The 116,225-nt window shown below is 37.2% G+C and overlaps 13 protein-coding genes, 1 long non-coding RNA gene and 2 pseudogenes across 17 annotated transcripts; 11 read left to right on the forward strand and 5 right to left on the reverse strand.

Moving 5' to 3' along the window:
* Window positions 1-9,685: 9,685 nt before the first annotated feature.
* Window positions 9,686-12,633, forward strand: LOC103927522 (eukaryotic initiation factor 4A-9-like). Its single transcript, XM_048588550.1, has 5 exons — window positions 9,686-9,853; window positions 10,322-10,391; window positions 10,530-10,636; window positions 11,097-11,527; window positions 11,677-12,633. The coding sequence occupies exons 2-5, from the start codon at window positions 10,324-10,326 to the stop codon at window positions 12,310-12,312; spliced, it is 1,242 nt and encodes a 413-aa protein (XP_048444507.1). The 5' UTR covers window positions 9,686-9,853; window positions 10,322-10,323; the 3' UTR covers window positions 12,313-12,633.
* A 1,558-nt stretch (window positions 12,634-14,191) lies between these two features.
* LOC103927523 lies at window positions 14,192-14,973 on the forward strand. Its single transcript, XM_009336462.3, has one exon. The coding sequence runs from the start codon at window positions 14,327-14,329 to the stop codon at window positions 14,711-14,713; it is 387 nt and encodes a 128-aa protein (XP_009334737.2). The 5' UTR covers window positions 14,192-14,326; the 3' UTR covers window positions 14,714-14,973.
* Window positions 14,974-16,725: 1,752 nt separating this feature from the next.
* On the forward strand, window positions 16,726-18,735 carry LOC125479354. The gene is made up of 5 exons (XM_048588576.1): window positions 16,726-17,265; window positions 17,376-17,552; window positions 17,657-17,800; window positions 17,898-18,155; window positions 18,256-18,735. The coding sequence occupies exons 1-5, from the start codon at window positions 17,068-17,070 to the stop codon at window positions 18,451-18,453; spliced, it is 975 nt and encodes a 324-aa protein (XP_048444533.1). The 5' UTR covers window positions 16,726-17,067; the 3' UTR covers window positions 18,454-18,735.
* Window positions 18,736-20,796: 2,061 nt separating this feature from the next.
* Window positions 20,797-22,610, forward strand: LOC125479165. The gene is made up of 5 exons (XM_048588222.1): window positions 20,797-21,199; window positions 21,314-21,496; window positions 21,597-21,752; window positions 21,862-22,158; window positions 22,260-22,610. The coding sequence occupies exons 1-5, from the start codon at window positions 20,879-20,881 to the stop codon at window positions 22,473-22,475; spliced, it is 1,173 nt and encodes a 390-aa protein (XP_048444179.1). The 5' UTR covers window positions 20,797-20,878; the 3' UTR covers window positions 22,476-22,610.
* Window positions 22,611-23,353: 743 nt separating this feature from the next.
* LOC125479210 lies at window positions 23,354-24,064 on the forward strand. Its single transcript, XR_007259885.1, has 2 exons — window positions 23,354-23,494; window positions 23,593-24,064. It is a non-coding gene; the product is annotated as an uncharacterized LOC125479210 (long non-coding RNA).
* A 9,471-nt stretch (window positions 24,065-33,535) lies between these two features.
* LOC103927524 (probable magnesium transporter NIPA9) lies at window positions 33,536-37,584 on the forward strand. Its single transcript, XM_009336464.3, has 9 exons — window positions 33,536-33,831; window positions 34,027-34,125; window positions 34,277-34,406; window positions 34,529-34,617; window positions 34,720-34,776; window positions 34,862-34,920; window positions 35,202-35,322; window positions 35,457-35,605; window positions 37,015-37,584. Exons 1-9 carry the CDS (start codon window positions 33,721-33,723, stop codon window positions 37,220-37,222), a joined length of 1,023 nt encoding a protein of 340 aa, XP_009334739.1. The 5' UTR covers window positions 33,536-33,720; the 3' UTR covers window positions 37,223-37,584.
* Window positions 37,585-39,734: 2,150 nt separating this feature from the next.
* LOC103927525 (cytokinin riboside 5'-monophosphate phosphoribohydrolase LOG8-like) lies at window positions 39,735-42,079 on the reverse strand. Its single transcript, XM_009336466.3, has 8 exons — window positions 41,940-42,079; window positions 41,638-41,816; window positions 40,967-41,064; window positions 40,831-40,861; window positions 40,491-40,590; window positions 40,345-40,415; window positions 40,116-40,259; window positions 39,735-39,986 (listed from the first exon to the last, which is right to left on the reverse strand). Exons 2-8 carry the CDS (start codon window positions 41,746-41,748, stop codon window positions 39,864-39,866), a joined length of 678 nt encoding a protein of 225 aa, XP_009334741.1. The 5' UTR covers window positions 41,749-41,816; window positions 41,940-42,079; the 3' UTR covers window positions 39,735-39,863.
* Window positions 42,080-47,319: 5,240 nt separating this feature from the next.
* LOC103927526 (mitochondrial carrier protein CoAc1) lies at window positions 47,320-50,174 on the forward strand. The gene is made up of 8 exons (XM_009336467.3): window positions 47,320-47,736; window positions 47,922-48,004; window positions 48,103-48,310; window positions 48,421-48,553; window positions 48,729-48,913; window positions 49,091-49,219; window positions 49,564-49,685; window positions 49,916-50,174. The coding sequence occupies exons 1-7, from the start codon at window positions 47,542-47,544 to the stop codon at window positions 49,666-49,668; spliced, it is 1,038 nt and encodes a 345-aa protein (XP_009334742.1). The 5' UTR covers window positions 47,320-47,541; the 3' UTR covers window positions 49,669-49,685; window positions 49,916-50,174.
* Window positions 50,175-51,263: 1,089 nt separating this feature from the next.
* On the forward strand, window positions 51,264-53,121 carry LOC103927537 (annotated as a pseudogene).
* A 1,222-nt stretch (window positions 53,122-54,343) lies between these two features.
* LOC103927539 lies at window positions 54,344-56,696 on the reverse strand (annotated as a pseudogene).
* Window positions 56,697-61,115: 4,419 nt separating this feature from the next.
* On the forward strand, window positions 61,116-63,622 carry LOC125479174 (protein IQ-DOMAIN 6-like). The gene is made up of 5 exons (XM_048588245.1): window positions 61,116-61,449; window positions 61,553-61,792; window positions 62,097-62,324; window positions 62,461-62,574; window positions 62,695-63,622. The coding sequence occupies exons 1-5, from the start codon at window positions 61,384-61,386 to the stop codon at window positions 63,388-63,390; spliced, it is 1,344 nt and encodes a 447-aa protein (XP_048444202.1). The 5' UTR covers window positions 61,116-61,383; the 3' UTR covers window positions 63,391-63,622.
* Window positions 63,623-63,771: 149 nt separating this feature from the next.
* On the reverse strand, window positions 63,772-67,595 carry LOC103952281 (cytochrome P450 711A1-like). The gene is made up of 5 exons (XM_048588244.1): window positions 66,757-67,595; window positions 65,530-65,682; window positions 64,533-65,325; window positions 64,357-64,452; window positions 63,772-64,246 (listed from the first exon to the last, which is right to left on the reverse strand). The coding sequence occupies exons 1-5, from the start codon at window positions 66,963-66,965 to the stop codon at window positions 63,917-63,919; spliced, it is 1,581 nt and encodes a 526-aa protein (XP_048444201.1). The 5' UTR covers window positions 66,966-67,595; the 3' UTR covers window positions 63,772-63,916.
* A 4,196-nt stretch (window positions 67,596-71,791) lies between these two features.
* LOC125468001 (heat shock factor protein HSF30-like) lies at window positions 71,792-73,984 on the reverse strand. 4 transcript variants are annotated; one of them, XR_007259864.1, is made up of 3 exons: window positions 73,506-73,984; window positions 72,310-73,234; window positions 71,792-72,037 (listed from the first exon to the last, which is right to left on the reverse strand). XR_007259864.1 is itself a non-coding variant. In XM_048588263.1 (2 exons), exons 1-2 carry the CDS (start codon window positions 73,764-73,766, stop codon window positions 72,395-72,397), a joined length of 1,101 nt encoding a protein of 366 aa, XP_048444220.1. In that variant the 5' UTR covers window positions 73,767-73,984; the 3' UTR covers window positions 71,792-72,394. The 4 variants fall into 4 exon arrangements, 1 of the variants encoding a protein (XP_048444220.1); XR_007259862.1 differs by having other exon boundaries at window positions 71,792-72,207; XR_007259861.1 differs by having other exon boundaries at window positions 71,792-72,210.
* Window positions 73,985-88,612: 14,628 nt separating this feature from the next.
* Window positions 88,613-89,826, forward strand: LOC103952232 (glutaredoxin-C6). The gene has a single exon (XM_048588273.1). The coding sequence runs from the start codon at window positions 88,744-88,746 to the stop codon at window positions 89,179-89,181; it is 438 nt and encodes a 145-aa protein (XP_048444230.1). The 5' UTR covers window positions 88,613-88,743; the 3' UTR covers window positions 89,182-89,826.
* A 3,182-nt stretch (window positions 89,827-93,008) lies between these two features.
* On the reverse strand, window positions 93,009-96,068 carry LOC125467923 (probable ADP,ATP carrier protein At5g56450). Its single transcript, XM_048588549.1, has 2 exons — window positions 95,454-96,068; window positions 93,009-93,907 (listed from the first exon to the last, which is right to left on the reverse strand). The coding sequence occupies exons 1-2, from the start codon at window positions 95,781-95,783 to the stop codon at window positions 93,275-93,277; spliced, it is 963 nt and encodes a 320-aa protein (XP_048444506.1). The 5' UTR covers window positions 95,784-96,068; the 3' UTR covers window positions 93,009-93,274.
* Window positions 96,069-100,519: 4,451 nt separating this feature from the next.
* Window positions 100,520-103,800, forward strand: LOC103952150 (protein indeterminate-domain 7-like). The gene is made up of 4 exons (XM_009363697.3): window positions 100,520-100,793; window positions 100,927-101,424; window positions 101,705-102,101; window positions 102,584-103,800. The coding sequence occupies exons 2-4, from the start codon at window positions 101,235-101,237 to the stop codon at window positions 103,581-103,583; spliced, it is 1,587 nt and encodes a 528-aa protein (XP_009361972.2). The 5' UTR covers window positions 100,520-100,793; window positions 100,927-101,234; the 3' UTR covers window positions 103,584-103,800.
* Window positions 103,801-116,225: the final 12,425 nt, after the last annotated feature.

Here is a 116,225-nt window from a genome sequence, read left to right on the forward strand (position 1 = left end):
TAACTGCAAGTCCTAAAGGCTTGGAGAGCCTTGCACATTGTGGGCAGATGGTGGAGAACGCTGGGAGGAGTTGCTGCCTGAGGAATGCCTTGAGCTGCTGGAAGGCCGAGAAGCAGCTAGTGCACTGCGTGCAGAAGAAGCAGCATTACTGCTGCGAGAGGAACCGGCAGATGTGGGCATGCGACGTGGTGGTCTCCATGGCTTCCCATGAAAAGGGTGGCCAACGGGATAGCCATGTAGCTTATGGCATGTCTCACGAGTATGGAAATCGTAGTCACAGTAGGTGCAATGAAGCGGTGATCGGTCTGAGGAGTTGTGGGAAGAACTACGCACAACCATGCAGCGAAGGAATCGGTGGGACGGACAGAGCCCAAGGAGCGTTGTTTCTCGACCTAAGAAACAAAGGAACATGCTTGACGAACAGTGGGTAAAGGATTCATCAAAAGGATTTGGTCACGAACAGCAGAAAAAAGATTCGTGGAGACCCATGAGAAATTGCATAAGTTGTTGCCGTTCATGCTTGGTTCCACAAGAACACGTGCAACCGTCACTATATGAAGCAAGTTCATCCCAAAGAGCTTTGAGAAGAGTGAAATAGGCGGAGACGGAAGATGAACCTTGAGAAATTGTAGCAAGTTCAAGGTTGAGTTGGAAGATGCGAGGAGCGTTGCTCTGAGAAAATTGTTCGCGAAGATCGTCCCACACTTCCTTGGCAGTGGTGGAAAATAGCACGGATTCTACAAGGTCAGGTTCCAGTGAATGAAGAATCCAAGAAAGAATTATGTCATTGCAGCGATGCCAAGCTGCATGAGCATCAGGATCGTTGGAGGAAAAAGGTTCCTGAACATCTCCAGTGATAAAGCTAAGTTTGTTCTTGGCACTCAAGGAAATCTGCATACCACGGGACCAGGATGTGTAGTTATCACCATTTAATTTTTTGGAGACAATGACAAGGTTGCGATGGTCTGAATGATGAAGGTAAAAGGGGTTGGTGCCATCGGAGGAAGATGAATCCCCCATGGTGAACAGCAGATATGGCTGCTGAGAAAAAAAAGGGAAAAATAGAGCTAGGGTTTTAAACCTGCTCTGTATACCATATAGAAAAAGAGTATATGGCTGAATGTATATTTCATTGATACGTGAATAAGTACATATACAATTACATTCCTTGATTAGCAAGGATTCCTCCTACAAGTTAGGAGTACAATCATAATTTAAGTCTAACTACTTTCCTATTTGTCTAACATCTTCGAGTTTTTATTTTACATAAATTATCTTTCCAGATGTTAATCAACATAATCAGTGGAAGAAAACTTCAAAAACAGTCTGGGATAAATGAAATTTGAATATGTTTCCAATAAATACAGTTAATTTGTCACAATAGCATTACATAAATCTTAGAAACTGCTAGGTTTTCAAATCTCCAGTGCCTGTTTGCAAGAACAGCTATGGCTTCAAGCTACAAGATCTGCCCCAAGGAAGAAAGGGCTACATGCGGAAGGGGTTCTTCACGATCAACAGCCTGATGGTAGAAGTTACGCCAACGAAAGACGGACACATATACACCGCTATCATGGCAACCAATATGTATAGTACGGAAATTCTTCTCCCAAAGAACTTCACTTCACCAGAATATTCCAGATTTAGCTGCAAATTAGGCCAACAAGCGCTACCATTGCAAAATTTACTGCATCAAGAGAAAAAAAAAAAAACTTACCTCATAGATCTGAGGGTTTATATGACATATCGATGTCATGTCTCGACTGTTCTGACCCATGTAAGGAAGCCTGATACGATGAATACAGTTCATAATTCGTTAATGAAAGTCAGGTCAGACTTCAGAGCTTTTGTGTCCATAAAGATAAATTTTCAGCTTTCAACCTTATGGTATTGTACCAATTATGACAAGAGAGAACAAAATTCACCTGCCTACCAAATGGGGATAATTTTTCTTTGCTTCTGAATACGGACTTGAAGTCAGCAACAAATTTAATGCCTAATATAAAGGGATTTCGATGGCAATAAATAAAAAATAAAAATAAAAACCCTAAGAAACCCTAATCCCTAAACCCTACATAGTTCGAGCCCGACATGTTGAAATCGATAAATCTTTGACCACGACAACATGATGCAATTAATGATCCAGTCTAGATCCCCTATCGACTCCGTCTGATCAGTAGTTATTTTCTGGGAGTAAATTTATAAGCAGAAAATTCAAGAAAAATTGTAAACGCAAATATACAAAACAAACATGATTCAGAGAGTGAGAGAGAGATAGGTGGGGGCGACAGATAGAGAGTAAGCACGCAAAGCTTCGAGCATGAACCCAGCATGCAAGAAAATACCATGTGTGCTCACTCTCTTCTGTCACCGCCCTTTACCCTTTAAAACCTTGTCTTCAATATTGCAGCACATAGAGAGAGAGAGAGAGAGAGAGAGAGAGAGAGAGGCCTCCAAAAAACCCTAGCTGTTTATCCCCAACCCCCAAATTTTATCTGAGATTGAAACATTTCTTTTTCTTTTTTTTGTTGGAGGGTTTCAAACCCTAATCTGTAGGGTCGCTCTATTCGACCTCACCGGGAAGGGAACCCCAATCTATCACTCTACTCACCCTCGGATCCTCACCGCTGAGGGAACCCTAATATCTTACCCTTGTTTTGCTTTGCTTTGCTTTCATATGAGAAATTGCAAGGCCTGTTTGGGCTTTATATAGAAGGAAAAAAAGAGAAGAGAGGAGTAACAGGAGTTGCATCGCGTATGGAATAAATCTGGGTTCATCTTCTATTGGTCATCGTCCATTATTTTAATGCCATTTTAGTTTTTAATCACAGATCGAAGAGAAAGGAAAAATAAAGTCGTCTAGAACTTTAACTCTTCCCATCCCCAATGTTCAAACCCCAACCATATACATTTATTCAGTTACTGTCACCGATGCATCTTGTGATTTTTTATAGAGGTAATAAGATAAAAAACAATGTGTGAGAGGAGGGGATGGAAGGGAATGAGAATAAAAGGGGAGAGAATCCTACTCCTATTTTGATATGTGACAATCCCTTCCTTTCAAGGACGCGGCCCTATTTCTTTTCCTCTTCTGGCCTCTTGTCCACCATATTAAATAATATATTTATGGACTTAATTTGGACATGTTGTTTTGTGTCCCAACCCAGCACCAAATGTATGCATACATTTAAGAGTTTATTTACAAGAAATTGTATTGTGCGACGACGGCATATGAATCTTCCAATCCTCTGCTCTTCTCCTCTATTTTGATCTATGATCGTCCCTTCCTATCAAGGATGAGGCTCTATCTCTTTTCCTCCTCTGGCCTTGTCCTCCATATATTAAATAATATATTCTATGGACTTAATTTGTACTTGTTGTTTTGTGTCCCAACCTAGCACCAAATTTATGCATACATTTTAAGAGTTTATTACAATAAATTGTATTGTGCGATGATGGCGTATGGACCTTTTTTAGAGTCAATATAGATTTGCACCAATAATATAGTGTGAGTGATTAGCTGTCCATGTGAGTGAGTGAATTTTAGTCGTAACCGTTCATGTGAATGAGTGATTTTTAGCAGTCCATAAATGTGAAGGATGAGAGCCAAAGATAATAGTCCATGCATGCATGAGTGGTTCCTATATTCACATGCATAAATTAATACAAAATGTGGCACTTTCTCTATAAGAAACCCAATGAATACATAGGTTATTCAAAAGAACGAAACTTAGGAAATGAAAAAGTGACCAAGCTGTTACGATCTTTGGTAACTAAAACATGATACTTAAGTCATTGTTGTCATTGAAATCATATGCAGATATCAGCAGTATCCCCATTTGCTAGCTGGATTGGCCGAAATGGGCACAGTGCCTTGAATATCCATGACACAAATAAAACACGGGGATACAAATATATCTGCAAAGTCGAACATGCAAAAGCACCATGCTTCCTTAATCAAATCATAAACTAATTAAGTGCAAATCACAATTAAGCTTTAATTAATAAAGCAATGTGGCAGGGCCAGTCCTTTGGAAAAAGAAAAAGAACAAGAAGAATTGCTTTCGCACAAATTGGCCAATGATAGGTCAACAGATCCATTGTTCTTGATCATACTGTACACAAGCCGGCGTAAAAAAAAAAAAGGATAAAAAATCGGCGCTAAAGCGGTTTAAAGTATATATGCTTTATAATAATTAATTAATTTTTATTGTTGGAATAATAATTAACTAAGAAAATGCAAAAGAAGGAATATATCAAGGACAAGGGCAATGTCACAAGTCTCTCTAAGCGACCTATCAGTGCAAAGATGGGTGGTTTGTGGGACGTCATGCCTTTGTTACATTCCCTAATGAAATGTATAGTATGTGATTAGATTTGATACTTGCATAAAGTAAAATTTGTATGCGTAACTGAAAGTCTATGCAGCCCATTTAGATTAAATTGTGATAATCTAGCAGGGTAAAACTAGATTCAAGAGATTTTGGTGCTTCTTGAAATGCAGTCATGCTCAACTAAGGATCGTTTCTGGAGAGGAGATGTTAGGGACAAATTTATCGCAATCGTCGGATTAATCAAACGGGTTGAAATTCTTAATAACTTATCATAAAGTACACCCGATTAAGAACAAACTCATGGCCGTGAGTTCTGTTTCACGGAAAAGCTTTCTCGTTTCTTTTTCCCCGTTCTGCTAACAAACTAGATAGGTCATCTTCGACAGAGCAATAACAGGATTACAGTTTTCAAGTGAGTTGGGAAACTTTTCCTTTCTTTGGAGGGATTTTGCAAACTATCGGGAGGACCAAACCTTGAAACCCTAAAAATTAAAGTATAAAAAACCCAGATATACTGAAACTTTGACTAGACAATTCCAAGATGTTTAAAGATTCAATCACTCCAAAATGGCATCTCAGGTCCTCAAAGGACTCCAATACGATTTTGAACAAATATTAATCAAATTAAGGACGGCCATTATTTTTTTTTACCAAAAAAAGTAAAGCTATGATTTCACTTTTACTCCTTGATCGATTTGTGCTTTCTGCAACAAAGAAATGGCTCAACATTTAACACCCATTTGCTTTATCTACACACTGCTATCAGCATCACTGCAAGACAGGAGTGTGTAGTGATTGTAAATGTCATCTTTCTCTTGTGCTCTTATAAGAAAGGAGTGTGTGGTGATTTCTTTGGAGTGTTAGTTAAATTTGTCAATACATTCATTTACAAGTCTTATCTTAATCGTTATTACTTGTGAATCAATGATGTATTGCTGGCTATGTAGCTTACCAAGTAACAGGGAATGATGATAAATGGTAGGGTAGGAAGAAAATATACCCATTATGGAAGTGGGCATGCATTTTGTATGGCCTAAGACTTACCCTTTTCGGAGTGGGAAATGAGGGAAGTGCTTACATACATTGCATGCATGTTTCAACAGCACTAGCTGAAATATAATATTATTCCGAAAGTCACCACTTGCATTGCCAATCATGATGATAAAGCATCTTCTCTTGCCATTGTGGTTTATATATACCAGGAGCATCCGGAGGATCCTCTTTATGAGGATCTTGAGGATATTTTAATTACATCCGTTCATCATACATCGTGCGGTTAGAAATTATTATAAATTTTTTTATATAAAATTAAATATAAACATTACCTGACAAAAACTGGCTGCACGATGTACGATGAACGAGTGTGATTGGAGGATCCCCGGGATCCTCACAAAAAGGATTCGGCGAGAATCCTCTCTCTTATATATAGTAGATATACTACAGTCCATGGTCCATGCTCCATGGAACACTTTTTGGTGGTAAGTGGTAACCCTAGTGGCAGGCGAGAGGCCCTTGGAGCCTTTGGACCAGCAGCAGCATGCTTTCATTTTATCCTTTTCCACTTTCGGCAGCAACCAAAACGGGTGAGGAGCTCATCTCGATGTTTTATCAGGGTGCATGCCACTGACATGTGGCATGCTAGGGTTTAGCTAGCTACTTGTTAGTTGAAGGCCACCAACCAAATTTTATCCTCCAATAACGTGTTTTTTATACAAATTATTACGTTAATAGGTTAAATTATTATATGTTAGTGAAGTAGAGGACTGGTGGGAATTAAACCCGCACCAGAATACAACGGGATCCAATAATGTATGTTAGGGTCATTAAATTTGTGCACCAAATAATCACATAAATACACTTTGGTATTTCGATAACATGTCAAGGAATAATGTTATGTAACATAACATATATGATTAAATAAAACACGGGCACATTTTTAAATATAATATAATTTTGTGAGTTTGAGTGATCCTAGTAACTGCCTAGCAATGTATAGATGAGTTTAATATGACTAAAAAAGCATGCGTCCGTATTTACACTTAAGTTTGAATTTCATTCTGTATAATTTAAATAAATTAGTTTAGAATATCGGGGATGTATAGAAATTACCTACCTTTATATGCCTAACATGCCTTCTAGTAATGGCTTTATTAAAGCTCATTACAAGGGTGCATATGATATGAGAATCAATTGAGTAAGCATGCTAGCTATTAGTGTTCTGCGATTAATCAATTTAGTTAGATTGTGTTGGATTATATGAGAATCTTTGTGGTCCACTGGCACGTGTCAATAATGTGTGGTCGGGGAAGATTTTCAACCGACTGATAACCCAACTTTTGGCTTTATTAGTTGTGCTTGAGGAAGAAAAACACAGAAACACTTGCTTTTTGTTGGTGCTGCTGTATTTGAATTCATGCTAATTCTGGCCCGACGATGTCCCATCCATTCCAAACAAAGTTGAGGGATAAACGTCTATATATCAATCCAACAAATCAATTCACGGAAATCTGATGCTCTATATAGAGAAGACTTACTTGTACGAAGATAAATAAATAAAATAAAAGAAAAAAGTGTTGCTCACACTTATTTTTACCTTTCACAACTTAATTTTTCTAATTTTTAGTCATTAATATTTTTCAATTCATTTGATTCGACGGCCTAAAATTGACATGAGTGTGTAAGAAGTAAAAATAGGTGTATGAATAGTACTACCCATAAGAAAATATTGCACTTATTCACTTATCCCATAAGTCATAAGTATTATCGATCTCATACTTCTATTGTATTATAACAATAATTACAGGTAATGTAAATTAATTAATTTCCTAGCAGTATAAGGAGAAATTTTTCAAAATGTCCAGTATTTAAATGGTTATTCTATGTGTCATAAAATAAGCGGAGGAATACAAATAAATATGTTGTTTCATCCACTTTTATAATGGCCTGCGAAATGCCCTTTTTAAATATAGGGTACTTAAAAAAATCTCTCATGTATAAGCCACAATATCCTTGATCAGTTCGCACCAATGGATTTGCCAGCAGAGATTTCTGCAAACAAGGAAACCATGTGAACAGTGAACTGAATCAGAGAGGTATGTGCATGATCACGTGCTCCCTACCCCAGCAATATACATGCATTGGTCGATAAGGGAGGCGGCCGGTGGCATATATGCCCTGATCACTTATCTGATCCACAACGATTATGAACAGCGCAACAGAAATAAAAGCTGCATATATTGCATTTTCTCGTTCTTTTGTTAACTGCATTTGTCTGTTTTGGCAGATTACATCGAGGACTGCGTGTGGGAAGAAGATGATAACATGAAGGCCTCTGAATCTGTTTCTTTCCCGAGCCCACATCATCTTTTCTTTTAGATAGGAAGACTGGCGATATAAATCAAAGGCAGTTTAGATGTTAATCACATACTGCTACTAGTACAACGGCACCGAGCTAGTCTTAGTTTCTATTCATAAGGGCGACAGAGAGTTTGATACCTAATTATATTTAGTCTTAGTTTAAGTGATAATGAGTAGAGTATAATGGTATTAGTCAGGATCCATTAAGTGGAATATAATCTTAATTAGTCAACACGCATTGCTTCTTAACTTGCATCTTACATACATGCATAACACATTAGGTGTGAGATTCTATCACAAAAGAACTCGATGATATTTGAAGTGAAACCACATGAATTAGTCCACATGTAAAACTTGCAATTTTCCTATATGAGATTCTTGTATTCTACCTCGCCCCTTAATGTGGAACCACTTCATTATGGGCCACATGTGTAACTACTTTCACATCGATCTTAAAGAATGAAAGCAAAACACAGCATTAAACAAGGTTATTTAGGCAAAGACAAGGTAGACCTAGTTGGCCCAATTGATCAATCAACTCACTCTAATACTATGTTAACATTTCGTATACTTGGCCAATGGCCCCCTTATTAACCCTACTGATTGGTCGCAGAATTTGCATCCAATGACCTTCACAACACTACAAGTGAGAGGTTTAATAAACGAGATATTTCACAATTGACCTGACATAAAATCGGGTACCTAATTCTAATAAGTATCATTTTTATTGGGAATTTCCACTTTATCACAAAAGGTTTCTGTAATCTAAGACGTGGAACTATTTTTTTGACAAATACTAGTAGATAGTCTTGTGATTATCTTCTCTATTTAAAAGTGAAAAGTCTTATATTCGATTCATTTAAACGAGTTCAATAATTAATTAAATAGTGGTAGTACAAGCCCCACACTCGTTAGACTATCGTTGTATCACACTACTGTTACCTTAAAAACAAAACAAAAAATAGTTTTATGAACATTTGGACCAGAAACAAATAATCAGGAAATCAAGTCATTTGCACGACTGGAAAAAGAGGCTTTCACCTTGCACTTCTCTTCAACCCAGTTTCCTAATTAGGACCCAATAGCTATGTTTTGTTCTTCAACAACTATCAAATTCAAGCCCAATACACACAAATACGATGGGTTTAGTAGCACCTTCTTCCTCTGTAAGGAAAAGGTACGACTCTGTATATGGTCACCAAATATTAATTTTGGTGATCATATCCTCGACTCTCTTAAAATATAAAGGTGGTAATGAGATTCAAATTATGGGGGAGTCGAGAGAATGAGCGACATACCATCAGTTGTTGTGAGAGAGAATGAGGGGGAGATCATCTCTGCAAATGTTGGAGTTAAAGATGTATTTGAATTATTTCCTGTAAGTTTTTTAAATTATGTAACATCGTAAGTGTAATTATACTGGCTATATAAAGATGTGATTCCCTATGTATCAGAGTTTAAAATCCCATCCCACAAACTAGTTTAAAGAAAAATATTGTTTGTATTAAAAGAAAAACAATGAAGTTTAAGAAAGAAAATATTAGCAAAGTAGAACATTACAGGTGAAAGTTTTTTTTTTTTTTTTTGGATGAATAGATTTAAAAGTTCGTAGTCCTTATATATATGACACATGTTAATCTGTTTGTTATCGATATGATTTCATGCAAGTAACATTTTTTTATTAACATTGATAGCTTTAGCATGTTAAACTATTAGTATAGGGTTGTTGTGCTGTGAAAAAAAACAGAAGTAGAGCTGCTTTTGCTTTCTACTGTTTTGTATCCATGATTTTGACATTAGAGTTTAGCCCCAACTTTTAAAAATGACTTCAGCAATGCCCAACCAGCCCCTAGTAGAGTGGATCGGTGGGGATTGAACTGAAAATTTTGAAATAAAAACAAAATTACAAGGACAAAACCGGAAAATTAAAATATTAATCCGTCGAAGATCCCTCACATAATTTCCCTATCCCATAATCTTCACGTACAGCTCTTTCAACTTCTCTAGTCATCTTCTTCTGCATTGCTGCGTTCCTCCTCAACTTCTCCAACCAATATTACACATACAGAGATCCGAGGAGTTTGGGAAAACCCTAACCCTGATTCAATCCACAATCCCGTCATTAAAACGCATCACTTTGTCCAACTCCCAACTGCTATCAGGTTCGCTCTGTTTTTATTTATTTAATTCCTTTTAGGAACTAATTTAATTATGCTCTCGTTGAATTTCTCGATCCTTTTGCATATAATTTGTTCATTCGTTGTGGTTAGATCGATTAGTAATTGCTATTGATTTGGATTACTTTTTATGCGCCAAAAGATGGAAACTTTGAGAGAAACTGTATGAACTGATTTACATTGCGGTTTTAGATAACCATTTTTTTTTTTTAAATTTATTGAATTAATCTATCTCATTGTCCCGTTGATATTGAATTTGGATTTTCAAGATTCTAGAAAAAATTATCATAAAAAATGAAGGTTCCCGTATAAAGGGTTTGATTTTGGAGAAAGAATGCACCTTTCAATTTTGAAGTCCGGGATCATTTGAATGTGATAACTGTGTAAGCTGAGATTATTGCGATCAGGTGAGTTACGTTTGTAAGCGTGATGTCTTGTGGTTGATATTTTCAGTTATGGCTGCTGTTGCACCGGAAGGATCCCAATTTGATACTCATCAGTATGATGCTAAAATGAGTGAGTTGTAAGTTTTATTTTGTCCGCTCGCTCTCTTACTCTCATACTTTTTTTTATTTCAGTATTTCATATTTCGAATGTGGTTCATAATTTGTGTTGCCAACGATAAGGATTTATTCTTGGTTTACTGGATTGATGGGAGTAGAGTTGGAGCTGAAGGGCAAGACTTCTTCACATCGTATGATGAGGTTCATGACAGCTTTGACGCTATGGGATTGCAGGAGAACCTTCTTCGGGGCATCTATGCATATGGTAAATCAAACAATGCTACAAATTTTGTTCTCTGGAAGTTAAGAGTTTCTGAAATTTGTTGATGGGAATTTTTTTTTGGGTAGTTATACTTGATCAGATGATTTTCGTTTATCAACATTTTAGGAAGATAGAAGCTTATAAATCCATTTTTCATCAATAGAGCGTATTGAGGTTTTCGGACAATGTTGTTTTGTGTGTGAGTGTGTGTGTGTGTTTTAGATGACAGAAAATGGTGGGTGGGAGTAATATTTTAGGTTGCAACTTGTAAGATTGTTTACGCGAGAAGTGTGGGGTGTGACCTTCGCTTGAAGTAAAATCCTTTACCATGTAACACTGCCTCTTCTTGATTTACACACACACACACATGCATATGCATGTTTGTTGGTATGATATACTACGAATGTAAGTCATCCCTGTGGTAAAATGGAAAGCTGATATATGATTTAAACTTTTATTCAAGGTTTTGAGAAGCCCTCTGCAATTCAACAAAGGGGAATTGTTCCTTTCAGCAAGGGACTTGATGTGATTCAGCAGGCACAATCTGGAACTGGAAAAACAGCGACTTTCTGCTCTGGAATTTTGCAGCAGCTTGATTATGGCTTACTTGATTGCCAAGCATTGGTTCTTGCACCCACACGAGAGCTTTCTCAACAGATTGAAAAGGTTATGAGAGCACTGGGTGACTATCTTGGTGTCAAGGTCCATGCTTGTGTTGGTGGGACCAGTGTTCGTGAAGATCAACGCATTCTCTCCAGTGGAGTCCATGTCGTTGTTGGCACTCCTGGTCGTGTTTTTGACATGCTACGAAGGCAGTCTCTTCGTTGTGATTATATTAAGATGTTTGTTTTAGATGAAGCAGATGAAATGCTTTCACGAGGTTTCAAGGATCAGGTCCTTAATTTCTTTTTCATTTGTATTCTCTGTTTCTTCTGTGTGCCGATACTTCTTGCTACAAATAATGAGTTTGGTGATGTTTCAATTTCGCGTGCTATTTTGGTTAAGTGGTGTATTGTACTAACAGTCCCATTTCATATTTTCAGATCTATGACATTTTCCAGCTGCTACCACCGAAAATTCAGGTCGGGGTTTTCTCCGCCACAATGCCACCGGAGGCCCTTGATATCACTAGGAAGTTCTTGAACAAACCTGTAAGGATTTTGGTGAAACGTGACGAGCTCACCCTTGAAGGTATCAAGCAGTTTCATGTCAATGTTGAGAAAGAGGATTGGAAACTCGAGACACTTTGTGATCTTTATGAGACCTTGGCAATTACACAGAGTGTCATCTTTGTGAACACCAGGCGCAAAGTTGATTGGTTAACAGACAAGATGCGCAGTCGTGATCACACAGTTTCTGCCACCCACGGAGACATGGACCAAAACACGAGGGATATCATCATGAGAGAGTTTCGGTCTGGTTCTTCTCGTGTGCTCATAACCACTGATCTGTTGGCCCGTGGTATTGACGTCCAACAGGTCTCCCTTGTGATTAATTACGACCTTCCAACACAACCGGAGAACTACCTCCATCGTATTGGTCGTAGTGGACGGTTTGGGAGGAAGGGTGTTGCCATCAATTTTGTCACCAAGGACGACGACAGGATGTTGTATGATATCCAGAAGTTTTATGACGTTGTCATTGAGGAGCTGCCGGCAAATGTTGCTGATCTGCTCTGAATAAGGTTTTGCATTGTTTTGGTGAATTGCCATCGAATTTTCGAAGCCGTATTCATCTTTTTCCTAGGGGCGATTGTTTAACATTGTTTACTTGGAACAGGGGAATTCCCGTTTCAGGGGCGGAAAAAACGACTGGAAATTTTTGGTCGAAGTTTTGTTGCATCTTTTTATAATTTTAGTAGGTCAGAAGTTTTGCACCATTAAACTATGTTAGGCTTGAAGTGTTCAAAGTTTGGTTTTTGAGATAAAATATAACGTTGGAGTCACGGAAGCTTCTCGCTTGAGTGCGCTGAAGATTGATGCAATTTTGACTTTTGAGAATTTTGTTTCTGTTGTGAAAGAGTGAATAGAAAAATGGTAAAGAGAGATTTTTATTTACGATTGAGAATATATATATATATATATATATATCTGATATCTCTACGTGTCTATAATATCGGAAATTCAAATAGTGATGGAGCAAAATGACCCCAAACATAAAAGGGGATGCACTAATTGGGATCAACTTCTCAATATAGTCGAAGAAAAAGAAGAATAACGTTCTTTTTTTAGGTTAAAAGTCCTTAAAAAAAAGAACAAAAAGAAGAAAGATAGATGAGACTCCCTCATAACAATAATTGTTGACAACCAACTCTTACAACAAAGTGTAGCTATTTGTATAATTGTTTAGTGACCAGTTTGATGATTACCTTCCTAGGTGAAGTGGGGCTGGCACAAAATGGGTTTTACCGACCCATGATGAGCATGATAAGTAATTCATTTGTATTTACTAACACATGAAATTTTAATAAAATATGGGCTCCGGATTAAAATACGTAATTGGATATCTGAAAAAAAACTCATGAATGAAATCAATTAGAGAGGCAACTTGATGCATACATATTCCTTCTCTCTTCTCCGATTCATGATTTCTTTCATTCCATATAAGCAAACATCACATTATCGTATGTTTAGCATTCATCAAAATTCTATTTTTGATTAAAAGTTTGTAACTATTTTATTTGTGTATATTTTCTTTGAAATTGCTTCATGCCAAAACATATTCAAATGTGAAATAACATTTGGATTCATAAAATGGTTTTGCCAAACAAGGCCAAAATTGCTTCTTTATAGCACATATAGAAGGGTAAGAATTTACATGGAATAGGTTCACCGCTACATGATGTCCTATATCCAATAATACATTGCCAAATGCAAGTTTTTCTCCACATGACAATATATTATTAGATTAAGACACCACGTAATGGTGAACTCATTCAATATAAGTTGCTCTCATATAGAAGGCCTAAAATTTGTATTTTATATCATTTTAGTCAAATTGGTTATTGAAATTGGCATAACTCTTTATTTTAGTCTCTGAGATTTGAAATCGATAGAAGTGATCCCTAAGTTTATTCATTGTGAATTAATTTGGTCGTTTCATGAAAATCTTAGTTTTTTTTTTCCAACATCAAAATCTCTGTTACTAAGGATTACAATGATAAAAATACTCTTATGATAAATAATGAGCCAAAATGATTTGATAAAAATTAAGGGTATTTTTTTCATTTTCACCATTTTTAATAGAATTTTTTCAAAAAAATGTCTAAAATAATTAACGGTAAACAAACTCAAAAAGTTAAATCTTAAAAAACAAAGTGAAAAATTATATGAATATCGAAACCTATTTTAGTTTACAAGTCTTCTTTTATTATTCCATATAGAAGACCTAAAATTTGTATTCCTTTATTCTTTTATGCATTGAATAGAATTCAGCTTTTTCTTGGTCGATGCCGGAAAATAATACTAACAAACAGCATCGTAGACAAGACAACCTGATTCCCCGCGAAACACGCCATCTAAAATCACTCATAAGGTCAGCTATTACAAAAAAAAAAAAAAAAAAAAAAAAACCTTAAAAAATGAAACCCAAACAAAATATCTCTTTACTTTTCTCCTCTTACTTTTCTTCTTCTTCTTGCTCCTCTGTTAGAATCCAAGCCCACCAAACGGTCTGAAAGCTCTCTCTGCCCCCATGGAAGAAGACTACAGCAGATCAAGGTCGTCGTACGGCGGCGGCGGGAATAATATGCAGGTGGGAAGCTACTATGGACACCCAACAAGGCCGCCACGCCCCACTTCCTCCTATGAGCTGAGGAGCTACAGTGTTTCATATGCACAAACCCAGATGGCTAACCAGAATTATAACTATAATAACAGGGAGATTAAGCTGAAAAAGGGGAAAAGCATTTCTGGGTCGTCTTCCAATTGGGGGGTCCTGGCTGATCCGGAGTTGCAGAGGAAGAAGAGGGTTGCGAGCTACAAGATGTACTCTGTGGAGGGGAAGATGAAGGGCTCGTTCAGGAAAAGCTTCAGGTGGCTTAAAGATAAGTACACCCAAGTGCTTTATAGCTGGTCGTGACTAAAAAGTGATTAATAAGTGCTTTTTGGTGGGTAATATTTAGTTTTTGTTCTGTAATTATTCTTATTTGTAAGTCTTGAGAGGAAAGAAAGTCTTGAATTTTGTGTCTTTGAAATGGAGTTTATGGTTGTGATCGTATATAAAAAAAAAAAAAAAAAAAATCGTGATTTGAGTTTGCTGCATATTAATAAATTGAACTGAATTGTAAATTGGAGTGTATTGTTTCTGGTTTTGAATCAATTTGTCACCTTTTGTGATTATCCATATTGTTCTTGTTAAAAGTTATGCGCTTTGAGGTACGCTGATATCGATTTGTCGGCGTACACAAAAACTATTTGTTTGGAGATATTGATACATCTCACCTTCAAAATGGTTCAAGATTTTGATTCTCTGTTCTGGTGTTGGGTTTTATCTATACTATGTAAATCTGGATGCTCTAATTTTTCCCATACCTTTTCATATTTATCCTTTTTGTAGCGTGCTTTAATTTGCGACCTGCATATATGAGAGGTGCTTTAATTTTCATTGTAAGCAATAATCTTGCTTGATTACTAAGATTCTGTTAGGAATTCCTTTTGGAAGGGCAAAAAGCGCTTTTTTACAAGTGAAAACGCTTTTGATTGCATTTGGCAAAAAACTTAGAAGCACTTTTTGATAGGTATGTAACCGCTTTTGATTGCATCTGGCAGCAAACTTAGAGGCGCTTATGTCTACCGACCAAATGCTTCTTGTGGGAGCATTTTCAAGTGCTTATTTTAATTGAGAATTTAACGTGTTAATAATATAAGTACTTTTATTATAAGCACTTATGAGCATAAGTGCTTTTTAGAGAAGCAACGCAAAAGGCTTGAAGTGTCATCCATGGCTGTTTATAGAAATCGACGTAACCATGTCACATGATGAGTATAACAATAATAGGAGGTTATATCTCCGGTTGTATGCAAGATTCTCACCTATTTATGTGTTTTGTTATCATCTTTTGGTTTTCATATCCATCAAGCCACTTGGCTTATGTGATCATCTCTGTCGTGAATGATTTGTAGCCGTTGATTTGGTTGACTCCTAATGCAAGGCCAAGTAGCTCTGTGGTTGAGATGATTTTAATATGTAGCAGGACCAACCTATGAAGTTTTGGCTTTGGAATTTCTGCCAGCCCATATGCTTGTAACCTCCCCTACCATAATATAATGCCATTGCAACTGTTTCCATCACCTCCTTTCTGTCCGCAAGTGGCTTGTAGTTTGAGTAGTTAAAAACATCGTTACACTCGAGCTCTCATGTTTGATTTCTCCTCGCCAGTTTGATTTCTTTTGGAAATGGTTAGTACTCGTGCAATTGAACAACTAGACCATTGGCTGGCATTTATGCACAATGATTCACAGTGGGGGGGGCATCATTGGTTTAAAGAAGATATAATCTAAACTCCGTGGAAGGGCTCCATAAGAATCTTTCAGAAGCGCAACTTTTTTTGCGGGATTAGATACAGCTAATCGACCCGCAAAAACTAGGTCAGATTGATACTGCCAAGCAAGCAGTACTATGTGCCAGTCGATCAGCTGGTATCTGATCCCGCATGGCCTGAATGGCTGGATGCGCCTGTTCAAACCAATTCTTCCAACCAAAATAATAACTCCCAACTCTACCATTTGAAACTGCAACTAAGAGAATGCATTACTTTCACTTGAACTAATTTCAGAGACTCTGACCATATTCCGCTCTTTTTTTTCAATGGTTTTCAATGCCACCCAAGACAAAAAAGGAAATTATTGAATTGGAATTGTTTAATATGTAAGAGTACATACTTAAGCATCAACATGTAATTAGGGTTACAGATCAATTGGAATTGTTTAATGGACAAATCATTTTGGTCTAGTGTTTACTAAATTAAGAGTATTTTTGATATTTGGGTCCTTATTTAACAGAGATTTTTTTCACAGAATGATCAAAATGATTGACGGTGGACAAGCTCAAACCAATTATGTTAATCTTAGAAACCATTTTGGCTAAAAAGTCTTCTTTGTATTTACTTGATAAGAGTTCCTAGAAATTAGTTGCATATAGTTAAGACTCCATAATCTTACTCTATTTGGGGCTTTTTGACTCCTTGCACATTAAATAACTTGTATGCCAAGTTACTTAATTGTCCGAGCAATCCTATGATAGCTCGTTGTCAAACACGTGAGATTTTACATAGTGACTAAATTACTTTGTGTGGGGTGCAAGTAAATTTGGCTATATATTAATAGGACAGCTTAACATCTCCTTGCTAGTTCAGATTACTTTCCCAGTCAAATTGTCTCTGGCTCAATCATCTGCAGTACCTGAATACCTCAACATCCGGAAACGCCAACACTATGGCACAACTGGAAGCGAATTCTACCCAAATAGCGCCGGAACTTGAAAGCGAAGGAGGCGAAGATCACTTGCATGGAAATCGAAATCAGGGCTCAAGAGAGCCAAACTTAAACGCCAGAATTAAACATGCTCAGAAGCTGGCTGCAAAGACTAGTCGAGATAAATTTGAGCTGGATAAAGCTTTAATGAAAAAGACGGTATGTCTGCAATCTGCATGAATTTGTTTGACTGCATTTCCTAATTCATTCATCAGATATGATCATGAATTAAACTATGTTGTATTTTATTGAAATTTATGTATTAACAGTGTGATAGGAATCGGTTGAAAGAACCGAATAAGCATGAACGGAGACTCAAATTCTGTTTGGCCACAACGAGGGAGAAAATGAATATACTGCAACTATTTTTGCTTCATTTCGCAAACAGAGCTCATCAAGGAAATCCAATGAAGCCTTTCTTGCCACGAGAAGAGATAGCTAAACATGTAAGAGTTTTACTTATTATGTATGCACATACGTCGGTATGTAAATGTTTCTTGATTATATAGCCTTTTTGAGTTTGTTGGAAATGTGATAATGTATTCTGCAGAAAATGAATTTCCGGATGGTACATGAAACAAACAGTTTGGCGGAGGAAAAAAAGCTTTTGAAAGAGATCAATGCGAGGCAGAAGGAGGTGGTTGATTCAGTTTCACCATTGGGAAAACATCGTTATTTTCCGCCTTACATAGATGTAAGAAATTTTAATTTCTCCTAGATTAGTCAACTATACGCTGTGGTTTTTTTAATCTAATTTGGATCTGGTTTTATGGTTTGGAATATTGAAACAGACTTGGCACTTGCGCCTCGACGAGTATTTTATGGTGATAAACCCGAGGAATGTAGTTGAAGGCCTCCTAAGACAAATCCAAGAACTCAAATGGCGAAGCGCAAGACCGGGAATTATATTTCAAAGGCAATGGGATGGTGAAGCCATTGCTGATCATGCAAGTTATGATGCTAATGCTGCTGCCTATTCTATTGCCAATGCCAAGGGAAAGATTTGGGATTCGTTGAGTTCAAAAAAAGCGTTACAAGAACAAATCAGAGTAACATACATAATTCTAACGGAAAAAGAATTGGAAAAATTGATTTTTGTTTTTATTTTTCTAGCTCATTTGATTTAATTTCTTGACACAAATATTGCAGGTAACTGGCAAGGAGATGGATGAATTAATGAAATCACTGGTGGCCCTGCGGCGCGGGCAGAATATAAAGAGAGCTGGGAGAAAATTGAAGGTCATTGAAAGAGATATAGAATGCTTGAAGAAGAAACTGACATTGATGGATCAGAAGAAAGATGAAGCATACGAGTGCGTTTTTAAATTGAGAAAACAAGAGAGTTAAAGACGACATCAGTTCTGCCATTCACCAAATAAAAATACATAATGCCATTGCAACAAATTTCATCGTCTCTTTGCGCAAGAACTCAAGTAGTTAGTAACATCATTGCATTCAGCTCTTGTTTCGGTTTCCTTTCAATGTGATCTGTTTTGCAGAAGCATATCCGCTCTAGCCAATCGTGACAACGTTCGTATATGTGGGCCCACTTAAATCATTTCAACCAAAGTAAAGCTGTAAACTGGAATGTGTTACTTTCACTATAATTATTCTCAGAGACTAAGTCCATATTGTGCTCTCTTTTGACTAAATCGTGCACTTCTTGTTGGAAATATTTGGCGAGTAGATGCTACTTTTGGTAAAGTTCACACAAGATAAATATTAATAAATGATAATTTACGTTGACATGGTAAATCATATAAAATAATGAAACAACAATGAAATGCTTTTGTAGGGTAGAAAACGCTCTTCATGCTTAATTAGAACAAAATCTAAGGTTGAGGCGTGTAAGGTCACTGTCCTTAAAAGTGAATTTCGCCTCTCCGAGACTCTTGGTGTTGCAAGTTATGATGTCATACTCTCCGGGATAAAACAACCTTGAAAGCGTACACTTGCTACTCCAGTTAGGTGAACAACTCGATTTTTCCATTGGTACAAAACCATTGAATGACGTAGCAACACTTGAAAGAATGAGAGATCCATACGACGAGAGAGGAGAGAATTGGAGAGTTAGTATTCCTGAGAAGCTTCATACATGGATGAGTGGTTCAAAGAAGAGGATCACTTGATCAACTCTGATCAAATGGTTTATATTCTGGAGATATAAGGCTTAATGATTCACATCAAAATAATGACTAACAGTTACGAAGGAATTAACACATGATATTGAAATTAAGATGTTGATATGCACAAGCAAAGCGCCCAGGGAAATTTGGAAAAATAGCCAAAATTTTGACTATGAATTGAATTTTAACCAACCATTATTATTTTTATAATTCTAACCAAAATTTGACGTGAAAGTACTACAATACCCTTTTTAAACCAAATTAATTACAAAAATATATCATCTCCATCTATTCATGGTCCAAATTTTGACTATGTATCAAAATTCCCTTCTTTTTTTTTCACAGGATTTCTGAGGAGGAATGTACAAGGCCATCAAGGAGGAAATTAACAAGGTTGTTAAACTTGAGGAAGAGCTCGACATTGATGTCCTGATTATATTACCTGTCAATTAAAAATTATGTTCTCCTTTTAAGCTGAGGGAGTCTCTTATGCACAAGAATGCATTTTCCATTTAATAGTGTCGACCATCTCCATTAAAGGGACACATTAATTGTCAAGAAGTCCATCTTCCCTGTACAGATGCTCCGAGTTGGATTCGTCGAAATATAAATGGGTTTTTGGAAGTAATATGCCTACCTTAATCAGCTTATGCTGAGATTAGAAAGAGAATAATTATCCAGTCCGTTAGGACTACAGGTGTTAATTCTATCAGACAAACGATATGGTTGAGTACTTTGTAAAGCAATTGTCTGGCTTTTCCTTTACCGCCAATCGCATTGATCTCAATGAGTAAAACCTCCAATTGTCTACAATGATGTGAGCCGCCTCACGCCTATAATTGTGAAGCTAAGCTCACCCCCTCTCCCTTAGCTTCACAATGGGCAATATTTTCATATTAGTTAAGAAAGGGTATTGTAGTATTTTCATATTAAGTTTTAGTTAGATTTATAATAATTTGTAATAGTTGGCTAGAATTATATTTCTAATCTAAAATTTGGCTATTTTACTTTTATTTTTTTTGGAAAAAAAACAATAATATCTACACTAAGGGAGAGGGGGTGAGCTTAGCTTCACAATGGGCTAGCAAGAATGTGGTTCAAACTCGCCTTTATCGAAAATCAAACCGAAGACCTCTCACTTACAAGTGAAGAGGAATACCACTAGAACGTAGTATTAAGTAGCAATTTTTTTTAGTACATTAAGGGGAGGGGGAGTTCGCCTAAGTCACACAATGGGCAACCTAATTTGATATCTAATTTGCCATACGCAAGATTCGAACCTAAAATCTCTTACTTTCAAGTGAAGAGAAATACCACTAGACCGTAGTAGTGAGTGGCAGTACTAAGTGGCAATTGACTTTGTATTTTGAAATACCCTAAAAAATTCCAACACTTCTGGCACACGCCATGTCAATTAATTTACTCAGCTTAATTTGTTTAATAAGATTTTTTGAATCAGTTGACTAAATTTGCGTGGGGTGCAAGAAAAATCGGCTGAATATTAATAGCAGAGCTTAATAGTTTACCAGCATCTCCTTACTGAGTCAAATTATCTTTGCCTCAATCAGTTGCAGTGTCTAAATATCTGTACGTTTGAAGGTAATGTACGAACGGTTTCGCCGTTTTCCTGGTAATTTGGTACGCTGATGCATTCGGGTCCCAGTCGAAGGCACAAAACCTGTATTTCATCTATTAATGTTGACGGTATACTTTCACATCCTTTTGTTTCTTCATTTTACTCTTTCCTTTGCATCACATCAGGCAAGGTCAACACTATGGGGGAACTGGAAGCTAACAGAGAAAACAATCGCTCGCAAGAGGACGTGCATGAAAACTGGAATCGTGTAGAAGTTGATGTTGTGGGTGAAGAGATAACTACTAAAGGCAGAATTCAAGAGGTCGAGAAGCTGGCTGCAAAGATCTGTCAAGATAAAATTGAGCTGAATGAAGATATAGAGAAAAGGAAGGTATGCGAAATGGTCCGAAAATTCTATATGAATTTATATTATATATGTGACTGCATTTCCTAATTCAATCATCAAACACCATATCTGACATTTTATTGAAAATATTGTCAACAGTGTGATAGGAGCAGTGCCCTTTTTCGGTTGGAAGACCTGAATGAAAAGGGACTCAAATCCAGGTTGGCCGTGGAGAGGGAGAAAATGAATATACTGCAACTATTTCTGCTTCGTTTAACAAACAAAGCTCCCCAAGGAAAACCGGAGAAGCCCTTCATGCCACGAGAAGAGATATCTAAGCATGTAAGTTTTCCTTATTATACATGCACACTCGCCGGTATGTCAATGTTCTTGATAATACAGCCTTTTGAGTTCGTTGGAAATGTGAACATGGATTCTGCAGAAAATGAATTTCCGGATGGTACATGGAACAAACAGTTTGGCTGACGAAAAGCAGCTTGTAAAAGAGATGAATGTGAGACAGGAGGAGGATACTGCTGGTTCATTTTCGCCATTGGGAAGGGATTATTATTGTTATATAGCTCCGCCTCTTGTAACTGTAAGATTAAACAAGTAATATTAAGTTCCTCAAGAGTTAATTAGTCTACTAGACACCAAGTTTTTCTTTTTCTTTAGATTTGATTTTTTCGTTTGGATTACCGAAACAGACTTATTACTTGCGTCATCTCTCTGCTGTACAATATCTGCGGAATCAGAGAAGTATAATGCATCAACGCCTAAGACAAATCCAAGAACTTCAATGGCAAGGAAGACAAATACAAGAACTTCAATGGCAAGGCGATAGACCGGGAATAGTATTTGAAAGGCAATGGGATGAAGCCATTGCTGAAGCAAGAGCTAGTGCAAATCCTAATGCTGATGCTAATGCTGCTGCCAATGCTATTGCAACTGCCAGGATTTGGGATTCTTTGAGTTCGAAGAAAGCGTTACAAGAGCAAATCAAGGTAAAGCGCATAACAATTCTAACTCATCCAATAGAGTAGCTAAAAGTTCGAACTTTGTTTCTTTTAACTTGCTAATTTAATTTCTTGACACAATATTGCAGGTAACTGGTGAAAAGATAGAAGAGTTAACGAAATCACTAACAGCCGTGCGGCCAAAAGTTAGGAAAGTTGAGAGAGAATTGAAGACCATTGAAAGAGATATCGAAATCTTGGAGAAGAAATTGCCATTGATTGATCAGAGGAAAGATGAAGCATACCAATGCATTCTTAAATTGAAAAACCAACAGAGTGATCATGTCCATGTATTCTCAAATTGAACATAAAGATTCACAGTTGTGTAAAATAAACATTGGTTGAAGAACTGTTCTGCCCACCCATATTATTTGGTTTGTTTTCAACACACCAAAACTCCATTGTTTAGGTTCGGAAAATATAATCCAAGTTCTTTTTAATTACAGTTACTAAGTTAGAAAATTATTAAAACCATGAAAAGGGAAATGATTTCTACACACTGCACATCCCAATTTTTTTTATTGCCATTGGAGCGCACAAATCAAAGGAGAATCAAAGGCTATAATTAAGAGGGTCAAGGTGTGCAAAAATCACTCACTCCATAAAAATCGTTCAGATGCGTGGTTTATTTATTTATTTATTTTTTTTTTTTGTGGGATCAAATACAGCTAATCCACCGAAGAAAACATCAGATATAGCCAAACAACCACTACCAGTAGTGTGTGCCAGTCGATCAGTTGGTATCTGATCCCGCAAATGGACCATATTTTACGCAGCTTAATTTGACAAGGCCACCCCAAGAAAAAAATATCTGGATATTCAAGGTAATGTACAAATGTCCCTTTCCTTGTTTTTATGTTAATGCGCTGATTCATTCGGTGCCAGTTGAATTCAAGACATGTGTTTTATCTATTAATGTTGATATGACGGTCTTGTTGAGAGTGAATTTCACGATGGGAAAATAAGAGATTTTGCATGTGCTTAAAAGTGTTTTAGGTGGAACCTCAACTTTCTTCATGGTATCAGAGCAATTTGTCTCGTGTCTAAAGCCTAACGGCCACATGTGAGAGGGCGTATTGAGAGTGAATCCTACATCGGAAAATGAGTGACCTTGTATGTAAGTAATTATTGTACTTCCCATATTGCTAAGAACTTAAATGGAAAAGCGCGAGACCGGGAATGCTCTTTGAAAGGCAATGGGATGAAGCCACTGCCAATGAAGCAGGTGTTAATGCTAATGCTGCTGCCAATGCCATGGCCAATGAAAAGAGAATGATTTGTGATTCTTTGAGTTCGAAAAAAGCATTACAAGAACAACTCAAAAGTATCATACACAATTCTTACTGATCAAATAGAGTAGGTGAAAATTCAAACTCTGTTTCGTTTAACTTGCTGATTGAATTTCTTGACACAATATTGCAGGTAACTGGTGAGAAGATTGAAGAATTAACCAAATCACTAACGGGAGTGCGGCCAAAACTTAGGAAAGTTGAGAAAGAATTGAAGGCCATTGAAAGGGATATAAAATGCTTGAAGGAGTAATTACCATTGATGGATCATAGGAAAGATGAAGCGAACCGATGCATTCTTAAACTGAGAAAAAACAACAGAGTGGTGAGGTACAAGAAAATGTGATGACAGGAAGGTGTCTGAAATTAATTGCTTAGGCCCCAAGTCTCAAATAAGCTCTTTCGTCAAGGATCGGCAGAGGTTGAAGAACGTCGAATTCTTCATCTTCCTTGAATCTGTAAATTGAAATGGTTCATATTAATTAGTTCTTAAAGTTACCTTGTGTCAGTACTGTAAGTAATTGTACTATTAGACCGTCGGCATTTATGCACCAAGATTCACAGTTGTATTGTAGCAACATTGGTTGAAGAAATATTCTGCCTACCCACTTTCTTTTGTTTGTTTTCAACATCATTAAAAGTCCATTGTTGAGGCAGTGAAAATACAATCCAAGTTCTTTTTTTTATTTTTCTAGTAACAATAATCCAAGTTCTTTTTAGTACAGTTTTATTTAAAACATGAAATAGGAAATGATTTATACACGTCATTTTCACCTCTTGCACACTCCATTTTTTTTATTATCATTGGATTGAACAAATCAAAAGAGAATCAAAGACTTAAGATGGGTCGTGCATAAATCATCCCCCCCCCCCCACGGATGAAAATCTTTATGAAGCGCTATTCTGGTTCGTGGGATCAGGTACAGCTGGTCGACCGGACATAACGAAATCAGATACAACTAAGTAACCAATAGTATGTGCCGGTCGATAAACCGGTATCCGATCTTACAAAATGGGATCTGGCTCCTAACTTTTAACCATTTCAACCAAAAAAAGCTAAACTGCTATTTGAACTTGGAACCAAGAGAATGTATTCCTTTCAATTGAATTATTCTCAAAGACTAAGACCATATTTTTCTCTCTTTTTCTAAATGTTTTTCAAATTGTGCATTTATCGCACATGCCTTGCCCATTTACTCAGCTTCGTCCTACAATGCCAACCCAAGAAAAAATCATTGAACAGGAATTGTTTAATGAGGGTTTGGAATCTGTTTACTTAATTTGCTTGGGATGCAAGGGGAATTATTTAATTAGGTTTTGCAATCTGTTGACTTAATTTGCTTGGGATGCAAGGGGAGTTGTTTAATAAGGTTTTATGCATCCCATTAGAGTGTATTTATATTGTGGTTTTTGCTATAATTATTAATAGGACAGCTTAACCCTTATATCAGCATCTCCTTGCCAAGTCAAACTCAAATTGTCTTTGTCTCAATCATTTGCAGCACCCTGATTATCTGGATATTCAAGGTAATGTACTAATGGCCCTTTCCTTGTTTTTATTTTAATTTGTGACGCTGATCCATTCGGGTGCAAGTCGAACTTAAAAACCTGTGTTTCATTTGTTAATGTTGACGATCTACTCTCGCATCCTCTTCGTTTCTTGATTTTTACCTTTATGCCAGTGCATAAACCCATTTATTCTTTTCATTTGTATATAGTGTGATTTGCTTATTCCTTTGTATCACATCAGGCAAAGCACCATGGAGGAATTGGAAGCTAAACGAGACAACAATAGCTTGCAAGAGGACTTACACGATAACTGGAATCGGGGTTTGGAAGTTGATGCTGCTGCTGATGAAAAGACAGATTTAAAAGGCAGAATTCACGAGGTTGAGAAGCTGGCTGAAAAGATCAGTCAAGACAGACTTGAGCTGAATGAAGATATAGTGAAAAGGACGGTATGATAAATGGTCTGCAAAAATCTGTATGAATTTAGACTGCATTTCCTAATTATTACTTCTGAGTTGTTGTTCTGATGTCAACTTCTATCATCAAACGTGGTCATGATTCATAAATGAAATATGCAAAGATCGATCTTATTCAAAATTTATGTCAACAGTGTGATAGGGCATGCACCCTTTCTCGGTTGGAATCCCTAAAAGATCGTGAAATGGGACTCGGATCCCTTTTGTCTGCGGCGAGGGAGAAAATGAATATACTGCAACTATTTCTGCTCCATTTTGCAGAAAAAGCTTACCAAGGAAAACCTATGAAGCCCTTCTTATCAGCAGAAGAGATAGCTAAACATGTAACGGCTAAATGTTTTGTCATATTTCCTAGAATATTTTTCTTTTTTTCTCTCTCTAAGCGTTTTGATCCGTTGGTTTTGTTGGAAATGTGCATACGGGTTCCGCAGAAAATGAATTTCCGGATGGGACATGGAACAAACAGTTTGGCGGAGGAAAAACGGCTTTTGAAACAGATGAATGTGAGACAGAAAGAGGGTGTTGATTCATTTTCATCATTGGAAGGGCATTGTTATACTCCGCCTTATGTAGATGTAAGATTAAACATGAAATATTTAGTTCTCTTAGGATAGCCCGTGCATTTTTCTTAACCTTGGGATTGCTTTTACGAATGAAATATTGTAACAGACTTGGCACTTGCCTCTCGACGAGTTTTATTATGTGAAGAATCAGAGAAGTATAGTTCGAAACCGCCTAAGACATATCCAAGAACTTAAATGGAAAAGCGCAAGACCAGGAATTCTATTTCAACGCCAATGGGATGAACCAAATGGTTATGTAGGTGATAATGCTAATGCTGCTGCCAATGCTATTGCTAATCCCAAGAGAAGGATTTGGGATTCTTTGAATTCGAAAAAAGAGTTACAAGAACAAATCAAAGTAACGTATATGCATAATTCTAACTCATCAAATAGAGTAAAGTTAAAACTTTGAAGTTTGTTTCCTATAAGTTTGCTGATTAATTTCTTGACACAACATTGTAGGTAAGTGGTCAGAAGGTTGATGAAGTAACGAAATCACTATTGGCCGTGCGGCCAAAAATTAAGAAAGTTGAGAGAGAATTGAAGGCCATTGAAAGAGATATAGAATGCTTGAAGAAAAATTTGACGTTGATGGATCATAGGAAAGATGAGGCGTTGCCTGCCTTCAGCAACCAAGAAATTAACAGAGATATCAGCAGAGGTTAAACGACTCCATTAAAACTATGGTGTTGCGATAAACCAAAGGCATTGTTATGGATGCAATTTACTCATCACAGTGTTAGAAATCTTCTCGTCAACAATCTCTTGCAATATTTTTGCAGTCATTGGCGAAGTATTTGTACTCAATCTTTGTTGTATACTTGAGATCACCATTTTCGAATACCTTAGTTATCAAATTTCATCTTCCTTGACTTTAGTACCATTATGAAATGGTTCTTCTTAGTTTTTACTATCCTTGCATATCAACACTGTAAGCAATCACGGCGACATTTGGACACTACCAAAATTCCTTTGTTCAATGTGTGAACTCCATTTTAGATGAAACTGCAATTAGATGTTACGCAATTAATCGGAGTGTTAAACCATTTCAACCAAACAAGTGGAACATCAACAGAGGACATTTTGCCCTTTGAATGTTTAGCCCTAGACTGCAAAAGTTCTTTTCGTTTCGAAGCAACTAATATCAACCAAGATTGCAAAGTGCAAACAAGGCTTCTTCGATCATTTTCATGTGTTGTGTTTCTAGGTTCTTTTCTGCTAATAGTTTATATGAAAAATGATGTTCGTACTTTACAGAAAATTGACTGCATTGGAGTTTAATTTCCTCAAGAAGCGCTGGAGTTGAAAGAGATCAGCAGAGATTATTTTGGGAACTTCTTTGAAACATAATTTACCTTTTATTTTGTTAAATTTAATAGATTTTTGTTAGTATATGATCCCATGTAAGCAAAAAAGTTGGGCCAGCACATGACACGTCATCACTTAACGAACTCAACTCAATCATCATAATTTCATAACATAAACCTTAACGGTACCAAATAGTTGATTGAGAACTAAGGTTGAATTTTAGACGGATCGGATCAAAAACGAGGCTTTTAGTTTCCATTTCAAAATTTACAGTTGCAAATTTTCGAACTTCCAAATTTACGGATTATTCAGAATCAGAACAATCTCAATATTTTCGAAACATAATTTTCAGAATTCATATTATCTATTTCAAATACTGCACATCTGGCAGACTAGTTCATTTCACTTAGCTTAATTTGACAATGGCGCCCCAATAAAAAATGAATTATTGAACATGATTTTTTTAATAAGATTTTGGAATCATTTGACCTTATTTGCGTGGGATGCAAGTGCATTTGGCTTAATATTAAAAGGACAGCTGATGCCAGTATTACCAGCATCTCCTTCCTAAGTCAGACTAAAGCTTCTAGCACTATGGAGGAACTGGAAGCTAATTCTACACAAACAGCGCAGGTACTTGAAAGCGAAGGAGACAAAGAGAACTTGTATGAAAATCGGAATCAGGGTTCACAAGTTGATGGACTTATAAATGATGCTGCTGATGAAGAGCCAAATTTGAAAGGCAGAATTCAAGAGGCTGAGAAGCTGGCTGCAAAGATCAGTCAAGAAAAACTTGAACTGATTGAAGATATCGCGCAAAGGAAGGTATGTTAAATGGTCTGCTAAATCTGCATAAATGTATGTGACTGTATTTCCTAACTGAATCATCAAACATGATCATGATTGAAACATGTGTAACATCGTATACAAAACTATGTGGACAGTGTGATCGGAGCTGCACCCTCTCTCGGTTGAAAAACCTGAATGATATTGAAATGGGACTCGGCTCCTCTTTTTCCTCGGAGAGGGAGATAATCAATATACTGCAACTATTTCTGCTTTGTTGTGCAAAAAAAGCTCACCAAGGAAAACCAATGAAGCCCGTCTTGCCACGAGAAGCGATAGCTAAAAATGTAAGAGTTACTCATCACATATATACACATGTAGCGGTATGTAAATGTTTCTTGACTATATTTTTTCCACCATGTCTTGAATTTTATGGAAATGTGGACATGGATTCTGCAGAAAATGAATTTCCGAATGGGACATGGAACAAACACTCTGGCGGAGGAAAATAAGCTTTTAAAGGAGATGAATGCTAGACAGGAGGAGGGTGCTGGTTTATTTCCCTCATTGGGAAGGGATTGTTATACTCCGCGTTATGTAGATGTAAGATTAAACAAGAAATATTTTTCTCTTAGAATACCCTCTGTTTTTCTTTTATTTTTCAATTTGGTCTTACTTTTGGTTTTGGACTATCGAAACAGGTATGGTGGTTGCCCTTCAATGAGTGTATGTATGAGATGAATCAGAGAAGTATAATTCAACACCGACTAAGACAAATCGAGGAAATAAAATGGCAAAGCGCAAGACCTGGAATTCTGTTTCAAAGCCAATGGGATGAACCAGTTGGTCATGCAAGTGATAATGCTAATGCTGCTGCCAATGCTGTTGCTAATCCCAAGGGAAGGATTTGGGATTCTTTGCGTTCGAAAAAAGCGTTACAAGAACAAATCAAAGTAACATACATAATTCCAACTCATCAAATTTGTAGTTAAAATTTTGACTTTTGTTTCGTTTAACTTGCTGATTTAATTTCTTGACACAATATTGCAGGTAAGCCGTGAGAAGGTTGATGAATTAACGAAATCACTATTGGCCATCCAGCGCGGGCCAATTTTTAAGGAAGTCGAGAGAGAATTGAAGGTCATTGAAAGAGATATAGAACGTTTGAAGGGGAAGTTGCCATTGATGGAACAGAGGAAATATGAAGCACAGCAATGCATTCTTACATTGAGAAAACAACTGAGTGATGAGGTATGATGACTTTAGCTGGTCTGGTGTTTTAGCCTGTTGATCAAAGTACTTCTCTCAAGACGAGGAACTCCACGATGTACTAAACCAAGACAATGAGATGACAAGAAGGAGTCTAAACTTTGTTGCTTATGCCAAGTCTCAAATAAGCATTTTCATCAAAGATAAGCGGATAATGAATCCGTCTTAATATATAGTTCACCAAAACAACAAAATCTGGTTCCCTGGACACACTCAACATATCAACGCATGATGTTATAGTTCTTCTGTTATTCATCAATTTCTTGCAATGTTTTTGCATTCATTGGTAATAACCTCTATGTATTAATTCAATCGTTTTATTATTACACTTGTGGTCACCGATTTTGAATACCTTAATCAAATTTCATCTTCCTCAGCACTGTAAGCAATAATCTTTCATGGTTACTAGTGTCATCGATTGCTGCAAATTGATTGGCTCAAACAAAGAAAATTATAACATGTTTGGTTTCTAATATTCACTCCCCTAAAGGGAAAAACTGTAAAAACCGTATTGGTTCTTGTAACAAAGAAAACTTATTTTCAACGCCCATTTCGATTGAAAGACTATGGTGTCACCATTGGATATCCCATCGTGCTACTCTCTCTCCTCACTTCATAAGTCACGTGAGGAGAGAGAGTAACATAATGGGGATATGCAACGGGAATAGGGAAGTTTGCCTTGTTTTTATTACGACTTTTACTTGCAAGTTGGAATTGAGACTCAATTCGTATTGCTTTGTTTACGTTTTTCAAATCCTGCTGATCTGCTACACACCATTTCCATCCCATTAGAAAAATAAATTATTGAAGAGGAATTGTTTAATAAGGTTTTGGAATCAGTTGACTAATTGCTTTGCTTGGGGTTCAAGTGAAATTGTTTAATAAGGTGTTATGCATCCCATTAGTGTATACCAGTATTTATCAGCATCTCCTTGCTAAGCCATCAAGAAAAGCCAACACTATGGAAAAACTGGAAGATAATTCGACACAAATACCGCCGGTGCTTGAAAGCGAAGGAGATGACATTCGCTTGCAAGAGAGCTTGTATGAGAATCGGAATCAGTGTCCAGAAGGTGATGAAGAGCCAAATTTAAAAGCCAGAATTGAAGAGGCTGAGATAAACTTGAGCTGATAAAAAATATAAGCCGAAGGAAGGTATGTTAAAATGGTCCATCTGCAACATGCATGAACGTATGCGACTCTGCATTTTCTTATGTAATGAAATATGTGATGTGATATTATTGAAACTTCTTCAACAGTATGATTGGTATTGTGCCTGTTCACTGTTGGACTACCATCGGAGTAGGCACAAAGCGAGGATCAGAGAGTGTCTGAACCTGGAGAGGGAGAAAATGAATATACTGCAACTATTTCTGCTATGTTGCGCAAATAAATCTCACCCCGGCTTGTCAGCAGAAGGCATAGCTAAGCATGTAAGAGTTACTCATTATATATAATAAACGTACATTTTTTTCCAGTTGTTTCTTAGTTAAGCCTTTTGAGTTTGTTGGATTTATGGACATGGATTCAGAAACTGAGTTTCCGGATGGTACATGGAACAAACAACTTGGCCGAGGAAAAGCGGCTCTTGAAAGAGATCAATGTGAGCCAGAATGAGGTATCTGCGGGTTCATTGTCCTCATTGGAAAACGACTATCGTATGCTTCCTGAAAATGTAAGAACAAACATTACATATTAATTGTATTAGAACTTGTCAATTCAATTATACCTGTGTTCTTTCTTATAATTTGGATTTGGATTTTTCTTTTGGACTATTGAAACAGACTTGGTGGTCGGATCACCAATTGCGGTATGCGCTTAATCAGAGAAAAATAGTTCATTACCGCCTAAGACAGATCCAAGAATTTAAATGCCAAATAGCATCAAGAACGGCAATTCTATTGCAACGAAAATGGGATGGATCCATTTCTAATGCAAAAGCTAATGCTAATGTTGCTGCTGCTGCTATTTTCGAGGGGAAGTTTTGGGATGCTTTGCGTTCGAAAAAGTCCTTGCGGGAAAAAATCAGAGTAACATACATATAATTCTAACACATCACAAAAAAAGTTGAAAAATAGTAACTTTGTTTCTTTGCTGATTTATAGTTTCATTCATGCCGTAATATTGTAGGAAACTGGCACGGAGATCAATGAGTTAAACGAAATTATTATTTGCTGTGCAGCCGGAAATTAAGTGGGTTGAGAAAGAATTGAAGGTGATTGAAGAAGATATAGAATGCTTGCCGAAGAAACTGCCATTGATAGACCAGAGGAAACGTGAAGCATACCAATGCCTGCATAAGTTGAGAAAACAACAGAACTTGCCGTTGATCACAAAAAAAAATTGAAATTCCAAGAAGATGTCTGCTGATTAGCTTTCTTGGCCCGAGTCTTGAATGATCTTTTTTGACAAAGATCGTTCGATGTTGAATGAATCCTTCTGAATGTATAACTTTACCAGTAAAACAAAAGTATGTGTTTTCAATAGAGTCCTTGAAGAAGAGAGTGCAAGTGATGGGTCAGAAAAAAAAAAAGATGAAGCACACCAATGCATTCTCAAACATGTTGAATAAAATGAAAGCATCAGTTAGGTCATTTGGCCAAGACAGTATGCTCGCACCCTTAAAGTTGAGTTTGAATTCCCCTCCATGTAGAGTATACTAGTTTATAATACAATATCTTCTTGTCAAAGAAACCCAGTGAATCAATGCATTCTCAAACATGTTGAATCAAATGCAGACGTGAGTTAGGTCAATTGACAAAAACAGTGTGTTTGCATCCTTAAAGTCGAGTTCAAATTCCCCACCTTGTGGATTATACTAGTTTATAATACATTATCTTTTTGTCAAGGAAACCTGGTGAATCAAATTACCGCGAAGTGAAAGTAACAATAACAAATGGGTAATTGGAGGATTGAAGTTTGTGACTTCTTCACGGTTGGTTGAAGTGTCAAAAACCAAACTCGTGTTGCTGACAATGACAGCAACAAGTAGAAGAAAGCTTTTACGACAAAAAGACTTTGCTAGTTGGTGGGTGGGTTTGGGTTAGCCCTTTTCTTAAGGAACTCCACCAAATACCAAACCAGAGATTCAGTCTCATGAAGAACATGATATGGCCAGAAAGTGCCTGTAATTAGCTGCTGCTTTTATCAATGTCTCAAATAATTTGCTTAATTTGCAAAGGACTTGTAGTCATTTGAGGTTCCGCATTCCATTCCTTAGATGTACATAAAAAGGATTTTACTTAATGTAGTTTTCTGCTTGGTAATTATGATATACTGAATTATGCAGTTGCAAGTCGAACTCAAGACATGTTGACCTTTCGTTATATCACACAAACATTAAATTACAAAGGGACCAACACTTTAATGTAATTTTAAATATGAACTAACTTTTAATTTAATGGTATTTCTATTACAACTAGTGAATGAAATCTCAAGTTTGAACCACTTGTCTCTATTAGTTTATTTTATTAAATCTCTACTAATTAATAAAACACTCATTGTCAACCAAAATTCTTTGAAATTATCAGTTTAACCCTCTAATTAAAACAGAACATGAATAAGAAATATGGGCATAAATGTAATTTCACAAAACCAAATTTTGCTTTTTTTTTTTCAAAAACATCACCTTACATGTAATTCTAACATATCTCTAACTAAAAACAAAAAACTTCTCACATTCTCTATCACTCTCTTTCTCTCTCCTTCTATTTCAAAAACAAAAACAAAAAATTTTCTCACACACTTTATGTGTGTGCCCATATACTAATTTTATAAAAAAAACAACAACAAAATTGGATTCCACATATAGGTCTTTATTTTTTACCATCAAATTGAATAAATTAAATAAAAACAACGTAACAAAAAAATAGTATGTACAAGGAGAAAAATAATGTGTTTTTCCCATCCCTTTAAAAAAACGAAGGATTGTTGACTTGGGGTTTGGGTTTTCTATATGACAATTCATCCTAGGTTCTTTACTGAAAATATCCGAATGGTTCTAATTTTTTTTATGAATGGCGCTATTCATACACCGCCTTTCCTTTTTCACATACTTATTTAATCTATGTTATTTAATCTCTTCAATTCATCCTATATGATACGGTAACAAATACAAATTATTTACCCAATTAATTGTAAAACAGATAATTAGATAAAAATCTCCCTCTCTCCAGCGCACATGTTCAGTAATTTAATTCTTATTTCTTCAATCCCCTGGCGTTTGCCAGAACTGTATTGCTGTTATGTCCCAACTAATCCTTTCTTGTTTAAATCTAAACCCAAACCCAAAACAGTAACGACACAAAATCAAAGATTCAATTTTGACTGGTTTTAGAGAGAGAGAGAGGGATGTGGGAGTCGATCTTCCTAACGCTGGTGGCGACGGCCGGAAATAACATCGGCAAAATTCTTCAGAAGAAGGGCACCGTCATTCTTCCTCCTCTCTCTTTCAAGCTCAAGGTAGGCAATCCCTCATTTTTTGCCTGCCCATTTTGCCCTTCCGATTTCGTGATTGCTGTTCGAATCCCAATTTGTAATCTTGGAATTGGATTCCGGGATTTCATTTCCAAATGGGAATTGGGTTCGTTTCAAATTCCCAATTTTTCAGGATTTACAACAAAATTTCTAATTTTTTTATGTGTTGTGCGTTTGCAGGTGATCAGGGCGTATGCTTTGAACAAAGCATGGCTGATAGGTTTTCTGATGGATATATTTGGAGCTTTGCTAATGTTGAGAGCATTGTCCCTAGCACCTGTAAGTGCTTCAACTCGAAAGTTCGATTTTTCGATTATTTTTTTTAGTTTCGGTTTTTAGGGTAATTTTTATTTTGTTTTGTTCATCTATTTGGTGGTTGGAGTTAATGGAATGCCACATTTTGGTGAATGTTGGATGATGTAATTTTCAGGTGTCTGTCATACAACCAGTTTCCGGGTGTGGACTTGCGATTCTCTCAATCTTTTCCCATTTTTATCTGAAGGAAATGATGAATGCTGTTGACTGGATGGGGATTACATTAGCAGGCATTGGCACTATAGGTAACGTAAGTTCTTCATAATTCTTGGAAGTTCAATTGTCTTCGATGGGAACTGTTGCATTACTAGCTTTTGACCGTGTGTTTTGTTTTAAGAATGATCAGTGTTAGATTTTTTATTTGTAGGCGTTGGTGCCGGAGGTGAGGAGCAAAAGGCTTCCGCAATATCTGTGTTTCATCTACCATGGTTGGCAATTGTAGTCGCCTTCTTGTTTGTAGGTACCTAACCTTATGCCGTGCATCATCTAATGTTTATAGTTGAACACTTGGATTTATGCAATCTAATGATTCTAACCCTGCAAGGCATCTTTAAATAGGCCCTCCTTAATGGGTGGCTACGCATCTACAGACGTCAACGCAAAAAACAGGAGTTGGTAAGCTGATTACTTCTTTTTCGTCTATCTTTAGTGTTTGAGTTGGTGCCCACTACCAGTTTACTGATATCTGCTTGTGGTACAGATGGAATATGAAGTTGTTGAAGAAATTATATGTGGCTTGGAATCTGGCATTTTGTTCGGGTATGATTCCGTCCAGCACTAGTATGCATTAATATGTTTCTTATCATATATAGATTCATCTCTCTCATCCTTCAATTCTAGGAGGGAAATTATTAAAAAGCATGTAGAGTTATAGTTGTGCATGCTAGTACATGTCAATGATGTGTTGAGCATGTCAGTTGTGTGTACTTTATGTCACAAACGATAGATAGTTTAAGTATTGTTGACTTAAATCATGAAGCTGCTGTTGTTGTCAAGCCACGTTTAAAATCATAATGTAATTATCACACATCTTATTGCAGGATGGCATCTGTAATATCGAAGATGGGATTTGTATTCTTGGAGCAGGGTTTCCACAGCATACTGGTTCCGATATGTGTCATAATCAGCATATGTTGTAGTGGTACAGGGTTTTATTATCAGGTGCGTTGAATTCTTTACTCAGTTCATAGTTTCATATCAATGTGTTCACGTAAACTGAAGTCGGTCCCATGAAATGCATTTATAGTTTCATAAGTTAGTTATTGTCGTTGTTAATGAGTTGTATCTTTTGACAGACTTGGGGCTTAAAGCATGGGAGGGCAATAGTAGTGTCTACATGTGCTGCTGTGGCATCAATTGTGACTGGTGTTCTTGCTGGAATGCTTGCTTTGGGTGAAAAATTGCCTTCAGCACCAACAGCTCGTCTTTCACTGATGCTTGGATGGTAAATTAAGATAGCTATACTGACTTATTTGCTGGCTTTTTTTATATTTAAAGCTTTTTAAATCTTAGTTTTGGGCCTGAGGACTCTTTAAGAGCAGTTCCACCGTGTGCTCCAGCCCGAAGGACAGGCACAGGAACAGGGCCATATAGCCTGAGTGATGAAGCCCAGCGTGTGCTGGTGAGCGAGCCCGAGCAGGCCCAAGGGAGAGGCCCGTGATTCGTGCCGGCCCAAGCGCTCGAAGTGGATGTGACGTGGGTTGACGTCAGGGCGACGTCAGCCACACTATAAAGTTAATAAAAATATAAAATATTAATAAAAAATTAAAAAAAATTAAAACCCAGTAGGCTTCGAACTCCGGCCAGAGTTCGTCGCCGAGGGTGATGATACACTCACAGACAAATGGCAGAGACTAAACCCAAGGGTTTCAACTCGAAACACATCAAAAACCAGAGAATAACTCAAGCAATTGAAGTAGGGCAATAACCTCATCTGGGTTTGAGCAATGGAAGCTTGAAGCTCTCGGCTTCAATGGTGGATCACCCAAATGGTGCTCTGATGATGCATGCAAGGATATATTCAAGTTCTTCTCATCCAGGGGATTGAGATTTTAGAGTTTGTTAGTTTGATTTGCTTCGGTTTCGAAGAAGAGGAAGGATGAGAGCTCTTGGAGCTGTAGAAAGAGAATGAGAGAGATTAAAGAGAGAGAGAGGTTTTAGAAATGAGGGGGAATGGTTGCGTCGGTAGAGAGAGAGAGAGAGAGAGAGAGAGAGAGTGTGTAAGGGAAATGAGAGAAAGGGCTAGGTGACGTGAGGGAACCAGTCAAATGAAGGGTGTTCTGGAAAAATATAAGAGTGTTCTAGAAAAAAAAATGAAAAGGAAAAAGGAAAAAAATTAAAAAAATTATTTTGTATTATTTTATAAATAAAAAAATACTAATATTTTATTGTCAATTGTCAGGGCTATTCGTGTAGGGGTGAAGATGCAAAAGGCAGTTACTGTTTATTAAGGGAAATTATTGTTCATTGGGTGGATTAAATAGTGGATAGCCCTAGGGGGCCTTAGACACGGTGGAACTGCTCTAGACCAGATGGTTTTGACGTATGGTGTATGTGGAATGATTCATCAGCTATCGTGATTCATTTAGGAAACCTGATCAGCACTTTCGTGAGATGAAAAATTCATTTAGGAAATCTATCAATTTCCCGACACTTCTTTTTTTATTTTCGTTGAATCCCTTAACGGTGTCCAAAGTTATTATATTGTTGGCTTGCATACATATTGCGTAGAATTTATACTGATTCTCCTCCTCATTCTCATTCTCAACTTGCAAAAACTCTGTTCACGTTGTTTGAGGTGCTGAAATATGGAATTTTTCTGTGAAGCTTACTCCAAATTATTTTCTACCACAGGTTACTCATAATTGTCGGTGTGATTTTGCTTGTGAGCTCAACACGGCTGATGCGACGCCTTCCTCGACCATTACGACAACTTTTACAGAGTGGCGTTGATCAGAGGAAATCCGGGACTATCCGTGTTAGGGATGGAAGCCCGAGCACTGTTGTTCAGGCAGCAACTCTGCATCATTTGATACCAACTGCTTCGAAAGAGAAGGCTTGATGTGATGGCATCGGAGAGGTTGTATATGCATAAAGTATCTCACATCGGCGGACTTGCAAGTTACGAGAAGCAACTCCCTTTGGTTTAGGCAAAAGCTGGTGTATAGTAGGGTATGCTTACTACATCAGAGGGCATGAGTTTTTGACATCATTCCTCTTGGGATAAATCTTTACACCGTATTTCATGAACATTTGATGTCTAACTTTTTCCTCGATTTGGTACACGTATATCTCACTGTTTATCAATCGCTGTTCGTTTTCATGAAAACGGTGTACCTTTCATCGCCATATGATTTCTTCGCCCCAAAAGTATAAACATGAAATTTATACTTTGAAATGGAGAGAGAGATTCCACTAGACTAATAGTTAGTTGGTTCGAAGATAGCTCTCTGATTTTTGTAAGTTTTCGCCTTTTCAATTGCAATGCTGCTTTTCTCTTGGGAAATACTCTCAAATACCATCCAATTTGTTGTCGATATTGTCCCCGCTACCGGGGTTACCGGTACATCTTTAGCAAATAGTCTTATGTATTCTATGATATGACATAAATAAAGTATCAACGTGTCGTCTATACAAGCAATTTGCTACATTATTTGAGAGCTTTCGCTCCTTTTTGTTTCTATAAGAACATTATTGTGATATTTCTTGGAGTACAGGCAAACACAATGATGATGACAAGGACAATAATGCCAAAAACAAGACATGTTGGATCTCTTTCACTAAGATCACCGAATCAAGTGATCTAGACTTTTGAAAATTCATATAACGGTAAAAAATTATTATAGTTTTTAAGGAATCAAAATAGGTGGGTTGTTAGATGAAATTTCAAAAACCCGGATCGGTGATTTTGATGAAAGATATCCGTTGAAGAATGAGCAGAGAGAAAAGGTTGCCGTAGGACCCAAGTAAATAGTTAGTTACCTCTGCAATCACTTCAGGGGACGACCCCTTGCACCCACTTTTAAGGGTTTAGGACCTCTCTTATTGGGACCTAGCTTCTCTGCCCTTTCAGTTTCCATACACTCTCATCCCCTTTTATTTGTGCGATCATAGTTAAGTCACGTCAACATTTTATATCATTATTGCTTTTTGTCTTATTATCTCTATAAAAAAAATCAATATAAAATATTGACGTGACTTAACCGTGACTGTACAAATAAGAGAAGATAGAAGTGTATGAGAATTGAGAGAGCAGAGAAACCAGGTCCCTCTTATTGTACGACATAACCCTACACCTCTAGGGGCCCACCATTACTTGGACTCGTGCAATCAACAACTAGTGATATGAATGCATTATGCAAAACCCCAACACAACCAGGATGAGTAGGGCACAAGTGTCATGTCACCCACCATTTCTATATGCCCTACTTTTCTATTTGTAGGGAAACTAATCAGAGCCAATCCCACATTCAAAATGTCACTGTGCGGTATCTTAGGCTGGTAAGGCATTGTCGTGACTCGTGTTTAGGGAAGTGATTTCTGTACGCATTTTTTTTCTCTCAGCATCACCTTTATTTCTAGCAACTGAGTTGAATAAATCAAAAGGGGTAAAAATAAACAATGAGGTGCAGAAGGAGAAAATGAGTGTACAAAAGTCAGTTCTCTGTTATTAAATTTCTCCCATACCAGAACGTTTTTAGCTTGAGAAACTATCACAATAACGTTCAAGATGTAGGTGAATCGTTCTCCTGGCGATTTCCTGAGCATTGCATGTGAGTTGCCAACTTTTACATAAAAAGTTACATGAAGGGCTCTTCTAAAGTAGTAACGTGACAGGTCATATGGTTTTTGCCTCCCATGACTGTACTACTCTGTTTTCTCTCTCTACAGGGCAAAGTTCAGTACCCAAAATGGCCAAACACAACGGAAGGAACGAAGGGAAAAACAGAGAAGATGGTCCCCAAGATGGGAAAGGGATCCTCTCTGGATCCCTTCCACTAAATCCTCCTTATCAAACAATCCGAACCATTGAAATTTAATTCAACGGCTAAAGTTATTACAACTTTTAAAGTGGGCCTCTGTTTGTAGCTGTTGGATCAAATTTTAAGGACTCAGATTAGTTGATGGGGTGAATTTGATGAAAAGGATCCAGAGAGGATCCCTTTCCCCCAAGAAGATGGATAGCCACTGTCCCAAAAGCAGTTGATAACCTTGCAATACTTTTATTTTCTGACAAGACGATAATTTACGGGCTAAACCGCATCTTCAAAATTGACAAGACATTTTTCTAACCAACTAGCCTAACCTGCATTTTCGAAATTGACAAGACAATAACTTTGGTATACTTTCAGTATTCAATTATGACTTGTAGACCAATTAAGTCTAGCAAGAACCTCTTTGTGGGACCTTGCAGAACTCAATGACTTAAGACAGAAGCTATGATTTCTAAACTTAACTAAAAATATAAGCTGCAGAATAAAAGTTTTGGGATGCCTAAGTTCTGCACTATTTAGAACTGTAACAACTTCCTTCCGTTTCAATCGATCATGAACGAAAGTATGCAACGAAAGACGGAATAAATTCACTTGAAATCGAATTACCGCTGCGAAAAAGCACATGGAAAGGAGAGGTCCATGGCCTCATGGAAATAGTTTCTTCCACACAATTCAAGTATTGATGAATCACAGCAGGAAATAATTAGTCTAGGTGAAAGAATTATTGCCGGTAACAGTTTCACCTTGCGTGTTCTTGGCTTGACTTTTACCGAGTTGCTCCTTTTTCCAGCTTTCATGAGAAGCAACATGGGTATGGGAAGGAATGTATTGCTGCCAAAGCACACATTGTCAATTTTATCAAGGCTTCTGTTTTGTTTTGGAATTCAAAACCATTTCTTCGATTAATAAACGAGTAAGCTCACTCATCGACACGATAGAAAAGTCGGGTTATCACTATACCTCCATCTTCTGAACAAGTTCTTTGGCTGTTGGAGCAGAGACAACTATATGCCGAGCACCTGGCTTGATGAATCCTTCTTCGACACCATTGTCAAATAGCGCAAGCAAGGTATTATAGTACCCATCTACATTAAGCAAACCAACCTGTACAGAGTAATATCTAAGTTACACATTCAAAATTAGTAGGAGTTTATCATAACATTTTCAAGAACGGAAATTGATGCATTACCGGCTTCATGTGAATCCCAAGTTGCGCCCATGTTATTATCTCCAACAGCTCTTCCATAGTTCCATATCCTCCTGAAACCGAAATTAACAATGTACTAAGCACGAGCATTTTTTAAACTTTTTAGTGAGAATTTGCGATGTAATTACCAGGAAGAGCAATGAAGGCATCAGCCTCTTGAGCCATCAAAGCTTTGCGTTCATGCATGTTTGCAACTGTTCTTACTTCTCCAACGGATGGACCAGATATCTGTCAAAGTTATCCGTAACATATCTTTTAAAACCGAGATAATAAAAGACCATGAGCAATTTCTTCCCCGAATCCACTAAGAACGCGTACGATGACCCCGTTTAAAATGTGAAAACTTCACATCAAACATTTTCAAGAATTGAGGGGAAAAAACAGCATGAAATCAATCAAGAACAGTTGAATTTACAAAATGACTAGCGAAGACGAGGATAATATCAGTATATAGATATATAGAGATACCTCCAGAGGAATGAGAGCTTTTGGAATGACCCTGCATGTAAAAAGCAGGTAAGATTTTACTTGAGCGACATTTTTATGATCAACAGAGACATTGTTTGCATTAGTAATTCAAAGCAAAAGTTTCATTTATATATACCCAAGAACATGGCAACCTCCTTCATACACTGTCTGCGATATCAAACCCATCAACCCGACACTCCCCCCGCCATACACCAAATCTATCTTCCTTTTCACCTGCAATATCCACCAACAAAAGTAAACAAGTAATTCCCAGATCATCTTCTAGGGGAAAATTAAGCATCGAAAACAAACGCGTATAAATTCCTTAGTCAATGCATCTGCATAAAGATATACACTTTGCAAAAGTGCTTAACATTCCTGACCAGAAATCACAGCACACGAATAGTCCCGGTGGTGATTAGCAAACAGAACAAACCCGGTTCGAGGAGAGAAACTTCCATGAAACATATTGAATATATCTTCCCCCCTCCCTCTCATCCGACTAGAGAGAGATAAAGAGAAAGGGGTATACAACACGTGATAGGCAAGTTTTTCGCCGTTTCAAGGCATTACAGAATACACAGCCATTTGACAACTCTAAACTTAACAAATCAACAAGAAGCTCTTTTGTGAAACCCATTATCCGTAAAAACACCAAAAACCCATCAAAAAGCAACTCAAGGTGGATTCAAACTCATCAAAGATTACATCTTTATACCAAAAAACGCTGCACTTAAACAGCAATAAACACGATTAAACAAAGATTAAGCAAAGAGAGTGTAAAAAGTTGAACAAAAGCAGTCATACCAGTTCATTACCCAACTCCAGAGTAGCATCGCTGAACACTTTTCTGCGGCCAGAGTTGCTTCCACAGAACACACAAATCCTCCTGAACTTGCTGCTTTTGCTCTCTTCCATTCACAAAGTCTGCAACTTTTTTTTTCACACTTTTTGGGGTCAATCCAGCATCATTTGTCAAAAAAGACCTGAAGGCAAGAAAAACCGAGGCAAATGGGTAAGTTTTATGCAGATTAAATGTTATTTTAACGGCAAAAGCACGAAACTTTATGCAAAATCGATGGAGGAAGAGAGAGAGAGGGAGAGCATACGCGAGGGGTTCTTTGAAAGGACAAATGGGTTGATCCTAAAATTGGTATAAAATCAATCAAATTGGTGCGCTTGTTGGGTTTTATGTATCCGGTGAGTGAAGCACGGATAACCCACATGCTCCATTCCCTTTCTAACCCGACGTCATTTTGTCTGGAATTACAAACCGAACACTGTATATTGTCATCGTGACGTTTTATTTAATAATATAATGTTAAGTGACTCGTTTTATTTAAATTGTTCTCGTAGTTATGAATTAATTAAAATTATAAATCAGCAAATAAAATAAACTTACAGTGGTGAATTGTTGCTATGGATAGAAGTTTTTTATTTATTTATTTCTCTGCATCTCGAGTTCAAACCATCTACAAAAGCTTCGGTGTGTAATTTAATATTGAAATAGTTAATTTGAAAACTTATTTTTTACGTCAAATAAAATAAAATAATTAGAATTATATTCGTGAAGATTTGGGAGAAGACAGATTAGTGTAGATTCGGCAAATAGCTGGGACTGTGAATTAATACTCCAAATATTGGCGGGCTTTGACTTCTACTTAACAATATTTTTATTGTTAATTAAATTAAACCCTTTTTTAATGGAGATTAATTTTGACAACCGCGTGTTTTGTATTTGTTGTATGCCAATATTTTTGTAGCGACGTGAATGACATGTAAGCACAGTAACTTTAATTTTAATTTATTTCAGCTTTGTAATCAAAATAGTTTCTGAGGTTGACATAATTCTTTACTTTAGTCTCTCTTATTTAAAATTGGTAGAAGTTTATTCATTTGGTGGGCTTGTTGTGCAAAGTTCTCAAAAGACCTTCACATGTATTGTTTCCGGACTCGAGTGATGATGGGACCACCTTGGTCCCTATTTCCATCCAGCCTTGCTTGAGATTGTCCACGGCCAATCATTTTGGTCATTCCGTGAAAAATCTCAGTTAAATTGAGGGTATTTTTGTCTTATCAACCCCTTCACTTGTACGGGTGGTTCCTTCACTATAACAAAGATTTTTCAAAATGAGCAAAATGATTGACGGTGGACTATTTCTATTGAGTTTAAATCTCAAGACCAAAGTGAGAAGTTATGGCAATCTCATGAACTATTTTGATTAAAAATAAGTTTTGATTACATACCAAAAAAATAACAATATGATCACATACAATATACATGAATACTCACTAACTTGATTCTTTTTTTTTTTTTTTTTTTTTTTGGAATCCACTAACTTGACTCGTTTGAGCAATACTTTTTACATACATAAAATTTTAATTTGACATATACAAAAGTAACTCGTTAAAATTACAAAACGAAATTACACGCATAAAGCGTTTCCGTCTCACAGTCCTTACTTCATAGCAATAAAGAATAGTGGATGCACAATTTCAATTTGTCTTTTGTTCTGTTATGAATGCATGTGTGTCGACATGAATTATAAATCAAATGCAAGACAATCAAAGTTTAAAGTTAAGTTGATTGGTTGGCCTAAAAGGAAAAGGAAAAAAAAAGTTGATTTGCTACCTTTGTTTGGTTGGTGCTTTGATGTCAAATCTTTCATACATGGTGAGTTGTTAGGGTTAGCTCAAGTGGCAACTGGATGTGAAAACAAAATGAAATAAAGCACTTTTGAGTTTAGTACCTTTTAAAGTAACAACAAAAATATCTTCGTTTTTATTTATAGTGTTTGAATGTAGACGGACCATTAGGAAGATAAGAATGTACAATTTTATATTTTCCGCAATCACATTAAGCTTAGGGCTCGTTTGAAAAATACGATCTCAGCATTTTCAAACATGGGAACAAAAATTTCTCATCCTCCCCCACTAGAAGTGAACATCAAACATTTGCCTACAATAAATTTACTCACTAAAAGGCCCTTCGAGATGATTGTGTAGTTACTTTTCCTCTTATTTACGATGCTTGGATATGGACACGGAGATACGACATGACATAAGGATATGTTAAATTTATAAGAATAATTGTTGTATGACCACAAAAGAATACAACGCGACATGACACGGGAATACGAGGGGATACCACCGTGTCCATGCATTGTAACCTCTCATTTCCTAAACTCAAGCATTCTGTTTCGTATCCTTCTAATGACTTTCTTACTGGAACTCCATTGTTGTTTTCTCAGGAAAGAAACATCAAACCATACAACATTGTGGAAAAGAAGGGACCCCTTTTGAATTCGAACCGAAGATTCAAACCAAAAGGGGCCTAAAAGCAGAAGATAAAACCACAGAAAAACATGGAAAGAACTTAAAACATTTTGCAAATTTGCAACCTTATTTCCCAATTTGTTTTTGATGTTTGAGTCCTCCTCATGGGAAGAAGAATTTCCACAGATGAGACAAACCTGCTAATCCATCCGTTGCTATCTTTGTCTTTCTTTGCTGCTGCCATGGCCGCCACCTTTGCCATAATCACGGCTCTTTGTAGTTTTCGAAGAAAATCTTCTCCGCGCCCTTCTGAATCCCCTGCTTCTAAGGAAGCAGAGGAATCCGATGCTTGCAATGTGCAAACATCGGAAGCTGCATTGGCGGAGACGGGGAACAAAACACCTCAACAAGATTTGGAAAGAGATCAAGAAAATGAGGATCCAATGATGAGTAAAGAGCTGCCTTTGCCTCCAAGAATGAAGAACTCAGGACAACTTTATTCAGGACAGCTTTATTCCGGCAACCTCGACATGAAACCTAAATTGAAAAAGTCTGCTTCCGAGCGAAGGCTCTTCTCGAATTTGAGCATTAAATTGCCACGAAGCTTGTCGATGGCACGAAAAGATAAGGTTAAGGAAGAGTACAACAAGCGAAAGAACGGAAAGTTGAAGCCGGAAGACTCAATCTGGATGAAGACGATCATACTAGGTGAGAAATGTAAAGTACCTGATGAGGATGAAGCTGTGATTTATGATGCTAAGGGGAGGAGGATTCCGGCTTATCGCCCAAAAAGCAGGCAATCCTCCTTCATTGATCCGAACGCATTACCGGACCAAAGAATGAAGAGAGTAGAAGTAGAAAACAAAATTAATCAAGAGGCCGAGCACAAACAAGAAAACAAACACCAAGAAAGTGATCAAGAACATAACGATGAGGATAATTAAGGTCAAATGTACATTTTTTATGTTAATTATTTGTTTATCTTGGAGTGTATAGTTTCATTTGTTTGTTTTGTTTTCGATTTGATTTTTTTTTTGTTTTGTTTTTTTTTTTTTTTTTGGTGATGATCAGCCGATTTGATGTTATGTTAAGATTTCAGGCAGAGAGTAAAAGATGAACTTACATAGTTGAACTTCCCAAGCCTCATTTAGAATTGATCCCAAAATTAATTAGAAAGTCTCATTGAAGATGTGAAATTAAAAGCCATGGTATTCTCAAATTTTCTATTAGATTTGATCCCACACATTGGGATTGGGATTTTTGATGTTTGTATCATGCGAAGTCTCGATAATTTTGTCTTGGATTTGATTTCTAGCATTGATGAATCACATGATGATGACCAATGTAATGCTGAAATGCCTTTGTCAATATTTTCGATCTCCAGAAAGTGACTAACATGGCAAAATCACCAACAAGTCCCTTTAAAAATAAAAAAATTAAAAAAAAAGACAGTTACAATAATCATGTTGCCTCAGTATCAAACATGTAAACAAAATAGCTTAAGCCTCAATCTGCATTTCCAATAAAATTCTCAAAGCAGACAAGAATAAGTTATATGAAATAGTTCACGTAATATTCTGATTTAATAATATAATATCATGTGTTAAAACTTACTCATATTATTATCCTATCAAAATGAAATGATACGATAACTGGCTTTGTTGAAAATCCAATTCCATATAAGTCATTATCCAAGAAGACAAGATATTGAGCATAAAGCATCGTATTAACGTAGAACCTTATTATTTGTATGGATTCCCTTCCCAATAAAAAATATTAGCTGGCTTGATACATCTGCATGTATATATAATTTGAAGTAATGTTTATCATTTTATTTATAAATTTAAATTTTAAGATTTATGTCTATTTACTAAACAGATTTCGGAATTCAAATTCATTTAACGGTAATAAATATAATAACAAACATCATCTTCACTTGACCATAGTGAACAAAAATATTCCCTATATGATTTTCAACTTCAATCACTCAAGTCTAACACGTGGTGAGGTTAGTTTTGATGTGAGTTTATATTCATTCACATCTACAATTTGTATGAGTCACAAATTCCAAAGACTTATTCATTTGCACAACTAGGCTTGTTTGAGACTGCTTTTGTAAAAAAACATTGCTTATTATAAGTAGAAAATAATTTATAAGGACAAGAATTGTCTGCCTTCTCATTTCCGATGCCCTCTTATTTTGTGTGATTATGGTTAAGTTACGTTAATATTTTATATTATTTTTTTATATAGATAATAAAATAAAAATAAATAGTAATATAAAATATTTACGTTGTTTAACCGTGATCATACAAACAGAGGGCATCAGAAGTAGGAATGCAGATATTCTTTATCCTTCTTTTAAAAGCATTTAAAAGTGCTTTTCGAATAAGCATATTACACGTGAATTTTCATTTACCTAAAAAAAAGAAAAACTCTATTTTCAATTCAGCAGAGGGTACACCTAAAACTCCACGTGGACAAAGACTAGGGACGGATCAGTGTAGTCACATGTACACAATTCCCACCAATCACGCACTCCCTCCATTTCTCCTTATTTTCCCTTTAAATATTTAACGCTCGTTGGGAAGAAAGAGAAAGAAACAAAGGGGAGAGAGAGAGAGAGAGAGAGAGAGAGAGAGAGAGAAGTCAGGTTACTGTCGACAGAGGATTCTGAGAAAGTCCGAGGAAACCTCTCCGTCTCCTTTCTCCTCCCGAAAGGAGACGGGCACTTTGATTCATTCATTTCCAATATCATAGGACCATAAAGAAAACATCATATATTTTTGCTAAATTCCAAATCATTCGTCCCGTTCTTCTCCCTCACCCGAATCTTCCAATTCGAATATTCCTGGTAGGTTTCCAATTCCCTCTTCGATTCCTCCTCCTCCATTTCCTGTTTCAAACAAAACCCACAAATCCGATTCCTTTTTGCAAACCAAAAGGCTGTGTCTTTCGATTGGATTAAAGGGGTTTCAGTTGTTTGGAATTTTGGGTCTCTTACCGAAGGAGAAACCTTTGATGGGTTTCGTGTGATTTTCGATTTTCGTTTATGTTTCATGAGTGTTTGATCCTAGGATTTTTCGATAGTTTTCGGTTGGTTCGGGGGTTTGTGATTGATTCAATTGAGAATTGCTGTAATAATTGAAGGGGAATTTTGAGTGTTTTGGTGGTGTGGTTGCCCGGTCAGATTTATATCCTTGAATGTATCTTGTCATCACTGCGGTGGAGGATCGGTTTCTGAGTGTGCCCGACTCGATTCGGGGTGTTCTCAGGCCATTTTACCTGCCCATTGAGCAAAAGGCCGTCTCGTTTTGTTTTCCGAGAGATAGATGGGATAAGGAGTTCTTCAAGTTGCAGGGCGGATAATAACTTACTTGTCGAATTTACGAAAGGTTCTGGCTTTGGTGGTTGTTTTGTTTCGAGGAATTTGAGATGGGTTCGACGCAAAGATCTACCTTGCCTACTAATGTGGCGGAATTGGTTGATGCTTCCCCATCAAACGGCCAAGAGGTTTCGTACATTGGTAGTATGCCGGTTTATGTTAGGGAGTTGATTGCCGGTGGTGCTGCTGGTGGATTCGCTAAAAGTGCGGTTGCGCCGCTGGAAAGAACCAAGATACTCTTGCAGGTGAGGCATTTAACAAGCTTCATGTTTTTCGAGGCTAATTAGTTTAGTATATAGTGAATGGATGTTTGAGGAATTTTTTTCATTGTGAATAATTCTGATCGGACATGTTTCTATTGCCTTTTCTTCATGCTAGGCATCTCGTTGTTATGTGCTTATTTTCTGCATTTGTTTTCATGTACTTATAGACAAGGACAGAGTTCCGCTCTCTCGGAGTGTGGCAATCTCTGAAGAAGTTATTTCAGCACGAAGGTGTTCGAGGATTCTACAAGTAAGTTAGGCTTGAACAATTACTATTTAAGTTTCGGTATCAAACTTTATACATGTCACCAGAACAATTATTTTCGAACTTTCTTGTCTGTTTTTCAGAGGAAATGGAGCAAGTGTTGCTAGAATTATTCCTTATGCAGCCTTACATTACATGACATATGAGCAGTACAGGTGTTGGATCTTGAATAACTATTCTGCTTTAGGATCAGGGCCTCATATTGATCTTTTAGCCGGTGCAGCAGCCGGAGGGACAGCAGTTTTATGCACTTATCCCTTGGACCTAGCTCGCACCAAACTTGCTTATCAGGTCAGTGTCTTGCATATGTCTTATCTGTACATTTTTCTTTTGTGTCAAAAGCGATTTTTGTAATAGTTCATTGATTCATTGTTTAATCTATTTTTGTTATGGTTTAACAGGTTGTTAATACCCGAGGAAACATTAATTATGGCATGAAAGGCACCCACCATCAAATTGTTTATAAGGGCATAAGGGACGTGCTTTCAAGTGTTTACAAGGAGGGGGGCTTCCGTGGTCTCTATCGAGGTGTAGGTATGCATTTGCTTCTCTAATTATGATGTGGCAAAACCATTTGTCACCACATTCTGTGTATCTCATAACTGAGTGTTCTGCTAAGACTTTACTGATTGGAGGTGCCGTTTATTCATACGTGATGCAATATAATGGACAAGCTAATATTAACTTGGAGCTTCTTTTACTTGATCAGGCCCAACACTCACCGGAATACTCCCCTATGCTGGTTTAAAGTTCTACATATATGAGAAACTTAAACTGCATGTTCCTGAAGAGTATGAAAAGTCCATTGTGATGCGTCTTTCTTGTGGAGCTTTGGCTGGGTTATTTGGGCAAACTCTAACATATCCGTTGGATGTTGTTAGGAGGCAAATGCAGGTATCGCTTTGTCAATGTTATTTATAATTTTGCAAGTGTAGATTCGTTTTCTCCCTTCCGCCTTTTAAATTATTAGATGTTTGTTGTGAAATGAAGTTTGTTGCAATAAGGATCACGGAGTCATAAGGTTATATGACATTTAGTTTGGATTTTCACATATAATGTGGGATGTTACAGGTCGAGAATCTGCATTCTTCAGATCAAGGTGGTGTTAGGTACAGAAACACGATGGACGGTCTTAAATATATTATCCGTAATCAAGGATGGAAAAAGTTGTTTTCCGGCCTAAGCGTTAACTATATCAAGGTGATTTCTTATTCTCATTGTGTCAAATCAGTATACTTTGTCAGAATTTCAGATTTGATTGAGCGTACTTTTGTGAGGATAAATTTGTGTTTTTGGTTCTCTGTTGATACTTCAATTATGTATTTTTCTTTATGCTTTTCTTAAAGATAGATTCAATAGAGATTTTAGGGAAATAAAACGCCTACGTTTTCATTGGTTTGTGATGCATCTTTCCCGTTATTCCATTGCATTTGAAGTAGAAAGTTAATAGCTTTAAGAGTTCACAGTTCATATTATAGCTCTGCTGGTTTCAAGCTTCGGCCATGATTTGTCTTGTTAATGAAAGATTTGTACTGTGTTGTCAGATTGTTCCTTCTGTGGCAATCGGTTTTAGTGCGTATGACACGATGAAGGGTTGGCTCCACATTCCGCCCCATCGGAAAGCCCAATCAATGACTAGTGCGGCATAACCAGAAATTCAGAATGTGTAAGCTTACAAACTCCACCCAATACTTGGAATCTGGTGCTAATACAAATATTGCGAATTCAGATTCAACCTCTTTGATGAGTAGAAATCGTCAAATTGTACTGTAGTTATCACGGGCTTCTTTTTCGTCAATTCTGAACTGAGAGTATGTGTGTGTGTGCATATTTCTATCTGTCCAAGCAAATTTATATCTTGCTTACATCCTTCTCTTTTAACTTCCTTCAACCCAGTGGTCAATAGTCATCTACTGCACGGGAAGTACAAGGAAGAAGAGCAAGATGAGCGTGGATTCTATAACACATTTGGATTATTGATTTGCATGTAAAATTTAGCTTAACCTTGGTCATAATATTAATTACCATTTAATTACTGTATTTCAATCTCTGATGCTCTTGTAGCTATGTGGCCATTATGCTTTGATGGGTTGTATTTGATTCAAGTGTTTCCATGATACATTATTTTGAGAGCCGATATTTTAAACTACTTTAATCTTAAGGGTAAGGGGGCGGGGATACAACACACTGACCTACTGACCTAATTTACGCCTGCCTGTTTCCTTAATACCTATCCTGCACTGAATCGTATGGTACTGGATGATCAATCATTCTCGAGACACAGACCAAAATTCTTCAGTGATTGCAACATTCATGGATTGAGATACTAAAGACACAAGCTTTTTGGTTGAATGGGCAGCACAGAAACAGTTAGGGTGAAATAGCTTTAAAAAACAAGGAGAGACGATTTAGAAACTAATAGCAGCTCCAATGGCTCTATAAAATTTACATAGAAAGGCCAATAAGCTTCAACATCAGGTATCTACAGAATCAACAATTGAAGCATCTGATTCAATATTTGAGAATTTGCTCGACGGCTCAAAATATTTACTTGATACGGCTAAAAGATTAATTGAGAATCACCGTGATGGACACAGAGATTAGGACAAAGACCTATTTGTTCTACTAAGTTTCGGTTTCCAATTTCAATTTAGTTATACAAAATGTGTTATGCTACATTATGCTACAAGTGTGAATGGAAATTTGTTCTTTGATTATGTAAAACTAACAAGTGATTTGTTCAAGCTCTAGATTAATGCTATTGTTTAAATAATGCAAATTTTCATCAATTAATGTAGATTATATTACCTACCCAAAAGATGGAATTGATTCAAGAGAGACAGCAGAAGTCATGAGTCAAATTTATTTAATCTCACATTAAGCTTAAGCCCGCCATTGAATATAGGTGCTTTTAACTTCCTTGAAACTCCGTGCGATGAACGTTGATTTTCAAACAACTATGCTTGCAGCCAGTCGGTCTGCTAGCATATATATGGACATAAACGTCTTCTAGATATGTATGTATTGTCTTCGGAGATAAAGGAAGAGCTAGGGCCTCTGAAGGTTATTTTGGTTTTGAGCTCTCCAATGGATGGAAAACCTGAAACATTTTTGGTTAGTGAGCTCGATGCTGCAGCAACTAAGTTTCAGAAAGTGTATAAGGGTTACAGGACTAGACGTAACCTTGCAGAAGCAGCTGTTGTGGTTGAGGAATTATGGTTTGTGATTGCACCTCAAAAAACCCATGTCATGCATTGTTACACCTTTGTTCCTTGGTGTACAAGAAATCCCTTGTTTATTATGTTTGTCTAATTGTTGCAGGTGGAAGGCCGTGGACTTTGCAGCTCTGAAACAAAGCTCGATATCTTTCTTCAACTCGGAGGAAAACGAAACTGCTGTGTCACGGTGGACATGGTCTAGGACAAGGGCTGCCAAGGTAATTTTTGGTGACACACACACATATATATGTCTGTATATATACTGGTATACATATATATGTGAATCAGATTGCGAATTAAGATGTGATTTGTGGAGGTTAATTCAAAATTAACTGCATAAGTTTTGTGTGTTCTGTAGATAGGGAAGGGTTTGTGCAAGGACGAGAAGACTCAGATACTAGCTCCTCAGTACTGGCTTGAAGCTGTGAGTCTATATATCTACCTTTAAATTTCTTGATCTTGTTTTGAAGTTTTTGATGCAATAATTTTTCATTGCTCCATCTTTTTATCAGATTGATCCATTCCATCGGTGTGGAGACAATTTGCAGTTATACCGCGAAATCTGGTCGGATTGCAATACCAGCCAACCTTTCTTGTACTGGTAAGTGTCCGTCTCTGTGTGTTTGCCTGAGGAAAACCTTTTGGTTTCTACGACAGTTTAATTTGTATGATAAATGATTAGCTTTTTGGTTTCTTCTGTTGCCATGGCAACATTGACAATCTGTTTTTTCTCACCTGGAACTTAAGGTTGGATGTTGGTGAGGGTAAAGATATAAATCTCGAGAACTGCCCGAGGATCGATCTGCAACGTCAATGCATCACATATCTTGGACCAGTAAGGACTTAAACTTACAAATCAAAATATTGTAGGGGAAGACTGTAGATTTTATGTTGCAGAAAGGCAGATATTATCGATACAAAATCCATCGCGCATTCTTTTTCATTTTCTATTGCAGTCAGAGAGGGGGACATATAAAGTGATTGTACAAAATGGAAAGCTTATGCACAGGCAAACTGGGATACTTGTTCACACATTTGAAGGCTCTGAGTGGATTTTTGTTCTCAGCACATCAAGGGACTTATATGTAGGGCAGAAAAAGGAAGGTATTTTTCAGCACTCTAGCTTTCTGTCCGGAGGGGCTGCAACTGCAGCCGGAAGATAGTCGCCCACAATGGGGTTCTCGAGGTACATTAACCATTCTCTGCTCAGAAACATAAGCGTATCGATATTGTCAAAAATGCATTGATAAGTGATAAGATGTTCAGTGCCTTATGTTGGAGTTAATAATCAAAGCGGATCATGAATGTCTATCGACATTCCTGTCTTTCGTTTTATGGAATTTTCATAAATACTGATTTATTTCTTTTACACTTCAATTGTTTAGCTTAATTAAATTCCTTGTCTTGTAACTCTTCAGGCTATGTGGCCAGACAATGATCACTATCTCCCAACGGTAGACAATTTCAAAGAATTCATTAGCTTCTTGGAGGATCACCAAGTAGACTTAACCAATGTCAAGGTAATTAACTCAAGATTACATTCAACTCCCTTAATATTACAATGGTTATTAGTATGCGTCCAAAATAAAACTAAAATAGCTCATTCTATAGAACGAGTTTGTAGTTCAACTGGTTAAAAACATTTACTCGCGAGCAATTATATTTGAATCCGCTCCCCCGATATCGCTTATAGAAACAACAACGAATAGCTAATGTTGGTCTTCTATAGATGTGTGCAATAGATGATCGCTGTGACTCCATTAGTCCAACTGATCATCAGCATGAGAGTCTGGGGCCCGATGCAACTGGTCGAAACATTTGTCTCCAAGTGGAGGAGGAATCTTACATTGGCCCATTTCACTGATGAAAGATGTCGTTTCTCTTTAAAAAAATACTCCGAGACTTGTAAATGGATATTGTTTCCTTGACAAAAAGTTAGTAGCCGCAAGGAACGCTAAACAAATAATAAAACGTATGTAAATTAGGGTTTAATGTCTTTTTGTTTTATACTTGTTTATAAAATTTGTAACCAATTCTACTGGTGCATATATACCTAATCATAAATAGATAAGGAAATAAATCTAAACTATAGTGGAAAGTGACACCTTCGTTATTGAGATGATGATTGATGACCATGGCATGCGGCCAAAATTTACACCTGCTCTAGGAAACTGTTTGGACCCGATTTTGCACCTTCAGCTCGTTTAATTGAGGCAGCTCAATTTTAATATTTTTTCTAAAATATTATGAGAACTATTATTGTCATTCCAAAAATTTCATTTTACACTCCTCGCAAGTGTATTTTCTTTTCAAATATAGAAAGTTGGGAATACAAAATGATTATTTTGGAGTGCAAATAACAATCCCGGTATTATTATTGAATTATTGTAGTAATTATCTTGTGAAAATATTTTGATGAACTTGAAGATTCCAGATTGAAATCAAGGATTCACGGATCTGTTAGGGATTTTCCCTGTGGTTGAAGATTACTCTACATGCAATTCATGCACGTGGGGATCTAGAGTCCAACTTCAGAAAGACAGCGTGAGTTATGGATAATTGGCAACGAGATAGGCCTGCACGTGAACATGGCTGATCAAATCAAAAGGGAGACAAAGCTGAGATGATCATCAATTGAATTTGAATTTAATAAAAGTTGGATTCAAATGGAACCTTATTGCCCGTGGTATTGGTTGCATGAAATCCACCTGGGCTTATTCTCAGCGAAGTATTTCAAATTGGATGCTAAATGCATGAGCACGTACTGTTTAAAATACAAGCATAGGTAGAAATATCAATATGCAAACTTGTGAAAATATTTGTGGATATATCAAAATATCGATATTGATATTTATTGCTTTCGATAGAAATGATACAAATTTAAAAAGAAACTTTAGAGATTGTCGAACATTAGATTCCAAACCCCCCCAAAAAAAAAAATTCCATTTCTTTCTCTAAATTTTTAGACATTTCCATGATAATATGACCGTATTAAAGAAATTTTACATATGTACAAGTGAATAATTGCGTGGCTAAGGATGGTGAATGCTTATCGTGCAGAGTTTGTGATAACTATTACAATTACTCATGTGCAACATGATTTCGGCTAAGGATGGTGATGAATATATATATGATCATGTTTGGTCGTAGTCCCTTCAGAAACAAAGCTTGAGTGCTGAAAAGTTCCTTCTTTTTCTGGCCTTTATATAAAGATCTTGATGTGCTGAGCACAAAAATCCACTTTGACTCTTCAACTGTGTCAACAAGCATTCCACTCTGCGTGTGGGCAAGCTTCTCATTCTCCACGATCACTTCATATGCCTCCCTCTCTTTCTGCAATACAAAATTAAAATAAAAAAATAAAAATTTATTAGCGACGGATTTTGTAACGGTAATGTCTATGTTTCTATGAATAATATCTGTACATTTTCTATTGGTATGCTATCTGTCAATGTTATCGACAATATGTTATTCAATAAAGAACGAACGTCATGTTCAGAGAAGAACGGTTGCTTTAACTATAATTAAGTAATGAAGTATATGAGTACGCAGTTGTAAGTCCTTACTGGTCCAAGATATTGAATGCACTGACGTTGTAAACCAGGACTTCTTGGACACTTGTCGAGGTTTGTGCATTTGCTATCGCCAACATCCAGCCTTCATGCTGCAGGGGAGGTAAAAGGAAAAGGTTAATATAATATATAGCGTTGGTGGTAAATAGTAAAAAGGTGATATTATATAAAACTGTATCATAGGAAAAGTTTTTCCTCATGAGGCAAACTTACCAGTTACCAATTAGACCACACATTGTGGTAGAAAAGGCAAATTGTGTCCGTACCGATGGCGAGGATCAATCTGATAAAATAATGAAGCAAATCCATCACAGTTAGCTTGAGTGTTATTGCAAAAATGAGTTAGAATTAGATTAGGTCAAATGTTCGATTCTTCTTCAAATGTAACAATTATTAGGATTGAAGTGTGATACCCACGTGCTTGTGCATGAACTGCATGAACAACCGGTTGATTTAAATCTTAGTGGGCGGTTTGGTTGGGTTTTGATAGTAAAAGATTTCATACAGTCTAACTAATGACTATAATAAATTTGGATTCTTCGAACAGTCCTGATGAACAAAATTGCATAAGAAGTAGATAGATTGACACGCTCCCATCCCGATGTCGACATCGGGATTGGGGCGTGTCATAGATATACTCACAGCTTCAAGCCAGTGCTGCAGAGCTTAGTTTCTGAGCCTTCTCATCCTTGCACAAACCCTTCCCTACCTACAAAACACAAATCAAACATTTTCCGTTAATTTTTATTTCTCCATAAAAACACATTTCATCAGATGTCTGATTCATATATCACTAAAATGTGTACCTATTGGCAGCCCTTGTGCCCTAGCCCGTGACCACTGCGATCGGCACTGTCATGTTTCTCAATGTTGTAGAAGGACACCGAGCTTCGTTTCAGAGCTGCAAATTCCAACGTCCGCCACCTTCAAAGGTTAAACAAACAAGAAGGAAAAAAAAAAGATTGACTGAGCACCAAGCAACAAAGTGTAGCAAAAAAAAATACAACATCGTATTTTAAGGTAGAGTTGCAAACCACAGTTCCTCAACCCAAGCAGCACAATCTGCCAGGTCTCTTCTAGTCCTGTAACTCTTCTACACTTTCTGAACCTGGCTGCCGCAGCATCGAGCTCGCTCACCGGCCGCGGAGTAAACAACGCAGCCGATTCAAGAAGCAAAATAGTAGGTTTCTTTATCTGCAATGTCACATGATTATGCCCTTTGAATGATCAGATGCTTCAAGTTCTGGTTGTGTAATCCCCAATAATTGAAGCTTAGAGTAATGTTAGGGAGACTAAATTTGTAGACTAAATTTTGTAAGCTAAATGATATAGAAGTTGATGATTGAATTTTACTCAAACGTTAATAAGCATGCTCATTTTCTATTGGTGACATATCATTTAGTTCGCAAATTTAATCCACAAATTTAATCTTCCTGGCATTACTCTTGAAGCTTATTGACCCTTGTAACCCTTTTCTCAAGTCTTCTAACTCCCCTTGTTTGGTGCCCATTGAATCGAAAAACTAGTGGTTAACTACTATCACAGTCCATGCTGATAAGGGTAAAGAAAGAGAGAGAACCATCGGTTGTAATTACTCAAAAATGATTGAACCTGAAACCCAACTGGGAATTGGGAAAAGCACTTAAATTAAAATCATGCATATCCAAAATTACAAGCACAACCTCACTCAAAGGGAAGTAATTTTCGCACTCCCTTTTTTTTTCGCCGTTTCTTTTATGAATTGAACATATAAAAGAAAATAAAGAGATAGAAATAAGAGAAGAGACACAAAAGGAGAAATAAGGGAAATGTGAAAATGAAAAACAAGGAAGACGCTCAAGACAAGCCACGACTATGGCCGGAAGATTTGCTGCTCAAGATGGAGTTCTTGAGGTAAATACATTTAGAGTCGTTCGAGAACTATTTCGTTTATGGGTTCTTTTTAATTAAAAACTTATTTGGTTAATGTTTTCAACCAAAAACTGAAACCTCAAACTCAAAATGGAAAGTTACTTTTTGAGTTTTCAAAATTTAGATTTCAATTTAAAAAAAAAAAAAACTAAAGTGGTTATAAATCGACCCTTTAATTTTTTTAGGCAGTGAGCTAAAATCTTCATGTCTTATAACTTGTTCAAGATTGTTTGGCCATACAGTGGTCATTGTCTCCCAACTGTGAGGATAATTTCAAGGAATTCATTATCTTCCTGGAGCACCAAGTAGACAACCAATGTCAAGATAGAATTACTGAACCGACATTCATTTTTTAATATAGAACAAACTGATGATATATATAATAAAGTGTAAATGTCTTTGTCGTTAACAAAACATAACAACAATGTTACCTGTACATTCTAAAAAAATATTCATGAACACAAAATAAACGTCATACACAAAGAATTTTCTAAGAAAAATGGCTAATTAGTTCTCTCGTCCTTTCTTGGTGGTACTTTAAAGGTGTGTGCAACGGATGATGACAAAGGATCATTCAAATTTCCTTACGAGGAATCCAGTCCAGAGTTTAATGCTGCCAATCTGATGGGCCTATAATCAACGGTTCCGATGGCTCCATTCCCACTGATCATCAAATGAGAGTATGGGTCCCAATACAGGCAATGCAGACGGACCAGTATTTGACCTGTCCAGGCGTCTGTCTTGCAAGTGCGCACGTGGGTTTGAGCCACGTATTGGGTGTGTGAGAGGGACTATCCGGTTAACCTACAACGCAAAGCACTTGAACAATTCAACCTATCACCAAAGATAGAAGCTCTGCTCCAATCCCTTCCCCTAGACCAAGCCAAAGATCGGGGTCTCCCATAGACTTGCTTACATGGAACTGCCTAGCCCGACGGTATTGGTTTGCGCTAATTCGGCCATATGGTTGTATATAATCAATGATACACAAGTTTTCTCGAGTTAGACAACTTGATAACGTATGCATCGATCTTGTGCACAAGTTGAGTTTAGTCACATGGCATTAAGTTCGACCTTAAACACGTAACTGTTGGTCTCGTCTATCAATTGAATTTGGTTGAGCCTAAAAGGCTTTGACTAGGACTTAAGTAGAAAGTAGTTGATCATATGCTACTATGACATACTAGATCAATATCGCATTTTGAATCCCTATCCCAATTCTCCCATGAGCCTAAGTACTAATTTGATATTGAGGTGCTTTTGAAAAAAGCAGGTATCAAAAAAAGCTTCCAGCTTTTTTGTGTTTGGTAAACTTTCAACTTCAGTTTTTTTTCACAGTCTTGGGTGAAAAAAAAAGCCAAAAAACAGAAGCATCAAAAGCTAGCTTTGAAAAACTGGCTTTTTTTGCTTCCACTACTTCTGCGCAAACCTAATTTGCAAGAGGCGCCAAGTCCTTCAATAAAACTTTCAAATACCTAAAATGACCTTAAACAATTAAATAAAGGACACATAATACCAACTAGAAGACATCGCCGACTTCAATTGGGAGATCGTCCTCATCGACTCCACCACAACGCCGTTCACTCCCAGCTTCAACAATCACCGTTATTGAGCTTGGATTCCATACCTTACAACATCGTTTCTGTCTATGTCATTTCACCCATCTCTCGTTCGTCCTCTCTCACTCTCATGCCGACAAAATCGAGCCGAGAAACACCACCATCTTTTCCGGGGATAACTAGACTTGGATTCAGATTCAGTTTTGGCATTGCAGACTTGCCCAGATTTTCCAGATTGCACCGCTTACAGGAGACTGATCTTCGTATTTTTGCAAATTAAGAGAGCCCAGATTGCTTAGACGAAGAAAATGAGGAAGAAAAATGCAGTGAGACAGGTGAGAGAGATTGAGGAATAACCCATCAAAGACGGCATAGTCACAGCGTTGGTGCCTTTGGAATCCATGGAGAGGAAAATAAAAAAGAAGAAGATGGAGTAGAAAAAATAAAAACTGAGAAAATTGGGGTAGTGGTGGAGACTTCTAGAGAGATTTTTTTGGTTTTTGGAAAAATTTAGTCGATGCAGATAGAGAAAATAAAGGAGGAAGACTCTAGAGAGAGTATTAATAAATAAAATTATTATTCTTTATTTTTTGTCAAATATAAATAAAATTATTTTTATTTTACATTTAATATCATACTCATTTTTGTCATTTGACATAGTCACAACAACTTTATATAAAAGTTTACCAAACACCCTTACACTTAAAAGTACTTTTATAAAAAAAAGTTTACCAAACACTCAACTACTTTATTTTACATCTGTTTATTTTCAAAGCACAGTAGAAACAGTTTTTTTTTAAAAAGCACAGCAATACCAAGTTAGCCCTAAATTTGTTTTTCTTTGCCCTAAGGATGGGATAGCCTACCCTCCTAAACTTTTTATCTGCGGCTGAATTTATCATTATTTGAATCCCAATATCACTAGGATTTTCAATCTTTTTAGTGTTGTTTAGCTAAGGTTTTCTGTCTAAGAAGCTATAAATATACTCACGTACCGACATTTGTTTTAGTATAACTGGAACACGAGCAGATACATCACGTGTCATAATATAAGTGGAGAAACACTAAAAAAAAAAAAAAAATACCATAGCTCTACTAAGTTATATGATACATAACGTACAAATTTATAATTTGGTACCAATAATGCCATGTCGTTACGATGTTTCCCCCTCACACTGTATTTATGAATGATGAGAAAACAGATTCCTCAGCTCCCTTTCTCTGAGTTTTATGTGGTAGATATCTGATTTCTCTGAGAAAACAGAGATGACTTACTTTCCCGCTTATTTATTTGGATGAGAAATACAGAAGACAAAGTATTAGGTAGATGACCATATTCATACTTTAACTCCATCTCCATGTATTTATTCCAAAAGCAGAAAAAAAGCAGATTTATTCGAGAAAGAAATAAGGAATTGTCTGAAAAGTTTTAAAACAGAAAAGAAGGAATCCAATGTGGAATTTTCCTTTTGAAGAACAAGAAAGGAGATTTTTTTTTTAAAAAAATTAATAAAAATAACTTGAAAATTTTGAGTTTTAATAAAAATGATAAAATAAATGATAAAGTGAATAATATCATGATTGATTTTTTAGTATAAAAATATAATTTTTCGTTAAAATAAATAGTATCGAAAATTTTTCATTAAAATTTTTATTTTTTTTCTCTTTTCAAAAGTAGATTAATTTATTCAGAAAGTTAAGAAAAAAACCTGGAAATTTGAAATCTTGGTGGGAAGAAGGAAGGAGAGACAAGAGTGTGGAACCTCGATGTCAACGACTGACAAAAACATTAAGTGGTCCGCTTGGCATTTGTCTGGTTGGGAAACCTCCAGGTCGAAATCGATTAGTAAAATGGATAACAAAAGAAAAGCACTTTTCTCTAAATAAATGCTTCTTTCTTTCCCAAAAGCACTTCACTGTACCAGCCCAGATTCAAATACAGTTGATGAGATGACCTTAACGGTAAAAGCCTTTTCTGATATTTAGAAATGTTATTGATTATACGCAACGCTCATTTTTAGTTGAATTTCTTCTCACAAAAAAGTAATACGTAATTCATTTTTTAAGTTAGTTCAAGTAGTGAAAGAGTGTGAGATGATAAGTTAAAATTAAGATAAATTCGTAATTCGATTTCCTATAATAGAATAAAAGTACATGTGACATGTTTTTTCATGTTTCAAAGTAAGTCATTTCATATGATGCATCAAGCTTCCAATGCATCCGAAACCTACTTGTGACATGCCGTTTGTATTTCATAACATTTTAAAAACAGGGCTTCAAACAAAAGTCATCAAATCGAATTATCATTTATGACTATCTTGTTACATTAAATTCAAAATTTTAAGCAACGGACGAATGTGACAACTCAAACATCTTTTTCTGAAAGCACCCCTAAAGCTTCCAAACATTTCAAATGACTCCATCAAAGCTGGTCTCATCTTTTTAGCAGTAAATCATTAAATCTTCACTTTGATCGTCCATTTTTGGTTCTTGGATTTTGTTGGTGAAAACCACAAAACCAAATATGATTCATCAAAACACGCGGTCACATTGCACGTGGCCAAATCCCATTAGCCACAGGTGGTCCCACAAACACAATTAACCATCTGACTGCGACAGAAGACCATCCAATCCAGGAGGATCTTCTGTCGGTTTGCTTTTCGTACTTTATGTAACTTTTAATGTACTGACAAAACGGGGTCGTGCCGTCGTGGCCTCCGGTCGTTTTTCCCCAGAAAAAGCAGTGGCCCTAGTGGGGGTTCAATTTCGTAAATTCCTCCCCCCACGGGGGCAAAAACTGCACCTTCCCCCAAAGAGTCGAGCGCCATTTGCTTCCCAATTTGTCCCTTATTGTTTTGAATTTCAAATATCGAAACGGCTCTGTTTTTTGGGACCAAAAAATAAGCCCTACAAAACAAAGCAAATCACCCACGTCCCAAAAGCTTTGAGTTTCATAAATCCACCCGGAAGTTTCACTAATCCACCCGGTAGTTTCATTAATCCATCAGGAAGATTCATAAATCCACCTTGAAGTTCCATAAATCCACGCTGCAAACCTCTGTTTTTGCTTGTTTTTCTGCTGAAGCAAATTTTTTTTTGCTCAAATGGGTGCTTCTGGTAAATGGGTCAAGGCTCTGATCGGGATGAAAAAATCCGACAAGGACGACCCGGTAAAGCTTCGATCTTTACCATATTTCCAGTTTATTTTTTAATTATTTGTGCTGGGTTTATGAATTTCTGAACTTTTTTTTTCTGGGTTTGATTTGTTTGAAGGTGAGTGGGAAGAGCAAGAAATGGAAGCTGTGGAGGAGTTCTTCAGGGGATTTAGGGTCTACTTGGAAGGGTTTCAAAGTTAATTACAGGGCGGGATCGGAGGGGTCGGATTCTCCGAGAGGGGCGGATGTTTATAATGCAGCAGTGGCTGCGGTGGTTCGAGCTCCGCCGAAGGATTTCAGGGTTGTGAGGCAGGAATGGGCTGCTATCAGAATCCAAACTGCTTTCCGAGGCTTCTTGGTAGTAAAAAAAATCACTTTCTCTCAATATTTATTTAATTTGTTTTTTAAATCTGCACTCACAGGCCGTAGATCATAGTGTCTTAATTTGAACAACCTGCTTGTCGATGTAAGAAAGTGCTTTTCTGTTATAATTGTAGCTTTTGATTAGCAGAGCTTTTGAAATAAGCACATAGTTAGTGTTGAAGTTGCTCAATACAGTCTGTTTGATAAAATGCCTAGCTGCCTATTGGGCTTAATTTTTAAGGATTTGGCTGCTATTGATGAAAGTTTGAAGCTTTTTGTATGGGGAAACTGATTTGCAGGCGAGAAGGGCTTTGAAGGCCTTGAGAGGAATAGTGAGGCTGCAAGCTCTGGTTCGGGGCCGGCAAGTGAGGAAGCAGGCTGCTGTGACACTGAGGTGCATGCAAGCTCTTGTTCGAGTTCAGGCTCGTGTGAGAGCTCGTCGTGTGCGAATGTCCATGGAGGGACAAGCTGTGCAGAACATGATCAATGAACGTCGCACCCAGGCCGATCTCTTAAAAGAAGCTGAGGTAACTTGAGCTTTTAAAGTTCTTTGCTTTCATTTGAATATCGTCACAGAAGAAAATATTCTTGGTTTGAACTTTAAAGCGGCTTTTTCGAATTTATGTTTTTTAATAAGTACTAAAAATAGACAAATAATTGCAGGAAGGGTGGTGTGATAGCAAGGGAACAATAGATGATGTTAAAGCAAAGATTCAAATGAGGCAAGAAGGAGCATTCAAGAGGGAGAGAGCAATTGCTTATGCACTTGCTCAGAAGGTAATAAAACACGGAAATTAACTTCGTCGGGAACCTCCTTGTAGTTTGTCTGTTAAACTAAGTGCCTTTCTCTTCACATTACTGATATAAGCAAGATTGTGTTTCTTTTTGTCTTCTCAGCAATGGAAATCAACCCCAGATTCGAATTCGAATTCTCGTACCAGGTCCTCAGTGTACTCTCTCAGTAAGAACAATGAATTTGACAAGAACAGTTGGGGATGGAGTTGGTTAGAACGTTGGATGTCAGCGAAGCCGTGGGAGACTAGGCTGATGGAAGAGTCACACAATGACTCTTCTGAGATCACACCGCCTCCAAAGAGCTGTGCAGACCCTTTCATGGGCAAACAACATTCGAAATCTTCAGAACCATGCTCCGTTAAAGTCAGGAAGAACAATGTCACCACTAGGATTTCTGCAAAGCCTCCTCACGTTGGGCAAGCTACTCGCTCATCTTCGAGCCCAAGTTCCGAATTCCGATATGATGAGAGCTCTGCTTCATCTTCACTGTGCACATCCACACCGCCAGTTTCTGGGAACACCGGATTGGCATCAGATAGAACAGATGACGGCTGCAACTATAAGCCGAGTTACATGAACCTGACTGAGTCAACGAAGTTGAAGCAGAAACCACAGAGTTATCTGTCTCAAAGAACTCAAAGGCAATCCATGGACGAGTTTCAATTCCTCAAGAGGTCTGGGGCATTCTCTAATGGGGATTCAAAAAGTAGTGCTGGTTCTGAGCCATTTTCAGCCAACTTCTCCAAGCCGCTCGGCATGCCAACGCGGTTGGATAAGAACTCTTTGAAACTGAGGTGAAAGGGGCGCCTCGATCATACAATCAGCTGGGTTAAGTTCATTTTGATTGAGAAGATCAACAGCTAGTTGTTCCCTGTTCCCTATTTTTTAGAATGTGTAATTTTAAGTGTGTGCTAGGAGTAGAAGAGTTCAGTTTTCATTTGAACATAGTTAATTTATGAATATGTGGAATCGAATATTTACATAATTCAAATGCGATGGATCATTGAACTCATCGCGGGCTTTCTTGCAATGCATTGGTCTCTAGGAAATTTATATTCAAATTGATGATTTATATCACATAATCTACATCGAAGATGGCTAATACATTCTGTATATCTAATGCGATGGATCATTGAACTCATCGCGGGCTTTCTTGCAGTGCATTGGTCTCTAGCAAATTTAGATTCAAATTGAAGATTTATATCACATAATCTACATCGAAGATGGCTAATACATTCTGTATATCTAATCTTTCAGTTGCCTTCTTAAGTGAGTGATAAGTATTATAAGGTCTGATCGGGCGAGTGGAAGAATGATTCTTGCATCATGTCCGCTTTATGACTCGAAGCTTGACGCCATTCTTGAACTTGAGAACAATGCCATATTCAAGCTGCAGAGGCACCTCCATAAATGGAGAGTGCTGGAACACATACTTCCGGTATAAGTGAATCAGTGCAAGCTTTATTTCTTGCACGGCAAATTTCTGACCAATGCAGGTTCGAGGCCCGAGTCCAAACGGTAAAAAGGCATATGGATGCCTTTGTTTCTCTTCTTTGCAACTTGGATCAAACCTCTCTGGCCTGAACTTTTCTGGCTCTGGGAAGTTCTTTTGATCTTTCGCTAAAACTCCGAGGGCTAACCAAACCCAAGTCCCCTGCTCCTCAAAAACAAGACGAATTAATCCAACATATACACAAACCACTTTCAAATCACAGACAAAAAGACATTTCTTCAATGAGGTCCTTAGCAGAAGCAGAGCAATACCTTCGGTAGAAGATAGCCGCCTATTTCAGTTTCTTTAGATGTTTCTCTTGCAACTAATGGGGAAACCATGTAAAACCTCATTGCCTCTTTAACAACCTGCATTCGAAAAACCAACATGTAAACCAACTAATGAGGAAGCTTCCTCAAATGCAACATTGAAATTTGAGAAGCCTTGCCTGATCAAGATAAGGAAAGTTGTGTTGGAGATCACTAGCAGTTGGCATCTGATCTGGCTGTCCAAATCCATCGATCTCTGCCAGCAACTTTTTTTCAACTTCGGGATGTCCAGCAACCAAGTAGACAACTGAAGACAATGTGAATGCTGTGGTGGTCGACCCGGCAAGGAGATGCTCATAAGCAAGTGCACTAATGTAATCCTGTGCGAAAATATTTTTCGAAACCCTCCCCGACTCCCTTGCATTCAGTATGAGTGACAAGAAGTCTTTTGAACCTCGTCCGCTGTCTTTCATTCTCTTTTCCACAACCGCATCAAGCCGGCTAGTCAAATGCCAGTTACTACGTTCGATTTTTCTGTCCATAGTGCCAGGAATTCTCTTCAACATCTGCCAAAACGGCCACTGGAGTATGGGGACAAGTAGTCCTAGTATGATCGATAAGGAACCCGAAAAGTCCAGCTTAAGTTGTGCTGTGGAATATATGTGTTGGTTGAGGAAGTCCGAGACTTCATTGTCATTGTTGTATTTTCCATCAATCTTTTCCATTGACTTGCCGATGGATTGTGGTTTAGAAAGGCCAAAGTTGACACCAAATGCAGTTTGTCCTATTACATCCGTAGCCAATTGAAGGGAGATGTCGGAAAAGGTAATATCTTCTTCTACTTCCGCTGTGGAGGCAAGTTTTTGAGTTGCACATTCAACAAATGACTGCATTGTAGGCACAAGACTGGCTAAGTGTGATGGTTGATACATTGACAATATAGTGTTTCGCATCGTAGCCCATCTTGCATCCCTGCAGCATGCTCAAATTCCATCAGATGTTCTTTAATCTTCATTACTATAATCAACATGAAGAGAGATTCGAACTTAAACGTAAAAGAAGTGAACCTAATGTCTTGACTAATTGACCTAACACACGTCTACTATAACTTTAACCGTGGTCCGTGGGTAGATGTTCCAAGTCATTTTATAACAATATAACATACAAAAAATATACCTGGTTAAAAAGAGACCCTTCTGATGGAGAGGGGAAGCTGCAAGGGGAGATGGAATGCTTCTGTTCTTAATGTCTTTGAATTTCTTTATTCCAACTTCCCTACAAAGCTCTGCATCTGCTACAATTACGAGTGGTTGTCTACCTATATGAAACCTGCCAGGATGTGTTACCAAAAACTTAAGAGATGAGTTACGCGCATACATAAGTGACTTACCTTAGCATATTATAAATCAAGGTAACACATAATTGCAACGTTAGATTTATCACCAGATCTAATTTTTAACTAAGGTCCTTCATTTCAACCATACTAAAGGTATCGTTTGGTATGCAGACGGGACGGGATGGAACGGAATGGGACGGGACTGGACGGGACTGGACAGGACGGAATGGAACGGAGTGGGAGCAAAGATGCCCTCGGATGGAAACAAGGAGGAAGAAGAAGGAGACGGAGAGGTTTTAATTTTGTGTTCCACGGATGTGGAACGAGTTGTTCTAGGGAGGTGAGGTGGAACGAAAATTCACCCAAAACTCGTCTTGTGGAACAGCTTGTTCCACCCGTTTTAGGCGCACCAAACGTGGGACATAATGCCTTGTCCCACTCTGTTCCGTCCCGTCCCACGTTTGGTGTGCCTAAAACGGGTGGAACAAGCTGTTCCACAGAACGAGTTTTGGATGAATTTTCGTTCCACCTCACCTCCCTAGAACGACTCGTTCCACATCCGTGGAACACAAAATTATAACCTCTCCGTCTCCTTCTTCTTCCTCCTTGTTTCCATCTGAGGGCATCTTTGCTGCTGCTCCGTTCCGTTCCGTCCCGTCCCATCCCATTCAGTCCCGTCTGCATACCAAACGATACCAAAAGGCACACAAAAAGGGAAGCAAAAAAGTAATTTTTGCACAATCTACTGTCCAGATGAAAAGATGTCACAAACAGTTGGTAAGTTTATAATTTAGAAAACAGTGGATCAAATGTAGCATGACCTAAATGGCACTAATTTGAAGTCTCGTTTCTTTTTAACAAAACGATATTGTATTATAAACTACTCTATTAATTTATGAATAATGGGGATTTGAACTTGAGTATAAGGGATCTGACATATTGTCCTGGACAACTGACCTAATCCTGTATGCAATCTCGCACTTGTTGTCAAATTTCTTTGGAAAAAATTCGGGGAAAAACAGACAAATTATGCATAATCAAACGTACACACGCATAACGCTACTAACCTGAAAATAGGGCCATACTCTTTGGCAAGAACCGAGAATACATCAGGACCATACTTTGCCATCAAGGGAATGTGTCCTACCAGAGGGATAGTAGGTGGGCCAGGTAGCCTTCTCATTCCCCAGTAGGGCCAGTACAAATACCCCAAAACTCCTCCCAGTATTGCCAACACCATGAAGATGGTAAACAACAGTTCAATGCTGCCTATCATTCTCTCAGTCTCTTGAATCTAATTCTTCAAGGGAGCTGAGCTCAGGTTGGTTTAATATATAGACTGGTGATGGAATATTCGGGGGTTCCCACTACTAACCTGAAGCAACTGCTACGCCGTTGATAGTTGATCCTTGTCGCAATCAAGATGATTGTTTTTCTGTCGTGCCTTACAAATGATTACATTCCTGAAAACTGAGAACCAATAGTGGAAGAGATTCCGTACCTCTCTTCGCAACGCCACAGGCGACGTTGAGATTCCTCTCTGATTCGTTTTCACAGAACTAGCAATATTTGTATATTCTCTGCATACAGATCGTTGCTGTCATGTCATCAAAACTTTCATAGTGGATGGTGATCTCAAAAGTTCCAAGTCCCCAACTTTCAAATAAGTTCGTTCATTTGAGTATCTTTCACCCAATCATCGATGGAAGACTTGAAGAAATCTGTAAGTGCACCCATGACTTTCCAAAGATCCCCATACGCAAGGTAAGCGACAGCAGAAATTCATATGGTCACCCACAGGGCCACACGTACCCTACTCTACCGAAAGCACTAGAGGCTCCTCCACTGACAGAAGCAGCCATCCTTCTATTGCCTCCCACCCAAAGTTTGAGGTTGAAGAGCCGAAAAAGTCTGAAGCATCCCCACCCAGAATGACACTGAGAATTGAAACATCGAAAGTCGTATAATTTTAGAAAGAAAATTTGAAGGAAAGAAGTCTGATTGCGAGCTCTTCGTTCTTGTTGGCTGACTAACAAGTGGTACGTTCGTTGGTTTTCACTGAATCATTGCCCGCGGTGAGCTGCCGCACACAATTGTCTTTTTTCGTGAAGGAGGCAGATTGTCTCCTCCTGTTTGGTACCCTTTTCATCCCCTTTTATTTTGTGCGGTTACGGTTAAGCCATGTTAATATTTTATATAGATTTTTTTTTATAGAGATAATAAGACAAAAAACAATAGGAATATAAAATGTTGACGTGGCTTAACCGTGTCCGCACAAATAAGAGAGAATGGGAAGAGCACCCAAACAGAAGGGCAGACAATGGTGAAAGCCTACTCTCCGATCTAAGCCTGACACTATTTTCTGACATTAAGAACATTACCATGTATTTTTTATGCTTTTTTCTTGTATTATTAAGTGACACACCCTAACCCGAAATGTCCACTTGGACTCCGAATTGAGTTGTATTGGCCGACACATGGAGGGTGACGAAACCATAAAGTGTAGTGTAGTGGGGAAAAGGATGTGAATAATTTTAAACCTAAAAGTGCCCAAACTAAAGAGTGCACGGGTGAGCAGGATTGAACCCAATTCACACGTGATATCAGAGCATAAGATAGTATAGAAAATAGAATGAGAGTTATACCACTGAAGATAACCATCTCCTGAGATTTGCCAGAAACCTCGTTTACAAGTAAGCACAGCTACTAAACCTGGAGGAGCAAAAAACAAAGTTGAGTGGGTCAACAAAACAACGTTTTTAAGAAAACCTTTATTTTCGAACATAGTAACCCCTCGCTGTAAAATAAGTATAATTTCCTTAAAACATACTACGTAAGTATGTAAACAACAATTCAATAACAATACAACCAGAAATATGCCAAGTCATGATATATCAATGCCACGGTAATATAATTATGTGATAATCAAGTATAACTAAGTGCTCATCCATCTAAGCTGACACACGAGTTTGAATAGATAATCTCTGACACGAACATGACTGGGTGTAATCAATACGCTCTAATACTACAATTACATGAAGGCTCGTGCAGAAGCACGTCACATAAGAGTCACAATTGCCTAATGCAAATTGTACGATGGGACTGGCACCTAACTTGAATCCAAGGCGAGCGAACAGTGTGATGTGAACATACACGTGACAGAATGGTCCTGGTCCTGGGGAGAGTACAACACCGGTGCAGCAAGATGAGCATGTACAGATATGTATGAATGTCATAACAGTAATATCTCAACCATATAGCAGCATTTATCACATTTAATATCACAATAACGATACTTGGCAATATAAGCGTAGAAGTAAATACGCATTTAGGGAAACTATCAATAAGTATAGGTATAAAGCAAACTGCCCACTCACATATACTTGTGAAGTTTCAACCATTCAAGCTAGGAAGTTGAAATCTCCAATAATAATTGCACCTAAGCACATAAAAGGGTACAATTAATAAAACTTTACTCAGACGATTGAATTTCTAAAAACGGACGTCATAAATGGATACATGACTTCGAAAATAGCCTAGGAGGGGTCTCGGACGAAAACCCAAAAAGTCAAAGTCAACGGTCAACGGTCGGACGGGGTTGGGTCGATCAAACGGGTCGGGTCAAACTGGTTTGGGTCAACTGGGTCAAACCGAGTTTGGGTTGGACCGGGTCAATAGGCAGGAGGCCCTAAGTTCTTGGGCTTGGGTTCTAAGGCCCAAAGGGTTTAGTGGGTTTGAAGCCCATTAGGTTTAGGGTTTAAAACTCAGGTTTAGGGTTTAGTGGGCTTGAGGCCCGACCCAGGTCCTTGGGTTTAAAAAGCCACGGGTTAGGCTTGGCTTCTAGATGGATTAGGTTTAGGGCTTAAGTCTAATGGGCTTGGGTTTAATAGCCTAGCCAAGTATTGGACCAAGGGCCCGAGTCACCAACGGTCCGAAGGCCTGATCTGCTTGTGATCACTGAAGAAAGAGGTTGAATCCTTCCATGCTCCAGTCAACGCCCAAGCATCACCTTAGGCTCCGATCTAGGTATCAAAATAAAGGCGGAGGTGAGAAAAAGAAAGTGGTACCTGTGGTTTGCCATGGAACGACAGTAGCTGGCCAGATCTTGGATCGAGAGCCTCGACACTCGCTGAGATCATTTCTTGGGGCTTTTTGGGGTGCACCGAGACGAGGAACGGTAGAGGAAAGTTCGCGAAGGTGGTGATGATGCAGCGCTGTCGCCGAGGTGTCACGGTGGGAACATCTGGGTATGGGTATCACTGGGAAAGAGAGTCCCAGAGAGAGAGAGTTGAGAATTGAGAGAAATAGACGAGAGGAAGAGAGAGGGAAAGAGAACTAAGAGTGTGAGATCCAGGGGAGAGAGAGTGTGTTAGTGATGAGGTAGGGTGGTGCCACATGGCAACGCTAGAGTGGTCCACTTTGTAAAAATATCTCAAACGCAAGAAATTTACTAAAATGTCCTAATTGTTCCGTGTTTTGTAAAATCTTCGTTTTAGCTCCAAATTGAAATTTGCTTGCTCCTACGGGTTCGTATCGCCAAGTACTTCAAGAATACATCAAAAGAGTGAGTCCTACATCTCCCTAACCGAATGTCAACGAAAGTCAAAATCCTTGTCTCAAGGGTATTTTTGTAAAACCACATTTCTAACATTTATAAAATTGTAAATGTAGGGACGGGTTATCACATTAAGGTTTTTTTTTTTTTTTTTTTTTTTTGGGTTAAACGATAAATTTTGTTAGATTAGATGTTAAATTAGTCACCAATGGAATTCGAACCCACCATCTGTTTTTTATCCTTTTTTCTTGTATTATTAAGAGTTAAGTTTATGTATCCTGATTAGGTGTACATTTTTTTTTTCAATATCAATAAAATTCCTTAGGGAAATTTGAAAAAAATAACCAAATTTCGGACCCTAAATATAATTATAACCAAAAGGTGATATGAAAATACTAATACACCCTTAAAATAAAGTTTTCTAAACAAAAAAAAAAAAAAAAACCAAAAAACAAAAGGCTCATCTATCTTTTACCGCCATCTTTGTCCTTTCTAGACGATAATCCAAAACCACATAAACCTAACCCAAGTACAGCCAGCCATGGCGTGCAGCACGATCCCTCTCTCTTCCTCCTCTTCTTCCTCTTTTATACTCTCACACACAACTTTCGTTTAGTTTCGAACCCCCAAAATATTTTTGACCTCCTCCATATGAAGACAACTCTCAGCCTCAGTCTCAGTTAACTTCCTCCTCTACTTTCCAATTTCTGATTTTCAATTACGACGATGTAATCCTTGAGTTCGAGCACTTGCACCACCAAGCTTACAACAAGGCCTTCGCTCACTTCAGTGTCCGCTGCCCTTCCTTAACATCTTAGCCCCTCAATTGGGACCTCCACCTCTAAGATCAGCTCCAGAACCAAATTGTTGGTGAAAAGCCGAAAATAAGATGTTCCCTACCTCTTTTTCTTTCATTTTCTCCAAAGGTTGAACTTTGGATTTTGTTTTTGTCTATGATTGAATTGGGGTTTTGGGTTGTTTAAGGAACTTCAAGGAGCACGGGTGGCTTCGAACTTATTCAATTCTACTTCGAATCTCCTGATTTTAATTGAATCTTGCTTTGTTTAATTTCCATGGATGACATTTTTTCTTTTTTTTTTTGGTTTTTTTGAGAAAGTTTTATTTGAGGTGTGTATTAGTACTTTCATATCAACTCAACTTTTGGTTATAATTATCATAAATTTAAAATGGTGGCTAGAATTCTATTTAGGGTCCAAAATTTAATTAGTTTTCCAAATTTCCCAATTCCTCTCGTATCATCGAGGTTTTCTAGAAGTATAAAAAAAAACAACAAAGAAACGGAGGTTTCTCCATATTAATTAGTGAGAGTTTTCTTTTGTTCAAAATCAGTGAGTGTTTTTTGTCCTTGTGAGGAATATTATTCTACCAATGCATACGAAAGGCCCCATGTCCAAACAATATAAACGTACAAGGATGTCGTTGTGTGGTAATGAAACTTGAAGTTCCAAGTTCCATCCTAAAACAACACATAAACCACTCGAATTACATAAAACGTGTATGATTTTACATATGAAATATACATAAGGTAATCAGTGAAAACACAGTTCTTCATAATTTCATAAATACTAGTTCATATAGAAAAACAAAGCATTACATTAGACTAAACAACAAAATTAAAAGGAAACAAATTAACGCTAATCATCCATCAACAAAATTAAGTTGATAACTGCTAACTGCTATCTACACAGGCTACATCGATCTAAAGCTACATCAAATTAAAGCATAAGCTTCAAGGATCGAAACCCTTCACCAGTCTCCGATGACTCCTCCGCCTGCAATGCAGGAAAGAAGAAACAGAAAATCAAGACCATTGGATACAAAGAAACACACATTCAAAAAGTACAAGCAGGAAGCAGCAATCATTCAAATTAAGCAAAATCATTCAAAGGATACAAAGAAACAGCAGCATTCGTGTTGGGCCCTCTGCAACATTCACCATTCCCTTCTGCACGTCACCGATCGTTGCATTATTTATCGCTTACAGCAAATCAACAAACATACATACCAATTAGTAAATGAAAGCCAAGTTCTTGAATCAATATACCAATATATAGATATAGGAACGGAGTTGTAGGGGACAACTAGCACACGTTGCACTTCATCATCATCAGACACTTTCGTTATCGTCGTCACGGCTTGGGTTGGGTCTGATAACCCATTTCATCAAGAAGCTCTTGCAAGTCCTTACCCCAATCAGCCGGCTCTGCAACCAAATCATCCACCTCAACGTCGATTTCTGATTCATCGCCCACCACGACAGCTTCCTCCTCCGGGTTGCCACCAATGAGGTCATCACTCCACAGCTCCTCCCATATAGTCTCACTAACAGAATCCAAGTGGCCTCCAGTAGTACTTGTGGATACTAAACTCGGATTAGGGTCCTTGATACCACTGCTCGCTTTGTTGTCCAATGCAGCAGTTGAGAGAAAGTTCTCAATATCCGGCTCCATATTTGCCAACTCTCCCTGATCCTGGTTTGCCGAGTAGTCTTCGACATCGATTACAGGCGCTTCTTGCAGATTCTCAAGACTGGGACTAGCAGCCAGTCTGCGTTTTCGACCAATTTCAATACCGTGCAACTTTCTATTCTTAGCATTCTTCTCAGCAAGGTGCTGGAGAAAAGATGGACTATTGAGTGCTTGGGCAAGGAAATTGGTCATCTGCTGCTGTTTTTTCTCCGTGGCCAGCAACCGGCCTTCCATTACCATGACTTGCTCCCTTGAATTATGTTGCTGCTGCCTCAACTTCACAAGCTCCGTCATCAAAACGTTTCGGTCTCTTTTCAGTCTTTCAAGCTCGGTTTCTACTCCGTACTGCCCCAATTTAACACAATCTCCTCCTCCACCTTCTTGTTGCATACTCTGTGAGACATGTCTCCTCCTCTTGATGGTCTTCAGCAAATGCCTCTGCCCTCCTAGAAACCCTTTGTTGGCGAATTCCCATCGGTCCGAATCAACCTTTCTGAAACCCTGCATGCATTCAGTTGATGAGCAAGCCTTGATATTTCCCCGATAAGGATGTAAAGTAATCCAACAAAGGAACAATTTGAGTAATTCTTAACTAAACCAAAACAATTGTTAAGAAAATTAGCAGGCAGACAATTTTTTTAGAAAATATGAGATGGAATTTGAACTAATTTCCAACCATGCAGAGAACACCCATGAGAATCCACAGGCAAGTTGAACAAGTAATTGAATATGAAGAACAATGCAAGAAAAATCAAGGTTTTAAAGTACTTACGTAAGTATTGAGTTGACGAATGAAGCTGGAGAAGTTACTGTGCTTGAAGTAGCGAGTAAGGAGAGTGGTGGAGAACTTGTGAGAGTCCCACACAACGAAGCTGTTGCGAGCTCTGGTCCAGGAAACAATGGCGTCCGTGGAAGGATCCTCCACCATTTCAAACGTCTTAGTGAGAAACGGCGGCGGACCCACCTCGTGCAGCCCCTCCACTGGCTGCGGCGGGAAGCTTGTCTCCTCCTCCTTCACCACCACTCCATCCATGGTTAACGGTTCCCACAAATTATTAGTAACCTCAGTACCAAAAGACAGGATTTTTACTTTTGGAAGAGGATTTTGAGAATTGGGTTTTCGGATTTGATGCGATTTCTGGAATTTGGGTTGCCGAATTCGAGTTTTGTAGTGAAATTTGAGAGCTTTCTGAGAGAAAGGATCCTCTCCGAATCCCAAAGATATTTTGGAGTGTACTTTCTTTGTGATGTGGAGGAGAGAGAACGAGTTATATTTAAGGCCGTGGAAAGGAACTTTCTAGAGAGAACTGGGGCCTGCTGTCTCGTTTCTCAAATTTGCATGAACTTTCTTCTCCCACTTGTCAATATTATATTGTATTTAGCCTTAAATTATCACATAAATATGATAATTCATTCTTTTATTATTGGTATCAGTAGTTATTATCTTGTTTGCTTTATAAACTTTATAATTTAATAAAATTTGAAAGTATTATAATAATAAAGTGATCCAGCAAAGCAATTCTCAGTGGAAGATTATTTTATTAAGATCTAGAAAGATGCAAGACTTTATTAACAAATTTCAGGCGAGGAAAAATCCGGATCTCTTCTATCAAAGTCATTAAGTTCACTTATTTAGACTTTTGAAATTTAATCCAACTGCTAAAATTATTATAACTTTTAAGGGTCACCTGTTTGTAACCGTTAGATCAAATTTTAAGGATTCAAATAAGTGAACTTGGTGGCTTTGATGAGAGAGATCCGAAGATGATATCTTCTCATTTCACACAAGAAGCAAAAATTAATTATTTTATTTTGTTTATCTCAAAGCTCTAGAACCTTCTAAATGTTTTGGTTTGTGTTGAGGAATAACTATTTCAAAGCTTACTTAATTAGGTTAATTGATAAGGGCAGTGTTTCTTTTTTACAGTACTTGTTTATCAAGAAATAAAACTTAACTATTTTAAACTTTCCTCATTGGGGATAAGAATACAAAGTTTAAGATTTATACTTATGTCTGAAATGTTTTTCTGTTCAATCTATATAACTTAATCAAGTAGTCAATTTTAAAATTCAAAACGCGTAACTTTTATTTAGACAATTTTAAATTATTGACACGGAAAAATGTGATCATTGAACTTTACATAGGTACAAATTTCGTCTGATACCAAATACGAAATTTGAAATTACATACTAAAATTGTAACATCCCGTCCCAAAATTCTTATTAACGTACGTGTGAAATTACGACCTTGCCCCTAGTTCGTTTTGGTCACGTTATTGGTTGTTTTGTGTGGTGTGGCATGGGTTGGACCACACACACACTCTCACACTCACTGTCACTCTCCCTCACCCTCTGTCTCTTTCTCTCTCTCTCTCCCCCCGAGTCCTCTACTCTTCTTCTTCTTCAAAAACGTACGGACACTCCCTTAACCCCTCAAACCTGGACAGATCGAGGGAACCAAGGACACCATTGAGTTTGTGAGGCTGTGAGGAGTCCAGTGATACCCTTTTCAGGTAAGAACATCGACGTTTTCACGTCGATTCCTTAAACTCCGATTTGAGTACTGTTCATGCAACATTAATTTACTTAGTTTTTGGACATTTGAAGCTTGTAAATGTGTTGGTGAGGTCCCAAGGAGCTTGGGAGTGCATCGTTGGACGGATTTAGACGTCGAAATCACAACCTGTAAGTTTGGCCGGATTTTCATATTTTTAGAAAGTTTGTTTCCGTTGTTTTTAGGCCTTAAAACTTGTAGGATCGTGTTCTACTAGCTTTAAGGTTGATTTTGGTGCAAGAAACGTGAAAAAAGGTGGAAAAACGAGCGAGATATGGCGAGTTGCAGGTTTTTCCGGCGACGGCGACGGCGCCGGCGAGGGGGTCTGATCGGAGAAGAAGGGAGAATATTTCGTTAAGGTTTAACGGAATATTCCTAACGGCAGTGACGGCGTCAGTTAGGTTTAACGGAATATTCTGTTGGGTTAATGGAATATTCCTGACGGCGTCACTTGACGCTGTCAGTGTGCCTGGCACGTGGCCGCGCGTGGGTCCGTGCCTGTCTTGGCGCGTGAGGGCGCGTGGGAAGTCCAAAAATTATTTTAAAAATATGGGTGTGATCGTGAGGTTGTGTAGATCACGTTGGTATATTCATTTGTCCATTTTGAGCAATGTATGAGGAGTTATTTTGAACGGACGGTTATGTGCTTTAAAGTTAACGTTTTTATAGTTAATTCGCATATAGGTGACACGTATCCCGAGGACGAGCGTGCACACTCGAGGCAGGGGGGCTACGACCCTTCCACATACCAGTGAGTGGGCTTTTGTTTTCCGTATACACCTATATACATATAAATTCCCAGAAATTAGTATAAATGCTTCATTATATGCCGTTCTTTTTATATAATTGATGGTGATGCATGATTAGTGGCATATACGTTTAATTATATATTCGATTATGCATATGTCACATATATATTTGTTGGTGCTGTGGAGGCATAGGTAAGTGCCAGGTAAGCGTTGTTTAACATTTGCATTAAATAGTGATTCGAGGTGCTTAGAGAGCTCATAACCTGCACCCCCGGTGTTAGTGCTCCCGCCCAGAGTAGGGCACAGTCCTTCACGTGTTGTTCACCTCCCGCACCACACGCTCAGCTTGAATCCAAGTTAGGTGCACAGTCTTGTCGTACAGACCACTATAGGTGGTTCCGACTCGTAGGTGACCCGCGATTATTCGCACAGCCTTCACGTGATCGTAGCACTAGAGCGTTCATATGTATTACACCCAGGCCTGTCGTACAGACCACTATAGGTGGTTCCGACTCGTGGGCAGGTTTAGTTATTAAGTTTGAGATTTGAGCTCTAGATTCAGCCGTACAGGTCACTTAGGGGACTCCGGCTGCCAGTTTATTATGCTATTGATGTGATTTATACCTGAGCACATGCATGATATTATGAGGTTTTGAGATGGCATACCTGTGAGCATGATTGGCATACCTTTGAGCATGACTTGGCATATCTACGTATATGTGTTTATTTTCTGGGAAGTATACAGGTTTTACGGCGAGGGGTTAGAATGTATTTTATGAAATGGTTTTCAAAGAGCTTTGTTTTTGCCCACTCACGCTTTTGTTTTGCGCCCCTCCAGGTTCTAGTAGCTTAACGGATTCGGTGGTTTTCCCAGATGACGCCCCGGCATTCTGACAGACACTCACCTACGTAGGGCCACCTTCGGGTGCACTATTGTTGTATCGTTTCTTTTGGACTGCTGTAGGCTTAAAGCTCTGAATTCAACGTCTTACTTTCGCTAGCACATACTTTATCACATTATATTTGCTAGTTTTAAATTACTCGTACTTTTATATTACTGTTTTTAGCTTCCGCACTGTGCACATGGCTACGTCACTTCCACGTGACGGCCAGCATGCCCTGATCTCGGTTGGGGTGTGTCAAAAATCTATAAAATAGCATAAGTAGCCCAACTTCTTAATTATTTAATGCGAAACTTTAACTAAAAAGAACTCTGCGTGAGGACAATGAAGAGACTTCATGTGGTATCCAGATGGACCAAACTAGTTGGATAAGATTTTAGAATATGCTTTGGCTACGAATATTTATCCAATATTCAGATTTAAAAATAATATAAAAGAAGATATATGAGATAGGAACAAATTTCTTTCATTCTTCAGCCCAAAAATATTATATGAAATGAGCTCTTGTAGTTCAACTTTTTTTATTCTATTTTTAATAACCTCGTCGAGGAAGTTTTATTGATATGAAAAACAAATATTACATTTTGACACATTCCAATCTGGAATGTCCACTAAGACTCCGAATCAAGCTGTGATGGCTGACACCTGGTAGGTGACAAAGCCATAAAGAGTAATAATGTGGAAAATGTGAATAAATTTAAACCTAAAAGTACCTAAATGCAAGAGTGCGCAGTGAGCAGGAATGAACCCATTTCACATGTGATGATAGAGCAAAGTACAGTACAGTAAAATATGATGAGAATTATACCCTCAATGGTAATCCTCCACACCAAGATTTGTCAATAATCCTCGTCAGTACGAAAACTCTACTACTAGAACCTGGAGAGGCGAAAAACAAGGGTGAGTGAGCCTAAAAATAAAGTTTTATAAAAAACTTTTCTAAAAACATTGTAACCCCTCGCTGTAAAACAAGCATAATTTTTTAAAAATCATACTACATATAAGTATGAAATCCAATGCATGCAAACAATAAATCCAGAAATATGCCACAACAAAATATCTTAACGGCAATATGAATATAATCATAAGCTCAACAATATATACTAGCAGGTAAGTAGGAGTCACCTAATGTGACATGTACGACTGCATCTATTGCTCATCAATCTATGCTAACACATGAGTCAGAGTCACCTAATGTGACCTGTACGACAGGCTAGGTGTAATAATATACGCTTTAATGCTACGATCACGTGAAGGCTAGCGCTATGCGCTGGTCACCTACAAGTCGAAGTAGCCTAATGCGACTTGTACGATATGCTAGCACCTAACTTGGATCCAAGGTGAGCGTGCGGTGCGGGAGGTGAACAATCACGTGAAGGCTGGCCCTGGACCAGGGCGGGAGCACTAACACCGGGGTGCAACAATGATGAGCGAACTATATGAGTATAAGCATGCCATAGTAATGCAATAATTCTAATCAACATAATAAACTTACCTAAACTTACTTGCGCATCTCGTAAGATCATCTTGATATTTAACAACAGGGCAACATTTCTCATAACATAATTTAATCATGGCATGAAGTGCATGAATCAATTCAAAGCATTTGTGGAAACTATCAATCATATTAGCATTTGCCTACACACTTTGTGTGTATGAACACATTTTTTTAGAAAATGAGGAGAGGGGAAAAGAAAGAGAGAGAGAGAGAGAACGTGGGGGAGTGTGTGGTTTTTTCTTTTAATTTTAAATATTAGAGATATTTTAACATCACTTGCAAGTGAGGTTTCAATAAAAACAGTAAAATTTGGACTTGTGAAATTACATTATTGTCCATTATTTTTTTTGTGTGACAGAAAACTAAGTTATATTTTCACTCTCTTTTGGTCGACAAAGAGAGTTTCATTAATTAATAGAGATACATATACTATAAAAAGGAAAAGACCCACTCACAAATCATGACGTCGAGTCGAACGCGTTCGAACTAAGAAAGCTGGAGTCACCAATACTAATCGCACAATAGCATAAATATTAGGACCCATTAGTAAAACTCCACTAAAACAATTAAATTTAGGATAACGAAGTGCGAATTTGGAATCAAAGCGTCGAAATACACTAAGGAAGGTCCCCGTCATATTTTACAAAAAGTCTACGGTTAATCCTAAAAGTCAATCAAGCCGCCCCGTCGATCAACTACATTAAAACTTTATAATTTCATTAAATGGATGTCAAAACGGACTCAGAAAGTCAAAATTAGTCTATAAGGCCTCGTTTGGCAGCTCGGACTGTATTGACTATTTCTGTCGGATAGGATAAATAGCCACCAGATAGTACTGACTAAATTAGTCGGGTGTTTGGTGTAGTATCGAACTAGTGACCGTATTATTTATACTGTGTTTGGTATTATACTAGATAGGAGGAATCAAACTTAAAAAAAAAAAAATTTAAAAAAGTGAAATCATTTTTTTGTTCCCAGATCTCTCCGCACCCCCCAAACACCCTCCATCTCTCTCCCTTCTTCTTCCCCGACTGCAGAAGAATCCCAAATAATTGTTCCCTAGCTCTCTCCGCCACACCCCCCAAACTCCCTCCCTTTCTCTCCCATATTCTTCTTCCCCGACTAAATAATCCGGGCGTTTTGGTTGGTTTTATTAAGCGGGTGTATACCGTATTATCCTATTCGACCGGTTGAATTAATCCGGCGCTTATTTAATACGAGTGAACGCCAAACACCCAAGTCCGTATAACTAATCTTATCCGATCCTTTATCCGATCTGCCAAACAAGGCCTAAGGGTTTCTGAGAAATTTCCGAAAAGCCAATATAAGGAATATTCTTTGTGAGCCCATTTTTGGAATGGACCGGCTGGAGTAGTGGCCCAAAGGTTGGGGCTTATGGTTTAGGTCGAGTTTGGACTTAAGCCCACCACCCCTTTTTTTTTTTTTTTTTTTTTTTTTTTCTCTCTCTTTTTCTTCTTCTTCAAATTTTCAAAATTTGGGCAACTTCGAATCCTCCGTTCAGACCCAAATCTCAACCAAAACTAGTTATTCAATATACCAAATTGAAGCCCAAAGAACAAGGAGTCGGAATATACCTTTGGTTTCCTCGACCGTGGCCGGAGTTTGCCGAAAAATGGTCCGAAAGGCACGGGTTCGCCGGAAAACTGAACAAACTTTAAACGTCCATAACTTTGTCAATACTCAGCGAAATCGAGTGATTCAAACACAAAAATCGTAGTTATCAATGAGACGAAGAGAATGATACCTTGCATGACGGCTAACTCGGCCTGGTTTGACCGAAAGATGACTCAGAATTCTCGAAGGTCGCAAGAAACTAGGTAAACTTTAAATCTTTATAACTTTCTCATTTCTTCACCAATTTAGACAATCCAAACATGAAAATTCATCTACTCAACGAGAGGAATTGATTTATACCTATTTTGAGTTCAAAAGATGGTTGGAAATTGTCTGAATCTCGCCTAGAAGTCTCGGCCCAAAACCTTGTTCCTTGAACTTGCGTTTTGGGTTCGTTTTCAATGAAACAATACTCAAAATTGAGTTTATGGTGGTGAGGTCATGCAGATAATGATGGTTTTGGTGGTTTGCAGCGGTGGTGAGCTTACAGAGAGGGAGAGTTGACAAAAGTGAGGGAACGGGAGAGTACAGAGAGGGAGAAAGCTGAGGGGAGAGAGAGCCGAGAGAGACAAGATAAGGGGGAAACAAGGTATACGCCCCCAAAATCTGGAAGGGGACACGAGAGTAAGGGAAGATTGGGGTGTGGGCCCCATGTGGCTCACAAAACAAGACATGAAATATCTTCCCAATATGAAATTATGAAATCGCCCTTCACGTTCGTAAGTCTGTAAAATCTTTATTGTAGCTTCAGATTCGATTCTGCTTGCGCCTACGCGTTCGTAGTGACGAGCATTACAGGGGTATGCTAAAAATATCTTTCATACGTCTCCCAATACTCTGGTCAACGAAAGTCAATACCCTCGCCTCTAGGGCATTTTCATCAAATTACTCTTTTAAAATTAATAAAAACATAAAATGAGGGACGGGTTGTCACACATTTAATCAAAGGGATATAAACCTTACACCTCATAAAGCGAGAAAAACAAAATACAAAAAATGAGAAAAATAAATATAAGAAAAGAGAGAGGATATAAACATTACCCTTTCTTGAAAAACCAAATACAAAGAAAAAGGGAGAAGACAAACATTACCCCTCTAGGAAAAAAGGCTCATTTTTATCTATGCCCCTTGGAACTCGATTTTAATTTCACTTTGCTCTCGATTTTTATCTAAAGTCGCAACTTTACTCCCTGAAACTCAAAATTCGCTTCACTTTGCCCCTTGAAACTTAATTTTTACTTGAAACTTGAAAGTTGTCTCTATAAAACTCAAAATTCTCTTGACATTGTCTTAGATCCGTTAGTTTCTTATGTGGGTTTGATTTGGGTGAGCTAGGCTTTTATTTTTTTCATCTATTCAATTTCTTTTAAACTTATTATTCTCTAATTGTTTAATGTTCACACATAATGGAGATTTATAATAAAAAATTTAACACATGTGGCATAATCTTACTGGGGGTTGGGTTACATATATGTTTCAGGAGACTACCTATAAGTTTCAAGAAAAACAGAGAGTCCATAAGTCAAAGTGAAACGAATTTTGAGTTTTAAGGAGTAAAGTGGTGACTTTTAAGTTACAAAGAGAAAGTGAGATTAAAATGGAACTCAATGAGGCATAGCTAAAAATAAGACGAAACAAATACATAAAAAAAAAAAGAGGCAACATAGGACCAAACCCCTCTACAAAAACCTAAAAAGTATAAACTTGTAAGATAGGCTACAAAAAAAAAAACAAAAAAGCATACGTTTATTAAGCAGAAGGTCTTGAATTTAATTCTCGAAAGCATTATTTATATCCAGCCCAAAAAGATAAGTTTATTTCATTATCTCACCCCAAAGAGCAACATATGTGACAGGCCCACCATATAGATAGTGGATCACCATACTCTCAAATACCATGTCTTGTGAAAATTGGGCTTTGATAAGTCTTGAGCATAATAGTACACTTAATTAATGGCACGGTAACAATGCTTATGTTCAGTATATATTACATCGATATATGGTAAATATTCTTGATACGTTAATTTAAAATTATGATGATATTGATATTTGGTTGCTATGTCGTGGTATATGTCATCCACATCGTTTAATCGGGTCATGCGCAGTCCATGAAGTGTGCACAACCCACGTGTGCGCAGGAGAAATCCTCTATATGTTAATATTGCCAAGAAAAATACTTAGCTTTTTATATTCAATAACAATGTTTTAGGAGGTAAACATATCACTTTAACATATGCTGTAGTACTTTTTTTGAAAAATGGGGCATAGGCCTGAGCTGGTAGGACCTCAAGCACCAAACCCACCAAAATTTATTAGAAAGGAAAAGATAAGAGTACAAACGAGGGGGTCATGTAGCAAAACTTCGGATAAAAAACTAACAATAAAGATTGAAACCTATATGAAACGATAGTTAGGCATGCCCAATCCATCAGGATGGCAAAAATTGATTACTTTTTGTATATGTGATAAACTTTATGATATAAGAAACGAAAAATTATTGTATAACAAATTAGATACTTCATAAAAATATGGCGATGAGGGGTGGAAAATAAGGAATGACAACACAAATTCTCTAATCTCTTTTTTCGCAATGACTAACGAGGCTCAGGTGCGGAGTCTTCCTCTGTGGACCGAGACTACACAAAGGTAGAACACCATAAAAAATTCGATGACTTTATCATAAATCTCAATTTCGCTATGCTAATTAAGAATCCAGAGTAGCAAAAATGGGTTCGTGTTCCGCTTCAAAAGGAATTAGGTCTTTACCCAGGTGGAAAACCCCTCTTCTGGCTGCCTTGCAGTCAGATGGTTGAAGATTTAGTACTTTTGAGAGGACGAATCCAAAAGAAATAATCCAAACAATGACCCAAAACATTACATGTACATCACGTGCACATTAGGACTAAATTAACAAGGCTCAATGGTGCTAGCATCAATGGCGGAGTTAGAAATTTTTCACTAGGTTAGCTAGCTTAAAGATTTAAATCTTTATAAACAAATAAACTTGATATTATATTTTTTACAGTATTAGTTAGCTTAAGAAAATTTTCACAAGATGAGCCAAGAACTTTCATTATTCAAACAAATTCAAACTTGTACATGTACAAGAAGTGATGAGAAAAAAGATGTGAGAAAAATAGATGGTTTGTAAACTGTATTATATAATTAAACCGAGAGAATTCGAATTAGTGACTAAATATATGGTGGGCTACATTCGAAAATCAATAAAAATTACATGTAAAATTTTATTTTCTACCGAAAGCTACCTGGGCTACAGCCCAGTGTAGCCCTTAACGTGGCTCCGCCGGTGGCTGGCATATGAAACTTGCAGTTTCAACATTCAAGTTCCCACCTTTGCTTTCTTTAATAATAAACTAATTAATTGATTAATTAGTGGTAAGCATGATCAAATTAAGCAATTGTGTTTTGGATGGTAAACAAAGATGGAAGAGTAAAGTAAAAGACTCAGGCTGATAAGAGACGACGTATGCACACACACACACACATATATGCATGCATGAATGAACGAATGAATTATATGCCGCTAATAGTGATTAATAGCATCATTAACAATATGAAACAAACCAACCAGTACGCATTTAATTGGTTAAGAAGACGAGCTTTTCTACTCCTTTTGAAGGAGCCCACCGATGGTGTCAACTTGTCGACACTCAACACTTCCATCTCCATCTGAGAGAGAGAGAGAGAGAGAGAGAGAGAGAGAGAGAGAGATGCGTGCGTCGTCATGGCTTTTCTAATACCACACCACCAAGGTAATGAAGGTGGCGATCACATTTTGTTGTCCACTATTAGTATATTCTACACGATTTCTAGGTCCCCAACAATGCTTTACTTTGTTTGTCCATCTTTTCCTACTAACTACTTTGGACTCTTAAATAATACGATAAGTAGATATAACAACCCATCAATTGTTAATGCGAGTGAATTTCATAACATATTATTAACAGTTGACAACTCCATGCTTGTGTGTGCAAGTGAATCTCACAACATATCAATAGTTGATAACCACATGAATCATATGCATGGATGTCCAAAACTATGACTATAGAACAGTCTGTAGGGAAAAAGAAAAATGCTTTCAGTTGTTTAAACAGGTGTTTAGCGATACGTTAATTCGAAACCATTTGCCTATTTAATTATTTTAATGAAATTTCAATGTTTTTCAGATAACAAAGTATTTGTCAATTTTTTTTAACTCAATTAGATACTTTAAATATTTCCAGTTTGATTAATATTTTGCATGAATGATCTACGAAGTGCAACTCGATGTTATATATATACACAACTAGTTTTTTTTATTTTTTTTTATTTTTTATTTTTTTGCTCTGTAAAAATAAGAATTATGCATGCCATGAATTGACTAATTGTTAAAGAGAAAAACTGATACGCAAGGAAGCTTTGCCCTTTGCTCTTTGCTTTTTGCCTTAGGTCATCAGCCTCTGCTATACGTATCAGTTTTTGCTGGTTCTGTTACCATCAATTTGTACCGAAAACTTTACTTTTTCTTGGACATTTTGGAGACCAATCGAACCATCTGTCTCTCTGGAAAATGGATTTAAGATTTGGTTCATTATTGACATTTAATTTTTCAGATCGATCCCTCTGATCTGATGAACATGTCTGAATTGCTGATGGTGAGGATGACGACTTCAACTTATGTATTGGAGATGGGAGGGATCGAGTTCAAAGCTGATGTGCTCGTATTTCATCTGCTAACCCTGTGACAAGTCTAGTTGTTTGACATCTCTATTCGATTATCCTGAAAGAATAGTGTCATGCACACATTAATTTTTACTTCTCACACACTTTTCTCGATTTTTTAGTCATCAGATTGAATGAATTTATGAAGATCCATGACATGAAATTAACAAAGATGTGTAAAAAATAAAAATATGTATGTGAATAACACTATCTATTCTAAAAAGCAATAAACGACCTGTCCACTAGCTACATTACGTAGCTTCAATTCCCATTGCACTGCAAAATATTATTGCTTCTTTGTGATTTGTGAAATCCTCAGTAGTTTCAATTCAAACGAGCAAGCAATGAACCGTGAAATTTTAGTAAACAAGACGAGTAAAATATTAGTAGAAGATGAGAGATTCTACCATGAAACTGTTGTTATTTTCTCCATCTCGCTTATCACATTTCTAGCTACATAGTAGACCTAACGTTGTTAATTGTAAAACAATTTCATCATCTCACTCATGCCGTGACTGAAAAGATATATCCCTGACTACACAGTGCACTGAAATTTTAACCTAGAGGAGACATATATTGAGGCCAATGGGAGCATGCGTGCCTTATTAATTTGATACCCAATATATATATATATATGTGTGTGTGTGTGTGTGTATGCGCTTCATTTTCATACTAAATAAAGTTAGGTTTACACACTTTCCCTACAAAGTAATACATAAGATCTTCTATGTCACGATCAAAAGAAATATTTTCATATATACGGGACTCATGGATTGCTGACACAGGAGCATCTCATTGTATGAGTCCCACTGTCAATGCTTACTAAGGCAGGTCCTTATGAAGGAGATGAAATGGTAAAAATTTACAAGTCAAACACATTGGTTTTGCTTCTGCTGCATTGAGAAGCAATTCTGACGCTTTGTTTCTGAAAATCAATTTGCACATTCTTTCTTAATTAATTAGATTTTGAATGATAATATATAAACCACCAAACCTATCAAACCGTTAGATGATGGTTGTACTGGAAACATATAAGTATTGTAGTTATTTATGTAATTTTGATGTTAATATAGCATCATTTATATAATTAATTACAAGAAATCCGTTGTTTTCTGTAAAGAAAACCTTACGACGGATGAAAACAGAAATAGAATTTCATGTTGTACCTTGTCTCTTAAAGTGATTTGATGTTCACCAAATTGAGATGAAGTCCGTTTCACAAACCTGCAAGTTTACAATGCGTTTAATTATATTTAATCTATAGCTAATCACTTTAATATTCTATTTTTGTCACAAATCATGCCATAAAAGTCGAATCTTCTTGCTGTAACTTGCGTTTAGGGTTTAAGAAAAGAGAGAGACAAAGAGAGTGGGGCCCATTCCAACTTGTGATGCAATCCCTCAGCTCATCTCGAAACCATATGGCAGACACCATTGTTACCACCACCATCAACGGTGTACCTTTCACAACTCCAAGATCTCACAATTCATTGATGGGTGGGTCCCCCATTCCACAACATACGTTACGTCAGCGCTAGCGTCGGACAAACACGTGGATCCCCACTATTCGCCAGGGTCTTGCAGGACCATAATAGCGTGGGCCCTGGCCATCAATCTCAACAAAGCCCACAATCTCCGTGCCTGAAGGAAAGTAAAAGACGACGCCACGTGTCTGCACGGGAATGTCATGATGATGAGAGATTTTCCAGTATGACTGGAACACAGGAAGGTACACCACATGTCACTTGATAGGATATGTGTGCTAAAAAGTTAGTAACTTAAAAAATAAAATTTTCCACCACACCAATTAAAACAAGTGATGTATCACTTGTGTTCCTGTTACAACTAAAAATTTCTCCAAGATGATGAGAAATTTTTCATTGTGATCGGAACATGGGTGATACACCATTTATTTTTATATAAGTGGTGAGAAATTTTATTTTTTAAGCTATTAATTTTTTAACACACATATCCCACCATTCGTATAGTGACACGTGGTGTACCACTACCACTTTCAATCACATTGAAAAATCTCTTCATGATGACGAGAAATTTTTCACCGTGACTGAAATACGGAGGGTACATCACGTGTTTTTATATAAATGGTGAAAATTTTTATTTTTTAAATTATTAACTTTTTAACATATATCTCATTATTTTTATAGTGATACATAATGTACCATTCTATGTACCAGTCATACTGAAACTTTTCTCTATCACGAGGAAAGTATGGTCTGGCTCCGATGATTCTGTCATTGGGTATTGGGTCCCGCTCCATCACCCTCTCGTGCAAATTAGTCCACGTCAGATGATCCGGCCTTTATGGTAAATTAATAAAAATAATTTGAAAATTTTACGTTTTAATAAAAATAACATAATAAAGAGTAAAGTAAATGATGTTATAATTGATTTTTTAATATAAAAATATGAATTTTTGTTAAAATAAATAATACTAAAAAATTTTCATTAAAATTCACTTATTTTTCCTAGGATGGGGGCCTGGCAGGAAGGGGAGGGGCTTTGGCTTTATGTTACGTCAAGGTTCAATCTTTACCGTTCCACGTCGAAGTCCATGTGACGTCACCATCATTTACTACGACGACCATCTGATCACTCCCCCCATGTGACCGGCAAATATCCAGTATTTCCGACCCACCGTATTTCGTATTAAACGATTCCCACGCGCTTGCTTACCTCGTGCACGAAAGCCTCCCAATTATTCATAAATTTTCACTCGAGCATTATTGGTTTATGTTCAAGCTATGTCTCAATTGTATCTCTTTCAAGCCGAACTCAAGAAGAGATTTTTCATCGTGATTGGAATACGAATTGTAAATCATGTATTTTTATATAAATGATGAAAAATTTTAATATTTGAGTTATCAACTTTTTAACATATATATCTCATCACCTGTATAGTGATATGTAATGTACCATTTTGTATTATGGTCACACTAAAAAATCTCTCAAACTCAACGATAATTCTTCAACATAGGTCGGTACGGATTTCCATTTGTATTCTTCAAATTAGAGGTCATAAATAGCAACAATTCCTCCTATTAAAGCTCTGGGCCTCTCCCACAATTGGAGATTACAGTTTGCTATCCATCCAATAAGGTTGTTTCGTATCTCTTGGCAATCAATAAAAGAAAACAAATATATGAATATCATGATCAATCGTGGCAAGTATAACAAAACAATGTCAAAATGCTTCGTCACTTAGGTACTATACTTAGAAGTAGTCTTGAAGAATGAACCTGACAAACATTCTTCAATGACTTAATTCATTAGATGACGGAGTTTATAAGCTACGATTTCAGTTGATACTTAATACTTTCAACAATAAAACGTTACATTTATTCTTTGGATTATGAGCATGCACATACTATGAGCAAATGCCAAGTAATAAATTAGGTTATGATGATAAGATTTTTGTTCGATTGTGACATTATAACCTAAAGTTTCTTCTTTAGAAAACCAATTCTTAAACTATGAAGGGAAAAATTAAGACTTAACAAATGACAGATTATATTCATACACCTCAAATTACTTCTTTCATACCATTTTAATTTTTTTTTAATATTTTTTATACACCACTAACATTTTATAGGAAAAATATTAAAAAATTAAAAAAATATAAGAGAAATAATTTAAGATGTGTGAATATAATATTCCTTAACAAATTAGTAGCATATATGAGCGCGTGGGAGTGAAAATGTTCACAACCTCCGACCCCAAAAAAACTAATGTAAACACAGTACATTGTGACATAAGCAAGCACACCTCCTCCCCCTTCTCTCCTTTTTATATTTATACGCACCTCCCCCAACCCCATTCTCTCTCACACCCACCACTTATTTTCTCTTTGCCCCCGTCGACGTCATTTCCCCACCACCTCTCTCCGTTTCTCCCTCAATTCACCACCACGCAACTCCTCTGGCTTTCCCGGCGATGCAAGGCCTACGGCGTTGCTCCAACGACGCCGTCCACCTCGGCCTCTTACCCGCCCCGACCTCGCCGTCCCCACCCGCTCCCACAAACAAGTCTTCCTCAACTCTCTCCATCGACGTCGCCGAGTCCGCCGAGACCCGCATCCGCCGCCTCATCTCCGAGCACCCCGTCATCATATTCAGCAAAAGCTCCTGCTACATGTGTCACGTCATGAAGAAGCTCCTCGCCACCGTTGGCGTCCACCCCACCGTCATCGAATTGGACAATCACGAGATCGCTGCTCTCCCCTACGACGACCAACAACAACAATCTTGTAATACTCCGCCCGCCGTTTTCATCGGCGGCACTTGTGTCGGCGGCCTCGAGTCCCTCGTCGCCCTCCACCTCAGCGGCCACCTCGTCCCTAAACTCGTCCAAGTCGGTGCCCTCTGCGTATGACTCTTCCCATTACATAAAAAAAAATTTAAAATCTCCATCTCTATCAATCTCTATATTATTATTATTATTATTATCATCAATATTTTTCCTCAACTAGGAACAATAGGGATATTGTTTCCAAGATTTGTAGTAAAATGGACAACGAGATGACGTTGTAGCGGTATTTAATTTTAAATACCGTGACATAACCATCCGTCGTCGGAAGGAAGTCCATGCAGTTGCGCTTTCAGTGTCGTACACGGGGAGGTGTTTGCTGAATCAAGTACATCGATCGCTTCTGATCCACGTCCAACGACTTCGATCTAGATTCTCAAAACAGCCTCTCTCTCTCTCTCTCTCTGTCACTCTCTCTCTCCCCTCAGTGTACGGGTCCCTCGGTGTGTGGTCTTTGATGATAAATTAGCAATTATTGGAGCATCGGGACCGTCCGATGTGTGGACTTCCTGCTAGGTATGTAGCTCTCTTTATCTCTCTAGCTCTCTGAAGTCTGGGTTTCTGGCAATGGAACGTGATTGTATATTTCTGTCGTTTTTATTATTAAAGATTGTAAATTTGTCGTTTTTTTACTTTAGATAAAAAAAAAAGTTTGATTAATTGTTGTTAATTTTTGGGTATAAATGGTTAAACGATGAGTGTATTATATTATTTGTGGGTCCTCACTTGCAATTATTGAGCAATCAAGGCCGTTAAATTTAGTATATTCTTTTGTTCCCAAGTGAAAAAGTTTGTTCTAGACGACTGGTCGTAGAAGTAGTAGTTGTTTTGGGGCATCAATGTCATGATCTTAGTTAGCCAAAAAAATTTATACTACTTGTTGAGTGTGACGATATATATGCTCTAATGACAGATTTTTCCTAATGGACACACGACATAATACATTAAGTGTAATAATATAATTAGTTAAAAATTAAAAAAAAAAAAAATTTAACTAATTGTATTATGACATTTACTGTACCGAATCATATTTTCAGCACACTGAAAAAAATTTTTGTCCCAACAATTAGTATTTTAAAATTATAATTTTACAAAAGCTTGTGTGCTTTTTTCCAAGTAATAGGATGGTTACGGAAAATTCACCTAAATTATGACAAAGAGATTCGAACTCAAGTAAAATGATGGTTACATAAGGTAGAACATTGTTCTAGCTAAAGACTAAACTCACATATACTTACGGAAGTTAATGTTAATTTTGACAGAATACGTAAAAGAAGTAGCTCTTTAACCGGAAAAAAAAAATTAACATCAAAATGCATGTCAATGAATTGGTTAAGAATATCTAACCTTTAATTGATATTATAGTTTAATTTTTTTTCTCTCAGTATATCGTTTGTATCAAAAAAAAAAAAAAAAAAAAAAACAAAAAAGACAGGTAGATTCACCTGAAATCGAAGGCAAGGACAAATGAGAATTTGTCACCATGCATGAGACAGGGTTCAATTTGGTGGTGTCTTATGGCGTGGCTGCTTCTTCAACCACTCGACAACCCATTTCATCATCATTGCACATCGTGACTAGTACCTATTTACTTCAATCACCATTTTTAACATTATGGTGCCAACCCAATTTCTTGGAAGCATTATAAGAGATTAAGATGAGCAAACTCGTCGATCTAGCAGCTACATCTGTAATTTGATACAATAAAAATACGCTATGTTAGCAAAATTGTTAGTTTGTGTTTTGCTGAATTAGCACACGATGAGATAAAATTATAATGCGTATTCTCAGAGTATTTTCTTTTCAATTAGAATTATCTAAAGCGAAACGAAAAGGATCATAAAAATGCATACGATTTGGACAAAATGAGATTTTATCTCTCCTTACGAGGTAAAGAGAAAGACTTTTACACTACAAAAATATTACTGTGATAATATTTCAAATCAACCATACACTTGTCATGTTAAAACGAAGACAGCACATGATCAATTTATGTACTACTCCATTAGCCATTATTAACATTTTGATGATGCACCAACACTTGCTTTTAATCATTAAAAAACACATCAACACGAGAAAATGTTATCAAAAAGTGCGTGTGATTAACAATGTTGGCTTCAAATCTTCTAATCTTCTACACCGAAAACTTTTGTGCCAAAAATGTATCAACTTCTAATGTTATGACATGTGGATACTTACGCAACAACCACTCAACACCAAAATACTTATGCAGCATAATTGAATCCAATTTAATGATGAGTTTATGGTTGCCAATTAAGGAAAGAATTATGATATGTTGAATGGTGATAATTAAGGGTTAAAAACACAACTCCAAGTCACATCAACCCATGTGGGACCCAAATTTTCCTTTGTCTTTGGAAAAAACAAGCTGGTTAGTGACTGTGATGAGAGCAAAACCATTAGCTACCATACAAACCACAATTGCCACAGTCCAAGAGTGCGTGTCCGCCTTTAATCCGTCTTTTAATCTTTTGATATTACGTGGCAGACATGCAGTGCGTTTGATTGACTCCATTGGCATGATGGACCCCCACCTAGAATCTTACGATAAATTTTTAATATGCTTGGAACACAAGTAATACATTACGTGTCATTATATAAAAAGAACGAAGTTTTATGTTTTAAGTTGTTGATTTTTAACACGGGAGCATTTTCATCATCATCGTAAACTTTTGTGTATATTTATCATAAACCTAATCATCTGACACATTTTTTCACTTAACCTTGTTTTTTTTTAAATTAAAAAATTAACATTTAATGTGAAAACTAATTACAGTTAAATTAATATTTAATAAGTATTAATAGAGTATTGGGCAACCCATACATGATGGTTCCTTAATGGTGGAAAGAGATCACTCTAGATCTCTTCCTCCAAATGCGACGAATCAAGTGATCTAGATTTTTGAAATTTGATTCAACAATAAAAAATTATTATAACTTTTAAAAGTTCTTACTAACTTCTCTGTTTTTAACCATTAGATCAAATTTTTAAGGATCTGGATCACTTGATCCGTGGACTTTGAAGAAAAAGATTTACGGAAGATCTCTTTCCGTTAATAGTAGGGTTTTAGGTTACACTTTGCCCAGTTTAAAGTGGCAAAAGTCATTTTAGTGCAACACCTTAGTTTTATAATTCATTTCTCTTTGATGTCATTCTTGCTTGGGCTCCATTTCTTCTGTTTCTTTATTATACTAAAAAAAATTTCATTACGTCTTTTATTAATATAATTGACGATAATTTGTTACAAACTTTAAGCATCTCCAGCCAAGAGTTATAAGCCAGATTTAGCCTTACAATTAACAAAATAAAAAGAAATTGGCCTAAAAAAATTAGGCTAAGTTTGCCATATATTACCATACAAATAGTGGGATATGTGTGTTAAAAAGTTAATAACTTTAAAAATACAATTTTCCAATACTTATATAAAAGTAAAGGTGCAATAAAATAGGGAACTGTTATTAGTACTCCAAAAATCTCATTCTACATTCCTCATAAGTGTAATTTTCTTTATAATTATAGAAAGTTTGAAGTGCAAAATGTGATTTTTGAAGTGCGAATAACAATTTTATAAAATAATATCAAAAGAAACAGAAAATCTGTTTTGAGAGGCCCACTGCGGCTTCACACTGTAGTCACAGGTGAAGCCTCCCCTAGATTGTTTAGTGAGTGGTGACGCCAACATCAGGGCACTACAGCAAGTAGAGCATATGATGATTGTTTTTATGTACAAAAACAACCCAACCTTATCCCATTGAGTGAAGTTAACTGTATGAATCTTAAACCACCGATGCGATCAGTTTTACGCCAATCTTCTGTACTTAGCTCAATTGTCTTTATGTGATTAGCAATAAAAATGTAAGAAGGCAGCACATAGAAAAGTTGATACTATCAAGCCATTGAATTTAGTTTTTGCCAACATTCACTGCCTGTTACAAAAAAATCAGTGAATAAATTGCCGGAGCCTCAAAAAGCTTTAGGTGGCAAAGATGAATGTCATCGCTGCGTGTTACTAAATTACAATGTCGAACCCATCTGCACTTTACAAAATATTTCCTGCTGTAATTCCCATTTTTCTGTCGTTCTAGTCCTAAATCTCTAATCTTTTGTTAAGATAAAGCGACAGGGAATGATTTCGTGCTATAATCCACCCCAATTCATGAACTTCTTGACTTCGTCGTACAAAACCAAGATGGCAGCAGCGCCGGCACTCCTAAACACGTTTGAAACTGCACCGCGATAAAATGAAACCACTCCTTCTCTCCTATATATCTTCCTCCAGCAGTCGAATGTGTTATCGTACATCCGCTGTTCCAATCCAGACTGCATCATCATCCGCCTCCGAACTGTATCAAATGGATACGACAACAACCCAGCAGAGGTTGTGACTGCCTGAGCCACTACCCAACGCTGCCACAATGGCAAATCACGTTTAGAATCTTCTGATAAAATTTCCTTCATTGTATCAAAACCTCCAAAGTATAGTCCCCGGTGAATGACCATTCCCTGTAAAGAAGCTGGAAGCCCTCTGTAAACTCCTTTAATCCCGTCCTTTTGGCGAATGGTAGACAAGAAATGGTATATGCCTCGAAATTGACGGACTTCGGTTCTTCCAACGTCAGCAGCCAGGCGGGTATGTGCAATATCAAGTGGGTATATTATTATCAATGTTGTACAGCCAGCAGCAGCTCCAGCAATGAAATTGGCAGATGGACCAGCCAAAAAATGACCATCTTGAGAGTGTCCACTTCTTAACAGGTTCCTATAAAGATCCTGTTAAAGAAATTAATTTATAAGGATAATGCAATAAATGATATGATTATGAAATCTTCATCTACCATTAATAACTATTCCATCAATCTTCATCTACCATTAAGAACTATTCCATCAACCGCCATAGCAAAAAACAACTAAATCGGCAGACCTCAACTGCGCTGTGTTAAAATCAAAATGGGATTAGGAGCTTTATTCATCAATTTAGAATTAAACAAACTCATTTAAATGAAAATTTGAATTAGTTTGAACACGTAGGTACTGACTGACTAATCCAAAGATAACCACATCTTCTGTATCAACTGATGCTACTTACATACCATCTGATTAGGGCTAATGCTTATCTATGTAACTCTCCTAATCAGTTTATTTCTGCTCTATGCCACTGGGGACGCAAGAAATCCAGACAGATGGGTTTAGTGTTGTTGAACTTCTAAACTTCATGATCCCCTATGGTTACATTTCAAACATATTTTTTCTTTTCTAATTTCCCTTTTCAGGCTAAACAAGAAAAGGTACCCTCCCACCCAAGATCACAGCACTTACGGTGACGGAAGTTGAGATCACTCCCTTAGGAAAGTTTGCTTGAATTCTTTACTGCATGAAAGAGAATCCCACATTTTTAGGCTTTCTACTGTAAGTCTTGGTTATTGTTCACAACGCTTTCCAGACACTTACAAGAACTTACTGTTTAGTCAATGACATGATAAACTTTGAACATTTCTAGAAGGGAAACTTTCCTCTTGCAATACAACAAAACCATCTTCCCTTGGAGCATCCATGCTTAGTGAACCAAATCCCTCGTCGACACTATGCTTATTCTGTACCACATATCTCCACTTCTCCAGATATTATCACGTAAAAACAATTGAAAACCACGGGTGATCATTGGACCATACAAAACGTCCCTTAGTAATGGTGGAATGCAGATTGGCTACAAATTTGTAACAGTCAATGAATCCAGTTCTCCCCTTTTCTCTCTCCACTAAAAAGTTCTACCTAACAGCTAGCAACCGAGTACGCAAAGGACGTACAGCAAGAAGTTGAATTCTTTGAGAAAAAAACGTACATTTGAATCCTGCGCTTCCTAACAAGCTCAATCACTCAACTAATGAGCTTCCTAAATAAGATCTTGTTTCCTATAACTGCAAAGAAGGCCTCTTCAAGTTCATACCACATCAAAACAGGCTGCATTGCCGGCCATCATGACATATCAACGAATTTTCTGGAGTCCATCGTAACATACTATTGAATGGAGCAAGTCAAGCAAACATAATCTTGCATACAGAACTTTAAAAAGCTCAAATAAGAACACTATTTCATCTTTACTTTTCTTTTCGGTTTTTCGTATTACATCTGTGTTAGAATCTAATCAATCCAATGGTAAATCAATCCCATCTTTTGCACCAAACAATTCCCCACCAATTCAGAGAAAAATCCAACCTTTTAAGAGAACAATTGAACAGGACCAAAACCCAGAACACACAATCATCCAAATCTTGAAAACAAAGAAGCAGAAGAATCCAAGAACTCAAAGAACATTTACCTTGAGGGAAAAATTGAGAGCCACGGAAGGGTAGTAGCGAAGGACGCTGCTGCCATTGCCTCTCCAAAGAGACAGGATGCCTTCTTCCCTGACCGTCCCGGCGATGCAATCGACCATGCCCTTGAACTTCGTCCGTCCACTGCCGAGAATGGCCAGGTTGCTCTCCTGGGTCTGCAACAAAAGCTTGGCCCTCTCAATTGGGGCCACAATCGTGTGCACCACGCCGCCCATCACCGCCCCAGCCATCAGATCGCGGTGGAAGTTTGTCAGCCAATCCGGCGGCTGTGATTTCGACGCTTTCGCCTCTGGGTCGTCGTCATCTTTGCTCATTCTCTACGGGGAAACCCCTCTTCTCTCTCTCTATCTCTGCGGAAAATGGAAGAAGCTGAAAATGGTGGGAGATTGAGTGGGCCGATTACCCATTTAATACATATTAATTAACGAAATTAAATTAAACCCAAATCCCAATTTCCCCCAAAGATCAAAGCTTTATTGTTGATTAAACTGATTAATCAGATAATTAATTAATTATTGTTTCTTTGTTCCTGCTTCGTTTAGATGCAGGAGAAAACGGAATACGCGCTTTACCTTCCGAAGAATCGAAGAGGGCTTTTGGAGGGAGGATAAAGGCGCCTCAGGATGGATGGATAAGTGTGAGTTTTGTCTTGCCACGTATGCTCGAGAAAGTCCCAATGTCCAAAGCTCAGTCAGAGCTGCAAATTTTTGAACGTAAGAAGAACTATTACTAAATGGGAGAGACTAAATTTGAATTCAAGAGCGAGCCTTACACGAGACAAAGATATTATTATAAATTCTGTCTTGAATAAAAGAGGAGTACAAATTTATGTGATTTTAAAGTTTGATAGGGTATTTGGTTCAATATCTTAATGAATAGAGTATTAAGTTTTATCAGTACGTTCGGATTCGAAATAATAGTCTTTTCAAAGTTATTGTAATTTGAAACTCTCTCCTGTTGAAACAAAAAACGAACTTTGATATGTATTTCCAATTAAGAACAAGAATAGTCAAAAGGTGTAAGAGGTGGTGAATGATTTGAACGAATGTCATTTGCGTGGAAGAAAATGCAAGTAGGCGGATTAATTTTTCAAATACGAATATTTTTTAGCGTGGAATAACAATGAATGACATATTGTGAATACATTCATGTTATAACCTATGTATTTATTTATTTATTAGTATTATATTGTAAGTTTATAAAATAGGTTAAATTATAGTGAAAGTCTCTGATCTATACTACGAGTTTAGTTTTCGTTCTTGGATTATACTAATAGTTTCTCTCATCCTCGAATTATGTCATTCGTTACATTAGTAAACTTTTTCGTTAGCTATCAACTTTTCCGTTAAATTGAAGACAAAGTAGAAATTCATCAAAAAATAAGATTTATTTTTATATTTATTTTTATTTTTATTTTTAAGATAAAGACTTGGCTCCTAAAGGAACGGGGAGGAACTCCTCCATAAAATACCTCGTGACTTATTTACAGAAATTCGTGCATATGACCAATGCTCCTTAAAGATTGACTAAGTGATCTTAATTTTAATTTATTTTCTGCAGAGATGATGTTTACATATAATTTATAACATAAACAGTTATGATCAACACAAAATTCTGCTACGGAGTATTTTGAGAAGGAATTCCTCCTTTACCTTAAGAAACTAAGCTCTTCTCTTTTTATAATAAATTAGATTTTTTTTAATGAAAAAACCACTATACCCTTAAACTTGATGGAATGACCATTTATGCAATGCAGTGTTAAATTAGAGAACGAGAGAAACTAATATGAAAGTTCATAAACTAAATGAGATAAAGTTCAAGAACCTTGTATTTTTTTTTTATCCACCCTAACCGGGTGACTTGTTTTCAAATATTTGTTTTATAAGCTATTACACTTGAATTAATAACACTGAGGTTTTTTTTTTTAAAATGTGAAGTAGTAACACTGCGACCAATAACTGATACTCAAATTTTCCTTGCAATCACACAATTCAACAGTACAAGCCTAAATCCAACACAAAGACAATATTAGCCCAAGCATAACCTAAACCATGACCAAAAAAAAAGCCCATTTAAATTCATTACATTCTTTGACTTTTTACATGGATGTAAAAATGAAAGGTTCATCAAGACAAAACAAGAGCAGTCGGAATTGTCTTTTGCACCAAGTTGTGGCTGAGATCCAACCCAACCCAACCTATATGATTATGGTTTAAATCCCAATTTTCCCCCATTTTCCATCGGAAAAACAGTAAAATCCGAGGCACGTTTTTTGTCTGAACTGCAACCGGCAGGAGGAAGAAGATTATATCTAGTGAATCTTGCACTAGTACCCATTTTATTGGGCTACCAAAAAGTGAACAGTGAAGTTGCATATGACAAATGAAAGCAAACAAAAATAGCGTCTTAGTTTGGTCTACAAATCCAAATTTGGATGTTCCCTCATGAGATGAAATGAAGCAAGAATGATCAGAATAAGTTGTACGCAATGATCCTAGAACTTCTAATACTGTAAATTATAGAGCATAGTAATAACATATGTGTTATTCATGTTTGTGAAACTAACAAAGTATGAACAATTGGAATCAATCAACATCTGTGCGCAATGATATCCCTTGTAAACTGAAAATTTGATATTACCCCTTGAAACTATATTTTCCTCTATTAAAACCCATCTCTTTTTGTTTTCTTGAATAAAGCCCATTGACTAGCCTTCAACTAAACAAATTCTTTAATTAAGTTTGACTTTTCAAATTGTGTATTTTTCGAATGCCTAAACTACCCATATTAATACTTGGATGAGATTTTTGGATCAGTTACTTGTTATATCCATTTAATTAATTTTATATATTTTACAAAATAATTCATGCCATTCATTGTATATTCAATGTATTAACTTTCAAATTGTTATAACGTGCCAATTGAAAACTAATAATACTAATTTCATAATTTTGTGCATTACATATATAAGTTAATTTACCTACCAACACAACAATAAACCTAAAACAGCTTCGGCTAATATTCCAATCCCTAATACACAAAACAAAAGCTATATGTTCTGCACAATTCTTACCTACAAAATAGTCTAATTTACCTATTACATCAAACCAAAATTTAAAGGGTCTAGTTTACTTTCAAAATGATCTAATTTACCTACATGATTTATGTGCATTAGATTAAAAGTTTCTTTAATTGCCTACAAGCACAAACCCACAACATTCGAACATTATCTAATATCACTAATTTTTTTTTTTTTTTTGGAATAGGTAAATTAATTTAAATGTAGGTAAATTAGTATAATATTAATAAGTAGGTAAATTAATTTAAATGTAGGTAAATTAGTATAATATTTTATAAGTAGGTAAATTAATTTAAATGTAGGTAAATTAGTATAATATTTGTATGTAGGTAATTACATGATTCAAAATGCAGGTTTATTAGTATAATATTTTGTAAGTAGGTAAATTAATTTGTATGTAGGTAATTACATAATTCAAACAATATTATTTTTTCTGTACAAGATTGTCTTTCTCTTTTAAATTTGGTAAATTAATTTATATATGGTGCTAATATTTATGATACAAGAAAGGTAAAATATCCATATGGATTTAATTGCTCATCATAATTAGGATGAGTAATAACATTTATTGACCAAATTAGGATTCTATGGCATATGTTGTAATTGTATTGTAATAGTTGGTCATATATTTGTCTACATGGTAGGCTATTTGAAATTTGGATTTTATCTGAATGTTTAAATTTAGATGGGTTTTTATTTGGAAAATAGGAGTTTTAAGGGTCTATATCCAAAGAACCCATATTGTAAATTGTAGAACATAATATAATACTAATGTTTGTAGTATATTTCACCAATTCCAAAACTACCGAGCATCTGTCAAATTTATACTTTTGAAGGGTTCATGCTAAGACACCTCTGCCGAAACACATGAATTTCTCTCCAACCATAAGACCAATCATAATGTGACATGTGTCAACATCAAAATAAAACTCCCACATCCACCGTGGATGAGAACAAAGTACTCTAAATTATTAATGACCAACATCAATCCATATTTATGCGCTCAGTAATCCTTGACTGAAATCAGTCCATGTTGTGCTCAGTAATCCTTTTCCTATCACCCGTAATATTGTAGACTGTAGAACCTAATACTAACGTAGGAGTCGTCTGACTAGCTAACTGCATGTATATTACTGAGATAGCTTCTCACACACACACAAAATAAACTATTAAACGATGGTGGGTTGTGTTTTACAAGCACTTGGGACCGCCCAACATATATCTTAATCTGTTGCCCTATTCATTTTGCAGGCCAAGAAAATGTCAGAATAAAACAAGCTAGCTATAAGCTATGAATAATGTTTTAATATTGGAGTTTGATTACAAAAATAATAATAGTATGAGAATGAGGACTGTTTTCCCATAAAAGCATGTCTCTGCTGGATTAATGAATATCCAATCATGCTTATATATTTAAATGACGGGGCTGCGGATGCACAGATCAAAGTTAAAAAGGTTTTTGCATTATTTTTCCTTTCTCTTTTACTCATGATGTTAAAAGGGAATAATCAACTTCTTATCATATTCTATCCTCTCTCTCTCTCTCTCTCTCTCTCTCTCTCTCTCTCGATCTATATATATCTAGTGTGCTGTGTGAAATCTTGCTGTATTTTCACCTGGTTGCTTTATTTCTACTTTTTATGACAAGGGAAAGGTGGGGTGATTTGAATAAAAAGGAAACTTAAAAAGCTTATACAATAAAATTAAATTTGTAACGGTGATACTATTTAGACACACAAGACTGACAAATTAGCTAGCTAGTTGGCAGCTTGACACATTTTCTAATATACAGATGAACCTTACATATAATGACCACATATATAATATATTAAAGAAATTGTTATCAAGCATGTCAATTTTGTATGTTGAAATATTGAATATGAAAAGATGAATAAAATTATTTAACAAGTAATTTGAGGGACTGGGAAGAGAACAAAGGAAAAGACAGAAAGTGCACGTCAGAACAAGCCTGTTGGTTGGGCTGTGGTGGTGGATGGGTGTAGAGCTCCAAAGGGAATCCGTTCTCATCCATATCTCGCTTTCTCTCTCTCTCTCTCTATTTTTCTCTTTCTCTCTCTCTCATGCAAGACATACACATGTCTTATAATTAGTCTTTCTGTTTATGACACAAAGTTACCTGGTTTAAATTATATGAAGGTTTTTCCTTGAATTTTTCTTGGTGTTTGTCTGCAACTCCACTCACCAGCAAGTGGCTCTTGCAGACATAAATTTAATCAAGAGAAAGGTTGGTGCTACTCTATGCTAGCTAGCTACTTGAAAAGTTCATGATTCTTATTTTTCTTTAGACTTAATTATATATAGCTCCTTTTTTTTCTTGTTAATTCTCTCTTTTCATTACTGGTTGAATTTTCTTGAAGGGTTTGATGGTAGAGAGAAGATAAATCATGAGGAAGAATAGCTAGAGGAGAAAGGAATTGATGGGATTTGTGTGAAGCTGAATTCATCTGTTCATATTCTTTTTTACATATAATTATTTTCTGAATTAGGGTTTGCAGTCAGATCTAAATCCTGTCACGTACAGATATGAAAGTTTAGATCTGTTGCTCAATTAATCTTTCATGAAACTGTCTACAAATAATTGGTGTCATCCTATCCTATAAATACAAAAGTATAGCAAGTCCTGTAATTTATAGTAAAGGGTGTTTTAATCATCAATAAAGGTTTGATGGTGGATGAGAATATGTCAAATTTGACTTGTGCTTCTGGTGATTTAAGTGCTTCTAACTCAAGCATCAGAAATGAGTCATCATCTGCTGGCACAGTCTACCCTCAGCATTCCTCATCCTCAACACAAATTCAGCAGCAACAAGCACCGCCACCGCCAAAGAAGAAGAGAAATCTCCCAGGCAACCCAGGTCTCACCAAATCAAAATTAATTTGTAATTAACCAACTTTGATACAGAGAAATGACTTCTGCACATCTACTTTCTCCTTCTGCATATTCTGTTTATTCTCCGTTGATTTATTTAAGGCTTTTATTCAATTCCAAATTCATATATAAACATGAGTGTACATGAGGATTAAAGGGTCCGGCAAAATCACATCCTTTTATTTATATACATCTCATGCATGTTAATTTAACTGTTTTTTTTTTTAGTTTTGGTTTTATATATTAAAAATTGAAATTTTGAGCAGACCCGGATGCTGAAGTAATAGCCTTGTCTCCAAAATCACTGATGGCAACGAATAGATTCGTGTGTGAGATCTGCAACAAAGGGTTTCAAAGAGAGCAAAACCTTCAGCTTCACAGAAGAGGGCACAATCTGCCATGGAAGCTAAAGCAAAGGACGGGGAAGGAGGTGAGGAAGAAAGTGTATCTGTGCCCGGAACCGACATGCGTCCACCATGACCCGTCGAGGGCTCTTGGGGACTTGACAGGGATCAAGAAGCACTTCTCTAGAAAGCACGGTGAGAAGAAGTGGAAGTGTGAGAAATGCTCAAAGCGTTATGCGGTTCAGTCAGATTGGAAAGCGCACTCCAAAGTCTGTGGCACAAGGGAGTATCGATGTGATTGTGGAACCCTTTTCTCTAGGTAAGAGCATTATAGGTAACTAATTATGAAAATAGCACTAACAGAGAAAGATTATCACTAAATTAGTTTTTAAGAAGCAACAACTTATAATTAATTTCTATAGAACTAATATCTATACGAGAGTGATTAACTAGTTTTCAAGAGTATCAAATACTGCAAATTAATAGCGGGTATCAAGGGATAACCTTGATAATACAACCTTTGTGAAATGAGAGGGAGAGAATCAAGCTAATTAGCTTTTGAGTTGTGATGGGTAACATATATAAAGTGCTTAGTGTATGAACCTTTAATGTGTTACACACATACACACATCTGCTATTCTCTTTTGTCCTAAAAAACAAAAAGAACGAAAATACGAAAAAGTCCATACGTGAGAAAGAGAGGACAACACTGTTTAAGTTACTTTTCGATGGTTGTTTTTTGCTTGCTCTTTTTGTTTTCTTGTGATTTGTTTTTTGATGATGGGGTAACTCTGCACGCAGGAGGGACAGTTTTATCACACACAGAGCCTTTTGCGATGCTTTAGCACAAGAGAACAATACAAGCACTGCAGCTGCCAGATCAGCAATGCCAGCCTCAATCAACCCTCTTCTCTCCTCACTCCCCCAAATCCATAGCCATGGCCTCCAAGCTCTATCAGCTGTCAAGAGAGAACAAGATCAGCATCAGCACCAGCAGCACCAGCACCCGCAGCACCTTCCACCGTGGCTTTCTTGCTTGCCGGAAGGTGGCGAAGCCGCCAGCCTCCCTACTATGAACCTCTCTGCCTCGCCATTATTCTCCACCTCTTCATTCCAGCAATATTATTCTTTTGGCCAAAACCCTAACCCTAGCAGCTCTTCAACTACCCTACTCCCCGATAACTTCCAAGTTCAACAAACCCCCGCTCCCCCTCACATGTCAGCCACCGCCTTGCTTCAGAAGGCATCAGAAATGGGAGCCACCATCAGCAAACCCTCCCCTTCCCCATATTTTCTCAAACCACCCACCCACCAATCCCTCCAAGCTCACATGTCCAACGAAACTTCGCGTGACCAAGCAATTCTATTGGATGATGGGTTTGGAAACAATGAGAATAAATCTTCACTCCTGCATGATATGATGATGATGAGTGGCTCTCAGGGTTTTCATCATGATCGTCATCAAGTCTCATCGTCATCGTTCGGAGATCACCCTCAGCAGCAGCAGGCTTTCAATGGAATTATGGTCGACGGTAATTTCGTCGAGATTAATAATAATAATCCTCCACAGAATTATAATAAACCAAGAAGTACTGACAACAACAACGAGGGTTTGACAAGAGATTTCCTGGGACTTAGAGCGCCATTTTCATCAGCAGCATCACATGGCGGCCATGGAGATTTTTTCAGTATTAATATGGCAGGGCTGGATCATCACCATGTGAGTACTTCTTCTTCTCCAGCTACTTATAACAACAATTGCCCGCAGAATGATCAGAACCAAACATCGTGGCAAGGTTAGTTTGGTCATTTTAAGCATGCAGTCATTACTCTTCCTTCTCTGTAGAGAGAGAGAAAGAGCCCAGTTACAAACTTACCCTGTCTGAGGAATTCTTGAATCTTCTGGTAATAGGCTGTTTGAATGGTGCTCCAAGCTTGCACTATTCGTTCTTTTTTTCCTTGCTTAATTATTTTAAACATTTGGTTCTTTTTATAATAATTTTCTGCTTACTCTGCAATCAGTGTGGTTGCAAGCCACCGACAATGATATATCCCAACTTCGAGCAAATAATATTAAAATCAAACAATTGGTTGTAGTGTGACGTGGTGCTCTGTAATGGATGCATAAAAGTATTTTTTGATTAGATGATGTGAATAAGTTGTTTGGAAGTACTTTTAAAAACACATATACTTATGTTTGCAGAGAAAATTAAAAACGCCTGTGAGTTAAAAAAAAAAAAAAAAACTAAAAACGTGCTCAACATAATATCACCACTATATTAATAGAGTTCTATTAATTTCAAGTTTGACTCATTCAAATCAAATGTCTCTTAACTACACTCCTTCGCTTCAAGGAGAAACCTTTTGATTCTAATTGAAAAGAGATGGTGGGTTAATTTGATTTTGTGGCTGCACTAAAATAAAAAAAAGTCATGATTGTCTACGTATCCAATGTTGAGAATAAGTCCCACATTGACGGGATGATGGATTTTGCATGGGCTTATAAGAAGGTTTGACTATTCCTTGTATTACCAAGTGGTGGAATCAAGCCGCTCGTAGTTTTTAGAAAACCTAGAATTCGACTTGGTTTTGGAGTTTGAGTTTGCTTCTATGATTTCATACTAAATTGCCTACGCACCCACGTAGTTCGTAAATTGGGTTTATTTGCTTGGTCCTTGGAAGTTAATGAAAGTGGTCTTTTAATTAATTTTTTTTCCTTGACTTTGCAATGTTGGTGCCGTGGAAGAGGATCCCACTTTGGGATTTAGACTTCATTCCAAGGACTGAACAGCACAATAGTGGTCTCCTGACGGTTTGGAGGTCGCGGCGCCATGAGAAACACTTGTGTACTTCTTCTCTTATTGGACCCCAAAAATATGGATTTGCATATGTGCTTCTTTGGTTTGTGTTTCGACAGGAAGCAATAAGAGTAGGACCTTTCTTGCTTTCAAATTTCTTTGCTTTGCTAAATCATAAGCCTTGTCCTCATGAAGGAAATTGTTTTCTTTCTTTTTGTTGTGTAGCAACGGCCCCACTCCTTTCTGGCATCAAAACTTCACTCACAGTAGCACTCTCTCTCAAGCCCTTGTTTTCCTTTTTTTTTTTTTTTTTTTTAAATTTTCTTTCCCTGACATTGCATCTTGCTCTTTATTTTGTTGGCTGACTCTTCATGTCAAATACAACCGAAAAATTAAACCGATCTTCCTCTTTTCTATGACCATTTTCTTCTTTTTTGTCGCCTTTTTTCTTTTTCTTTTTCCGATAGATTTTATTAGATTAGATGTTAGATTAGCATCTGACTAATTTGAACCTACACCGTCATACAAGGGCTCAACACATTTCCACCACTGTAGTAAAGTGTCACTTGCTTTTGTGGTTGAGCAAATGCGCAGAGACAACGGAAATAACAGAGACGTTAAGCACCTCTCTCTTCTGCCTCTTCTGCCTCTTCTGCCTCTAACGCACCCGGAACGGAAGGACCTGTGCCACTTCTTCATCACTCGCAAGTCTGCCAATTGATTGCTTCATTGCTTTGGTTTCATCCTCTCCTATTGATAACTGCAGGATCGAAAAGAGAATAAAATTTGGACGAAACTTGTACCTGCAACGTTAGAGGAAATTCCTCGTCGATTCCCTGGGGTATCGAACAAGGGAATCGGAGGACAATAATATGATACATGATTTCTCTGTCTTCATTTCCTTTTCGGAAGAGGGGAAACAACCGGAGAACAGCACCCTCAAGGAGTTTATGAGAAACGTAAGCCAAGTGTTTTACATAAAGAGGAGTTTGTACCTTGAATTTGCTGCTGTGGAGCTTTGATTATATCGACTCTTGTCGTAGCACTTGCACTTACGATCACGGATTGCACTTTAGATCTCCTACATTGGACCACGTCGGATCTTAACCCCATCCACTATTGGGCTACAATGCCATGATTTTTTTTATGCTTCAACACTTTAATTTACTGGTAGATGAATTCAAATTTGAGCGCAATAGTTGTCAAAGTAACCAAATCCAGATCTCTCTACATTAATCTATTAAGTAGATAACTTTTAATTTATCTTTCAGATTACTGGTAACAAAACCTAAATTACTATTAAGACAATATGCATTCCCGATCTGAAAGATCAACTTGTATATGGCACATACCGCCACAGTAGCATCCCGTGTCAATCATACATGGTCACATGAAGAGAAACTAGTCAACGATACATGGTCACATTAAGAGAAACTTACACATGATTTTGTATTATTGGAATGAGACGTCATATTAGTGATATACTGCTATTAAGTTATTCTCCCCAAAAAAGAAAATGCACATATCCCACCCTGATAACAAGCTTTATATGAAGTTGTTTCAGAATTTGTGATGTATCCAGATTATTAAAGGAACTATAATACAATGAGTGACCAGACCAAATGCAAGACTGAGAAAGATTCGAGAGTAGAGTACTGCAGTACTGAACATTGATGTGTTCATATCATATACATGTAAGCTTTTTTTTCTTTCTGGAATATGATGTATCTCATTTACATGTGCATGTTCAACGCAAAAAGTAGATGCCTGTGCAGTGCGCAGCTGCTCCATAGCTCTCGTGTTAGTTTCAATCCCGAGGCTGTGAAAATATAAAAGCAATGAACAAACCCCACCGAGTTAGCATCTCCTTTGGAAACTGATCATGTTCATACTGCGACTTGTACTTGTGACTACGTTTAGTAAAAAAACAGGTTTAACAACGCTTATACATTGTAAAAGTGTTTGTTGAATAAACACTTATTCATGAAGTACTTCTCAAGTTTTTCCTAAGGAACGCTTGACTTTTTAATACAAATTTCAACAATTTACTATAAAAGTACTGATAAAATACTTCGTACATAAACATCTCAAACGAATCCTAGGAGCTTGATACTAGAAATAAGTCATAATACAATAGAGACAGAAAAATGCCATTGTGGAATTTTTCTTTCTTTTCCCACCCCTTGGGCCTTGGCAACTGGTTACTTGATGACTAAGGATTTGAATTCGACCGAGGCAATGGTCTCATTTATAATGGGTTGTTGGTTCAATCACTTCATGAGATAATATGTAGTGTCAATCACAATCACAGGTCCCAGCAATAACCTTATGAAGATTGGCCGGTGAAATTTGCATCACATTCTAGATTCTAGACTCCCGTTTCCCCACCTTGTTTAATAGACTGTTTTTATTTCATTTACTTTTCGTTTTTGATTAAGAACCAAGGCAATGATGTAAACTTTATTAGTTTTAACTTTTGACGAAAGACAATGACGAAGAAGAATCGAATACACGATATCGAGATTAAAAGTAAATATGCTTTACTATTTTAGCTACATATTCTAAGCTTGTTATGCATATTTGCTCAAGAATAAAATGATATGTCTATTGAACCCACTAGTACTATTTGAGCTACACATGCTTTGTTTGCTAACTTGGGAGGCCTTAAATTCGAACTATTATGAATGACCAGTTTAATGTCTAATTATAATGACCGACTTATTTTGTTACTTAACCCAAATCTCTATCCTTGGTATCGTTTGTAGACAATGCTTGTGTAGGAATACTTTCCATACCTCCAACTCCAAAGTTAGCAATATGTCCATCAATAACAATTAACAAAACCCCAACAAAAATAAATAAAGGGGTTTTTGAACATTAGTCCTTGTAAAAGATTAAAATTAAAAAAAAAAAAAAAAAAAAAAAACTGGTGCTAGATTGCATATTCAAATTAATCCCTTACTTTTATCAAAATTTGCATTCAATTTTTGTTATTTAATGTGTATTTTTATTTAATCTCTCCACATTAAATTTTAATTTTATTAATATGCACATATTTAGTTTTTTAATTATAAATGAATGTAAATGGGAAAATATTAAAAGAAATTTGGGATACAAAAATATATAAATACATAAGTATACAGAAATGATTGTACCGAAATATATAATTGACTTTTTTGTACCGAAATATTTGTACCTACATGATTGTACCGAAATATATTATAATGAACCTAAATGTATTATATTGAATTAATGTACCTAAATGTCAATACTGAAATGTATGTACCAAAATGTACGTACCTAAATGTCAATACCGAAATGTATGTACGTATGAAATGTATGTACCAAAATGTACGTACCTAAATGTCAATACCAAAATGTATGTCCCTAAATGTCAATACTGAAATATATGTACCAATATGTACGTACCTAAATGTATGTACCAAAATATAATATATTGAATTAATGTACCTAAAAGTCAATACTCAAATGTGTGTACCAAAATGTACGTAATGAAATGCATTATATTGAATCAATGTAATTATATGTTTGTACCGATGGATATACCGAAATATTCAAATGTATTAATGTACCTAAATGAAGAACATAAAAAATTGTTATCGGAATATATATTATAAAAAAATTAGTTCCCTAAATGTAGACATTAAAATATATTATGATGAATGAAATAAAAAATAAATTTAAATGTAATTAATACATTAAAATAAAAATAAAAAGATAAATAAAACATCAAAATATAACTAATAAATGATATGATTAAATGTACTAGGGACTAAAATTGGATTTTAATCTTACAAGAGGTTATAGTCTAAAAATCATCTTTTTTAAGAATTAAAATGAAATTTTCCAATAAATAAATAAGCGGACGATGAATTTCAGGCAAAAGAAGGGTCGGTGTCCATCCATGGAACCCACAAAATATCCATCCCTTCAAGGGCAACGTGGAACTCCAAATTTCCACTCCTCCGGGATAAAATGGCGCTAATTAAATATCCATCCTCGAGGCTAATATGGAAATTTCCCCTCTAATCACGCTCCTCGGAGGCTCGGACCCTAGTATCTCTCTCCTCAAACCTCCTCCTTTCAAAAGCTCCACTCTTTCCCCATTTTCCTTCTCATTTTCTCGCCGTCGAAACACCACCGCCAGCTTCTAAACTGACCAATCAACGCCTCCGGAGTTGAGTTGAGAGAGAAACATGTTGGAAACTTTACAATTAGCAAGAACCCTAGATCATAAATGTAAGCACATGTATCTGAGATTAGTGTGTGACCTGGAGCAGCCATGTCGAGAATAACACCAAGAAAAGAAACTTTCTCCTAAATACTCTACTAGTGATAGTGCTAGTTTTCTGGATAGAGCTTATATTATGTGAGCTGGGACCCTTTTTTTATAGACACAAACCATAACGAACTCCCACTTATCATGCATGCGGTTTGCCATGCTTCCATGTCTTTTATTATCATGCATGCAGTTTGCCATGCTTCCATGTCTTTTATCCAGGTTCGAAATGTGAATGGGGTTTGCCATGTTTCCAAGTCTTTTATCAGAGGGGCGTTGAGAGGGAGCGAAAAGTGCAGTCGCATAGGATCCCAAATTTGAAGGAACCTCCAAAATTTTTGTCATCTAATATTTATATGTAATAATGTTCCAAATTTAAAAATTGCTTTTGTTATGTAATAATGTTCTATATTTAAAAATTATTTTTGTTAGCACTTTAAATTTTATTGTGCACTCCTTATAAGCGTAATTTTTTTCCTTTAAGTATAAAAATTTTGAGTATAATGAGATATTTTCAGTGCCAATAATAACACCTTAAAATGGTTTTTTTTTCTTTTAATTTTATCATATAATAATGTTATATATTCAAGTGAAACTTCAAAGTTAGAGCTTTTGAAGTTTTTTTTTTTGTTTTTTTGTTTAAGATTGAATTGGTTTTGATTATTTAGTGAACGTTATGTTTGTAGCACTTTATACTTATTATTAATGACATTTTTAAATTTGTAATCAATGAGTGCTAAACTTTGTTTTGATTTAAGTGATTGTTTTCTAGTGTCAATACATTGTCCTACCTTTTTTTAAACTAACATAAGGAAGGACCCTTTTATATATTTCGCACAGAGCCCCTAAAATCTCTGAGACGGCCTTGTCTTTTATCACGTTAACCTAAATGTCCTCAAAATAAGGGTTGGGTTGTGATTTATTTTCATAATAACTCTTACTAATTCTTCTTATCTCAGTGTATAAGTCCAAATAGGTTCCAACATAACAATCATACATTTTCGGTCTTCAAGCAAGAGGTGGCTTTGAGGCGCCTGATCACTCAGGTAGATTAAATCTCTCAGCTGGGGGCTCCCAAATCTATAGATTTTATGCAATTGTCAGCTTTTTATATGCGATAGAGTTGTTTTCCCAATGACATAGTATGTTTCTTTTAGCTGATCTCGGAAACCCTAATTCCTGTATTTTGATTGTTTAGGAGTTTGGTAATTAGGTTAATTTCTGCACCCATTTTGTTCATATTTACGGTGTTGCAGTACACGGGTTTGTTTCGGCTTGAGTCTTGTGGGTCTACAATAACGAGAACGTTGGAAATTTGTAATTTAAAGATGTTAAAATCTGTACCAATTGGGAACCCAATAGGAGATGGACTCGTTACGAAAATCGGATTTTATCTGAATTTTCCTCTTCTCTTAGCTTGTTTCCATCTATCAGCAAATGAAGGAAGAGTTTGTTCTCAACTCCTTTTAGGTGGTATAAAGGCCGATTATGATCGGTTGGGGTTGGTTGCTCCTTGGAATAGGAGTTTGTGTAATCATATTTTAAGGGTCGGGTCACCTCTTTTGATCTTTAAAAACTGAAGAGGATTGACATATTTGTTGGGAGGAAAATGAGTATACTATCATCCAAATCCCTCCTTTTCTATCATTGAGAACTTGCAGTTTTTTTTCTTTTCACAGAGAACTTGCAGTTAATATTGCCTTAATGAATGCTGTGCTCGAGGGTGGTTTTCCAATAGATGGAACCATTTAATTGTCTTCTTAGACATACTTCTGTTGTTTCTTCGGGCTCTTTTTAACTCTATGCTCTTTCGCTAACAGGTTTCAAGGCATCGATCGGAGTTGGGACAACTGACAAAAGTGGTTGCCTGAACTTATTTCCCTGCCAACAGGGTAGGAGGAGGTGCCGGAGGTATGACATATTCAAAACGTTTTGATTGGCAAATTTCTTTTGTCGTTCATTTTAAACTGGTAAAGAACTATGTTTCTTGTTTACTATCTTGTCAATTTTGTTTATTTAGAGCATCTTCAAAGGAGATGTTAAAATGTCTATATAAGCTATAACAGTAAAAAAAGACAGTCACTAATGTTTCCAACCGAAATGTCATATCTTATGTGACATGATATGGAATGGCAGCAAAGGAGGATGCTGTCAAATTTGACAGCAGCTTCCAATATTTTTTAATTAATTATTAAATGTTTTTTAATTAGTTTAATGGCAGTCTGTTCGTATCCTGCCTCTTTCTTTCTATTTTTAATCAATGATAGAATTGCGATTAGAGAACGAAGGCCTCCTGTGATCAGCCTTCACATCCATCCACGGTCGTCGTCCCCGAGCAGCTTTCTCCATGGCAGAGTCAATTCTCGAGCAGCTAAGGAATGGAACTGCTCCGTTCGATCTCGCCGCCTCCCCCGTCCTTTCAATTTCAACTTCCAATTCTCCGGTGAACCCAACGGCGTCGTTCGGGGACCACAGCCACCGGTTCTTCGCTAGAATTGGACCGCCACTGTTAATTTCCCACTCTATTTTTTAGCATGTCGTCGTTTTTAGATTTTCGTTTAATTTTGTTTGACTTCATAAGAATTAAACCCTAACGTTCGTACCTTTTCATTTTTACGGCAGAGGATCGTCGGCGATGAAGAGAGTTGAACGTTTTTCGGTTCAGAAATTAAGAACACAAAATAATGTAATAAAATAATTGTTTAATTTGACATATCGGGTGGAAAGCGAAACGTTAAAGTATGTCAAAATACCATGTAGGCTGTCAAATTTAAATTTTGTGTTTAAAATTTGACATCTCCTTTGGAGATGGTCTTAGGTACTTGTGGGAGGATAAAATCTGGTTTCGACTTATGGGCCACGGGCCACTACCAATCATCCAAGGGGAAAGTGTTGTCCAAGGTAAAAAGCCCCCAAGAAATATACGGACGCAAGGGAACGTGCTTAGATAACTACCCCACTACGGAGGAGAAGTGGGAGAAGGTGACAGGTCGTGGCACTTGTTCCCAAATCATGTAGTCATATGACAGATGACCACTAAAGAAGTGGGAAATGAGGATTGGTCGTGGTGCTTGATCCTCAAGCATGCAATCCTATAAATAGGAAGAAGAGCCAAAGAACAAGGTACGTGATCAGAACCCGAGAAAATCCAGAGAATAGAAAATCAATCGACTGACTTGAGCGTCGAAGTATCTCTTGCAGGTACCACCTAGGCAAGCTACAGAAGAAGATTATTCGAGGGTATCTCTAGCGAAGGATTCAGCGAACGTGAGGATTGCGGTCAACGAATCTATGGAGGCATTTCTTCTTGTGAGAAATCTCGCTCCAACAGTTGGCGCCATCTGTGGGAAAAGAAACAAAATCAAGCTACAAACATGACTGGATCGGCACAAGAAGTTCTGAATCCCTCCGGAGATGCAGGGACTCGATCGGTGCATGCAAGGTCTCATTCCCAAAATATTGAACCTAGTCTCGCCTTGGAACAATTTAGAAGGCTAATAAAGGAATTGCGAGAAACAAAAAAGACAACCGATGAGGCATTGAAAAAGGCCGAAGCAAGAAACGCAGTGGAAAATGTGGCCTGCACCAAAAGACAGCGTGCAGAAGAGGAAGATAAGGAGGGCAGCTCTAGTAGCGCGCCATCCAGCAACCGTGTTAAGGTGACGAAAAATCATAACGAAGAGGATCACAAGGGAAAATGACCCAAAAAAAGTAAAAGATGTTGATTTGCGAGAACAAATTGAGAAGATTGTGAAGGGATACAAGCTACAGACTTCGGCAGAACTTGCTTTAGAAGCGGCCAGAGGGATCCGCAAATCACCATTCACGGAGGACATCCTGAAAGCTAAAAAACCCGCCAAGTTTACCTAACCAAAGTTCAGGTTGTTTGAAGGCACAATTGATCCCGTTGAGCATATTTACCACTTTCAACAGCAGATAGCGCTCGAATGAAACGACGAGGCCCTTCTGTGCAAGTTGTTCCCTTCAAGTCTTTCGGGATCATCTTTAACTTGGTTCAGACAATTGAAACTAAGGTCTATCGGAAGTTTTACGGTGTTGCCCGGAACAAAGATGCGTAGGTCGTTAATCGAAATTCCACCATTAGACATGAGAGAGGTGATGGCTCGGGCTGATGGAATCATCAGACTAGAGGAAGAGGAACTTATCCAATCAAAGCATGCCACAACCACTATTGCTGCATCTCTAGCGGGCACTACTGTGCCTACCTTGAAACCCACGACTTAGTCAAGGAACAAAGAGAAATCGCCGCACTACGACTTGCAAACTACCAGAACCAAGTTGCTGCTTACTTCAACAAGCGGGTTAAGTTGAAAAGATTCAGGGTAGGAGAATGGGTATTGAGAAAGGTCATAGAAAACACAAAAGATTTGAATGCCGGGAAGCTTGGATGTATATAGGAACGACCATATGAGGTGACCGAAGCCTTTGGAAAGGGAGCTTATAAACTCAGGCACATTGAAACAGGTCAGCATGTGCCGCGCCCATAGAACGCAATTCATTTGAGAAAGTACCACATTTAGCTTTTCGTGTTTATGTTTTCGTATTTAAATTTCTATTTCCAACAATGTTGAAGGGTAAATCCCTTTTTGTCTTCCTTGCATGTTGAAGGGTGTATCCTTGGATGTCTGTTGACATCTCCATATTGTTTGATAAATAAAGTTGCATTTCATTCAAATCTTAAACCAAGGGATGAGGATCGAATCAAGATCGAAAATATAAGATCGAGTGGGGAAAGAAAACCCAAGATCGGATGGGTAGAGACCCAATCAAGATCGGAAATCAAAGATCGAGTGGGAAAGGAAAACCCAAGATCGGATGGGTAGAGTCCCAATCAAGATCGAGTGGGAAAAGAAAACCCAAGATCAGATGGGCAAATACCCAATCAAGATCGAGAATCTAAGATCGATTAGGAAAAGAAAACCCAAGATCGGATGAGTAGAGACCCAACCAAGATCGGAAGTCTAAGATCGAGTGGGAAAAGAAAACCCAAGATCGAATGGGCAAAGACCCATCTAAGATCGAAAATCTGAGATCAAATAGGTTAAAAAAAAAACAAAAAAAAAAAACGATGAAGACAAATATGGTCTCTCTAATGCACGGCTGCTAGTGGTATCGACTAAACTCCCTTTTTATAAATATATTTATAAAGAAAGAGAGTGAGAGAAGCAAGTGTGTCGGTGTGTGTGTGTGTGTGTGTGTATAGGCATGCAGATTAGATGTGCCGACTAGGTGTGCAGCCTAGCATTGTGGATTATATGTGTGAGTAGGAAACATACATGGTAAATATATATATATATATATGTATGTATATATGTGTGTGTGTGTAAATCAGGTAAAAGTGTATGTAGGTGTGCAGACAAGATGGGATAGAGATCTATATAATAAATACGATATAGGTGTCAGTCCACTTTCGTAACATGTCAATCCTCGTTCGTAAATCATGTCAACGTGTCAGTCCTCGCTCGTAAATCCTCATTCGAAAATCAGAGTGGGAAGATCTTATTCGTAACGAAACGAAGGCTTAGGTACATAGATGTATAGCCTGTCAGACAACCTGCTCAGTTAAATTTCGTAAGTTCGTAAAATGTCAGTCCATTTTCGTAACGTGTCAGTCCTCGTTCGTAAGTTCTCGTTCGTAAATCATGTCAACGTGTCAGTCCTCGCTTGTAAATCCTCGTTCGAAAATCATAGTGGGAAGATCTTATTCGTAACGAAACGAAGGCTTAGGTACATATATGTATAGCCTGTCAAACAACCTCCTCAGTTAAATTTCGTCAGTTCGTAAGATGTTAGTCCACTTTGGAATGCGTTAGTTTCGTAAGTCCTCTTTCGTAAATCCTCGTTCAAAAATCATAGTGGGAAGATGTTAGCCCTCATTCGTAACGAAACGAAGGCTTCGGTAAATTTACCTTCAGTAAATTTATTCTTAGAAAAAGAAAATTCCACAAATTTACCTTCAGTAAATTTATTCTTGTGAGAAATCTCGCTCCAACTGTACTTCATTGTGTAGGTGTTAAGTGAACGACAGAATACTCTTCTCTATTATCTTCACTTATAAAAATGATCGCTGTCTTTTAAACTTATGCAGGGAATAAGTTTTTAAGTACTCAAGAAATGGTCAAGTCGAGTTATATTGGCAATTTTGCTCGTAGAGTACGCGATACCGATGAAGCTAGTGAATTTCCTATCTAAAAGAACTCTACCATTGGAGGGATTATGAAGCAGTGATAAGAGCATTTTAAAGTCAACCATCATATTACGTTCCAACTCTTCAGCAGTTTCTGACTATGTGAAAGCATTAGTAAGAGTTGGCAGGCTGGATGAGATGGGTTACTCACGACATTGCAGAAAGATGGGTAATTAACGGGACATGGTTATGTTTCCTTTTTAATTGTTTCTACCAAAATTATACCCTAGTTCGTCTTTATCTTGTAGACTTGTCTGAAAGTGTGCTAAGCTTATGGATGAAGTAGAGTTTATATAGTTTTAAATGGATAACGGTTTTGTAGTACCCTGGTTTTTTAGAATTAAATTCCCTTTTTCTTGTGTTAATTTACAGGGATCTGAACTTCTGTTGAATTTTCTGTGCGAACAATGTTACGCTTAGCACATTTTTTTTAGAGTTTTTCACCTTGACCTGGCTTATAAATTTAGCCCCTTGTCTACATCAGTTCTCAGGAACGTTGGAAAATCAACAGAAGAAGGTATTCTTGGAACTGCAAGTGATCCTATTCATGTGGTGGCTACAAAAGGAGGTCAGTTAAAAGAGCTGCTGCGGCGTACAATTCGCACTATCGCAGTTGCCTTTCTTTTGATATTTGGTATAAGAAAGTACACTGAGGATGGAGAAAAAGGTATTACCATCTCTTGCTGCTTTAGGCTCTTCTGCCAATTGATTAAGATGCAATTTTAAAATGATGAAAGTTTTTCCTTTTAATTTCCCCTTTCTACATTTCATCACTCGGACTAGATATGAAGTTCAACCTAGCATGGAATCAAACACAAAATTTAGCGATGTAAAGGGCGTTGATGAGGCTAAATCTGAGTTAGAAGAAATCGTTCGCTATCTTCGACATCCTAAGGTAAATGCATCAACATTATGTACAGAAGAATATGTAAGAAGACCTTTTAGTATCACCCCAAGTCTCCTGATTTCTGGGGTGGGGCAATATCATTGCTATTTCATCCGATATAAGATGATAATTTGGAAGTGACCTATTGGGGCAAAGGGCTTGAAATGGTCTCGATTCACTCGATAAAAAATCCCCTCATTTGCGTTGTGTTTCATAAAATCAATTCAAGAGTACAATCTTAAAAAACATTG

Source organism: the organism of the source record quoted next, unplaced genomic scaffold (genome assembly GCF_019419815.1).
Source record: "Pyrus x bretschneideri cultivar Hongxiangsu unplaced genomic scaffold, Pyrus_bretschneideri_v1 Contig28, whole genome shotgun sequence".
NCBI classification, from domain to species: Eukaryota; Viridiplantae; Streptophyta; class Magnoliopsida; order Rosales; family Rosaceae; genus Pyrus; species Pyrus x bretschneideri.

Excerpts from the sequence above, each read along its gene's own strand:
- LOC103927525 (XM_009336466.3), bottom strand. The coding sequence starts at position 41,748 with ATGGAAGAGAGCAAAAGCAGCAAGTTCAGGAGGATTTGTGTGTTCTGT. Across the intron at positions 41,065-41,637 it reads TGGAGTTGGGTAATGAACTG|GTGAAAAGGAAGATAGATTT; the intron begins GTATGACTGCTT and ends TGGATATTGCAG. Across the intron at positions 40,862-40,966 it reads GGAGGTTGCCATGTTCTTGG|GGTCATTCCAAAAGCTCTCA; the intron begins GTATATATAAAT and ends TTTTACATGCAG.
- LOC103927522 (XM_048588550.1), top strand. The coding sequence starts at position 10,324 with ATGGCTGCTGTTGCACCGGAAGGATCCCAATTTGATACTCATCAGTAT. Across the intron at positions 10,392-10,529 it reads GATGCTAAAATGAGTGAGTT|AGTTGGAGCTGAAGGGCAAG; the intron begins GTAAGTTTTATT and ends TGATGGGAGTAG. Across the intron at positions 11,528-11,676 it reads CACGAGGTTTCAAGGATCAG|ATCTATGACATTTTCCAGCT; the intron begins GTCCTTAATTTC and ends TCATATTTTCAG.
- LOC103927524 (XM_009336464.3), top strand. The coding sequence starts at position 33,721 with ATGTGGGAGTCGATCTTCCTAACGCTGGTGGCGACGGCCGGAAATAAC. Across the intron at positions 34,618-34,719 it reads TTGTAGTCGCCTTCTTGTTT|GCCCTCCTTAATGGGTGGCT; the intron begins GTAGGTACCTAA and ends ATCTTTAAATAG. Across the intron at positions 34,921-35,201 it reads GAATCTGGCATTTTGTTCGG|GATGGCATCTGTAATATCGA; the intron begins GTATGATTCCGT and ends ATCTTATTGCAG.
- LOC125467923 (XM_048588549.1), bottom strand. The coding sequence starts at position 95,783 with ATGAGCAAAGATGACGACGACCCAGAGGCGAAAGCGTCGAAATCACAG. Across the intron at positions 93,908-95,453 it reads CTCTCAATTTTTCCCTCAAG|GATCTTTATAGGAACCTGTT; the intron begins GTAAATGTTCTT and ends TTTCTTTAACAG.
- LOC103927523 (XM_009336462.3), top strand. The coding sequence starts at position 14,327 with ATGGAAGAAGACTACAGCAGATCAAGGTCGTCGTACGGCGGCGGCGGG.
- LOC125479174 (XM_048588245.1), top strand. The coding sequence starts at position 61,384 with ATGGGTGCTTCTGGTAAATGGGTCAAGGCTCTGATCGGGATGAAAAAA. Across the intron at positions 62,325-62,460 it reads ATCTCTTAAAAGAAGCTGAG|GAAGGGTGGTGTGATAGCAA; the intron begins GTAACTTGAGCT and ends AAATAATTGCAG. Across the intron at positions 62,575-62,694 it reads CTTATGCACTTGCTCAGAAG|CAATGGAAATCAACCCCAGA; the intron begins GTAATAAAACAC and ends TTGTCTTCTCAG.
- LOC103952150 (XM_009363697.3), top strand. The coding sequence starts at position 101,235 with ATGGTGGATGAGAATATGTCAAATTTGACTTGTGCTTCTGGTGATTTA. Across the intron at positions 101,425-101,704 it reads AAATCTCCCAGGCAACCCAG|ACCCGGATGCTGAAGTAATA; the intron begins GTCTCACCAAAT and ends AATTTTGAGCAG. Across the intron at positions 102,102-102,583 it reads TGTGGAACCCTTTTCTCTAG|GAGGGACAGTTTTATCACAC; the intron begins GTAAGAGCATTA and ends CTCTGCACGCAG.
- LOC103952232 (XM_048588273.1), top strand. The coding sequence starts at position 88,744 with ATGCAAGGCCTACGGCGTTGCTCCAACGACGCCGTCCACCTCGGCCTC.
- LOC103952281 (XM_048588244.1), bottom strand. The coding sequence starts at position 66,965 with ATGATAGGCAGCATTGAACTGTTGTTTACCATCTTCATGGTGTTGGCA. Across the intron at positions 65,683-66,756 it reads GAGTATGGCCCTATTTTCAG|GTTTCATATAGGTAGACAAC; the intron begins GTTAGTAGCGTT and ends ACATCCTGGCAG. Across the intron at positions 64,247-64,356 it reads GCGGCTATCTTCTACCGAAG|GGGACTTGGGTTTGGTTAGC; the intron begins GTATTGCTCTGC and ends TTTGAGGAGCAG.
- LOC103927526 (XM_009336467.3), top strand. The coding sequence starts at position 47,542 with ATGGGTTCGACGCAAAGATCTACCTTGCCTACTAATGTGGCGGAATTG. Across the intron at positions 48,005-48,102 it reads GGTGTTCGAGGATTCTACAA|AGGAAATGGAGCAAGTGTTG; the intron begins GTAAGTTAGGCT and ends TCTGTTTTTCAG. Across the intron at positions 48,554-48,728 it reads TGGTCTCTATCGAGGTGTAG|GCCCAACACTCACCGGAATA; the intron begins GTATGCATTTGC and ends TTACTTGATCAG.
- LOC125468001 (XM_048588263.1), bottom strand. The coding sequence starts at position 73,766 with ATGGATGGAGTGGTGGTGAAGGAGGAGGAGACAAGCTTCCCGCCGCAG. Across the intron at positions 73,235-73,505 it reads TTCGTCAACTCAATACTTAC|GGTTTCAGAAAGGTTGATTC; the intron begins GTAAGTACTTTA and ends GAATGCATGCAG.
- LOC125479165 (XM_048588222.1), top strand. The coding sequence starts at position 20,879 with ATGCATTCGGGTCCCAGTCGAAGGCACAAAACCTGTATTTCATCTATT. Across the intron at positions 21,200-21,313 it reads AAGATATAGAGAAAAGGAAG|TGTGATAGGAGCAGTGCCCT; the intron begins GTATGCGAAATG and ends TATTGTCAACAG. Across the intron at positions 21,753-21,861 it reads TAGCTCCGCCTCTTGTAACT|ACTTATTACTTGCGTCATCT; the intron begins GTAAGATTAAAC and ends TTACCGAAACAG.
- LOC125479354 (XM_048588576.1), top strand. The coding sequence starts at position 17,068 with ATGGCACAACTGGAAGCGAATTCTACCCAAATAGCGCCGGAACTTGAA. Across the intron at positions 17,266-17,375 it reads AAGCTTTAATGAAAAAGACG|TGTGATAGGAATCGGTTGAA; the intron begins GTATGTCTGCAA and ends ATGTATTAACAG. Across the intron at positions 17,553-17,656 it reads GAGAAGAGATAGCTAAACAT|AAAATGAATTTCCGGATGGT; the intron begins GTAAGAGTTTTA and ends TGTATTCTGCAG.